Here is a 144,179-nt window from a genome sequence, read left to right as displayed (position 1 = left end):
CTACTTGCAGTCGAACAGCTGTGCTCCCGCTTTTGATTATGTTTGGTTGGATATTCGAACCTTTTCTTAACTGCTTTTTACAAACTTTGGTCGGACGTTCACACCTTCTTGCAGCCGAACACCTCCGCTTCCGCTTTTGATGGTATATATTCGGGCATTCAAACCTTTTCTTACCAGCTTTTTACAAACCATGGTTGGACTTTCACACCTTCTTGTAGCCGAACAACTCCGCTCCCCCTATTGATTGTGTACAGTCGGGTATTTTAACCTTTTCTTACCCGCTTTTTACCAACTATGGTCGGACATTCACACCGTCTTACAGCGGAACACCTCCGCTCCCGCTTTTGATGGTGTATAGTCAGGCATTTGAACCTTTTCTTAGCAGCTTTTTACAAACCATGGTCGAACTTTCACACGTTCTTGTAGCCGAACAACTCCGCTCCCGCTATTGATTGTGTACAGTCGGGTATTTTAACCTTTTCTTACCCGCTTTTTACAAACTATGGTCGGACATTCAAACCTTCTTGTAGCCAAAAACCTCCGCACCCTCTTTTGATCATACATTGTCGGGCATTCGCACCTTTTCTGACCCGTTTTTTACAAACCATGGTCGGACTTTCACACATTCTTGTAGCCAAACACATCCGCTGCCGCCATTGATTGTGTACAGTCGGGTATTTTAACCTTTTCTTACCCACTTTTTACGAACTATGGTCGGACATTCACACCGTCTTACAGCGGAACATCTCCGCTCCCGCTTTTGATGGTGTATAGTCAGGCATTTGAACCTTTTCTTACCCGCTTTTTACAATTTATGGTCGGACATTCAAACCTTCTTATAGCCGAAAACCTCTGCTCCCTCTTTTGATTATACATTGTCGGGCATTCGCACCTTATCTTACCCGCTTTTTACAAACTATAGTCAGACATTCACACCTTGGTGCTGAACCACCTCAGCTCCCTGTTTTGATCATGTATGGTCTGGCAATACTACCTTTTCTTACCCGTTTGTGAGTAATTATGGCTGGACATTCACACCTACTTGCAGTCGAACAGCTCTGCTCCCGCTTTTGATTATGTTTGGTTGGATATTCGAACCTTTTCTTAACTGCTTTTTACAAACTTTGGTCGGACGTTCACACCTTCTTGCAGCAAAACACTCCCGCTTCCGCTTTTGATGGTATATAGTCGGGCATTCGAACCTTTTCTTACCAGCTTTTTACAAACCATGGTTGGACTTTCACACCTTCTTGTAGCCGAACAACTCCGCTCCCCCTATTGATTGTGTACAGTCGGGTATTTTAACCTTTTCTTACCCGCTTTTTACCAACTATGGTCGGACATTCACACCGTCTTACAGCGGAACACCTCCGCTCCCGCTTTTGATGGTGTATAGTCAGGCATTTGAACCTTTTCTTAGCAGCTTTTTACAAACCATGGTTGAACTTTAACACGTTCTTGTAGCCGAACAACTCCGCTCCCGCTATTGATTGTGTACAGTCAGGTATTTTAACCTTTTCTTACCCGCTTTTTACCAACTATGGTCGGACATTCACAACGTCTTACAGCGGAACACCTCCGCTCCCGCTTTTGATGGTGTATAGTCAGGCATTTGAACCTTTTCTTACCCGCTTTTTTCAAACTATGGTCGGACATTCAAACCTTCTTGTAGCCGAAAACCTCCGCTCCCTCTTTTGATCATACATTGTCGGGCATTCGCACCTTTTCTTACCCGTTTTTTACAAACCATGGTCGGACTGTCACACATTCTTGTAGCCAAACACATCCGCTCCCGCTATTGATTGTGTACAGTCGGGTATTTTAACCTTTTCTTACCCGTGTTTTACCAACTATGGTCGGACATTCACACCTTCTTACAGCGGAACACCTCCTCTCCCTCTTTTGATGGTGTATGTTTGGGCATTCGAACCTTTTCTTACCCGCTTTTTACAAACTATGCTCGGACATTCAAACCTTCTTGTAGCCGATCACATCCACTCCTGCTTTTGATGATGTATGGTTGGGCATTCAAACCTACTTGTTGCCCGCTTTTCATTAATTTTGGGTGGACATTCACACCTTGTCACAGCCAAACACCTCCGCTCCCTGTTTTGATCATGTATGGTTGGACATTCGCACCTTTTCTCACCCGCTTTTTGCCAACTATGGTCGGCTGTTCACAGCTTCCTCTCCACCATACTTGTATGGTGGGATATTCACACCCACTTGCATCCGAAGACCTTTTGTTGATATTTAGTCGGTCATTCGCAGCTTACCCGCTTTTGGCAAACTATGGCCTTCATGCAGCCAAACACCTCTGATCTCGCTTTTGATGATGTAAGGTTGGGCATTCAGACCTTGCATCACCTGCTTTTCACCAAATATAGTAGGACATTCACACCTTCTTGCAGCCGAACACTTCCGCTCCACCTTTTAGTGTTCTATCACACCTTTTTTTTCACCGCATTTTATAGATTATTTTTGGAAATTCTCAACCACTCTCATCCGAAGACCTCTCCTCCCGCTTTTGTTAATATATTTGAACTTTAGTCGGACATTCACACCTTCTTGCAGCTGAACCACCTCCGCTCCCTGTTTTGATCATGTATGGTATGGCAATACTACCTTTTCTTACCCGTTTGTTAGTAATTATGGCTGGACATTCACACCTACTTGCAGCCGTACACCACCTCTCCCGCTTTTGATGATGTATGGACCGGCATTCTTACCTTTTCTAACACATTTTTCAGCAATTATGGTCGGAGATTCACACTTACTCACAGCCGAACAACTCCGCTCCCGCATTTGATGGTGTATAGTCGGGCATTCTCACCCTTTCTCATCAGCTTTTTGCAAATTATGATCTGACATTCACACCTGCTTTTGATAATGTATGGTTGGGCATTCGCACCTTTTCTTACCCATTTTTCAGTAATTATGGGTGGACATTCACACCTTCTTGCAGCTGAACACCTCTTCTCCCGCTATTGATTGTGTACAGTCGGGTATTTTAACCTTTTCTTACCCGCTTTTTACCAAATATGGTCGGACATTCACACCGTCTTACAGCGGAACACCTCTGCTCCCGCTTTTGATGGTGTATAGTCAGGCGCTTGAACCTTTTCTTACCCGCTTTTTACAAACTATGGTCGGACATTCAAACCTTCTTGTAGCCGAAAACCTCCGCTCCCTCTTTTGATTATACATTGTTGGGCATTCGCACCTTATTTACAAACTATAGTCAGACATTCACACCTTGCAGCTGAGCCACCTCAGCTCCCTGTTTTGATAGTGTATGTTCGGGCATTCGAACCTATTCTTACCCCCTTTTTACAAACTATGCTCGGAGATTCACACCTACTCACAGCCGAACAACTCCGCTCCCGCATTTGATGATGTCTTGTCCGGCATTCTAGTCTCTTCTAACACATTTTTCAGCAATTATGGTCGGACATTCACACCTACTCACAGCTGAACACTTCCGCTCCCGCATTTGATGGTGTATAGCCGGGCATTCTCACCCTTTCTCATCAGCTTTTTGCAAATTATGATCTGACATTCACACCTACTTGCAGTCGAACAGCTCTGCTCCCGCTTTTGATTATGTTTGGTTGGATATTCGAACCTTTTCTTAACTGCTTTTTACAAACTTTGGTCGGACGTTCACACCTTCTTGCAGCAGAACACATCCACTTCCACTTTTGATGGTATATATTCAGGCATTCGAACCTTTTCTTACCCGCTTTTTACAAACCGTGGTCGGACTTTCACACCTTCTTGTAGCCAAACCACTCCGCTCCCGCTATTGATTGTGTACAGTCGGGTATTTTAACCTTTTCTTACCCGCTTTTTACCAACTATGGTCGGACATTCACACCTTCTTACAGCGGAACACCTCCGCTCCCTCTTTTGATGGTGTATGTTTGGGCATTCGAACCTTTTCTTACCCGCTTTTTACAAACTATGCTCGGACATTCAAACCTTCTTGTAGCCGAACACATCCACTCCTGCTTTTGATGATGTATGGTTGGGCATTCAAACCTACTTGTTGCCCGCTTTTCATTAATTTTGGGTGGACATTCACACCTTGTCACAGCCAAAAAACCTCCGCTCCCTGTTTTGATCATGTATGGTTGGACATTCGCACCTTTTCTCACCCGCTTTTTGCCAACTATGGTCGGCTGTTCACAGCTTCCTCTCCAACATACTTGTATGGTGGGATATTCACACCCACTTGCATCCGAAGACCTTTTGTTGATATTTAGTCGGTCATTCGCAGCTTACCCGCTTTTGGCAAACTATGGCGTTCATGCAGCCAAACACCTCTGATCTCGCTTTTGATGATTTAAGGTTGGGCATTCAGACCTTGCTTCACCTGCTTTTCACCAAATATAGGAGGACATTCACACCTTCTTGCAGCCGAACACTTCCGCTCCACCTTTTAGTGTTCTATCACACCTTTTTTTCACCGCATTTTATAGATTATGGTTGGAAATTCTCAACCACTCTCATCCGAAGACCTCTCCTCCCGCTTTTGTTAATATATTTGAACTTTAGACGGACATTCACACCTTCTTGCAGCTGAACCACCTCCGCTCCCTGTTTTGATCATATATGGTATGGCAATACTACCTTTTCTTACCCGTTTGTTAGTAATTATGGCTGGACATTCACACCTACTTGCAGCTGAACACCACCTCTCCCGCTTTTGATGATGTATGGACCGGCATTCTTACCTTTTCTAACACATTTTTCAGCAATTATGGTCGGAGATTCACACTTACTCACAGCCGAACAACTCCGCTCCCGCATTTGATGGTGTATAGTCGGGCATTCTCACCCTTTCTCATCAGCTTTTTGCAAATTATGATCTGACATTCACACTTGCTTTTGATAATGTATGGTTGGGCATTCGCACCTTTTCTTACCCATTTTTCAGTAATTATGGGTGGACATTAACACCTTCTTTCAGCTGAACACCTCTGCTCCCGCTTTTGATGGTGTATAGTCAGTCGCTTGAACCTTTTCTTACCCGCATTTTACAAACTATGGTCGGACATTCAAACCTTCTTGTAGCCGAAAACCTCCGCTCCCTCTTTTGATTATACATTGTTGGGCATTCGCACCTTATTTACAAACTATAGTCAGACATTCAAACCTTGCAGCTGAGCCATCTCAGCTCCCTGTTTTGATAGTGTATGTTCGGGCATTCGAACCTATTCTTACCCCCTTTTTACAAACTATGGTCGGAGATTCACACCTACTCACAGTCGAACACTTCCGCTCCCGCATTTGATGGTGTATAGCCGGGCATTCTCACCCTTTCTCATCAGCTTTTTGCAAATTATGATCTGACATTCACACCTACTTGCAGTCGAACAGCTCTGCTCCCGCTTTTGATTATGTTTGGTTGGATATTCGAACCTTTTCTTAACTGCTTTTTACAAACTTTGGTCGGACGTTCACACCTTCTTGCAGCAGAACACATCCACTTCCACTTTTGATGGTATATATTCGGGCATTCGAACCTTTTCTTACCCGCTTTTTACAAACCGTGGTCGGACTTTCACACCTTCTTGTAGCCAAACAACTCCGCTCCCGCTATTGATTGTGTACAGTCGGGTATTTTAACCTTTTCTTACCCGCTTTTTACCAACTATGGTCGGACATTTACACCTTCTTAAAGCGGAACACCTCCGCTCCCTCTTTTGATGGTCTATGTTCGGGCATTCGAACCTTTTCTTACCCGCTTTTTACAAACTATGGTCGGACATTGAAACCTTCTTGTAGCCGAACACATCCACTCCTGCTTTCGATGATGTATGGTTGGGCATTTTCACCTTTTCTTACCCATTTTTCAGTAATTATGGGTGGACATTCACACCTTCTTGCAGCTGAACAACTCCTCTCCCGCTTATGATCATGTGCGGTTTGATATTCGAAAATTTTCTTTCATGTTTTAAAGCAATTATTGATGGACATTCAAATCTTCTTGTAGCCGAACACATCCACTCCTGCTTTTGATGATGCATGGTTTGGCATTCGCACCCTTTTTTTACCCATTTTTCAGGAATTTTGGGTGGACATTCAGACCTTCTTGCAGCCGAAAACCTCTGCTCCCTCTTTTGATCATACATTGTCGGGCATTCGCACCTTATCTTACCCGCTTTTTACAAACTATAGTCAGACATTCACACCTTGCAGCTGAACCACCTCCGCTCCCTGTTTTGATCATGTATGGTCTGGCAATACTACCTTTTCTTACCCTTTTGTGAGTAATTATGGCTGGACATTCACACCTACTTGCAGTCGAACAGCTCTGCTCCCGCTTTTGATTATGTTTGGTTGGATATTCGAACCTTTTCTTAACTGCTTTTTACAAACTTTGGTCGGACGTTCACACCTTCTTGCAGCCGAACACCTCCGCTTCCGCTTTTGATGGTATATATTCGGGCATTCGAACCTTTTCTTACCAGCTTTTTACAAACCATGGTTGGACTTTCACACCTTCTTGTAGCCGAACAACTCCGCTCCCCCTATTGATTGTGTACAGTCGGGTATTTTAACCTTTTCTTACCCGCTTTTTACCAACTATGGTCGGACATTCACACCATCTTACAGCGGAACACCTCCGCTCCCGCTTTTGATGGTGTATAGTCAGGCATTTGAACCTTTTCTTACCCGCTTTTTACAAACTATGGTCGGACATTCAAACCTTCTTGTAGCCAAAAACCTCCGCTCCCTCTTTTGATCATACATTGTCGGGCATTCGCACCTTATCTTACCCGCTTTTTACAAACTATAGTCAGACATTCACACCTTGGTGCTGAACCACCTCAGCTCCCTGTTTTGATCATGTATGGTCTGGCAATACTACCTTTTCTTACCCGTTTGTGAGTAATTATGGCTGGACATTCACACCTACTTGCAGTCGAACAGCTCTGCTCCCGCTTTTGATTATGTTTGGTTGGATATTCGAACCTTTTCTTAACTGCTTTTTACAAACTTTGGTCGGACGTTCACACCTTCTTGCAGCCGAACACCTCCGCTTCCGCTTTTGATGGTATATATTCGGGCATTCGAACCTTTTCTTAGCAGCTTTTTACAAACCATGGTTGGACTTTCACACCTTCTTGTAGCCGAACAACTCCGCTCCCCCTATTGATTGTGTACAGTCGGGTATTTTAACCTTTTCTTACCGACTTTTTACCAACTATGGTCGGACATTCACACCTTCTTACAGCGGAACACCTCCGCTTCCTCTTTTGATGGTGTATGTTTGGGCATTCGAACCTTTTCTTACCCGCTTTTTACAAACTATGCTCGGACATTCAAACCTTCTTGTAGCCGAACACATCCACTCCTTCTTTTGATGATGTATGCTTGGGCATTCAAACCTACTTTTTGCCCGATTTTCATTAATTTTGGGTGGACATTCACACCTTGTCACAGCCAAACACCTCCGCTCCCTGTTTTGATCATGTATGGTTGGACATTCGCACCTTGTGTCACCCGCTTTTTGCAAACTATGGTCGGCTGTTCACAGCTTCCTCTCCACCATACTTGTATGGTGGGATATTCACACCCACTTGCATCCGAAGACCTTTTGTTGATATTTAGTCGGTCATTCGCAGCTTACCCGCTTTTGGCAAACTATGGCCTTCATGCAGCCAAACACCTCTGATCTCGCTTTTGATGATGTAAGGTTGGGCATTCAGACCTTGCTTCACCTGCTTTTCACCAAATATAGTTGGACATTCACACCTTCTTGCAGCCGAACACTTCCGCTCCACCTTTTAGTGTTCTATCACACCTTTTTTTTCACCGCATTTTATAGATTATGGTTGGAAATTCTCAACCACTCTCATCCGAAGACCTCTCCTCCCGCTTTTGTTAATATATTTGAACTTTAGTCGGACATTCACACCTTCTTGCAGCTGAACCACCTCCGCTCCCTGTTTTGATCATGTATGGTCTGGCAATACTACCTTTTCTTACCCGTTTGTTAGTAATTATGGCTGGACATTCACACCTACTTGCAGCCGAACACCACCTCTCCCGCTTTTGATGATGTATGGACCGGCATTCTTACCTTTTCTAACACATTTTTCAGCAATTATGGTCGGACATTCACACTTACTCACAGCCGAACAACTCCGCTGCCGCATTTGATGGTGTATAGTCGGGCATTCTCACCCTTTCTCATCAGCTTTTTGCAAATTATGATCTGACATTCACACCTGCTTTTGATAATGTATGGTTGGGCATTCGCACCTTTTCTTACCCATTTTTCAGTAATTATGGGTGGACGTTCACACCTTCTTGCAGCTGAACACCTCCTCTCCCGCTATTGATTGTGTACAGTCGGGTATTTTAACCTTTTCTTACCCGCTTTTTACCAAATATGGTCGGACATTCACACCGTCTTACAGCGGAACACCTCTGCTCCCGCTTTTGATGGTGTATAGTCAGGCATTTGAACCTTTTCTTACCCGCTTTTTACCAACTATGGTCGGACATTCAAACCTTCTTTTAGCCGAAAACCTCCGCTCCCTCTTTTGATTATACATTGTTGGGAATTCGCACCTTATTTACAAACTATAGTCAGACATTCACACCTTGCAGCTGAGCCACCTCAGCTCCCTGTTTTGATAGTGTATGTTCGGGCATTCGAACCTATTCTTACCCCCTTTTTACAAACTATGCTCGGAGATTCACACCTACTCACAGCCGAACAACTCCGCTCCCGCATTTGATTATGTATTGTCCGGCATTCTAGTCTCTTCTAACACATTTTTCAGCAATTATGGTCGGACATTCACACCTACTCACAGCCGAACACTTCCGCTCCCGCATTTGATGGTGTATAGCCGGGCATTCTCACCCTTTCTCATCAGCTTTTTGCAAATTATGATCTGACTTTCACACCTTCTTGTAGCCAAACAACTCCGCTCCCGCTATTGATTGTGTACAGTCGGGTATTTTAACCTTTTCTTACCCGCTTTTTACCAACTATGGTCGGACATTTACACCTTCTTACAGCGGAACACCTCCGCTCCCTCTTTTGATGGTCTATGTTCGGGCATTCGAACCTTTTCTTACCCGCTTTTTACAAACTATGGTCGGACATTCAAACCTTCTTGTAGCCGAACACATCCACTCCTGCTTTTGATGATGTATGGTTGGGCATTTTCACCTTTTCTTACCCATTTTTCAGTAATTATGGGTGGACATTCACACCTTCTTGCAGCTGAACAACTCCTCTCCCGCTTATGATCATGTGCGGTTTGATATTCGAAAATTTTCTTTCATGTTTTAAAGCAATTATTGATGGACATTCAAATCTTCTTGTAGCCGAACACATCCACTCCTGCTTTTGATGATGTATGGTTTGGCATTCGCATCCTTTTTTTACCCATTTTTCAGGAATTTTGGGTGGACATTCAGACCTTCTTGCAGCCGAAAACCTCAGCTCCCTCTTTTGATCATACATTGTCGGGCATTCGCACCTTATCTTACCCGCTTTTTACAAACTATAGTCAGACATTCACACCTTGCAGCTGAACCACCTCCGCTCCCTGTTTTGATCATGTATGGTCTGGCAATACTACCTTTTCTTACCCATTTGTGAGTAATTAATCCCAAAATATTGAGCATAAAATAAGTCTTTATGCTGATGATGTATTACTTTTCCTTCAGAACTCACAGACGTCTCTCAGTCACACGATCAAACTCATAAATAAATTCTCAGCACTTTCTGACTACTCTATCAACTGGTCTAAGACCACAGTTCTGCCCATTAACTGTAGGGTCCATAATATACCTGCGATCACTTTACAGTCAGGAAATATTAGATATTTAGGCATAAACATTTCCTCCAGGCTCTCAGAGCTAACAAAGCTAAATTATGTGCAATTATTAAAGACAGTAGAGAACGATCTCTCGTTGGAAGTCCTTACCTATATCACTTATGGGGAGAGTTACATCCATTAAAATGATGATACTACCAAAAGTTAACTATTTGTTCTCAATGATCCCCATAAAACCATCTGCTACTTGGTTTAAGTCACTAGATTCATGCATCTCCAAATTTCTGTGGAAAAACAAACCAGTTTAAAAACCCTACAGAAGACCAAGGACAGTGGTGGATTAGATTTACCTCATTTTCAGCACTATTCCTTAGACAATAGGTTACAATATATATCAAAATGGTTTAAACCTTGTTGTTGTCACAGTTCCCAGAGACGTTGTAATCGTTGAGGATTCTATATTCACCCCCTCATTATAGGCACGTAATGCAGATTGATGACACTGAATCTTCTTCTCTGTTCATTGCTGGCATCATTCCCAGCATCGTAAGTGTTCGTGGCATTGTTAGCCTCTTCTTCTGGATCTTGATATCGAGAATCCTTTTGTATTTCTGGTTTGTCAGTCCTCTGTCTTCGTTCACCGGAGTCTTTGTCTTTTTGTCCTTGAGTTTGGTGATTTTTTCTTCTTTTGATGCCTTGACACAATGTGACAGGTGATACCACGTGGGAGATCCTGTAACTTGGACTGCTGTCCCTGTGCTGCGAAATGGCTGTGCTGCTCAAATGGTCTCTCCTTCATCATGGTTACATGCTGCCATTCCGACATCTCGCCATTCCGACATGGGTCTCCAATTGTCGGAATGGCGACACTTAATTTTTTATCAAACGTCCCACCATTCCGACACTTTTTTCCTCCTATGGTCGGAATGGCGGTATGTTTTTTGTTTTTTTTAACATACCGCCATTCCGACAGTTCCTTTTAATAGCCTATTTTTTACCCAAAACATTTTGCACTAATGATATGCCGGCGCAAATACGCCCTAAAGTTTGGCGCACAAGCTTTGCACATGCAGAGGCCACAGCCTCGCAAACAAACTTTAATAATCTATTATCAAAATCCCCTGAATTTCAAATATAAAAATACAGATATTAATGTAACTCTGGCGAGACTGAAACTGATTAAGCAGAAATACAGTGTCAGTGAGCTGTCACAGCAGCCAGCTGGAGCGGAGCTCTCCACAGAGCCCATGCGTCTTTTGCACGCTGTCATCATATGCAAAAGTAATAATTGCAATTACAGATATCACGGCTACTGCACAGGACACAGTTGCGAGCACTCTGCCTTGCCTTGCCAATAGGAGAAGAGAGAAATGACAGCATAGAACGTATAAAACACAACAAAATTCAGTAAAAACGTTTATTCATGTTATTCACGTGATTTATGAGTACTCACTCCAATTTTGGGAAGCGCGGATGGGCTTTGCGCATTTGGCACAAACACACAGCCGCAACGGTTGTAGCTTTATACAGCCTGTTGATATCTTAAGGACCTAACTGGTCACACCTGGGAGTAAATGTCATGTAGAGATTGTTTTTACATGACATTACAGCTGAACATATAGCTTTCATCCACAAACCAACGTGGGAGAGCCCGAAGACGCATGTGCCAGACGCACATAGGCATGCGTAAAACCAATTTTGACCACTTCATACTGTTTATTTGCTTTCTTTTAGTTAACTTTCGTTTCTTTTGGATTCTTGTGCGTGTTATGGAGCCGTTTTGGTCCATGTTTGTAAGCCTTTTTTTCCTGGATTAAATTTTCGGAAGTTGAAACAAGTGGCATTGGAGTGTGTGATTGAAAACCACCGCGGACTGCTTCTCCTCCTCCAGTTGCCGAGACTTTGTGTTTTTAATAACGCTTGTCTATAAACATGTGTTAAACATATAAATTGCATGAACAGAAAGAAGGGACTCACCTGTTGAGTAACACACATTTCCTTATACGGAAAGCCTTGTCGGAATGGTGGGACATTTGAACGTCAGAATAGCGGGATGTCGCAATGGTGGGATGTCGGAATGGTGGGACGTTTGCATGTCGGAATGGTGGTATGTCGGAATGGTGGTATGTCGGAATGGTGGGATGTCAGAATAGCGGGATGTCGGAATGGCGGGATTTCGGAATGGGTGTTGCCACCCCCTTCATCATATACACAGTTATTTATACATCCCCTTCCACCATGAAGCGTTGTCCCTTTTTGTTTCTCTCTTTGTTCTTAAAATGCTGTTATGCATGTCTAAACCAATCCATTAAATTAGATCATTTTGGCAGTAAAGCGATCTACAATGTGCTTGGTCGCAAAGCTGCTCATCTGTGGTAAACAGCTCTTCAGAAAGGCATTCTTCAATTGATTTCACTAATTCTATGTAATAATTTTGTGATTTCCTACAAAACTACACTTCTTCTCCCATCTGTCTGAGTATTTAATATTGTCTGGGTCCCGTTAAAACATGTATTTTTCCCATCTAATTCCTTGTTTGCTTTAAAACAAGTATTCCCCATTTTCTATCCCTTCAGTAGCCAACCAGTTTGTATGGAGTACACTGGAGCAACTTGACTGATCAGTAAAACACTGCTTTTGTTGTCACCGCAAGGCTTCCCCCGTCGGTTGTTTCACTGAGACACTACTGAGTAACTATAACTCAACACAGTTTATACACATAACATTCCTATACATACTAACAAACAAACAAACAATTATTTATCGCAATTTTCTCATCTCTGTTTGAACGTACACCCAGGTAAATATTCCTGTAGTCTTCTCATACCGACTATGGACCCATTCATTGTTTAACTTCACTGTTTTGCAAATCCTAATTGAATATTACACATTGACATTGAACTTTACTTGATAAGCAGGTCTTCATTGCATTCAGCAGCCTATATGTGAGCATCTATGTGTAAGCTGTTCTTCTTTGCATTTATCAGCAGCAAGCAATTCTTCATTGCACATGCATATGAAAATAGTAAAACAATTCCAATGCGTTAGCGAAACCTTCTATATCAGGAGTGTCCATCATGATGCTGGGAATAGAACCTCTTTCCTGGAATAGTTCAACTTTCATTACTCAACTGATCATAACTCCGCAATGAGCACATTTCAAAGTATCATTCCTCTACATGTATTCAAAAATCTATTTGTAAATGTTTAATATTTCTTATATTTGTTGATGTCATTCTGTGTGCATGTGGCCTAAACCCAATCTCTGTGTGGCAATTTTAATTTAAACAAGTTGAACTCTGCCTCTGATCATTTAAAAAAGGTGTGTACCAATATCAACCTTTCTCAGGTAATTACTGATCCTACAAAACCAAAGAGATCCTTCAAGGTTGTCCCTGATTGGCTCAATCTTAACATATCAAAGGTAGAAAATCCGCAGTATCTGAACTTGGTGTTAGTTATCACTGCTCAATAGCCTGTATCAGAATTGCAAAAATGAAAACATTAGGTCCACGCTTGGTATCCAGATCCTGAAACATCTCCATGAGCAGGCTTTTTTTTAACTGATCTGTTGAATAGTTATATGACACTGTTAAAATCCCAGATGAAGATCTAGCACTTGACCATTTTTGTAAATCTTCTAATTCCATAGTTGATAAACACGCCCCTTTTAAAAAGTATAGAACTTAGAACAGGTCTATCCCTGGCTTTCGGCAGAACTGTCTTCTTTACTTTTTTTTCCCCTTGTCCTGTTCAGCATTATGTCAGAAGAATTGTAGTCTGAATACCTTTGATGCCAAACAGATTTGTTTTGCCAAGGGAAGTTTTATAAATGTAAAGCTCCCCTTGATGCCCATTTATTTATTTCTGTTTACAATGTATGACATGAACTGATCTGAACCGGACCGGGGGACATGGAAAGAAGAAGAGAAAAGAAGAGGAAACAGAACAAAAATAGAAACAAAAACCAGACAACCAGCTGCTACACCTGTAAAAAACAAAACAGACAACAATCCATGGCCTATGAGGGGAATCCAGCCTTAGCGCCACCAGGAGCACCTGAAAGCAGACAAGCAGAGAAAAAACAAACACACAAACAAACAAAAACAAGCACAACAATCGCATACAACACAGCTGTGGATATAGATGACCTGAGACGACATGATAATACATCAACTGCTTAGTGACCATGCTACTGGACTAATGAATGTGTGTGTGTGTGTGTGAGAACATGCAACACCCATGGCACAGGACCTATATACCGGGGGAGCTACTCTCCCCCAGAGAGGGCAGCCAGGGACTGGCTGCAATAGGCATCCCCGCTACCTGGGAGCCAACAATGGGCAGGAGGGCCTGATGTCCACCAGGCTCGGGGCCTGCAGCGACCATATTCCGGGAGCTACTGTACCCCCAGAAGGTACCCATCCCGCCCCACCCCACTCAACCCAACCCCACCCAGGAGGACCACTACAAAAAACAAACAAACAAACCACCCTGTCACACCAGTCGCAGCAGCCCGGGCCTGAGACCCACCATCACCCAGCAACCCACCACCACCACTATGTGATAAAACTAATCAGAGGGGACCAGAGAGAATGAAATTCAGCCACTTGATGTTTTGAGGAGGCAGACATTGTTTCCATGCTAATATAATCTAAAAGAAAATTTCTAAACTGGTTAATACACAGATTGTTCTTCGCTTTCCAGTTCATGAGAATAGTTTTCTTTGCGATACATAACACTGTGACAACCATGTGTGCTGAGTTAATTTCCATGTTGATGTTGTCTAAGTCACCCAGTATGCACAGTGTGGGGCAAGCAGGGATGCTACACTTTAGCCATGTTGATAGGTCCTCACAGACTTCAAGCCAGAACTTCTGGACAGGCGCAGAAAACCACAAAGCGTGTGCATAATCATCAGGTGTGTTATCTGTGCAATGTGAGCAGATGTTTGAGTGTGTTAGACCCATCCTGAACATCCTTTGTCCTGTATAGTGTGTTCTATGAAGGATTTTGTATTGTATGAGCTGTAAATTAGGATTTCGAGTCTTTATGAAGGTGTTCAAACATATTTGTGGTTAGAAGCTATGACCAGAACTGATGGATAAATCTGCCTCCCATTTTGAGGATGGAAGAGACATTGTGTCATCTATCTTAGACAATAATTTATATATTTTTGATAGTAGTTTTGGGGTACAGATGCTTAGAAATTCTGTTACCCTAGTCGGGGGTTGTAAGTCTGGTTGGTGGAGGATATATCCATCCATCCATCCATCATCTGCCGCTTATCCGGGGGTCGGGTCGCGGGGGCAGCAGCTTGAGCAGAGAAACCCAGACGTCTCGGTCCCCAGCCACTTCCTCCAGCTCTTCCGGGGGGACCCCGAGGCGTTCCCAGGCCAGCCGAGAGACATAGTCTCTCCAACGTGTCCTGGGTCTCCCCCGGGGTCTCCTCCCAGTGCGACGTGCCCGGAACACCTCCCCAGGGAGGCGCCCAGGGGGCATCCTAACCAGATGCCCGAGCCACCTCATCTGACTCCTCTCAATGCGGAGAAGCAGCGGTTCTACTCCGAGCCCCTCCCGGATGACTGAGCTTCTCACCCTATCTCTAAGGGAGAGCCCAGACACCCTGCGGAGGAAACCCATTTCGGCCGCTTGTATTCGCGATCTTGTTCTTTCGGTCACTACCCACAACTCGTGACCATAGGTGAGGATGGGAACGTAGATTGACCAGTAAGTAGAGAGCTTCGCCTTCTGGCTCAGCTCCCTCTTCACAACGACGGGTCGGTGCAGAGCCTGCAACACTGCAGGCGCCGCACCGATCCGCCCGTCAATCTCCCACTCCATTCGTCCGTCACTCGTGAACAAGACCCCGAGATACTTGAACTCCTCCTCTTGGGGAAGGATCTCATTCCCGACCCGGAGAGAGCATTCCACCCTTTTCAGGCTGAGAACCATAGTCTCGGATTTGGAGGTGCTGATTCTCATCCCAGCCGCTTCACACTCGGCTGCGAATCACTCCAGTGAGAGCTGAAGGTCACGGCCTGACGACGCTAACAGAACTACATCATCTGCAAAAAGCAGAGACCCGATTCTGAGGTCGCCAAATGGGACACCCTCAACGCCCTGGCTCCGCCTAGAAATTCTGTCCATAAAAGTTAGGAACAGAATCGGTGACAAAGGGCAGCCCTGACGGAGTCCAACTCTCACCGGAAACGTATCCGACTTACTGCCGGCAATGCGGACCAAACTCTGGCACCGGTCATACAGAGACCGAACGGCCCCTATCAAGGGGTCCGGCACTCCATATTCCCGGAGCACCCCCCACAGGACTCCACGAGGGACACGGTCGAACGCTTTCTCCAAGTCCACAAAACACATGTAGACTCGTTGGGCGAACTCCCATGCACCCTCCAGGATCCTGCCGAGGGTATAGAGCTGGTCCACTGTTCCACGGCCAGGACGAAAGCCACACTGCATCTCCTGAATCCGAGGCTCGATTATCCGACGGATCCTCCTCTCCAATACCCCCGAATAGACCTTACCAGGGAGGCTGAGGAGTGTGATACCCCTATAGTTGGAACACACCCTCCGGTCCCCCTTTTTAAAGAGGGGGACCACCACCCCAATCTGCCAGTCCAGAGGCACTGTCCCCGATGTCCACGCGATACTGCAGAGGCGTGTCAGCCAAGACAGCCCTACAACATCCAGAGCCTTGAGAAACTCAGGACGGACCTCATCCACCCCCGGGGCCTTGCCACCGAGGAACTTTTTAACCACCTCGGCAACCTCAGCCCCAGAAATGGGAGGCCCCGTCTCCGAGCTCTCCGACTCTGCCTCTTCCGAGCACGTGTTGGTAGGATTGAGGAGTTCCTCGAAGTACTCCCCCCACCGACTCACAACATCCCTAGTTGAGGTCAGCAAAGCCCCGTCCGCACTGTAAACAGTGTTGACTGTGAGCCGCTTCCCCCCCCTGAGACGCCGGATGGTGGACCAGAATCTTTTCGAGGCCGTCCGGAATTCGTTCTCCATGGTCTCACCGAACTCCTCCCAGGCCCGAGTTTTTGCCTCAGCAACCGCCAAAGCCGCGGCCCGTCTGGCCCGTCGGTACCTATCAGCTTCTTCCAGGGTCCCACTGGCCAAAAAGGCCCGATAGGACTCCTTCTTCAGCTTGACGGCTTCCCTCACCACTGGTGTCCACCAGCAGGTTCGAGGGTTGCCGCCACGACAGGCACCGACCACCTTACGGCCACAACTCCGACCAGCTGCCTCGGCAATGGAGTCACGGAATATGGCCCATTCAATGTCCCCCACCTCAAATATGGTTGAAGCTCTGCTGGAGGTGGGAGTTAAAGCTCCTTCTGACGGGGGATTCTGACAAACGCTCCCAGCAGACCCTCACAATATGTTTGGGCCTGCCAGGTCTGATCGGCATCCTCCCCCACCAGCGGAGCCAACTCACCACCAGGTGCTGATCAGTTGACAGCTCCGCCCCTCTCTTCACCCGAGTGTCCAGGACATACAACCACAAAGTCGATCATCGAACTGCGGCCAAGGGTGTCCTGGTGCCAAGTGCACATATGGACACCCTTATGCCTGAACATGGTGTTCGTTATGGACAGTCTATGACTGGCACAGAAGTCCAACAACATAACACCACTCTGATTCAGATCGGGGGGGCCGTTCCTCCCAATCACACCCCTCCAGGTCTCACTGTCATTGCCCACGTGAGCATTGAAGTCCCCCAGCAGAATGAGGGAGTCTCCGGTAGGAGCATTCTCCAGTGCCTCCCCCAGAGACTCCAAAAAGGGTAGGTACTCTGAACTGCTGTTTGGCGCATAGGCACAAACAACAGTCAGGACTCGTCCCCCCACCCAAGGCGGAGGGAGGCTACCCTCTCGTTCACTGGGGTAAACCCCAATGTACTGGCACACAGCCGGGGGGCGAAAAGTATGCCCACACCTGCTCTGCGCCTCTCACCACGGGCAACTCCAGAGTGGAAGAGAGTCCAACCCCTCTCAAGAGTACTGGTTCCAGATCCCAAGCCGTGCGTCGAGGTGAGTCCGACTATATCTAACGGTCTGATCAAGTTTCAACAATAAACAACAAACTTTGTATTATGAGAAAGAACCAGACTCATTCTTCAGGAATCCGAAAATAAGCTCTATTTTACGAGTTATGCACGAATTCGGATTCTCCTATAAAACGAATTCCTTAACTCAAACCAAGTTAAGACTGCTTTGTCCTTCATATTTATTCATGTCTAATCAAGTTTCAATGATAAACAACGTTGGACTTTGTAGAATGAGAAAGAACTTCTTCAGCAATAAGCATCTCTCGACAAATGACGAAATACAGATTTTGCTATAAAATTAATTGCTATCAGCCTGACTTAAAACTGTTTGTCTTCCTTATTTATCCACTTCAAATCAAGTTTCAACAATTAAAAAAAATTTGTAGTTTGAGAAAGAACAACTTAATCTTGAGCAATCAGTATAAAAAGAGGGTAAGCAAAGGTGCGAATGTCAAACCATACATGATCAAAACAGGGAGCGGAGGTGTTTGGCTGAGACAAGGTGTGAATGTCCACCCATAATTAATGAAAAGCGGGCAACAAGTAGGTTCGAATGCCCAACCATACATCATCAAAAGCAGGAGTGGATATGTTCGGCTACAAGAAGGTTTGAACGTCTGACCATAGTTTGTAACAAGCGGGTAAGAAAAGGTTCGAATGCCCGAACATACACCATCAAAGGAGGGAGCGGAGATGTTCCGCTGTAAGAAGGTGTGAATGTCCGACCATAGTTGGTAAAAAACGGGTAAGAAAAGGTTAAAATACCCGACTGTATACAATCAGTAGCGGGTGCGGAGTTGTTCGGCTACTAAAAGGTGTGAAAGTCCAACCATGGTTTGTAAAAAGCGGGTAAGAAAAGGTGCGAATGCCCGAAAATGTATGATCAAAAGAGGGAGCGGAGGTGTTCGGCTGCAAGAAGGTGTGAATGTACACCCATAATTACTGAAAAATGGGTAAGAAAAGGTGCGAATGCCCAACTATACATAATCAAAAGCAGGAGTGGATGTGTTCGGCTCCAAGAAGGGTTGAATGTCTGACCATAGTTTGTAAAAAGCAGGTAAGAAAAGGTTTGACTGCCCCAACATACACCATCAAAAGAGGGAGCGGAGGTGTTCCGCTGTAAGAAGGTGTGAATGTCCGACCATAGTTGGTAAAAAGCGGGTAAGAAAAGGTTAAAATACCCGACTGTACACAATCAATAGCGGGAGCGGAGTTGTTTGGCTACTAAAAGATGTGAAAGTCCGACTATGGTTTGTAAAAAGCGGGTAAGAAAAGGTGCTAATGCCCGACAATGTATGATCAAAAGAGGGAGTGGAGGTTTTCGGCTGTAAGAAGGTCTGAATGTCCAACTATAATTTGTAAAAACCGGGTAAGAAAAGGCTTGAAAGCCCAACTATACACCATCATAAGCGGGAGAGGAGGTGTTCAGCTGCAAGAAGGTGTGAATGTCCACCCATAATTACTGAAAAATGGGTAAGAAAAGGTGCGAATGCCCAAACATACATCATCAAAAGCAGGAGTGGATGTGTTGGGCTACAAGAAGGTTTGAAAGTCCGACCATGGTTTGTAAAAAACGGGTAAGAAAAGGTGCGAATGCCCGACAATGTATGATCAAAAGAGGGAGCGGAGGTTTTTGGCTACGAGAAGGTTTGAATGTCCGACCATAGTTTGTAAAAAGCGGGTAAGAAAAGGTTCAAATGCCTGACAATACACCATCAAAAGCGCGAGCGGAGGTGTTCCGCTGTAAGACGGTGTGAATGTCCGACCATAGTTGGTAAAAAGCGGGTAAGAAAAGGTTAAAATACCCGACTGTACACAATCAATAGCGGGAGCGGAGTTGTTCGGCTACAAGAAGGTGTGAAAGTCCAACCATGGTTTGTAAAAAGCTGCTAAGAAAAGGTTCGAATGCCCGAATATATACCATCAAAAGCGGAAGCGGAGGTGTTCGGCTGCAAGAAGGTGTGAACGTCCGACCAAAGTTTGTAAAAAGCAGTTAAGAAAAGGTTCGAATATCCAACCAAACATAATCAAAAGCGGGAGCAGAGCTGTTCGACTGCAAGTAGGTGTGAATGTCCAGCCATAATTACTCACAAACGGGTAATAAAAGGTAGTATTGCCAGACCATACATGATCAAAACAGGGAGCTGAGGTGGTTCAGCAACAAGGTGTGAATGTCTGACTATAGTTTGTAAAATGCGGGTAAGATAAGGTGCGAATGCCCGACAATGTATGATCAAAAGAGGGAGCGGAGGTTTTTGGCTACAAGAAGGTTTGAATGTCCGACCATAGTTTGTAAAAAGCGGGTAAGAAAAGGTTCAAATGCCTGACTATACACCATCAAAAGCGGGAGCGGAGGTGTTCCGCTGTAAGACGGTGTGAATGTCCGACCATAGTTGGTAAAAAGCGGGTAAGAAAAGGTTAAAATACCCGACTGTACACAATCAATAGGGGGAGCGGAGTTGTTCGGCTACAAGAAGGTGTGAAAGTCCAACCATGGTTTGTAAAAAGCTGGTAAGAAAAGGTTCGAACGCCCTAATATATACCATCAAAAGCGGAAGCGGAGGTGTTCGGCTGCAAGAAGGTGTGAACGTCCGACCAAAGTTTGTAAAATGCAGTTAAGAAAAGGTTCGAATATCCAACCAAACATAATCAAAAGCGGGAGCAGAGCTGTTCGACTGCAAGTAGGTGTGAATGTCCAGCCATAATTACTCACAAACGGGTAAGAAAAGGTAGTATTGCCAGACCATACATGATCAAAACAGGGAGCGGAGGTGGTTCAGCTGCAAGGTGTGAATGTCTGACTATAGTTTGTAAAAAGCGGGTAAGATAAGGTGCGAATGCCCGACAATGTATGATCAAAAGAGGGAGCAGAGGTTTTCGGCTGCAAGAAGGTCTGAATGTCCACCCAAAATTCCTGAAAAATGGGTAAAAAAAGGGTGCGAATGCCAAACCATACATCATCAAAAGCAGGAGTGGATGTGTTCGGCTACAAGAAGATTTGAATGTCCATCAATAATTGCTTTAAAACATGAAAGAAAATTTTCGAATATCAAACCGCACATGATCATAAGCGGGAGAGGAGTTGTTCAGCTGCAAGAAGGTGTGAATGTCCACCCATAATTACTGAAAAATGGGTAAGAAAAGGTGAAAATGCCCAACCATACATCATCAAAAGCAGGAGTGGATGTGTTCGGCTACAAGAAGGTTTGAATGTCTGACCATAGTTTGTAAAAAGCGGGTAAGAAAAGGTTCGAATGCCCGAACATAGACCATCAAAAGAGGGAGCGGAGGTGTTCCGCTGTAAGAAGGTGTAGATGTCCGACCATAGTTGGTAAAAAGCGGGTAAGAAAAGGTTAAAATACCCGACTGTACACAATCAATAGCGGGAGCGGAGTTGTTTGGCTACAAGAAGGTGTGAAAGTCCGACCACGGTTTGTAAAAAGCGGGTAAGAAAAGGTTCGAATGCCCGAATATATACCATCAAAAGCGGGAGTGGATGTGTTCGGCTGCAAGAAGGTGTGAACGTCCGACCAAAGTTTGTAAAAAGCAGTTAAGAAAAGGTTCGAATATCCAACCAAACATAATCAAAAGCGGGAGCAGAGCTGTTCGACTGCAAGTAGGTTTGAATGTCAGATCATAATTTGCAAAAAGCTGATGAGAAAAGGTGAGAATGCCCGGCTATACACCATCAAATGCGGGAGCGGAAGTGTTCGGCTGTGAGTAGGTGTGAATGTCCGACCATAATTGCTGAAAAATGTGTTAGAAGAGACTAGAATGCCGGACAAGACATCATCAAATGCGGGAGCGGAGTTTTTCGGCTGTGAGTAGGTGTGAATCTCCGAGCATAGTTTGTAAAAAGGGGGTAAGAATAGGTTCGAATGCCCGAACATACACTATCAAAACAGGGAGCTGAGGTGGCTCAGCTGCAAGGTGTGAATGTCTGACTATAGTTTGTAAATAAGGTGCGAATGCCCAACAATGTATAATCAAAAGAGGGAGCGGAGGTTTTCGGCTACAAGAAGGTTTGAATGTCCGACCATAGTTTGTAAAAAGCGGGTAAGAAAATGTTCAAGCGCCTGACTATACACCATCAAAAGCGGGAGCAGAGGTGTTCCGCTGTAAGACGGTGTGAACGTCCGACGATATTTGGTAAAAAGCGGGTAAGAAAAGGTTAAAATACCCGACTGTACACAATCAATAGCGGGAGAGGAGGTGTTCAGCTGCAAGAAGGTGTGAATGTCCACCCATAATTACTGAAAAATGGGTAAGAAAAGGTGCGAATGCCCAACCATACATTATCAAAAGCAGGTGTGAATGTCAGATCATAATTTGCAAAAAGCTGATGAGAAAGGGTGAGAATGCCCGACTATACACCATCAAATGCGGGAGCGGAGTTGTTCGGCTGTGAGTAAGTGTGAATCTCCGACCATAATTGCTGAAAAATGTGTTAGAAAAGGTAAGAATGCCGGTCCATACATCATCAAAAGCGGGAGAGGTGGTGTTTGGCTGCAAGTAGGTGTGAATGTCCAGCCATAATTACTAACAAACGGGTAAGAAAAGGTAGTATTGCCATACCATACATGATCAAAACAGGGAGCGGAGGTGGTTCAGCTGCAAGAACGTGTGAATGTCCGACTAAAGTTCAAATATATTAACAAAAGCGGGAGGAGAGGTCTTCGGATGAGAGTGGTTGAGAATTTCCAACCATAATCTATAAAATGCGGTGAAAAAAAAGGTGTGATAGAACACTAAAAGGTGGAGCGGAAGTGTTCGGCTGCAAGAAGGTGTGAATGTCCTACTATATTTGGTGAAAAGCAGGTGAAGCAAGGTCTGAATGCCCAACTTTACATCATCAAAAGCGAGATCAGAGGTGTTTGGCTGCATGAAGGCCATAGTTTGCCAAACGCGGGTAAGCTGCGAATGACCGACTAAATATCAACAAAAGGTCTTCGGATGCAAGTGGGTGTGAATATCCCACCATACAAGTATGGTGGAGAGGAAGCTGTGAACAGCCGACCATAGTTGGCAAAAAGCGGGTGAGAAAAGGTGCGAATGTCCAACCATACATGATCAAAACAGGGAGCGGAGGTGTTTGGCTGTGACAAGGTGTGAATGTCCACCCAAAATTAATGAAAAGCGGGCAACAAGTAGGTTTGAATGCCCAACCATACATCATCAAAAGCAGGAGTGGATGTGTTCGGCTACAAGAAGGTTTGAATGTCCGAGCATAGTTTGTAAAAAGCGGGTAAGAAAAGGTTCGAATGCCCAAACATACACCATCAAAAGAGGGAGCGGAGGTGTTCCGCTGTAAGAAGGTGTGAATGTCCGACCATAGTTGGTAAAAAACGGGTAAGAAAAGGTTAAAATACCCGACTGTACACAATCAATAGCGGGAGCGGATGTGTTTGGCTACAAGAATGTGTGACAGTCCGACCATGGTTTATAAAAAACGGGTAAGAAAAGGTGCGAATGCCCGACAATGTATGATCAAAAGAGGGAGCGGAGGTTTTTGGCTACAAGAAGGTTTGAATGTCCGACCATAGTTTGTAAAAAGCGGGTAAGAAAAGGTTCAAATGCCTGACTATACACCATCAAAAGCGGGAGCGGAGGTGTTCCGCTGTAAGACGGTGTGAACGTCCGACGATATTTGGTAAAAAGCGGGTAAGAAAAGGTTAAAATACCCGACTGTACACAATCAATAGCGGGAGAGGAGGTGTTCAGCTGCAAGAAGGTGTGAATGTCCACCCATAATTACTGAAAAATGGGTAAGAAAAGGTGCGAATGCCCAACCATACATTATCAAAAGCAGGTGTGAATGTCAGATCATAATTTGCAAAAAGCTGATGAGAAAGGGTGAGAATGCCCGACTATACACCATCAAATGCGGGAGCGGAGTTGTTCGGCTGTGAGTAAGTGTGAATCTCCGACCATAATTGCTGAAAAATGTGTTAGAAAAGGTAAGAATGCCGGTCCATACATCATCAAAAGCGGGAGAGGTGGTGTTTGGCTGCAAGTAGGTGTGAATGTCCAGCCATAATTACTAACAAACGGGTAAGAAAAGGTAGTATTGCCATACCATACATGATCAAAACAGGGAGCGGAGGTGGTTCAGCTGCAAGAACGTGTGAATGTCCGACTAAAGTTCAAATATATTAACAAAAGCGGGAGGAGAGGTCTTCGGATGAGAGTGGTTGAGAATTTCCAACCATAATCTATAAAATGCGGTGAAAAAAAAGGTGTGATAGAACACTAAAAGGTGGAGCGGAAGTGTTCGGCTGCAAGAAGGTGTGAATGTCCTACTATATTTGGTGAAAAGCAGGTGAAGCAAGGTCTGAATGCCCAACTTTACATCATCAAAAGCGAGATCAGAGGTGTTTGGCTGCATGAAGGCCATAGTTTGCCAAACGCGGGTAAGCTGCGAATGACCGACTAAATATCAACAAAAGGTCTTCGGATGCAAGTGGGTGTGAATATCCCACCATACAAGTATGGTGGAGAGGAAGCTGTGAACAGCCGACCATAGTTGGCAAAAAGCGGGTGAGAAAAGGTGCGAATGTCCAACCATACATGATCAAAACAGGGAGCGGAGGTGTTTGGCTGTGACAAGGTGTGAATGTCCACCCAAAATTAATGAAAAGCGGGCAACAAGTAGGTTTGAATGCCCAACCATACATCATCAAAAGCAGGAGTGGATGTGTTCGGCTACAAGAAGGTTTGAATGTCCGAGCATAGTTTGTAAAAAGCGGGTAAGAAAAGGTTCGAATGCCCAAACATACACCATCAAAAGAGGGAGCGGAGGTGTTCCGCTGTAAGAAGGTGTGAATGTCCGACCATAGTTGGTAAAAAACGGGTAAGAAAAGGTTAAAATACCCGACTGTACACAATCAATAGCGGGAGCGGATGTGTTTGGCTACAAGAATGTGTGACAGTCCGACCATGGTTTATAAAAAACGGGTAAGAAAAGGTGCGAATGCCCGACAATGTATGATCAAAAGAGGGAGCGGAGGTTTTTGGCTACAAGAAGGTTTGAATGTCCGACCATAGTTTGTAAAAAGCGGGTAAGAAAAGGTTCAAATGCCTGACTATACACCATCAAAAGCGGGAGCGGAGGTGTTCCGCTGTAAGACGGTGTGAATGTCCGACCATAGTTGGTAAAAAGCGGGTAAGAAAAGGTTAAAATACCCGACTGTACACAATCAATAGGGGGAGCGGAGTTGTTCGGCTACAAGAAGGTGTGAAAGTCCAACCATGGTTTGTAAAAAGCTGGTAAGAAAAGGTTCGAATGCCCGAATATATACCATCAAAAGCGGAAGCGGAGGTGTTCGGCTGCAAGAAGGTGTGAACGCCCGACCAAAGTTTGTAAAAAGCAGTTAAGAAAAGGTTCGAATATCCAACCAAACATAATCAAAAGCGGGATCAGAGCTGTTCGACTGCAAGTAGGTGTGAATGTCCAGCCATAATTACTCACAAACGGGTAAGAAAAGGTAGTATTGCCAGACCATACATGATCAAAACAGGGAGCTGAGGTGGTTCAGCACCAATGTGTGAATGTCTGACTATAGTTTGTAAAAAGCGGGTAAGATAAGGTGCGAATGCCCGACAATGTATAATCAAAAGAGGGAGCAGAGGTTTTCGGCTACAAGAAGGTTTGAATGTCCGACCATAATTTGTAAAAAGCGGGTAAGAAAAGGTTCAAATGCCTGACTATACACCATCAAAAGCGGGAGCGGAGATGTTCCGCTGTAAGACGGTGTGAATGTCCGACCATAGTTGGTAAAAAGTGGGTAAGAAAAGGTTAAAATACCCGACTGTACACAATCAATAGCGGGAGCGGAGTTGTTCGATTACAAGAAGGTGTGAAAGTCCAACCATCGTTTGTAAAAAGCTGGTAAGAAAAGGTTCGAATGCCCGAATATATACCATCAAAAGCGGAAGCGGAAGTGTTCGGCTGCAAGAAGGTGTGAACGTCCGACCAAAGTTGGCAAAAAGCAGTAAAGAAAAGGTTTGAATCTCCAAACATAATTAAAAGCGAGAGAGATTGTGTTCAGCTGCAAGTAGGTGTGAATATCCAGCCATAATTACTCACAAAAAGGTAAGAAAACTTAGTATTGCCAGACCATACATGATCAAAACAGGGAGCGGAGGTGGTTTAGCTGCAAAAAGGGGTGAATGTCCAACTAAAGTTCAAATATATTAACAAAAGCGGGAGGAGAGGTCTTCGGATTAGAGTGGTTGAAATTTCCAACCATAATCTATAAAATGCGGTGAAAAAAAAAGGTGTGAAGGAATGAATTTTATAGCAAAATCCGAAATCATGCATAACTCCGCAAAAGGAACGTATTGCTCAACCAAAGGGATGCTTCTTTCTCATTCAGGGTAATATGAGGAACTTTATGCTTGATACATTTTAGACATGGATAACTATGAAGGACAAAGCAATTTTAACTTGGTTTGAGCAAAGCAATTCATTTTATAGGAAAATCCGAAATCGTGCAGGACTCATGAAAGTAAGCTTATTCTCGGATTCCTGATCCTCCAGTGTTGCTCTTTCCTATACTGCAAAATACAGCCTTGTTCTTTGTTGAAATCGATATAGACATTGATAAATATGAAGGACGAAGCAGTTTCCACTTTGTTTGAGTGAAGGAATTAATTTTATAGCAAAATCCCAAATCATGCAGAACGTATGAAAATAAGCTTGTTTTGGGATTCCTGATCCTTCAGTGTTGCTATTTCTACTACTGCAAAATACAATGTTGTTCTTTGTTGAAGTAAATCTAGACATTGATAAATATGAAGGACAAAGCAGTTTTCACTTGGTTTGAGTGAAGGAATTAATTTTATACATAAAATCCCAAATCATGCAGAACGTATGAAAAGAAGCTTATTCTCGGATTCCTGATCCTTCAGTGTTGTTTTTTCTTCTACTGCAAAATACAATGTTGTTCTTTGTTGAAGTCGATATAGACATTGATAAATATGAAGGACAAAGCAGTTTTAACTTGGTTTGAGTGAAGGAATTCATTTTATACATAAAATCCCAAATCATGCAGAACGTATGAAAATAAGCTTATTCTCGGATTACTGATCCTTCAGTGTTGCTCTTTCTTCTACTGCAAAATCCAGTGTTGTTCTTTGTTGAAGTCAATCTAGACATTGATAAATATGAAGGACAAAGCAGTTTTAACATAGTTTGAGTGAAGGCATTCATTTATAGTAAAATCAATAATCGTGCAGAACTCATGAAAATAAGCTTATTCTCGGATTCCTAAAACTTTTGATTTGCTCTTTCTTTACTGCAAAGTACAATGTTGTTCTTTGTTGAAGTCGATCTAGACATTGATAAATATGAAGGACAAAGCAGTTTTCACTTGGTTTGAGTGAAGAATTTGCAGCTGAAAACCTCCCGCTCCCTCTTTTGATTGTGTATAGTCGGGCTTTCGAGCCTTTTCTTACCCGGTTTTTAGAAATTATGGTTGGACATTCAGAACTTGCAGCTGAACCACCTCAGCTCCCTGTTTTGATCATGTATGGTCTGGCAATACTACCTTTTCTTACCCGTTTGTGAGTAAATATGGCTTGACATTCACACCTACTTGCAGTCGAACAGCTCTGCTCCCGCTTTTGATGGTATATATTCGGGCATTCGAACCTTTTCTTAACTGCTTTTTACAAACATTGGTCGGACGTTCACACCTTCTTGCAGCTGAACACCTCCGCTTCCGCTTTTGATGGTATATATTCGGGCATTCGAACCTTTTCTTAGCAGCTTTTTACAAACCATGGTTGAACTTTCACACCTTCTTGTAGCCGAACACCTCCGCTCCCGCTTTTGATGGTGTATAGTCAGGCATTTGAACCTTTTCTTACCCGCTTTTTACAAACTATGGTCGGACATTCAAACCTTCTTCTAGCCGAAAACCTCCGCTCCCTCTTTTGATCATACATTGTCGGGCATTCGCACCTTTTCTTACCCGTTTTTTACAAACCATGGTCGGACTGTCACACATTCTTGTAGCCAAACACCTCCTCTCCCGCTATTGATTGTGTACAGTCGGGTATTTTAACCTTTTCTTACCCGTGTTTTACCAACTATGGTCGGACATTCACACCTTCTTACAGCGGAACACCTCCGCTCCCTCTTTTGATGGTGTATGTTTGGGCATTCGAACCTTTTCTTACTCGCTTTTTACAAACTATGCTCGGACATTCAAACCTTCTTGTAGCCGAACACATCCACTCCTGCTTTTGATGATGTATGGTTGGGCATTCAAACCTACTTGTTGCCTGCTTTTCATTAATTTTGGGTGGACATTCACACCTTGTCACAGCCAAACACCTCCGCTCCCTGTTTTGATCATGTATGGTTGGACATTCGCACCTTTTCTCACCCGCTTTTTGCCAACTATGGTCGGCTGTTCACAGCTTCCTCTCCACCATACTTGTATGGTGGGATATTCACACCCACTTGCATCCGAAGACCTTTTGTTGATATTTAGTCGGTCATTCGCAGCTTACCCGCCTTTGGCAAACTATGGCCTTCATGCAGCCAAACACCTCTGATCTCGCTTTTGATGATGTAAGGTTGGGCATTCAGACCTTGCTTCACCTGCTTTTCACCAAATATAGTCGGACATTCACACCTTCTTGAAGCCGAACACTTCCGCTCCACCTTTTAGTGTTCTATCACACCTTTTTTTTCACCGCATTTTATAGATTATGGTTGGAAATTCTCAACCACTCTCATCCGAAGACCTCTCCTCCCGCTTTTGTTTATATTATTGAACTTTAGTCGGACATTCACACCTTCTTGCAGCTGAACCACCTCCGCTCCCTGTTTTGATCATGTATGGTCTGGCAATACTACCTTTTCTTACCCGTTTGTTAGTAATTATGGCTGGACATTCACACCTACTTGCAGCCGAACACCACCTCTCCCGCTTTTGATGATGTATGGACCGGCATTCTTACCTTTTCTAACACATTTTTCAGCTATTATGGTCGGAGATTCACACTTACTCACAGCCGAACAACTCCGCTCCCGCATTTGATGGTGTATAGTCGGGCATTCTCACCCTTTCTCATCAGCTTTTTGCAAATTATGATCTGACATTCACACCTGCTTTTGATAATGTATGGTTGGGCATTCGCACCTTTTCTTACCCATTTTTCAGTAATTAGGGGTGGACATTCACACCTTCTTGCAGCTGAACACCTCCTCTCCCGCTATTGATTGTGTATAGTCGGGTATTTTAACCTTTTCTTACCCGCTTTTTACCAAATATGGTCGGACATTCACACCGTCTTACAGCGGAACACCTCTGCTCCCGCTTTTGATGGTGTATAGTCAGGCATTTGAACCTTTTCTTACCCGCTTTTTACAAACTATGGTCGGACAATCAAACCTTCTTGTAGCCGAAAACCTCCGCTCCCTCTTTTGATTATACATTGTTGGGCATTCGCACCTTATTTACAAACTATAGTCAGACATTCACACCTTGCAGCTGAGCCACCTCAGCTCCCTGTTTTGATAGTGTATGTTCGGGCATTCGAACCTATTCTTACCCCCTTTTTACAAACTATGCTCGGAGATTCACACCTACTCACAGCCGAACAACTCCGCTCCCGCATTTGATGATGTCTTGTCCGGCATTCTAGTCTCTTCTAACACATTTTTCAGCAATTATGGTCGGACATTCACACCTACTCACAGCCGAACACTTCCGCTCCCGCATTTGATGGTGTATAGCCGGGCATTCTCACCCTTTCTCATCAGCGTTTTGCAAATTATGATCTGACATTCACACCTACTTGCAGTCGAACAGCTCTGCTCCCGCTTTTGATTATGTTTGGTTGGATATTCGAACCTTTTCTTACCTGCTTTTTACAAACGTTGGTCGGACGTTCACACCTTCTTGCAGCCGAACACATCCACTCCTGCTTTTGATGATGTATGGTTGGGCATTCAAACCTACTTGTTGCCTGCTTTTCATTAATTTTGGGTGGACATTCACACCTTGTCACAGCCAAACACCCTGTTTTGATCATGTATGGTTGGACATTCGCACCTTTTCTCACCCGCTTTTTGCCAACTATGGTCGGCTGTTCACAGCTTCCTCTCCACCATACTTGTATGGTGGGATATTCACACCCACTTGCATCCGAAGACCTTTTGTTGATATTTAGTCGGTCATTCGCAGCTTACCCGCCTTTGGCAAACTATGGCCTTCATGCAGCCAAACACCTCTGATCTCGCTTTTGATGATGTAAGGTTGGGCATTCAGACCTTGCTTCACCTGCTTTTCACCAAATATAGTCGGACATTCACACCTTCTTGAAGCCGAACACTTCCGCTCCACCTTTTAGTGTTCTATCACACCTTTTTTTTCACCGCATTTTATAGATTATGGTTGGAAATTCTCAACCACTCTCATCCGAAGACCTCTCCTCCCGCTTTTGTTAATATTATTGAACTTTAGTCGGACATTCACACCTTCTTGCAGCTGAACCACCTCCGCTCCCTGTTTTGATCATGTATGGTCTGGCAATACTACCTTTTCTTACCCGTTTGTTAGTAATTATGGCTGGACATTCACACCTACTTGCAGCCGAACACCACCTCTCCCGCTTTTGATGATGTATGGACCGGCATTCTTACCTTTTCTAACACATTTTTCAGCTATTATGGTCGGAGATTCACACTTACTCACAGCCGAACAACTCCGCTCCCGCATTTGATGGTGTATAGTCGGGCATTCTCACCCTTTCTCATCAGCTTTTTGCAAATTATGATCTGACATTCACACCTGCTTTTGATAATGTATGGTTGGGCATTCGCACCTTTTCTTACCCATTTTTCAGTAATTATGGGTGGACATTCACACCTTCTTGCAGCTGAACACCTCCTCTCCCGCTATTGATTGTGTACAGTCGGGTATTTTAACCTTTTCTTACCCGCTTTTTACCAAATATGGTCGGACATTCACACCGTCTTACAGCGGAACACCTCTGCTCCCGCTTTTGATGGTGTATAGTCAGGCATTTGAACCTTTTCTTACCCGCTTTTTACAAACTATGGTCGGACAATCAAACCTTCTTGTAGCCGAAAACCTCCGCTCCCTCTTTTGATTATACATTGTTGGGCATTCGCACCTTATTTACAAACTATAGTCAGACATTCACACCTTGCAGCTGAGCCACCTCAGCTCCCTGTTTTGATAGTGTATGTTCGGGCATTCGAACCTATTCTTACCCCCTTTTTACAAACTATGCTCGGAGATTCACACCTACTCACAGCCGAACAACTCCGCTCCCGCATTTGATGATGTCTTGTCCGGCATTCTAGTCTCTTCTAACACATTTTTCAGCAATTATGGTCGGACATTCACACCTACTCACAGCCGAACACTTCCGCTCCCGCATTTGATGGTGTATAGCCGGGCATTCTCACCCTTTCTCATCAGCGTTTTGCAAATTATGATCTGACATTCACACCTACTTGCAGTCGAACAGCTCTGCTCCCGCTTTTGATTATGTTTGGTTGGATATTCGAACCTTTTCTTACCTGCTTTTTACAAACTTTGGTCGGACGTTCACACCTTCTTGCAGCCGAACACATCCACTCCTGCTTTTGATGATGTATGGTTGGGCATTCAAACCTACTTGTTGCCTGCTTTTCATTAATTTTGGGTGGACATTCACACCTTGTCACAGCCAAACACCTCCGCTCCCTGTTTTGATCATGTATGGTTGGACATTCGCACCTTTTCTCACCCGCTTTTTGCCAACTATGGTCGGCTGTTCACAGCTTCCTCTCCACCATACTTGTATGGTGGGATATTCACACCCACTTGCATCCGAAGACCTTTTGTTGATATTTAGTCGGTCATTCACAGCTTACCCGCCTTTGGCAAACTATGGCCTTCATGCAGCCAAACACCTCTGATCTCGCTTTTGATGATGTAAGGTTGGGCATTCAGACCTTGCTTCACCTGCTTTTCACCAAATATAGTCGGACATTCACACCTTCTTGCAGCCGAACACTTCCGCTCCACCTTTTAGTGTTCTATCACACCTTTTTTTTCACCGCATTTTATAGATTATGGTTGGAAATTCTCAACCACTCTCATCCGAAGACCTCTCCTCCCGCTTTTGTTAATATTATTGAACTTTAGTCGGACATTCACACCTTCTTGCAGCTGAACCACCTCCGCTCCCTGTTTTGATCATGTATGGTCTGGCAATACTACCTTTTCTTACCCGTTTGTTAGTAATTATGGCTGGACATTCACACCTACTTGCAGCCGAACACCACCTCTCCCGGTTTTGATGATGTATGGACCGGCATTCTTACCTTTTCTAACACATTTTTCAGCTATTATGGTCGGAGATTCACACTTACTCACAGCCGAACAACTCCGCTCCCGCATTTGATGGTGTATAGTCGGGCATTCTCACCCTTTCTCATCAGCTTTTTGCAAATTATGATCTGACATTCACACCTGCTTTTGATAATGTATGGTTGGGCATTCGCACCTTTTCTTACCCATTTTTCAGTAATTATGGGTGGACATTCACACCTTCTTGCAGCTGAACACCTCCTCTCCCGCTATTGATTGTGTACAGTCGGGTATTTTAACCTTTTCTTACCCGCTTTTTACCAAATATGGTCGGACATTCACACCGTCTTACAGCGGAACACCTCTGCTCCCGCTTTTGATGGTGTATAGTCAGGCATTTGAACCTTTTCTTACCCGCTTTTTACAAACTATGGTCGGACAATCAAACCTTCTTGTAGCCGAAAACCTCCGCTCCCTCTTTTGATTATACATTGTTGGGCATTCGCACCTTATTTACAAACTATAATCAGACATTCACACCTTGCAGCTGAGCCACCTCAGCTCCCTGTTTTGATAGTGTATGTTCGGGCATTCGAACCTATTCTTACCCCCTTTTTACAAACTATGCTCGGAGATTCACACCTACTCACAGCCGAACAACTCCGCTCCCGCATTTGATGATGTCTTGTCCGGCATTCTAGTCTCTTCTAACACATTTTTCAGCAATTATGGTCGGACATTCACACCTACTCACAGCCGAACACTTCCGCTCCCGCATTTGATGGTGTATAGCCGGGCATTCTCACCCTTTCTCATCAGCGTTTTGCAAATTATGATCTGACATTCACACCTACTTGCAGTCGAACAGCTCTGCTCCCGCTTTTGATTATGTTTTGTTGGATATTCGAACCTTTTCTTACTTGCTTTTTACAAACTTTGGTCGGACGTTCACACCTTCTTGCAGCCGAACACATCCACTTCCACTTTTGATGGTATATATTCGGGCATTCGAACCTTTTCTTACCAGCTTTTTACAAACCGTCGTCGGACTTTCACACCTTCTTGTAGCCAAACAACTCCGCTCCCGCTATTGATTGTGTACAGTCGGGTATTTTAACCTTTTCTTACCCGCTTTTTACCAACTATGGTCGGACATTTACACCTTCTTACAGCGGAACACCTCCGCTCCCTCTTTTGATGGTCTATGTTCGGGCATTCGAACCTTTTCTTACCCGCTTTTTACAAACTATGGTCGGACATTTAAACCTTCTTGTAGCTGAACACATCCACTCCTGCTTTTGATGATGTATGGTTGGGCATTTTCACCTTTTCTTACCCATTTTTCAGTAATTATGGGTGGACATTCACACCTTCTTGCAGCTGAACAACTCCTCTCCCGCTTATGATCATGTGCGGTTTGATATTCGAAAATTTTCTTTCATGTTTTAAAGCAATTATTGATGGACATTCAAATCTTCTTGTAGCCGAACACATCCACTCCTGCTTTTGATGATGTATGGTTTGGCATTCGCACCCTTTTTTTACCCATTTTTAAGGAATTTTGGGTGGACATTCAGACCTTCTTGCAGCCGAAAACCTCCGCTCCCTCTTTTGATCATACATTGTCGGGCATTCGCACCTTATCTTACCCGCTTTTTACAAACTATAGTCAGACATTCACACCTTGCAGCTGAACCACCTCCGCTCCCTGTTTTGATCATGTATGGTCTGGCAATACTACCTTTTCTTACCCGTTTGTGAGTAATTAATCCCAAAATATTGAGCATAAAATAAGTCTTTATGCTGATGATGTATTACTTTTCCTTCAGAACTCACAGACGTCTCTCAGTCACACGATCACACTCATAAATAAATTCTCAGCACTTTCTGACTACTCTATCAACTGGTCTAAGACCACAGTTCTGCCCATTAACTGTAGGGTCCATAATATACCTGCGATCACTTTACAGTCAGGAAATATTAGATATTTAGGCATAAACATTTCCTCCAGGCTCTCAGAGCTAACAAAGCTAAATTATGTGCAATTATTAAAGACAGTAGAGGACGATCTCTCGTTGGAAGTCCTTACCTATATCACTTGTGGGGAGAGTTACATCCATTAAAATGATGATACTACCAAAAGTTAACTATTTGTTCTCAATGATCCCCATAAAACCATCTGCTACTTGGTTTAAGTCACTAGATTCATGCATCTCCAAATTTCTGTGGAAAAACAAACCACCACGTATTAGTTTAAAAACCCTACAGAAGACCAAGGACAGTGGTGGATTAGATTTACCTCATTTTCAGCACTATTCCTTAGACAATAGGTTACAATATATATCAAAATGGTTTAAACCTTGTTGTTGTCACAGTTCCCAGAGACGTTGTAATCGTTGAGGATTCTATATTCACCCCCTCATTAGAGGCACGTAATGCAGATTGATGACACTGAATCTTCTTCTCTGTTCATTGCTGGCATCATTCCCAGCATCGTAAGTGTTCGTGGCATTGTTAGCCTCTTCTTCTGGATCTTGATATCGAGAATCCTTTTGTATTTCTGGTTTGTCAGTCCTCTGTCTTCGTTCACCGGAGTCTTTGTCTTTTTGTCCTTGAGTTTGGTGATTTTTTCTTCTTTTGATGCCTTGACACAATGTGACAGGTGATACCACGTGGGAGATCCTGTAACTTGGATTGCTGTCCCTGTGCTGCGAAATGGCTGTGCTGCTCAAATGGTCTCTGCTTCATCATGGTTACATGCTGCCATTCACTTAATTTTTTATCAAACGTCCCACCATTCCGACACTTTTTTCCTCCTATGGTCGGAATGGCGGTATGTTTTTTGTTTTTTTTTAACATTCCGACAGTTCCTTTTAATAGCCTATTTTTTACCCAAAACATTTTGCACTAATGATATGCCGGCGCAAATACGCCCTAAAGTTTGGCGCACAAGCTTTGCACATGCAGAGGCCACAGCCTCGCAAACAAACTTTAATAATCTATTATCAAAATCCCCTGAATTTCAAATATAAAAATACAGATATTAATGTAACTCTGGCGAGACTGAAACTGATTAAGCAGAAATACAGTGTCAGTGAGCTGTCACAGCAGCCAGCTGGAGCGGAGCTCTCCACAGAGCCCATGCGTCTTTTGCACGCTGTCATCATATGCAAAAGTAATAATTGCAATTACAGATATCACGGCTACTGCACAGGACACAGTTGCGAGCACTCTGCCTTGCCTTGCCAATAGGAGAAGAGAGAAATGACAGCATAGAACGTATAAAACACAACAAAATGCAGTAAAAACCTTTATTCATGTTATTCACGTGATTTATGAGTACTCACTCCAATTTTGGGAAGCGTGGATGGGTTTTGCGCATTTGGCACAAACACACAGCCGCAACGGTTGTAGCTTTATACAGCCTGTTGATATCTTAAGGACCTAACTGGTCACACCTGGGAGTAAATGTCATGTAGAGATTGTTTTTACATGACATTACAGCTGAACATATAGCTTTCATCCACAAACCAACGTGGGAGAGCCCGAAGACGCATGTGCCAGACGCACATAGGCATGCGTAAAACAGATTTTTACCACTTCATACTGTTTATTTGCTTTCTTTTAGTTAACTTTTGTTTCTTTTGGATTCTTGTGCGTGTTATGGAGCCGTTTTTGTCCATGTTTGTAAGCCTTTTTTTCCTGGATTAAATTTTCGGAAGTTGAAACAAGTGGCATTGGAGTGTGTGATTGAAAACCACCGCGGACTGCTTCTCCTCCTCCAGTTGCCGAGACATTGTGTTTTTAATAACGCTTGTCTATAGACATGTGTTACACATATAAATTGCATGAACAGAAAGAAGGGACTCACCTGTTGAGTAACACACATTTCCTTATACGGAAAGCCTTGTCGGAATGGTGGGACATTTGAACGTCAGAATAGCGGGATGTGGCAATGGTGGGATGTCGGAATGGTGGGACGTTTGCATGTCTGAATGGTGGTATGTCGGAATGGTGGTATGTCGGAATGGTGGGATGTCGGAATGGTGGGATGTCGGAATAGCGGGATGTCGGAATGGCGGGATTTCTGAATGGGTGTTGCCACCCCCTTCATCATATACACAGTTATTTATACATCACCTTCCACCATGAAGCGTTGTCCCTTTTTGTTTCTCTCTTTGTTCTTAAAATGCTGTTATGCATGTCTAAACCAATCCATTAAATTAGATCATTTTGGCAGTAAAGCGATCTACAATGTGCTTGGTCGCAAAGCTGCTCATCTGTGGTAAACAGCTCTTCAGAAAGGCATTCTTCAATTGATTTCACTAATTCTATGTAATAATTTTGTGATTTCCTACAAAACTACACTTCTTCTCCCATCTGTCTGAGTATTTAATATTGTCTGGGTCCCGTTAAAACATATATTTTTCCCATCTAATTCCTTGTTTGCTTTAAAACAAGTATTCCCCATTTTCTATCCCTTCAGTAGCCAACCAGTTTGTATGGAGTACACTGGAGCAACTTGACTGATCAGTAAAACACTGCTTTTGTTGTCACCGCAAGGCTTCCCCCGTCGGTTGTTTCACTGAGACACTACTGAGTAACTATAACTCAACACAGTTTATACACATAACATTCATATACATACTAACAAACAAACAAACAATTATTTATCGCAATTTTCTCATCTCTGTTTGAACGTACACCCAGGTAAATATTCCTGTAGTCTTCTCATACGACTATGGACCCATTCATTGTTTAACTTCACTGTTTTGCAAATCCTAATTGAATATTACACATTGACATTGAACTTTACTTGATAAGCAGGTCTTCATTGCATTCAGCAGCCTATATGTGAGCATCTATGTGTAAGCTGTTCTTCTTTGCATTTATCAGCAGCAAGCAATTCTTCATTGCACATGCATATGAAAATAGTAAAACAATTCCAATGCGTTAGCGAAACCTTCTATATCAGGAGTGTCCATCATGATGCTGGGAATAGAACCTCTTTCCCAGAATAGTTCAACCTTCATTACTCAACTGATCATAACTCCGCAATGAGCACATTTCAAAGTATCATTCCTCTACATATATTCAAAAATCTATGTGTAAATGTTTAATATTTCTTATATTTGTTGATGTCATTCTGTGTGCATGTGGCCTAAACCCAATCTCTGTGTGGCAATTTTAATTTAAACAAGTTGAACTCTGCCTCTGATCATTTAAAAAAGGTGTGTACCAATATCAACCTTTCTCAGGTAATTACTGATCCTACAAAACCAAAGAGATCCTTCAAGGTTGTCCCTGATTGGCTCAATCTTAACAAATCAAAGGTAGAAAATCCGCAGTATCTGAACTTGGTGTTAGTTATCACTGCTCAATAGCCTGTATCAGAATTGCAAAAATGAAAACATTAGGTCCAAGCTTGGTATCCAGATCCTGAAACATCTCCATGAGCAGGCTTTTTTTTAACTGATCTGTTGAATAGTTATATGACACTGTTAAAATCCCAGATGAAGATCTAGCACTTGACCATTTTTGTAAATCTTCTAATTCCATAGTTGCTAAACACGCCCCTTTTAAAAAGTATAGAACTTAGAACAGGTCTAGTCCCTGGCTTTCGGCAGAACTGTCTTCTTTACTTTTTTTCCCCTTGTCCTGTTCAGCATTATGTCAGAAGAATTGTAGTCTGAATACCTTTGATGCCAAACAGATTTGTTTTGCCAAGGGAAGTTTTATAAATGTAAAGCTCCCCTTGATGCCCATTTATTTATTTCTGTTTACAATATATGACATGAACTGAACTGAACCGGACCGGGGGACAAGGAAAGAAGAAGAGGAAAGAAGAGGAAACAGAACAAAAATAGAAACAAAAACCAGACAACCAGCTGCTACACCTGTAAAAAACAAAACAGACAACAATCCATGGCCTATGAGGGGAATCCAGCCTTAGCGCCACCAGGAGCACCTGAAAGCAGACAAGCAGAGAAAAAACAAACACACAAACAAACAAAAACAAGCACAAGAAGCGGCAATCGCATACAACACAGCTGTGGATATAGATGACCTGAGACGACATGATAATACATCAACTGCTTAGTGACCATGCTACTGGACTAATGAATGTGTGTGTGTGTGTGTGTGAGAACATGCAACACCCATGGCACAGGACCTACATGATAACCGTGCTTAGTTATGAGTGTATAAGCGTACAGGGCCACAATCCACAGCCCCCCCCCCCAAGCAATCAGAAGCAGGCAGAGAGGGCCACAAGACCCAGGCCACCAGCAGCCCCCACAGAGCACAGAACCCAGGCAGCCCACCGCAGGGGCAACCACGCATCCACCCAGAAGACTGCAGAGGAAGCCCCCGGAAAGAGCCCCCATAAGCATAGGGCAGAGGCACTCCGGGAACCAGGGGCAACAGCCCACCGACCCCGCCAGGCCCCAGCCGCCCAGACATGGGCCGTGCACTGGACCTGGGCCCCAGGAGCCCGAGCGCCCCCAAACCCCCCGGCAGAGGCCCCACCCAATACCCAGGAGGGCCAAGCGCCCCAGACAGCCACAAAGTGGGTCAGCGCCTGCCCCAGCGCCCCTGGCCAAGTGCCCTGGGAGTCAAGACGTGCCCACAGGTGGGTGAAGTCGCGAGCAGTGGGGAGAGGCAACGCTGATGCCCCATCGGGAGAAACACAGGCAGGCCAGGCGACAGCAAGTCCCAGATCCAGGCCCAATCATTACCACACACACTTTCACGTCCCATACATCCACACATCCACACATCCTAGCTCCCTCGACTCTGCTGGGGTGTAGTGCAGCGGGCACACCAGGAGGCCAGCAACCCCCCAGCCACCACAGACCCCGAACCAGCAGAACAATTAATTAATCCTCCTGGCCCCTCCTGCCCCGAGCAGACACCAGGAAGCAGGGGTGTGCGAAGAAGACCCCTCCCCTCACCCTTCTGGCTCTTCAATATTTTCTAATAGTGAGCAATTAAAATTGAGGGGCAGCCAAACTTGTAGAACTGGGAGCGCGGCACTCTGGGCAGCCTACATACCCAAAGAGCCCCGCCCACCAGATGCCACTCAGTGTAACCACCCCCCAAGACCTAATGTGTGTGTGTGAGTGTGTTTGATAAGTAGTAATGTCTAAGGTGTAATTAAAACAGGGGCAGGGAACTGCAGAGTGCAACCAAAGGGGACCACCTACGTGGCCCCATCCACTACACCCCACCGAACACACACGCCCCCAAAACCCTTCATGTGTGAGTGTGTGCTGTGTACAGGAGCCAGAAGGGAGAGGGGTATGGGGATATATACCGGGGGAGCTACTCTCCCCCAGAGAGGGCAGCCAGGGACTGGCTGCAATATGCATCCCCGCTACCTGGGAGCCAACAATGGGCAGGAGGGCCTCATGTCCACCAGGCTCGGGGCCTGCAGCGACCATATTCCGGGAGCTACTGTACCCCCAGAAGGTACCCATCCCGCCCCACCCCACTCAATCCAACCCCACCCAGGAGGACCACTACAAAAAACAAACAAACAAACCACCCTGTCACACCAGTCGCAGCAGCCCGGGCCTGAGACCCACCATCACCCAGCAATCCACCACCACCACTATGTGATAAAACTAATCAGAGGGGACCAGAGAGAATGAAATTCAGCCAATTGATGTTTTGAGGAGGCAGACATTTTTTCCATGCTAATATAATCTAAAAGAAAATTTCTAAACTGGTTAATACACAGATTGTTCTTCGCTTTCCAGTTCATGAGAATAGTTTTCTTTGCGATACATAACACTGTGACAACCATGTGTGCTGAGTTAATTTCCATGTTGATGTTGTCTAAGTCACCCAGTATGCACAGTGTGGGGCATGCAGGGATGCTACACTTTAGCCATGTTGATAGGTCCTCACAGACTTCAAGCCAGAACTTCTGGACAGGCGCAGAAAACCACAAAGCGTGTGCATAATCATCAGGTGTGTTATCTGTGCAATGTGAGCAGATGTTTGAGTGTGTTAGACCCATCCTGAACATCCTTTGTCCTGTATAGTGTGTTCTATGAAGGATTTTGTATTGTATGAGCTGTAAATTAGGATTTCGAGTCTTTATGAAGGTGTTCAAACATATTTGTGGTTAGAAGCTATGACCAGAACTGATGGATAAATCTGCCTCCCATTTTGAGGATGGAAGAGACATTGTGTCATCTATCTTAGACAATAATCTATATATTTTTGATAGTAGTTTTGGGGTACAGATGCTTAGAAATTCTGTTACCCTAGTCGGGGGTTGTAAGTCTGGTTGGTGGAGGATATATCCATCCATCCATCCATCATCTGCCGCTTATCCGGGGGTCGGGTCGCGGGGGCAGCAGCTTGAGCAGAGAAACCCAGACGTCTCGGTCCCCAGCCACTTCCTCCAGCTCTTCCGGGGGGACCCCGAGGCGTTCCCAGGCCAGCCGAGAGACATAGTCTCTCCAACGTGTCCTGGGTCTCCCCCGGGGTCTCCTCCCAGTGCGACGTGCCCGGAACACCTCCCCAGGGAGGCGCCCAGGGGGCATCCTAACCAGATGCCCGAGCCACCTCATCTGACTCCTCTCAATGCGGAGGAGCAGCGGTTCTACTCCGAGCCCCTCCCGGATGACTGAGCTTCTCACCCTATCTCTAAGGGAGAGCCCAGACACCCTGCGGAGGAAACCCATTTCGGCCGCTTGTATTCGCGATCTTGTTCTTTCGGTCACTACCCACAACTCGTGACCATAGGTGAGGATGGGAACGTAGATTGACCAGTAAGTAGAGAGCTTCGCCTTCTGGCTCAGCTCCCTCTTCACAACGACGGGTCGGTGCAGAGCCTGCAACACTGCAGGCGCCGCACCGATCCGCCCGTCAATCTCCCGCTCCATTCGTCCGTCACTCGTGAACAAGATCCCGAGATACTTGAACTCCTCCTCTTGGGGAAGGATCTCATTCCCGACCCGGAGAGAGCATTCCACCCTTTTCCGGCTGAGAACCATAGTCTCGGATTTGGAGGTGCTGATTCTCATCCCAGCCGCTTCACACTCGGCTGCGAATCACTCCAGTGAGAGCTGAAGGTCACGGCCTGACGACGCTAACAGAACCACATCATCTGCAAAAAGCAGAGACCCGATTCTGAGGTCGCCAAATGGGACACCCTCAACGCCCTGGCTCCGCCTAGAAATTCTGTCCATAAAAGTTAGGAACAGAATCGGTGACAAAGGGCAGCCCTGACGGAGTCCAACTCTCACCGGAAACGTATCCGACTTACTGCCGGCAATGCGGACCAAACTCTGGCACCGGTCATACAGAGACCGAACGGCTCCTATCAAGGGGTCCGGCACTCCATATTCCCGGAGCACCCCTCACAGGACTCCACGATGGACACGGTCGAACGCTTTCTCCAAGTCCACAAAACACATGTAGACTGGTTGGGCGAACTCCCATGCACCCTCCAGGATCCTGCCGAGGGTATAGAGCTGGTCCACTGTTCCACGGCCAGGACGAAAGCCACACTGCATCTCCTGAATCCGAGTCTCGATTATCCGACGGATCCTCCTCTCCAATACCCCCGAATAGACCTTACCAGGGAGGCTGAGGAGTGTGATACCCCTATAGTTGGAACACACCCTCCGGTCCCCCTTTTTAAAGAGGGGGACCACCACCCCAATCTGCCAGTCCAGAGGCATTGTCCCCGATGTCCACGCGATACTGCAGAGGCGTGTCAGCCAAGACAGCCCAACAACATCCAGAGCCTTGAGAAACTCAGGACGGACCTCATCCACCCCCGGGGCCTTGCCACCGAGGAGCTTTTAAACCACCTCGGCAACCTCAGCCCCAGAAATGGGAGGCCCCGTCTCCGAGCTCTCCGACTCTGCCTCTTCCGAGCACGTGTTGGTAGGATTGAGGAGTTCCTCGAAGTACTCCCCCCATATGCCATATGCCTTATGCCTGAACATGGTGTTCGTTATGGACAGTCTATGACTGGCACAGAAGTCCAACAACATAACACCACTCTGATTCAGATCGGGGAGGCCGTTCCTCCCAATCACACCCCTCCAGGTCTCACTGTCATTGCCCACGTGAGCATTGAAGTCCCCCCGCAGAATGAGGGAGTCTTCGGTAGGAGCATTCTCCAGTGCCTCCCCCAGAGACTCCAAAAAGGGTAGGTACTCTGAACTGCTGTTTGGCGCATAGGCACAAACAACAGTCAGGACTCGTCCCCCCACCCAAGGCGGAGGGAGGCTACCCTCTCGTTCACTGGGGTAAACCCCAATGTACTGGCACACAGCCGGGGGGCAATAAGTATGCCCACACCTGCTCTGCGCCTCTCACCACGGGCAACTCCAGAGTGGAAGAGAGTCCAACATTTTTCAGCAATTATGGTCGGACATTCACACCTACTCACAGCCGAAAACTTCCGCTCCCGCATTTGATGGTGTATAGCCGGGCATTCTCACCCTTTCTCATCAGCTTTTTGCAAATTATGATCTGACATTCACACCTACTTGCAGTCGAACAGCTCTGCTCCCGCTTTTGATTATGTTTGGTTGGATATTCGAACCTTTTCTTAACTGCTTTTTACAAACCGTGGTTGGACGTTCACACCTTCTTGCAGCCGAACACATCCACTTCCACTTTTGATGGTATATATTCGGGCATTCGAACCTTTTCTTACCCGCTTTTTACAAACCGTGGTTGGACTTTCACACCTTCTTGTAGCCAAACAACTCCGCTCCCGCTATTGATTGTGTACAGTCGGGTATTTTAACCTTTTCTTACCCGCTTTTTACCAACTATGGTCGGACATTTACACCTTCTTACAGCGGAACACCTCCGCTCCCTCTTTTGATGGTCTATGTTCGGGCATTCGAACCTTTTCTTACCCGCTTTTTACAAACTATGGTCAGACATTCAAACCTTCTTGTAGCCGAACACATCCACTCCTGCTTTTGATGATGTATGGTTGGGCATTTTCACCTTTTCTTACACATTTTTCAGTAATTATGGGTGGACATTCACACCTTCTTGCAGCTGAACAACTCCTCTCCCGCTTATGATCATGTGCGGTTTGATATTCGAAAATTTTCTTTCATGTTTTAAAGCAATTATTGATGGACATTCAAATCTTCTTGTAGCCGAACACATCCACTCCTGCTTTTGATGATGTATGGTTGGGCATTCAAACCTACTTGTTGCCCGCTTTTCATTAATTTTGGGTGGACATTCACACCTTGTCACAGCCAAACACCTCCGCTCCCTGTTTTGATCATGTATGGTTGGACATTCGCACCTTTTCTCACCCGCTTTTTGCCAACTATGGTCGGCTGTTCACAGCTTCCTCTCCACCATACTTGTATGGTGGGATATTCACACCCACTTGCATCCGAAGACCTTTTGTTGATATTTAGTCGGTCATTCGCAGCTTACCCGCTTTTGGCAAACTATGGCCTTCATGCAGCCAAACACCTCTGATCTCGCTTTTGATGATGTAAGGTTGGGCATTCAGACCTTGCTTCACCTGCTTTTCACCAAATATAGGAGGACATTCACACCTTCTTGCAGCCGAACACTTCCGCTCCACCTTTTAGTGTTCTATCACACCTTTTTTTCACCGCATTTTATAGATTATGGTTGGAAATTCTCAACCACTCTCATCCGAAGACCTCTCCTCCCGCTTTTGTTAATATATTTGAACTTTAGTCGGACATTCAAACCTTCTTGCAGCTGAACCACCTCCGCTCCCTGTTTTGATCATATATGGTATGGCAATACTACCTTTTCTTACCCGTTTGTTAGTAATTATGGCTGGACATTCACACCTACTTGCAGCTGAACACCACCTCTCCCGCTTTTGATGATGTATGGACCGGCATTCTTACCTTTTCTAACACATTTTTCAGCAATTATGGTCGGAGATTCACACTTACTCACAGCCGAACAACTCCGCTCCCGCATTTGATGGTGTATAGTCGGGCATTCTCACCCTTTCTCATCAGCTTTTTGCAAATTATGATCTGACATTCACACCTGCTTTTGATAATGTATGGTTGGGCATTCGCACCTTTTCTTACCCATTTTTCAGTAATTATGGGTGGACATTCACACCTTCTTGCAGCTGAACACCTCCTCTCCCGCTATTAATTGTGTACAGTCGGGTATTTTAACCTTTTCTTACCCGCTTTTTACCAAATATGTTCGGACATTCACACCGTCTTACAGCGGAACACCTCTGCTCCCGCTTTTGATGGTGTATAGTCAGGCGCTTGAACCTTTTCTTACCCGCATTTTACAAACTATGGTCGGACATTCAAACCTTCTTGTAGCCGAAAACCTCCGCTCCCTCTTTTGATTATACATTGTTGGGCATTCGCACCTTATTTACAAACTATAGTCAGACATTCACACCTTGCAGCTGAGCCACCTCAGCTCCCTGTTTTGATAGTGTATGTTCGGGCATTCGAACCTATTCTTACCCCCTTTTTACAAACTATGGTCGGAGATTCACACCTACTCACAGCCGAACACTTCCGCTCCCGCATTTGATGGTGTATAGCCGGGCATTCTCACCCTTTCTCATCAGCTTTTTGCAAATTATGATCTGACATTCACACCTACTTGCAGTCGAACAGCCCTGCTCCCGCTTTTGATTATGTTTGGTTGGATATTCGAACCTTTTCTTAACTGCTTTTTACAAACTTTGGTCGGACGTTCACACCTTCTTGCAGCCGAACACCTCCGCTTCCGCTTTTGTTGGTATATATTCGGGCATTCCAACCTTTTCTTAGCAGCTTTTTACAAACCATGGTTGGACTTTCACACCTTCTTGTAGCCGAACAACTCCGCTACCGCTATTGATTGTGTACAGTCAGGTTTTTTTAACCTTTTCTTACCCGCTTTTTACCAACTATGGTCGGACATTCACACCGTCTTACAGCGGAACACCTCCGCTCCCGCTTTTGATGGTGTATTGTCAGGCATTTGAACCTTTTCTTACCCGCTTTTTACAAACTATGGTCGGACATTCAAACCTTCTTGTAGCCAAAAACCTCCGCTCCCTCTTTTGATCATACATTGTCGGGCATTCGCACCTTTTCTTACCCGTTTCTTACAAACCATGGTCGGACTTTCAAACCTTCTTGTAGCCCAACACATCCACTCCTGCTTTTGATGATGTATGTTTGGGCATTCGCACCTTTTCTTACCCATTTTTCAGTAATTATGGGTGGACATTCACACCTTCTTGCAGCTGAACACCTCCTCTCCCGCTTATGATTGTGTATAGTCGGGCTTTCAAGCCTTTTCTTACCCGGTTTTTACAAATTATAGTTGGACATTCAGACCTTCTTACAGCCGAAAACCTTCACTCCCTCTTTTGATCATACATTGTCGGGCATTAGCACCTTTTCTTACCCGCTTTTTACAAACCATAGTCGGACTTTCACATCTTTTAGTAGCCGAACAACTCCGCTCCCGCTATTGATTGTGTACAGTCGGGTATTTTAACCTTTTCTTACCCGCTTTTTACCAACTATGGTCGGACATTCACACCTTCTCACAGCGGAACACCTCCGCTCCCTCTTTTGATGGTGTATGTTCGGGCAGTCAAACCTTTTCTTACCTGCTTTTTACAAACTATGGTCAGACATTCAACCCTTCTTGGAGCCGAACACATCCACTCCTGCTTTTGATTATGTATAGTTGGGCATTCGCACCTTTTCTTACCCATTTTTCAGTAATTATGGGTGTACATTCACACCTTCTTGCAGCCGAACACCTCCGCTCCCTCTTTTGATCATACATTTTCGGGCATCAGCACCTTTTCTTACCCGCTTTTTACAAACCATGGTCGGACTTTCACACCTTTTAGTAGCCGAACAACTCCGCACCCGCTACTGATTGTGTACAGTCGAGTATTTTAACCTTTTCTTACCCGTTTTTTACCAACTACGGTCGGACATTCACACCTTCTTACAGCGGAACACCTCCGCACCCTCCTTTGATGGTGTATGTTCGGGCATTCGAACCTTTTCTTACCCGCTTTTTACAAACTATGGTCAGACGTTCAAACCTTCTTGTAGCCGAACATATCCACTCCTGCTTTTGATGATGTATGGTTGGGCATTCGAACCTACTTGTTGCCCGCTTTTCATTAATTATGGGTGGACATTCACACCTTGTCTCAGCCAAACACCTCCGCTCCCTGTTTTGATCATGTATGGTTTGACATTCGCACCTTGTCTTACCCTCTTTTTATACTGATTGCTCAAGATTAAGTTGTTCTTTCTCAAACTACAAAATTTTTTTAATTGTTGAAACTTGATTTGAAGTGGATAAATAAGGAAGACAAACAGTTTTAAGTCAGGCTGATAGCAATTAATTTTATAGCAAAATCTGTATTTCGTCATTTGTCGAGAGATGCTTATTGCTGAAGAAGTTCTTTCTCATTCTACAAAGTACAACGTTGTTTATCATTGAAACTTGATTAGACATGAATAAATATGAAGGACAAAGCAGTCTTAACTTGGTTTGAGTTAAGGAATTCGTTTTATAGGAGAATCCGAATTCGTGCATAACTCGTAAAATAGAGCTTATTTTCGGATTCCTGAAGAATGAGTCTGGTTCTTTCTCATAATACAAAGTTTGTTGTTTATTGTTGAAACTTTATCAGACCGTTAGATATAGTCGGACTCACCTCGACGCACGGCTTGGGATCTGGAACCAGTACTCTTGAGAGGGGTTGGACTCTCTTCCACTCTGGAGTTGCCCGTGGTGAGAGGCGCAGAGCAGGTGTGGGCATACTTATTGCCCCCCGGCTGTGTGCCAGTACATTGGGGTTTACCCCAGTGAACGAGAGGGTAGCCTCCCTCCGCCTTGGGTGGGGGGACTAGTCCTGACTGTTGTTTGTGCCTATGCGCCAAACAGCAGTTCAGAGTACCTACCCTTTTTGGAGTCTCTGGGGGAGGCACTGGAGAATGCTCCTACCGGAGACTCCCTCATTCTGCTGGGGGACTTCAATGCTCACGTGGGCAATGACAGTGAGACCTGGAGGGGTGTGATTGGGAGGAACGGCCCCCCCGATCTGAATCAGAGTGGTGTTATGTTGTTGGACTTCTGTGCCAGTCATAGACTGTCCATAACGAACACCATGTTCAGGCATAAGGGTGTCCATATGTGCACTTGGCACCAGGACACCCTTGGCCGCAGTTCGATGATCGACTTTGTGGTTGTATCATCGGACTTGCGGCCGTATGTCCTGGACACTCGGGTGAAGAGAGGGGCGGAGCTGTCAACTGATCACCACCTGGTGGTGAGTTGGCTCCGCTGGTGGGGGAGGATGCCGATCAGACCTGGCAGGCCCAAACGTATTGTGAGGGTCTGCTGGGAGCGTTTGTCAGAATCCCCCGTCAGAAGGAGCTTTAACTCCCACCTCCGGCAGAGCTTCAACCATATTTGAGGTGGGGGACATTGAGTCCGAATGGGCCATGTTCCGTGACTCCATTGCCGAGGTAGCTGGTCGGAGTTGTGGCCGTAAGGTGGTCGGTGCCTGTCGTGGCGGCAACCTTCGAACCTGCTGGTGGACGCCAGTGGTGAGGGAAGCCGTCAAGCTGAAGAAGGAGTCCTATCGGGCCTTTTTGGCCAGTGGGACCCTGGAAGAAGCTGATAGGTACCGACGGGCCAGACGGGCCGCGGCTTCGGCGGTTGCTGAGGCAAAAACTCGGGCCTGGGAGGAGTTCGGTGAGACCATGGAGAACGATTTCCGGACGGCCTCGAAAAGATTCTGGTCCACCATCCGGCGTCTCAGGGGGGGGAAGCGGCTCACAGTCAACACTGTTTACAGTGGGGACGGGGCTTTTTTGACCTCAACTCGGGATGTTGTGAGTCGGTGGGGGGAGTACTTCGAGGAACTCCTCAATCCTACCAACACGTGCTCGGAAGAGGCAGAGTCGGAGAGCTCGGAGACGGGGCCTCCCATTTCTGGGGCTGAGGTTGCCGAGGTGGTTAAAAAGCTCCTCGGTGGCAAGGCCCCGGGGGTGGATGAGGTCCATCCTGAGTTTCTCAAGGCTCTGGATGTTGTAGGGCTGTCTTGGCTGACACGCCTCTGCAGTATCGCGTGGACATCGGGGACAGTGCCTCTGGACTGGCAGATTGGGGTGGTGGTCCCCCTCTTTAAAAAGGGGGACCGGAGGGTGTGTTCCAACTATAGGGGTATCACACTCCTCAGCCTCCCTGGTAAGGTCTATTCGGGGGTATTGGAGAGGAGGATCCGTCGGATAATCGAGCCTCGGATTCAGGAGATGCAGTGTGGCTTTCGTCCTGGCCGTGGAAGAGTGGACCAGCTCTATACCCTCGGCAGGATCCTGGAGGGTGCATGGGAGTTCGCCCAACCAGTCTACATGTGTTTTGTGGACTTGGAGAAAGCGTTCGACCGTGTCCCTCGTGGAGTCCTGTGGGGGGTGCTCCAGGAATATGGAGTGCCGGACACCTTGATAGGGGCCGTTCGGTCTCTGTATGACCGGTGCCAGAGTTTGGTCCGCATTGCCGGCAGTAAGTCGGATACGTTTCCGGTGAGAGTTGGACTCCGTCAGGGCTGCCCTTTGTCACCGATTCTGTTCCTAACTTTTATGGACAGAATTTCTAGGTGGAGCCAGGGCGTTGAGGGTGTCCCATTTGGCGACCTCAGAATCGGGTCTCTGCTTTTTGCAGATGATGTGGTTCTGTTAGCGTCGTCAGGCCGTGACCTTCAGCTCTCACTGGAGTGATTCGCAGCCGAGTGTGAAGCGGCTGGGATGAGAATCAGCACCTCCAAATCCGAGACTATGGTTCTCAGCCGGAAAAGGGTGGAATGCTCTCTCCGGGTCGGGAATGAGATCCTTCCCCAAGAGGAGGAGTTCAAGTATCTCAGGGTCTTGTTCACGAGTGACGGACGAATGGAGCGGGAGATTGACGGGCGGATCGGTGCGGCGCCTGCAGTGTTGCAGGCTCTGCACCGACCCGTCGTTGTGAAGAGGGAGCTGAGCCAGAAGGCGAAGCTCTCTACTTACTTGTCAATCTACGTTCCCATCCTCACCTATGGTCACGAGTTGTGGGTAGTGACCGAAAGAACAAGATCGCGAATACAAGCAGCCGAAATGGGTTTCCTCCGCAGGGTGTCTGGGCTCTCCCTTAGAGATAGGGTGAGAAGCTCAGTCTTCCGGGAGGGGCTCGGAGTAGAACCGCTGCTCCTCCGCATTGAGAGGAGTCAGATGAGGTGGCTCGGGCATCTGGTTAGGATGCCCCCTGGGCGCCTCCCTGGGGAGGTGTTCCGGGCACGTCCAACTGGGAGGAGACCCCGGGGGAGACCCAGGACACGTTGGAGAGACTATGTCTCTCGGCTGGCCTGGGAACGCCTCGGGGTCCCCCCGGAAGAGCTGGAGGAAGTGGCCGGGGACAGAGACGTCTGGGTTTCTCTGCTCAAGCTGCTGCCCCCGCGACCCGACCCCCGGATAAGCGGCAGATGATGGATGGATGGATGGATATATCCTCCACCAACCAGACTTACAACCCCCGACTAGGATAGCAGAATTTCTAAGCATCTGTACCCCAAAACTACTATCAAAAATATATAAATTATTGTCTAAGATAGATGACGTGATGTAGTGGATGGGGCCACGTAGGTGGTCCCCTTTGGTTGCACTCTGCAGTTCCCTGCCCCTGTTTTAATTACACCTTAGACATTACTACTTATCAAACACACTCACACACACACATTAGGTCTTGGGGGGTGGTTACACTGAGTGGCATCGGGTGGGCGGGGCTCTTTGGGTATGTAGGCTGCCCAGAGTGCCGCGCTCCCAGTTCTACAAGTTTGGCTGCCCCTCAATTTTAATTGCTCACTATTAGAAAATATTGAAGAGCCAGAAGGGTGAGGGGAGGGGTCTTCTTCGCACACCCCTGCTTCCTGGTGTCTGCTCGGGGCAGGAGGGGCCAGGAGGATTAATTAATTTTTCTGCTGGTTCGGGGTCTGTGGTGGCTGGGGGGTTGCTGGCCTCCTGGTGTGCCCGCTGCACTACACCCCAGCAGAGTCGAGGGAGGTAGGATGTGTGGATGTGTGGATGTATGGGACGTGAAAGTGTGTGTGGTAATGATTGGGCCTGGATCTGGGACTTGCTGTCGCCTGGCATGCCTGTGTTTCTCCCGATGGGGCATCAGCGTTGCCTCTCCCCACTGCTCGCGACTTCACCCACCTGTGGGCACGTCTTGACTCCCAGGGCACTTGGCCAGGGGCGCTGGGGCAGGCGCTGACCCACTTTGTGGCTGTCTGGGGCGCTTGGCCCTCCTGGGTATTGGGTGGGGCCTCTGCCAGGGGGTTTGGGGGCGCTCGGGCTCCTGGGGCCCAGGTCCCGGAGTGCCTCTGCCCTATGCTTATGGGGGCTCTTTCCGGGGGCTTCCTCTGCAGTCTTCTGGGTGGATGCGTGGTTGCCCCTGCGGTGGGCTGCCTGGGTTCTGTGCTCTGTGGGGGCTGCTGGTGGCCTGGGTCTTGTGGCCCTCTCTGCCTGCTTCTGATTGCTTGGGGGGGGCTGTGGATTGTGGCCCTGTACGCTTATACACTCATAACTAAGCACGGTTATCATGTAGGTCCTGTGCCATGGGTGTTGCATGTTCTCACACACACACACACACATTCATTAGTCCAGTAGCATGGTCACTAAGCAGTTGATGTATTATCATGTCGTCTCAGGTCATCTATATCCACAGCTGTGTTGTATGCGATTGCCGCTTCTTGTGCTTGTTTTTGTTTGTTTGTGTGTTTGTTTTTTCTCTGCTTGTCTGCTTTCAGGTGCTCCTGGTGGCGCTAAAGCTGGATTCCCCTCATAGGCCATGGATTGTTGTCTGTTTTGTTTTTTACAGGTGTAGCAGCTGGTTGTCTGGTTTTTGTTTCTATTTTTGTTCTGTTTCCTCTTCTTTCCTCTTCTTCTTTCCTTGTCCCCCGGTCCGGTTCAGTTCAGTTCATGTCATATATTGTAAACAGAAATAAATAAATGGGCATCAAGGGGAGCTTTACATTTATAAAACTTCCCTTGGCAAAACAAATCTGTTTGGCATCAAAGGTATTCAGACTACAATTCTTCTGACATAATGCTGAACAGGACAAGGGGAAAAAAAGTAAAGAAGACAGTTCTGCCGAAAGCCAGGGATAGACCTGTTCTAAGTTCTATACTTTTTAAAAGGGGCGTGTTTATCAACTATGGAATTAGAAGATTTACAAAAATGGTCAAGTGCTAGATCTTCATCTGGGATTTTAACAGTGTCATATAACTATTCAACAGATCAGTTAAAAAAAAGCCTGCTCATGGAGATGTTTCAGGATCTGGATACCAAGCATGGACCTAATGTTTTCATTTTTGCAATTCTGATACAGGCTATTGAGCAGTGATAACTAACACCAAGTTCAGATACTGCGGATTTTCTACCTTTGATTTGTTAAGATTGAGCCAATCAGGGACAACCTTGAAGGATCTCTTTGGTTTTGTAGGATCAGTAATTACCTGAGAAAGGTTGATATTGGTACACACCTTTTTTAAATGATCAGAGGCAGAGTTCAACTTGTTTAAATTAAAATTGCCACACAGAGATTGGGTTTAGGCCACATGCACACAGAATGACATCAACAAATATAAGAAATATTAAACATTTACACATAGATTTTTGAATATATGTAGAGGAATGATACTTTGAAATGTGCTCATTGCGGAGTTATGATCAGTTGAGTAATGAAGGTTGAACTATTCTGGGAAAGAGGTTCTATTCCCAGCATCATGATGGACACTCCTGATATAGAAGGTTTCGCTAACGCATTGGAATTGTTTTACTATTTTCATATGCATGTGCAATGAAGAATTGCTTGCTGCTGATAAATGCAAAGAAGAACAGCTTACACATAGATGCTCACATATAGGCTGCTGAATGCAATGAAGACCTGCTTATCAAGTAAAGTTCAATGTCAATGTGTAATATTCAATTAGGATTTGCAAAACAGTGAAGTTAAACAATGAATGGGTCCATAGTCGGTATGAGAAGACTACAGGAATATTTACCTGGGTATACGTTCAAACAGAGATGAGAAAATTGCGATAAATAATTGTTTGTTTGTTTGTTAGTATGTATATGAATGTTATGTGTATAAACTGTGTTGAGTTATAGTTACTCAGTAGTGTCTCAGTGAAACAACCGACGGGGGAAGCCTTGCGGTGACAACAAAAGCAGTGTTTTACTGATCAGTCAAGTTGCTCCAGTGTACTCCATACAAACTGGTTGGCTACTGAAGGGATAGAAAATGGGGAATACTTGTTTTAAAGCAAACAAGGAATTAGATGGGAAAAATACATGTTCTAACGGGACCCAGACAATATTAAATACTCAGACAGATGGGAGAAGAAGTGTAGTTTTGTAGGAAATCACAAAATTATTACATAGAATTAGTGAAATCAATTGAAGAATGCCTTTCTGAAGAGCTGTTTACCATAGATGAGCAGCTTTGCGACCAAGCACATTGTAGATCGCTTTACTGCCAAAATGATCTAATTTAATGGATTGTTTTAGACATGCATAACAGCATTTTAAGAACAAAGAGAGAAACAAAAAGGGACAACGCTTCATGGTGGAAGGTGATGTATAAATAACTGTGTATATGATGAAGGGGGTGGCAACACCCATTCAGAAATCCCGCCATTCCGACATCCCGCTATTCCGACATCCCACCATTCCGACATCCCACCATTCCGACATACCACCATTCCGACATGCAAACGTCCCACCATTCCGACATCCCACCATTGCGACATCCCGCTATTCTGACGTTCAAATGTCCCACCATTCCGACAAGGCTTTCCGTATAAGGAAATGTGTGTTACTCAACAGGTGAGTCCCTTCTTTCTGTTCATGCAATTTATATGTTTAACACATGTTTATAGACAAGCGTTATTAAAAACACAAAGTCTCGGCAACTGGAGGAGGAGAAGCAGTCCGCGGTGGTTTTCAATCACACACTCCAATGCCACTTGTTTCAACTTCCGATATACACCATCAAATGCGGGAGCGGAAGTGTTCGGCTGTGAGTAGGTGTGAATGTCCGACCATAATTGCTGAAAAATGTGTTAGAAGAGACTAGAATGCCGGACAAGACATCATCAAATGCGGGAGCGGAGTTGTTCGGCTGTGAGTAGGTGTGAATCTCCGAGCATAGTTTGTAAAAAGGGGGTAAGAATAGGTTCGAATGCCCGAACATACACTATCAAAGCAGGGAGCTGAGGTGGCTCAGCTGCAAGGTGTGAATGTCTGACTATAGTTTGTAAATAAGGTGCGAATGCCCAACAATGTATAATCAAAAGAGGGAGCGGAGGTTTTCGGCTACAAGAAGGTTTGAATGTCCGACCATAGTTTGTAAAAAGCGGGTAAGAAAAGGTTCAAATGCCTGACTATACATCATCAAAAGCGGGAGCAGAGGTGTTCCGCTGTAAGACGGTGTGAATGTCCGACCATATTTGGTAAAAAGCGGGTAAGAAAAGGTTAAAATACCCGACTGTACACAATCAATAGCGGGAGAGGAGGTGTTCAGCTGCAAGAAGGTGTGAATGTCCACCCATAATTACTGAAAAATGGGTAAGAAAAGGTGCGAATGCCCAACCATACATTATCAAAAGCAGGTGTGAATGTCAGATCATAATTTGCAAAAAGCTGATGAGAAAGGGTGAGAATGCCCGACTATACACCATCAAATGCGGGAGCGGAGTTGTTCGGCTGTGAGTAAGTGTGAATCTCCGACCATAATTGCTGAAAAATGTGTTAGAAAAGGTAAGAATGCCGGTCCATACATCATCAAAAGCGGGAGAGGTGGTGTTCGGCTGCAAGTAGGTGTGAATGTCCAGCCATAATTACTAACAAACGGGTAAGAAAAGGTAGTATTGCCATACCATACATGATCAAAACAGGGAGCGGAGGTGGTTCAGCTGCAAGAAGGTGTGAATGTCCGACTAAAGTTCAAATATATTAACAAAAGCGGGAGGAGAGGTCTTCGGATGAGAGTGGTTGAGAATTTCCAACCATAATCTATAAAATGCGGTGAAAAAAAAGGTGTGATAGAACACTAAAAGGTGGAGCGGAAGTGTTCGGCTGCAAGAAGGTGTGAATGTCCGACTATATTTGGTGAAAAGCAGGTGAAGCAAGGTCTGAATGCCCAACCTTACATCATCAAAAGCGAGATCAGAGGTGTTTGGCTGCATGAAGGCCATAGTTTGCCAAAAGCGGGTAAGCTGCGAATGACCGACTAAATATCAACAAAAGGTCTTCGGATGCAAGTGGGTGTGAATATCCCACCATACAAGTATGGTGGAGAGGAAGCTGTGAACAGCCGACCATAGTTGGCAAAAAGCGGGTGAGAAAAGGTGCGAATGTCCAACCATACATGATCAAAACAGGGAGCGGAGGTGTTTGGCTGTGACAAGGTGTGAATGTCCACCCAAAATTAATAAAAAGCGGGCAACAAGTAGGTTTGAATAACCAACCATACATCATCAAAAGCAGGAGTGGATGTGTTCGGCTACAAGAAGGTTTGAATGTCCGAGCATAGTTTGTAAAAAGCGGGTAAGAAAAGGTTCGAATGCCCAAACATACACCATCAAAAGAGGGAGCGGAGGTGTTCCGCTGTAAGAAGGTGTGAATGTCCGACCATAGTTGGTAAAACACGGGTAAGAAAAGGTTAAAATACCCGACTGTACACAATCAATAGCGGGAGAGGAGGTGTTTGGCTACAAGAATGTGTGACAGTCCGACCATGGTTTGTAAAAAACGGGTAAGAAAAGGTGCGAATGCCCGACAATGTATGATCAAAAGAGGGAGCGGAGGTTTTCGGCTACAACAAGGTTTGAATGTCCGACCATAGTTTGTAAAAAGCGGGTAAGAAAAGGTTTAAATGCCTGACTATACACCATCAAAAGCGGGAGCGGAGGTGTTCGGCTACAAGAAGGTGTGAAAGTTCAACCATGGTTTGTAAAAAGCTGCTAAGAAAAGGTTCGAATGCCCGAATATATACCATCAAAAGCGGAAGCGGAGGTGTTCGGCTGCAAGAAGGTGTGAACGTCCGACCAAAGTTTGTAAAAAGCAGTTAAGAAAAGGTTCGAATGCCCGAATATATACCATCAAAAGCGGGAGCAGAGCTGTTCGACTGCAAGTAGGTGTGAATGTCCAGCCATAATTACTCACAAACGGGTAAGAAAAGGTAGTATTGCCAGACCATACATGATCAAAACAGGGAGCTGAGGTGGTTCAGCTGCAAGGTGTGAATGTCTGACTATAGTTTGTAAAAAGCGGGTAAGACAAGGTGCGAATGCCCGACAATGTATGATCAAAAGAGGGAGTGGAGGGCTTCGGCTGCAAGGTCTGAATGTCCAACCATAATTTCTAAAAACCGGGTAAGAAAAGGCTCGAAAGCCCGACTATACACAATCAAAAGCGGGAGCGGGAGGTTTTCAGCTGCAAATCCTTCACTCAAACCAAGTGAAAACTGCTTTGTCCTTCATATTTATCAATGTCTAGATCGACTTCAACAAAGAACAACATTGTACTTTGCAGTAAAGAAAGAGCAAATAAAAAGTTTTAGGAATCCGAGAATAAGCTTATTTTCATGAGTTCTGCACGATTATTGATTTTACTATAAATGAATGCCTTCACTCAAACTATGTTAAAACTGCTTTGTCCTTCATATTTATCAATGTCTAGATTGACTTCAACAAAGAACAACACTGGATTTTGCAGTAGAAGAAAGAGCAACACTGTAGGATCAGTAATCCGAGAATAAGCTTATTTTCATACGTTCTGCATGATTTGTGATTTTATGTATAAAATGAATTCCTTCACTCAAACCAAGTTAAAACTGCTTTGTCCTTCATATTTATCAATGTCTAGATCGACTTCAACAAAAAACAACATTGTAATTTGCAGTAGAAGAAAAAGCAACACTGAAGGATCAGGAATCCGAGAATAAGCTTCTTTTCATACGTTCTGCATGATTTGGGATTTTATGTATAAAATTAATTCCTTCACTCAAACCAAGTGAAAACTGCTTTGTCCTTCATATTTATCAATGTCTAGATTTACTTCAACAAAGAACAACATTGTATTTTGCAGTAGTAGAAAGAGCAACACTGAAGGATCAGGAATCCGAGAATAAGCTTATTTTCATACGTTCTGCATGATTTGGGATTTTATGTATAAAATGAATTCCTTTACTCAAACTATGTTAAAACTGCTTTGTCCTTCATATTTATCAATGTGTAGATTGACTTCAACAAAGAACAACATTGTATTTTGCAGTAGAAGAAATAGCAACACTGAAGGATCAGGAATCCGAAAACAAGCTTATTTTCATACGTTCTGCATGATTTGGGATTTTGCTATAAAATTAACACCTCCGATTCCGCTTTTGATGGTATATATTCGGGCATTCGAACCTTTTCTTACCAGCTTTTTACAAACGATGGTTGGACTTTCACACCTTCTTGTAGCCGAACAACTCCGCTCCCGCTATTGATTGTGTACAGTCGGGTATTTTAACCTTTTCTTACCCGCTTTTTACCAACTATGGTCGGACATTCAAACCTTCTTGTAGCCGAAAACCTCTGCTCCCTCTTTTGATTATACATTGTCGGGCATTCGCACCTTATCTTACCCGCTTTTTACAAACTATAGTCAGACATTCACACCTTGGTGCTGAACCACCTCAGCTCCCTGTTTTGATCATGTATGGTCTGGCAATACTACCTTTTCTTACCCGTTTGTGAGTAATTATGGCTGGACATTCACACCTACTTGCAGTCGAACAGCTCTGCTCCCGCTTTTGATTATGTTTGGTTGGATATTCGAACCTTTTCTTAACTGCTTTTTACAAACTTTGGTCGGACGTTCACACCTTCTTGCAGCCGAACACCTCCGCTTCCGCTTTTGATGGTATATATTCGGGCATTCGAACCTTTTCTTACCAGCTTTTTAGAAACCATGGTTGGACTTTCACACCATCTTGTAGCCGAACAACTCCGCTCCCCCTATTGATTGTGTACAGTCGGGTATTTTAACCTTTTCTTACCGACTTTTTACCAACTATGGTCGGACATTCACACCTTCTTACAGCGGAACACCTCCGCTCCCTCTTTTGATGGTGTATGTTTGGGCATTCGAACCTTTTCTTACCCGCTTTTTACAAACTATGCTCGGACATTCAAACCTTCTTGTAGCCGAACACATCCACTCCTTCTTTTGATGATGTATGCTTGGGCATTCAAACCTACTTTTTGCCCGATTTTCATTAATTTTGGGTGGACATTCACACCTTGTCACAGCCAAACACCTCCGCTCCCTGTTTTGATCATGTATGGTTGGACATTCGCACCTTGTCTCACCCGCTTTTTGCAAACTATGGTCGGCTGTTCACAGCTTCCTCTCCACCATACTTGTATGGTGGGATATTCACACCCACTTGCATCCGAAGACCTTTTGTTGATATTTAGTCGGTCATTCGCAGCTTACCCGCTTTTGGCAAACTATGGCCTTCATGCAGCCAAATACCTCTGATCTCGCTTTTGATGATGTAAGGTTGGGCATTCAGACCTTGCTTCACCTGCTTTTCACCAAATATAGTCGGACATTCACACCTTTTTGCAGGCGAACACTTCCGCTCCACCTTTTAGTGTTCTATCACACCTTTTTTTTCACCGCATTTTATAGATTATGGTTTGAAATTCTCAACCACTCTCATCCGAAGACCTCTCCTCCAGCTTTTGTTAATATATTTGAACTTTAGTCGGACATTCACACCTTCTTGCAGCTGAACCACCTCCGCTCCCTGTTTTGATCATGTATGGTCTGGCAATACTACCTTTTCTTACCCGTTTGTTAGTAATTATGGCTGGACATTCACACCTACTTGCAGCCGAACACCACCTCTCCCGCTTTTGATGATGTATGGACCGGCATTCTTACCTTTTCTAACACATTTTTCAGCAATTATGGTCGGAGATTCACACTTACTCACAGCCGAACAACTCCGCTCCCGCATTTGATGGTGTATAGTCGGGCATTCTCACCCTTTCTCATCAGCTTTTTGCAAATTATGATCTGACATTCACACCTGCTTTTGATAATGTATGGTTGGGCATTCGCACCTTTTCTTACCCATTTTTCAGTAATTATGGGTGGACATTCACACCTTCTTGCAGCTGAACACCTCCTCTCCCGCTATTGATTGTGTACAGTCGGGTATTTTAACCTTTTCTTACCCGCTTTTTTCCAAATATGGTCGGACATTCACACCGTCTTACAGCGGAACACCTCTGCTCCCACTTTTGATGGTGTATAGTCAGGCATTTGAACCTTTTCTTACCCGCTTTTTACAAACTATGGTCGGACATTCAAACCTTCTTGTAGCCGAAAACCTCCGCTCCCTCTTTTGATTATACATTGTTGGGCATTCGCACCTTATTTACAAACTATAGTCAGACATTCACACCTTGCAGCTGAGCCACCTCAGCTCCCTGTTTTGATAGTGTATGTTCGGGCATTCGAACCTATTCTTACCCCCTTTTTACAAACTATGCTCGGAGATTCACACCTACTCACAGCCGAACAACTCCGCTCCCGCATTTGATGATGTCTTGTCCGGCATTCTAGTCTCTTCTAACACATTTTTCAGCAATTATGGTCGGACATTCACACCTACTCACAGCCGAACACTTCCGCTCCCGCATTTGATGGTGTATAGCCGGGCATTCTCACCCTTTCTCATCAGCGTTTTGCAAATTATGATCTGACATTCACACCTACTTGCAGTCGAACAGCTCTGCTCCCGCTTTTGATTATGTTTGGTTGGATATTCGAACCTTTTCTTACCTGCTTTTTACAAACTTTGGTCGGACGTTCACACCTTCTTGCAGCCGAACACATCCACTTCCACTTTTGATGGTATATATTCGGGCATTCGAACCTTTTCTTACCCGCTTTTTACAAACCGTGGTCGGACTTTCACACCTTCTTGTAGCCAAACAACTCCGCTCCCGCTATTGATTGTGTACAGTCGGGTATTTTAACCTTTTCTTACCCGCTTTTTACCAACTATGGTCGGACATTTACACCTTCTTACAGCGGAACACCTCCGCTCCCTCTTTTGATGGTCTATGTTCGGGCATTCGAACCTTTTCTTACCCGCTTTTTACAAACTATGGTCGGACATTTAAACCTTCTTGTAGCCGAACACATCCACTCCTGCTTTTGATGATGTATGGTTGGGCATTTTCACCTTTTCTTACCCATTTTTCAGTAATTATGGGTGGACATTCACACCTTCTTGCAGCTGAACAACTCCTCTCCCGCTTATGATCATGTGCGGTTTGATATTCGAAAATTTTCTTTCATGTTTTAAAGCAATTATTGATGGACATTCAAATCTTCTTGTAGCCGAACACATCCACTCCTGCTTTTGATGATGTATGGTTTGGCATTCGCACCCTTTTTTTACCCATTTTTAAGGAATTTTGGGTGGACATTCAGACCTTCTTGCAGCCGAAAACCTCCGCTCCCTCTTTTGATCATACATTGTCGGGCATTCGCACCTTATCTTACCCGCTTTTTACAAACTATAGTCAGACATTCACACCTTGCAGCTGAACCACCTCCGCTCCCTGTTTTGATCATGTATGGTCTGGCAATACTACCTTTTCTTACCCGTTTGTGAGTAATTAATCCCAAAATATTGAGCATAAAATAAGTCTTTATGCTGATGATGTATTACTTTTCCTTCAGAACTCACAGACGTCTCTCAGTCACACGATCACACTCATAAATAAATTCTCAGCACTTTCTGACTACTCTATCAACTGGTCTAAGACCACAGTTCTGCCCATTAACTGTAGGGTCCATAATATACCTGCGATCACTTTACAGTCAGGAAATATTAGATATTTAGGCATAAACATTTCCTCCAGGCTCTCAGAGCTAACAAAGCTAAATTATGTGCAATTATTAAAGAGAATAGAGGACGAGCTCTCTCGTTGGAAGTCCTTACCTATATCACTTATGGGGAGAGTTACATCCATTAAAATGATGATACTACCAAAAGTTAACTATTTGTTCTCAATGATCCCCATAAAACCATCTGCTACTTGGTTTAAGTCACTAGATTCATGCATCTCCAAATTTCTGTGGAAAAACAAACCAGTTTAAAAACCCTACAGAAGACCAAGGACAGTGGTGGATTAGATTTACCTCATTTTCAGCACTATTCCTTAGACAATAGGTTACAATATATATCAAAATGGTTTAAACCTTGTTGTTGTCACAGTTCCCAGAGACGTTGTAATCGTTGAGGATTCTATATTCACCCCCTCATTATAGGCACGTAATGCAGATTGATGACACTGAATCTTCTTCTCTGTTCATTGCTGGCATCATTCCCAGCATCGTAAGTGTTCGTGGCATTGTTAGCCTCTTCTTCTGGATCTTGATATCGAGAATCCTTTTGTATTTCTGGTTTGTCAGTCCTCTGTCTTCGTTCACCGGAGTCTTTGTCTTTTTGTCCTTGAGTTTGGTGATTTTTTCTTCTTTTGATGCCTTGACACAATGTGACAGGTGATACCACGTGGGAGATCCTGTAACTTGGACTGCTGTCCCTGTGCTGCGAAATGGCTGTGCTGCTCAAATGGTCTCTCCTTCATCATGGTTACATGCTGCCATTCCGACATCTCGCCATTCCGACATGGGTCTCCAATTGTCGGAATGGCGACACTTAATTTTTTATCAAACGTCCCACCATTCCGACACTTTTTTCCTCCTATGGTCGGAATGGCGGTATGTTTTTTGTTTTTTTTAACATACCGCCATTCCGACAGTTCCTTTTAATAGCCTATTTTTTACCCAAAACATTTTGCACTAATGATATGCCGGCGCAAATACGCCCTAAAGTTTGGCGCACAAGCTTTGCACATGCAGAGGCCACAGCCTCGCAAACAAACTTTAATAATCTATTATCAAAATCCCCTGAATTTCAAATATAAAAATACAGATATTAATGTAACTCTGGCGAGACTGAAACTGATTAAGCAGAAATACAGTGTCAGTGAGCTGTCACAGCAGCCAGCTGGAGCGGAGCTCTCCACAGAGCCCATGCGTCTTTTGCACGCTGTCATCATATGCAAAAGTAATAATTGCAATTACAGATATCACGGCTACTGCACAGGACACAGTTGCGAGCACTCTGCCTTGCCTTGCCAATAGGAGAAGAGAGAAATGACAGCATAGAACGTATAAAACACAACAAAATTCAGTAAAAACGTTTATTCATGTTATTCACGTGATTTATGAGTACTCACTCCAATTTTGGGAAGCGCGGATGGGCTTTGCGCATTTGGCACAAACACACAGCCGCAACGGTTGTAGCTTTATACAGCCTGTTGATATCTTAAGGACCTAACTGGTCACACCTGGGAGTAAATGTCATGTAGAGATTGTTTTTACATGACATTACAGCTGAACATATAGCTTTCATCCACAAACCAACGTGGGAGAGCCCGAAGACGCATGTGCCAGACGCACATAGGCATGCGTAAAACCAATTTTGACCACTTCATACTGTTTATTTGCTTTCTTTTAGTTAACTTTCGTTTCTTTTGGATTCTTGTGCGTGTTATGGAGCCGTTTTGGTCCATGTTTGTAAGCCTTTTTTTCCTGGATTAAATTTTCGGAAGTTGAAACAAGTGGCATTGGAGTGTGTGATTGAAAACCACCGCGGACTGCTTCTCCTCCTCCAGTTGCCGAGACTTTGTGTTTTTAATAACGCTTGTCTATAAACATGTGTTAAACATATAAATTGCATGAACAGAAAGAAGGGACTCACCTGTTGAGTAACACACATTTCCTTATACGGAAAGCCTTGTCGGAATGGTGGGACATTTGAACGTCAGAATAGCGGGATGTCGCAATGGTGGGATGTCGGAATGGTGGGACGTTTGCATGTCGGAATGGTGGTATGTCGGAATGGTGGTATGTCGGAATGGTGGGATGTCAGAATAGCGGGATGTCGGAATGGCGGGATTTCGGAATGGGTGTTGCCACCCCCTTCATCATATACACAGTTATTTATACATCCCCTTCCACCATGAAGCGTTGTCCCTTTTTGTTTCTCTCTTTGTTCTTAAAATGCTGTTATGCATGTCTAAACCAATCCATTAAATTAGATCATTTTGGCAGTAAAGCGATCTACAATGTGCTTGGTCGCAAAGCTGCTCATCTGTGGTAAACAGCTCTTCAGAAAGGCATTCTTCAATTGATTTCACTAATTCTATGTAATAATTTTGTGATTTCCTACAAAACTACACTTCTTCTCCCATCTGTCTGAGTATTTAATATTGTCTGGGTCCCGTTAAAACATGTATTTTTCCCATCTAATTCCTTGTTTGCTTTAAAACAAGTATTCCCCATTTTCTATCCCTTCAGTAGCCAACCAGTTTGTATGGAGTACACTGGAGCAACTTGACTGATCAGTAAAACACTGCTTTTGTTGTCACCGCAAGGCATCCCCCGTCGGTTGTTTCACTGAGACACTACTGAGTAACTATAACTCAACACAGTTTATACACATAACATTCCTATACATACTAACAAACAAACAAACAATTATTTATCGCAATTTTCTCATCTCTGTTTGAACGTACACCCAGGTAAATATTCCTGTAGTCTTCTCATACCGACTATGGACCCATTCATTGTTTAACTTCACTGTTTTGCAAATCCTAATTGAATATTACACATTGACATTGAACTTTACTTGATAAGCAGGTCTTCATTGCATTCAGCAGCCTATATGTGAGCATCTATGTGTAAGCTGTTCTTCTTTGCATTTATCAGCAGCAAGCAATTCTTCATTGCACATGCATATGAAAATAGTAAAACAATTCCAATGCGTTAGCAAAACCTTCTATATCAGGAGTGTCCATCATGATGCTGGGAATAGAACCTCTTTCCTAGAATAGTTCAACCTTCATTACTCAACTGATCATAACTCCGCAATGAGCACATTTCAAAGTATCATTCCTCTACATGTATTCAAAAATCTATGTGTAAATGTTTAATATTTCTTATATTTGTTGATGTCATTCTGTGTGCATGTGGCCTAAACCCAATCTCTGTGTGGCAATTTTAATTTAAAGAAGTTGAACTCTGCCTCTGATCATTTAAAAAAGGTGTGTACCAATATCAACCTTTCTCAGGTAATTACTGATCCTACAAAACCAAAGAGATCCTTCAAGGTTGTCCCTGATTGGCTCAATCTTAACATATCAAAGGTAGAAAATCCGCAGTATCTGAACTTGGTGTTAGTTATCACTGCTCAATAGCCTGTATCAGAATTGCAAAAATGAAAACATTAGGTCCACGCTTGGTATCCAGATCCTGAAACATCTCCATGAGCAGGCTTTTTTTTAACTGATCTGTTGAATAGTTATATGACACTGTTAAAATCCCAGATGAAGATCTAGCACTTGACCATTTTTGTAAATCTTCTAATTCCATAGTTGCTAAACACGCCCCTTTTAAAAAGTTTAGAACTTAGAACAGGTCTATCCCTGGCTTTCGGCAGAACTGTCTTCTTTACTTTTTTTTCCCCTCGTCCTGTTCAGCATTATGTCAGAAGAATTGTAGTCTGAATACCTTTGATGCCAAACAGATTTGTTTTGCCAAGGGAAGTTTTATAAATGTAAAGCTCCCCTTGATGCCCATTTATTTATTTCTGTTTACAATATATGACATGAACTGAACTGAACCGGACCGGGGGACAAGGAAAGAAGAAGAGGAAAGAAGAGGAAACAGAACAAAAATAGAAACAAAAACCAGACAACCAGCTGCTACACCTGTAAAAAACAAAACAGACAACAATCCATGGCCTATGAGGGGAATCCAGCCTTAGCGCCTCTAGGAGCACCTGAAAGCAGACAAGCAGAGAAAAAACAAACACACAAACAAACAAAAACAAGCACAAGAAGCGGCAATCACATACAACACAGCTGTGGATATAGATGACCTGAGACGACATGATAATACATCAACTGCTTAGTGACCATGCTACTGGACTAATGAATGTGTGTGTGTGTGTGTGAGAACATGCAACACCCATGGCACAGGACCTACATGATAACCGTGCTTAGTTATGAGTGTATAAGCGTACAGGGCCACAATCCACAGCCCCCCCCCCCAAGCAATCAGAAGCAGGCAGAGAGGGCCACAAGACCCAGGCCACCAGCAGCCCCCACAGAGCACAGAACCCAGGCAGCCCACTGCAGGGGCAACCATGCATCCACCCAGAAGACTGCAGAGGAAGCCCCCGGAAAGAGCCCCCATAAGCATAGGGCAGAGGCACTCCGGGAACCAGGGGTAACAGCCCACCGACCCCGCCAGGCCCCAGCCGCCCAGACATGGGCCGTGCACTGGACCTGGGCCCCAGGAGCCCGAGCGCCCCCAAACCCCCCGGCAGAGGCCCCACCCAATACCCAGGAGGGCCAAGCGCCCCAGACAGCCACAAAGTGGGTCAGCGCCTGCCCCAGCGCCCCTGGCCAAGTGCCCTGGGAGTCAAGACGTGCCCACAGGTGGGTGAAGTCGCGAGCAGTGGGGAGAGGCAACGCTGATGCCCCATCGGGAGAAACACAGGCAGGCCAGGCGACAGCAAGTCCCAGATCCAGGCCCAATCATTACCACACACACTTTCACGTCCCATACATCCACACATCCACACATCCTAGCTCCCTCGACTCTGCTGGGGTGTAGTGCAGCGGGCACACCAGGAGGCCAGCAACCCCCCAGCCACCACAGACCCCGAACCAGCAGAACAATTAATTAATCCTCCTGGCCCCTCCTGCCCCGAGCAGACACCAGGAAGCAGGGGTGTGCGAAGAAGACCCCTCCCCTCACCCTTCTGGCTCTTCAATATTTTCTAATAGTGAGCAATTAAAATTGAGGGGCAGCCAAACTTGTAGAACTGGGAGCGCGGCACTCTGGGCACCCTACATACCCAAAGAGCCCCGCCCACCAGATGCCACTCAGTGTAACCACCCCCCAAGACCTAATGTGTGTGTGTGAGTGTGTTTGATAAGTAGTAATGTCTAAGGTGTAATTAAAACAGGGGCAGGGAACTGCAGAGTGCAACCAAAGGGGACCACCTACGTGGCCCCATCCACTACACCCCACCGAACACACACGCCCCCAAAACCCTTCATGTGTGAGTGTGTGCTGTGTACAGGAGCCAGAAGGGAGAGGGGTATGGGGATATATACCGGGGGAGCTACTCTCCCCCAGAGAGGGCAGCCAGGGACTGGCTGCAATAGGCATCCCCGCTACCTGGGAGCCAACAATGGGCAGGAGGGCCTGATGTCCACCAGGCTCGGGGCCTGCAGCGACCATATTCCGGGAGCTACTGTACCCCCAGAAGGTACCCATCCCGCCCCACCCCACTCAACCCAACCCCACCCAGGAGGACCTCTACAAAAAACAAACAAACAACATCAAAAAACAAACAAACAAACCACCCGGTCACACCAGTCGCAGCAGCCCGGGCCTGAGACCCACCATCACCCAGCAACCCACCACCACCACTATGTGATAAAACTAATCAGAGGGGACCAGAGAGAATGAAATTCAGCCAATTGATGTTTTGAGGAGGCAGACATTGTTTCCATGCTAATATAATCTAAAAGAAAATTTCTAAACTGGTTAATACACAGATTGTTCTTCGCTTTCCAGTTCATGAGAATAGTTTTCTTTGCGATACATAACACTGTGACAACCATGTGTGCTGAGTTAATTTCCATGTTGATGTTGTCTAAGTCACCCAGTATGCACAGTGTGGGGCATGCAGGGATGCTACACTTTAGCCATGTTGATAGGTCCTCACAGACTTCAAGCCAGAACTTCTGGACAGGCGCAGAAAACCACAAAGCGTGTGCATAATCATCAGGTGTGTTATCTGTGCAATGTGAGCAGATGTTTGAGTGTGTTAGACCCATCCTGAACATCCTTTGTCCTGTATAGTGTGTTCTATGAAGGATTTTGTATTGTATGAGCTGTAAATTAGGATTTCGAGTCTTTATGAAGGTGTTCAAACATATTTGTGGTTAGAAGCTATGACCAGAACTGATGGATAAATCTGCCTCCCATTTTGAGGATGGAAGAGACATTGTGTCATCTATCTTAGACAATAATTTATATATTTTTGATAGTAGTTTTGGGGTACAGATGCTTAGAAATTCTGCTACCCTAGTCGGGGGTTGTAAGTCTGGTTGGTGGAGGATATATCCATCCATCCATCCATCATCTGCCGCTTATCCGGGGGTCGGGTCGCGGGGGCAGCAGCTTGAGCAGAGAAACCCAGACGTCTCTGTCCCCGGCCACTTCCTCCAGCTCTTCCGGGGGGACCCCGAGGCGTTCCCAGGCCAGCCGAGAGACATAGTCTCTCCAACGTGTCCTGGGTCTCCCCCGGGGTCTCCTCCCAGTTGGACGTGCCCGGAACACCTCCCCAGGGAGGCGCCCAGGGGGCATCCTAACCAGATGCCCGAGCCACCTCATCTGACTCCTCTCAATGCGGAGGAGCAGCGGTTCTACTCCGAGCCCCTCCCGGAAGACTGAGCTTCTCACCCTATCTCTAAGGGAGAGCCCAGACACCCTGCGGAGGAAACCCATTTCGGCTGCTTGTATTCGCGATCTTGTTCTTTCGGTCACTACCCACAACTCGTGACCATAGGTGAGGATGGGAACGTAGATTGACAAGTAAGTAGAGAGCTTCGCCTTCTGGCTCAGCTCCCTCTTCACAACGACGGGTCGGTGCAGAGCCTGCAACACTGCAGGCGCCGCACCGATCCGCCCGTCAATCTCCCGCTCCATTCGTCCGTCACTCGTGAACAAGACCCCGAGATACTTGAACTCCTCCTCTTGGGGAAGGATCTCATTCCTGACCCGGAGAGAGCATTCCACCCTTTTCCGGCTGAGAACCATAGTCTCGGATTTGGAGGTGCTGATTCTCATCCCAGCCGCTTCACACTCGGCTGCGAATCACTCCAGTGAGAGCTGAAGGTCACGGCCTGACGACGCTAACAGAACCACATCATCTGCAAAAAGCAGAGACCCGATTCTGAGGTCGCCAAATGGGACACCCTCAACGCCCTGGCTCCGCCTAGAAATTCTGTCCATAAAAGTTAGGAACAGAATCGGTGACAAAGGGCAGCCCTGACGGAGTCCAACTCTCACCGGAAACGTATCCGACTTACTGCCGGCAATGCGGACCAAACTCTGGCACCGGTCATACAGAGACCGAACGGCCCCTATCAAGGGGTCCGGCACTCCATATTCCCGGAGCACCCCCCACAGGACTCCACGATGGACACGGTCGAACGCTTTCTCCAAGTCCACAAAACACATGTAGACTGGTTGGGCGAACTCCCATGCACCCTCCAGGATCCTGCCGAGGGTATAGAGCTGGTCCACTGTTCCACGGCCAGGACGAAAGCCACACTGCATCTCCTGAATCCGAGTCTCGATTATCCGACGGATCCTCCTCTCCAATACCCCCGAATAGACCTTACCAGGGAGGCTGAGGAGTGTGATACCCCTATAGTTGGAACACACCCTCCGGTCCCCCTTTTTAAAGAGGGGGACCACCACCCCAATCTGCCAGTCCAGAGGCACTGTCCCCGATGTCCACGCGATACTGCAGAGGCGTGTCAGCCAAGACAGCCCTACAACATCCAGAGCCTTGAGAAACTCAGGACGGACCTCATCCACCCCCGGGGCCTTGCCACCGAGGAGCTTTTTAACCACCTCGGCAACCTCAGCCCCAGAAATGGGAGGCCCCGTCTCCGAGCTCTCCGACTCTGCCTCTTCCGAGCACGTGTTGGTAGGATTGAGGAGTTCCTCGAAGTACTCCCCCCACCGACTCACAACATCCCTAGTTGAGGTCAGCAAAGCCCCGTCCCCACTGTAAACAGTGTTGACTGTGAGCCGCTTCCCCCCCCTGAGACGCCGGATGGTGGACCAGAATCTTTTCGAGGCCGTCCGGAAATCGTTCTCCATGGTCTCACCGAACTCCTCCCAGGCCCGAGTTTTTGCCTCAGCAACCGCCGAAGCCGCGGCCCGTCTGGCCCGTCGGTACCTATCAGCTTCTTCCAGGGTCCCACTGGCCAAAAAGGCCCGATAAGACTCCTTCTTCAGCTTGACGGCTTCCCTCACCACTGGTGTCCACCAGCAGGTTCGAGGGTTGCCGCCACGACAGGCACCGACCACCTTACGGCCACAACTCCGACCAGCTGCCTCGGCAATGGAGTCACGGAACATGGCCCATTCAATGTCCCCCACCTCAAATATGGTTGAAGCTCTGCCGGAGGTGGGAGTTAAAGCTCCTTCTGACGGGGGATTCTGACAAACGCTCCCAGCAGACCCTCACAATACGTTTGGGCCTGTCAGGTCTGATCGGCATCCTCCCCCACCAGCGGAGCCAACTCACCACCAGGTGGTGATCAGTTGACAGCTCCGCCCCTCTCTTCACCCGAGTGTCCAGGACATACGGCCGCAAGTCCGATGATACAACCACAAAGTCGATCATCGAACTGCGGCCAAGGGTGTCCTGGTGCCAAGTGCACATATGGACACCCTTATGCCTGAACATGGTGTTCGTTATGGACAGTCTATGACTGGCACAGAAGTCCAACAACATAACACCACTCTGATTCAGATCGGGGAGGCCGTTCCTCCCAATCACACCCCTCAAGGTCTCACTGTCATTGCCCACGTGAGCATTGAAGTCCCCCAGCAGAATGAGGGAGTCTCCGGTAGGAGCATTCTCCAGTGCCTCCCCCAGAGACTCCAAAAAGGGTAGGTACTCTGAACTGCTGTTTGGCGCATAGGCACAAACAACAGTCAGGACTCGTCCCCCCACCCAAGGCGGAGGGAGGCTACCCTCTCGTTCACTGGGGTAAACCCCAATGTACTGGCACACAGCCGGGGGGCAATAAGTATGCCCACACCTGCTCTGCGCCTCTCACCACGGGCAACTCCAGAGTGGAAGAGAGTCCAACCCCTCTCAAGAGTACTGGTTCCAGATCCCAAGCCGTGCGTCGAGGTGAGTCCGACTATATCTAACGGTCTGATGAAGTTTCAACAATAAACAACAAACTTTGTATTATGAGAAAGAACCAGACTCATTCTTCAGGAATCCGAAAATAAGCTCTATTTTACGAGTTATGCACGAATTCGGATTCTCCTATAAAACGAATTCCTTAACTCAAACCAAGTTAAGACTGCTTTGTCCTTCATATTTATTCATGTCTAATCAAGTTTCAATGATAAACAACGTTGGACTTTGTAGAATGAGAAAGAACTTCTTCAGCAATAAGCATCTCTCGACAAATGACGAAATACAGATTTTGTTTCAACAATTAAAAAAAATTTGTAGTTTGAGAAAGAACAACTTAATCTTGAGCAATCAGTATAAAAAGAGGGTAAGCAAAGGTGCGAATGTCAAACCATACATGATCAAAACAGGGAGCGGAGGTGTTTGGCTGAGACAAGGTGTGAATGTCCACCCATAATTAATGAAAAGCGGGCAACAAGTAGGTTCGAATGCCCAACCATACATCATCAAAAGCAGGAGTGGATATGTTCGGCTACAAGAAGGTTTGAACGTCTGACCATAGTTTGTAAAAAGCGGGTAAGAAAAGGTTCGAATGCCCGAACATACACCATCAAAGGAGGGAGCGGAGGTGTTCCGCTGTAAGAAGGTGTGAATGTCCGACCATAGTTGGTAAAAAACGGGTAAGAAAAGGTTAAAATACCCGACTGTACACAATCAGTAGCGGGTGCGGAGTTGTTCGGCTACAAGAAGGTGTGAAAGTCCAACCATGGTTTGTAAAAAGCTGCTAAGAAAAGGTTCGAATGCCCGAATATATACCATCAAAAGCGGAAGCGGAAGTGTTCGGCTGCAAGAAGGTGTGAACGTCCGACCAAAGTTTGAAAAAGCAGTTAAGAAAAGGTTCGAATATCCAACCAAACATAATCAAAAGCGGGAGCAGAGCTGTTCGACTGCAAGTAGGTTTGAATGTCAGATCATAATTTGCAAAAAGCTGATGAGAAAGGGTGAGAATGCCCGGCTATACACCATCAAATGCGGGAGCGGAAGTGTTCGGCTGTGAGTAGGTGTGAATGTCCGACAATAATTGCTGAAAAATGTGTTAGAAGAGACTAGAATGCCGGACAAGACATCATCAAATGCGGGAGCGGAGTTTTTTGGCTGTGAGTAGGTGTGAATCTCCGAGCATAGTTTGTAAAAAGGGGGTAAGAATAGGTTTGAATGCCCGAACATACACTATCAAAACAGGGAGCTGAGGTGGCTCAGCTGCAAGGTGTGAATGTCTGACTATAGTTTGTAAATAAGGTGCGAATGCCCAACAATGTATAATCAAAAGAGGGAGCGGAGGTTTTCGGCTACAAGAAGGTTTGAATGTCCGACCATAGTTTGTAAAAAGCGGGTAAGAAAAGGTTCAAGCGCCTGACTATACACCATCAAAAGCGGGAGCAGAGGTGTTCCGCTGTAAGACGGTGTGAATATCCGACGATATTTGGTAAAAAGCGGGTAAGAAAAGGTTAAAATACCCGACTGTACACAATCAATAGCGGGAGAGGAGGTGTTCAGCTGCAAGAAGGTGTGAATGTCCACCCATAATTACTGAAAAATGGGTAAGAAAAGGTGCGAATGCCCAACCATACATTATCAAAAGCAGGTGTGAATGTCAGATCATAATTTGCAAAAAGCTGATGAGAAAGGGTGAGAATGCCCGACTATACACCATCAAATGCGGGAGCGGAGTTGTTCGGCTGTGAGTAAGTGTGAATATCCGACCATAATTGCTGAAAAATGTGTTAGAAAAGGTAAGAATGCCGGTCCATACATCATCAAAAGCGGGAGAGGTGGTGTTCGGCTGCAAGTAGGTGTGAATGTCCAGCCATAATTACTAACAAACGGGTAAGAAAAGGTAGTATTGCCATACCATACATGATCAAAACAGGGAGCGGAGGTGGTTCAGCTGCAAGAAGGTGTGAATGTCCGACTAAAGTTCAAATATATTAACAAAAGCGGGAGGAGAGGTCTTCGGATGAGAGTGGTTGAGAATTTCCAACCATAATCTATAAAATGCGGTGAAAAAAAAGGTGTGATAGAACACTAAAAGGTGGAGCGGAAGTGTTCGGCTGCAAGAAGGTGTGAATGTCCTACTATATTTGGTGAAAAGCAGGTGAAGCAAGGTCTGAATGCCCAACCTTACATCATCAAAAGCGAGATCAGAGGTGTTTGGCTGCATGAAGGCCATAGTTTGCCAAAAGCGGGTAAGCTGCGAATGACCGACTAAATATCAACAAAAGGTCTTCGGATGCAAGTGGGTGTGAATATCCCACCATACAAGTATGGTGGAGAGGAAGCTGTGAACAGCCGACCATAGTTGGCAAAAAGCGGGTGAGAAAAGGTGCGAATGTCCAACCATACATGATCAAAACAGGGAGCGGAGGTGTTTGGCTGTGACAAGGTGTGAATGTCCACCCAAAATTAATGAAAAGCGGGCAACAAGTAGGTTTGAATGCCCAACCATACATCATCAAAAGAAGGAGTGGATGTGTTCGGCTACAAGAAGGTTTGAATGTCCGAGCATAGTTTGTAAAAAGCGGGTAAGAAAAGGTTCGAATGCCCAAACATACACCATCAAAAGAGGGAGCGGAGGTGTTCCGCTGTAAGAAGGTGTGAATGTCCGACCATAGTTGGTAAAAAACGGGTAAGAAAAGGTTAAAATACCCGACTGTACACAATCAATAGCGGGAGCGGATGTGTTTGGCTACAAGAATGTGTGACAGTCCGACCATGGTTTATAAAAAACGGGTAAGAAAAGGTGCGAATGCCCGACAATGTATGATCAAAAGAGGGAGCGGAGGTGTTCCGCTGTAAGACGGTGTGAATGTCCGACCATAGTTGGTAAAAAGCGGGTAAGAAAAGGTTAAAATACCCGACTGTACACAATCAATAGGGGGAGCGGAGTTGTTCGGCTACAAGAAGGTGTGAAAGTCCAACCATGGTTTGTAAAAAGCTGGTAAGAAAAGGTTCGAATTCCCGAATATATACCATCAAAAGCGGAAGCGGAAGTGTTCGGCTGCAAGAAGGTGTGAATGTCCTACTATATTTGGTGAAAAGCAGGTGAAGCAAGGTCTGAATGCCCAACCTTACATCATCAAAAGCGAGATCAGAGGTGTTTGGCTGCATGAAGGCCATAGTTTGCCAAAAGCGGGTAAGCTGCGAATGACCGACTAAATATCAACAAAAGGTCTTCGGATGCAAGTGGGTGTGAATATCCCACCATACAAGTATGGTGGAGAGGAAGCTGTGAACAGCCGACCATAGTTGGCAAAAAGCAGGTGAGAAAAGGTGCGAATGTCCAACCATACATGATCAAAACAGAGAGCGGAGGTGTTTGGCTGTGACAAGGTGTGAATGTCCACCCAAAATTAATGAAAAGCGGGCAACAAGTAGGTTTGAATGCCCAACCATACATCATCAAAAGCAGGAGTGGATGTGTTCGGCTACAAGAATGTTTGAATGTCCGAGCATAGTTTGTAAAAAGCGGGTAAGAAAAGGTTCGAATGCCCAAACATACAACATCAAAAGAGGGAGCGGAGGTGTTCCGCTGTAAGAAGGTGTGAATGTCCGACCATAGTTGGTAAAAAACGGGTATGAAAAGGTTAAAATACCCGACTGTACACAATCAATAGCGGGAGCGGATGTGTTTGGCTACAAGAATTTGTGACAGTCCGACCATGGTTTATAAAAAACGGGTAAGAAAAGGTGCGAATGCCCTACAATGTATGATCAAAAGAGGGAGCGGAGGTTTTTTGCTACAAGAAGGTTTGTATGTCCGACCATAGTTTGTAAAAAGCGGGTAAGAAAAGGTTCAAATGCCTGACTATACACCATCAAAAGCGGGAGCGGAGGTGTTCCGCTGTAAGACGGTGTGAATGTCCGACCATAGTTGGTAAAAAGCGGGTAAGAAAAGGTTAAAATACCCGACTGTACACAATCAATAGGGGGAGCGGAGTTGTTCGGCTACAAGAAGGTGTGAAAGTCCAACCATGGTTTGTAAAAAGCTGGTAAGAAAAGGTTCGAATGCCCGAATATATACCATCAAAAGTGGAAGCGGAGGTGTTCGGCTGCAAGAAGGTGTGAACGTCCGACCAAAGTTTGTAAAAAGCAGTTAAGAAAAGGTTCGAATATCCAACCAAACATAATATAAAGCGGGAGCAGAGCTGTTCGACTGCAAGTAGGTGTGAATGTCCAGCCATAATTACTCACAAACGGGTAAGAAAAGGTAGTATTGCCAGACCATACATGATCAAAACAGGGAGCTGAGGTGGTTCAGCACCAATGTGTGAATGTCTGACTATAGTTTGTAAAAAGCGGGTAAGATAAGGTGCGAATGCCCGACAATGTATAATCAAAAGAGGGAGCAGAGGTTTTCGGCTACAAGAAGGTTTGAATGTCCGACCATAGTTTGTAAAAAGCGGGTAAGAAAAGGTTCAAATGCCTGACTATACACCATCAAAAGCGGGAGCGGAGATGTTCCGCTGTAAGACGGTGTGAATGTCCGACCATAGTTGGTAAAAAGTGGGTAATAAAAGGTTAAAATACCCGACTGTACACAATCAATAGCGGGAGCGGAGTTGTTCGATTACAAGAAGGTGTGAAAGTCCAACCATCGTTTGTAAAAAGCTGGTAAGAAAAGGTTCGAATGCCGGACCATACATCATCAAAAGCGGGAGCGGGAGGTTTTCAGCTGCAAATCCTTCACTCAAACCAAGTGAAAACTGCTTTGTCCTTCATATTTATCAATGTCTAGATCGACTTCAACAAAGAACAACATTGTACTTTGCAGTAAAGAAAGAGCAAATCAAAAAATTTAGGAATCCGAGAATAAGCTTATTTTCATGAGTTCTGCACGATTATTGATTTTACTATGAATGAATGCCTTCACTCAAACTATGTTAAAACTGCTTTGTCCTTCATATTTATCAATGTCTAGATTGACTTCAACAAAGAACAACACTGGATTTTGCAGTAGAAGAAATAGCAAGACTGAAGGATCAGGAATCCGAAAACAAGCTTATTTTCATACGTTCTGCTTGATTTGGGATTTTGCTATAAAATTAATTCCTTCACTCAAACAAAGTGGAAACTGCTTTGTCCTTCATATTTATCAATGTCTATATCGATTTCAACAAAGAACAAGGCTGTATTTTGCAGTATAGGAAAGAGCAACACTCCGAGAATAAGCTTACTTTCATGAGTCCTGCACGATTTCGGATTTTCCTATAAAATGAATTGCTTTGCTCAAACCAAGTTAAAATTGCTTTGTCCTTCATAGTTATCCATGTCTAAAATGTATCAAGCATAAAGTTCCTCATATTACCCTGAATGAGAAAGAAGCATCCCTTTGGTTGAGCAATACGTTCCTTTTGCGGAGTTATGCATGATTTCGGATTTTGCTATAAGATTCATTCCTTCACACCTTTTTTTTTCACCGCATTTTATAGATTATGGTTGGAAACTTCAACCACTCTAATCCGAAGACCTCTCCTCCCGCTTTTGTTAATATATTTGAACTTTAGTTGGACATTCACCCCTTTTTGCAGCTAAACCACCTCCGCTCCCTGTTTTGATCATGTATGGTCTGGCAATACTACATTTTCTTACCCGTTTGTGAGTAATTATGGCTGGATATTCACACCTACTTGCAGCTGAACAAAATTTCTCTCGCTTTTAATTATGTTTGGATATTCGAACCTTTTCTTTACTGCTTTTTGCCAACTTTGGTCGGACGTTCACACCTTCTTGCAGCCGAACACCTCCGCTTCCGCTTTTGATGGTATATATTCGGGCATTCGAACCTTTTCTAACCAGCTTTTTACAAACCATGGTTGGACTTTCACACCTTCTTGTAGCCGAACAACTCCGCTCCCCCTATTGATTGTGTAAAGTCGGGTATTTTAACCTTTTCTTACCCACTTTTTACCAACTATGGTCGGACATTCACACCTTCTTACAGCGGAACACCTCCGCTCCCTCTTTTGATGGTGTATGTTTGGGCATTCGAACCTTTTCTTACCCGCTTTTTACAAACTATGCTCGGACATTCAAACCTTCTTGTAGCCGAACACATCCACTCCTTCTTTTGATGATGTATGCTTGGGCATTCAAACCTACTTTTTGCCCGCTTTTCATTAATTTTGGGTGGACATTCACACCTTGTCACAGCCAAACACCTCCGCTCCCTGTTTTGATCATGTATGGTTGGACATTCGCACCTTGTCTCACCCGCTTTTTGCAAACTATGGTCGGCTGTTCACAGCTTCCTCTCCACCATACTTGTATGGTGGGATGTTCACACCCAGTTGCATCCGAAGACCTCCGCTTTTGTTGATATTTAGTTGGTCATTCGCAGCTTACCCGCTTTTGGCAAACTATGGCCTTCTTGCAGCCAAACACCTCTGATCTCGCTTTTGATAATGTAAGGTTGGGCATTCAGACCTTGCTTCACCTGCTTTTCACCAAATAAAGTCGGACATTCCCACCTTCTTGCAGCCGAACACTTCCGCTCCACCTTTTAGTGTTCTATCACACCTTTTTTTCACCGAATTTTATAGATTATGGTTGGAAATTTTCAACCACTCTCATCCGAAGACCTCTCCTCCCGCTTTTGTTAATATATTTGATCTTTAGTTGGACATTCACACCTTCTTGCAGCTGAACCACCTCCGCTCCCTGTTTTGATCATGTATGGTCTGGCAATACTACCTTTTCTTACCCGTTTGTGAGTAATTATGGCTGGACATTCACACCTACTTGCAGCCGAACACCACCTCTCTTGCTTTTGATGATGTATGGACCGGCATTCTTACCTTTTCTAACACATTTTTCAGAAATTACGGTCGGAGATTCACACCTACTCACAGCCGAACAACTCCGCTCCCGCATTTGATGGTGTGCAGTCGGACATTCTCACCCTTTCTCATCAGCTTTTTGCAAATTATGATCTGACATTCACACCTACTTGCAGTCGAAAAGCTATGCTCCCGCTTTTGATTATGTTTGGTTGGATATTCAAACCTTTTCTTAACTGCTTTTTACAAACTTTGGTTGGACTTTCACACCTTCTTGTAGCCGAACACATCCACTCCTGCTTTTGATCATGTGCGGTTTGATTTTCGAAAATTTTCTTTCATGTTTTCTAGCAATTATTGATGGACATTTAGACCTTCTTGCAGCTGAACACCTCCGCTCCTGCTTTTGATCATACCTTGTCAGGCATTCGCACCATGTCTTACCCGCTTTTTACAAACTTTAGTCGAACATTTACACCTTTTTGCAGCCGAACACCACCTCTCTCACTTTTGATGATGTATGGTCCGGCATTTTTTCCTTTTCTAACACATTTTTCAGCAATTATGGTCGGACATTCACACCTACTCAGAGCCGAACACCTCCGCTCCCGCATTTGATGGTGTATAGTCGGGCATTCTCACCCTTTCTCATCAGCTTTTTGCAAATTATGATCTGACATTCACACCTGCTTTTGATAATGTATGGTTGGGCATTCGCACCTTTTTTTACCCATTTTTCAGGAATTATGGGTGGACATTCACACCTTCTTGCAGCTGAACAACTCCTCTCCTTCTTATGATCATGTGCGGATGATATTCGAAAATTTTCTTTCATGTTTTAAAGCAATTATTGATGGACATTCAGACCTTCTTGCAGCTGAACCACTCTGCTCCCGCTTTTGATGGTGTATAGTCGGGCTTTCGAGCCTTTCCTTCCCGGTTTTTACAAATTATGGTTGGACATTCAGACCTTCTTGCAGCCGAACACCTCCACTCCCTCTTTTGATCATACATTGTCGGGCATTAGCACCTTTTCTTACCCACTTTTTACAAACCATAGTCGGACTTTCACATCTTTTAGTAAACGAACAACTCCGCTCCCGCTATTGATTGTGTACAGTCGGGTATTTTAACCTTTTCTTACCCGCTTTTTACCAACTATGGTCGGACATTCACACCTTCTTACAGCGGAACACCTCCGCTCCCTCTTTTGATGGTGTATGTTCGGGCAGTCAAACCTTTTCTTACCTGCTTTTTACAAACTATGGTCAGACATTCAACCCTTCTTGGAGCCGAACACATCCACTCCTGCTTTTGATTATGTATAGTTGGGCATTCGCACCTTTTCTTACCCATTTTTCAGTAATTATGGGTGTACATTCACACCTTCTTGCAGCCGAACACCTCCGCTCCCTGTTTTGATCATACATATTCGGGCATTCGCACCTTTTCTTACCCGCTTTTTACAAACCATGGTCGGACTTTCACACCTTTTAGTAGCCGAACAACTCCGCAGCCGCTACTGATTGTGTACAGTCGGGTATTTTAACCTTTCCTTACCCGCTTTTTACCAACTATGGTCGGACATTCACACCTTCTTACAGCGGAACACCTCCGCTCCCTCCTTTGATGGTGTATGTTCGGGCATTCGAACCTTTTCTTACCCGCTTTTTACAAACTATGGTCAGACGTTCAAACCTTCTTGTAGCCGAACATATCCACTCCTGCTTTTGATGATGTATGGTTGGGCATTCGAACCTACTTGTTGCCCGCTTTTCATTAATTATGGGTGGACATTCACACCTTGTCTCAGCCAAACACCTCCGCTCCCTGTTTTGATCATGTATGGTTTGACATTCGCACCTTTGCTTACCCTCTTTTTATACTGATTGCTCAAGATTAAGTTGTTCTTTCTCAAACTACAAAATTTTTTTAATTGTTGAAACTTGATTTGAAGTGGATAAATAAGGAAGACAAACAGTTTTAAGTCAGGCTGATAGCAATTAATTTTATAGCAAAATCTGTATTTCGTCATTTGTCGAGAGATGCTTATTGCTGAAGAAGTTCTTTCTCATTCTACAAAGTACAACGTTGTTTATCATTGAAACTTGATTAGACATGAATAAATATGAAGGACAAAGCAGTCTTAACTTGGTTTGAGTTAAGGAATTCGTTTTATAGGAGAATCCGAATTCAAGCATAACTCGTAAAATAGAGCTTATTTTCGGATTCCTGAAGAATGAGTCTGGTTCTTTCTCATAATACCCCAGTGAACGAGAGGGTAGCCTCCCTCCGCCTTGGGTGGGGGGACGAGTCCTGACTGTTGTTTGTGCCTATGCGCCAAACAGCAGTTCAGAGTACCTACCCTTTTTGGAGTCTCTGGGGGAGGCACTGGAGAATGCTCCTACCGGAGACTCCCTCATTCTGCTGGGGGACTTCAATGCTCACGTGGGCAATGACAGTGAGACCTGGAGGGGTGTGATTGGGAGGAACGGCCCCCCCGATCTGAATCAGAGTGGTGTTATGTTGTTGGACTTCTGTGCCAGTCATAGACTGTCCATAACGAACACCATGTTCAGGCATAAGGGTGTCCATATGTGCACTTGGCACCAGGACACCCTTGGCCGCAGTTCGATGATCGACTTTGTGGTTGTATCATCGGACTTGCGGCCGTATGTCCTGGACACTCGGGTGAAGAGAGGGGCGGAGCTGTCAACTGATCACCATCTGGTGGTGAGTTGGCTCCGCTGGTGGGGGAGGATGCCGATCACACCTGGCAGGCCCAAACGTATTGTGAGGGTCTGCTGGGAGTAGTTGTCAGAATCCCCTGTCAGAAGGAGCTTTAACTCCCACCTCCGGCAGAGCTTCAACCATATTTGAGGTGGGGGACATTGAGTCCGAATGGGCCATGTTCCGTGACTCCATTGCCGAGGCAGCTGGTCGGAGTTGTGGCCGTAAGGTGGTCGGTGCCTGTCGTGGCGGCAACCCTCCAACCTGCTGGTGGACACCAGTGGTGAGGGAAGCCGTCAAGCTGAAGAAGGAGTCCTATCGGGCCTTTTTGGCCAGTGGGACCCTGGAAGAAGCTGATAGGTACCGACGGGCCAGACGGGCCACGGCTTCGGCGGTTGCTGAGGCAAAAACTCGGGCCTGGGAGGAGTTCGGTGAGACCATGGAGAACGATTTCCGGACGGCCTCGAAAAGATTCTGGTCCACCATCCGGCGTCTCAGGGGGGGGGGGGCGGCTCACAGTCAACACTGTTTACAGTGGGGACGGGGCTTTGCTGACCTCAACTAGGGATGTTGTGAGTCGGTGGGGGGAGTACTTCGAGGAACTCCTCAATCCTACCAACACGTGCTCGGAAGAGGCAGAGTCGGAGAGCTCGGAGACGGGGCCTCCCATTTCTGGGGCTGAGGTTGCCGAGGTGGTTAAAAAGCTCCTCGGTGGCAAGGCCCCGGGGGTGGATGAGGTCCGTCCTGAGTTTCTCAAGGCTCTGGATGTTGTAGGGCTGTCTTGGCTGACACGCCTCTGCAGTATCGCGTTGACATCGGGGACAGTGCCTCTGGACTGGCAGATTGGGGTGGTGGTCCCCCTCTTTAAAAAGGGGGACCGGAGGGTGTGTTCCAACTATAGGGGTATCACACTCCTCAGCCTCCCTGGTAAGGTCTATTCGGGGGTATTGGAGAGGAGGATCCGTCGGATAATCAAGCCTCGGATTCAGGAGATGCAGTGTGGCTTTCGTCCTGGCCGTGGAACAGTGGACCAGCTCTATACCCTCGGCAGGATCCTGGAGGGTGCATGGGAGTTCGCCCAACCAGTCTACATGTGTTTTGTGGACTTGGAGAAAGCGTTCGACCGTGTCCCTCGTGGAGTCCTGTTGGGGGTGCTCCGGGAACATGGATTGCCGGACCCCTTGATAGGGGCCGTTCGGTCTCTGTATGACCGGTGCCGGAGTTTGGTCCACATTGCCGGCAGTAAGTCGGATACGTTTCCGGTGAGAGTTGGACTCCGTCAGGGCTGCCCTTTGTCACCGATTCTGTTCCTAACTTTTATGGACAGAATTTCTAGGCGGAGCCAGGGCGTTGAGGGTGTCCCATTTGGCGACCTCAGAATCGGGTCTCTGCTTTTTGCAGATGATGTGGTTCTGTTAGCGTCGTCAGGCCGTGACCTTCAGCTCTCACTGGAGTGATTCGCAGCCGAGTGTGAAGCGGCTGGGATGAGAATCAGCACCTCCAAATCCGAGACTATGGTTCTCAGCCGGAAAAGGGTGGAATGCTCTCTCCGGGTCGGGAATGAGATCCTTCCCCAAGAGGAGGAGTTCAAGTATCTCGGGGTCTTGTTCACGAGTGACGGACGAATGGAGCGGGAGATTGACGGGCGGATCGGTGCGGCGTCTGCAGTGTTGCAGGCTCTGCACCGACCCGTCGTTGTGAAGAGGGAGCTGAGCCAGAAGGCGAAGCTCTCTACTTACTGGTCAATCTACGTTCCCATCCTCACCTATGGTCACGAGTTGTGGGTAGTGACCGAAAGAACAAGATCGCGAATACAAGCGGCCGAAATGGGTTTCCTCCGCAGGGTGTCTGGGCTCTCCCTTAGAGTTAGGGTGAGAAGCTCAGTCATCCGGGAGGGGCTCGGAGTAGAACCGCTGCTCCTCTGCATTGAGAGGAGTCAGATGAGGTGGCTCGGGCATCTGGTTAGGATGCCCCCTGGGCGCCTCCCTGGGGAGGTGTTCCGGGCACGTCCCACTGGGAGGAGACCCCGGGGGAGACCCAGGACACGTTGGAGAGACTATGTCTCTCGGCTGGCCTGGGAACGCCTCGGGGTCCCCCCGGAAGAGCTGGAGGAAGTGGCCGGGGACAGAGACGTCTGGGTTTCTCTGCTCAAGCTGCTGCCCCCGCGACCCAACCCCCGGATAAGCGGCAGATGATGGATGGATGTATGGATATATCCTCCACCAACCAGACTTACAACCCCCGACTAGGGTAGCAGAATTTCTAAGCATCTGTACCCTAAAACTACTATCAAAAATATATAAATTATTGTCTAAGATAGATGACACAATGTCTCTTCCATCCTCAAAATGGGAGGCAGATTTATCCATCAGTTCTGGTCATAGCTTCTAACCACAAATATGTTTGAACACCTTCATAAAGACTCGAAATCCTAATTTACAGCTCATACAATACAAAATCCTTCATAGAACACACTATACAGGACAAAGGATGTTCAGGATGGGTCTAACACACTCAAACATCTGCTCACATTGCACAGATAACACACCTGATGATTATGCACACGCTTTGTGGTTTTCTGCGCCTGTCCAGAAGTTCTGGCTTGAAGTCTGTGAGGACCTATCAACATGGCTAAAGTGTAGCATCCCTGCATGCCCCACACTGTGCATACTGGGTGACTTAGACAACATCAACATGGAAATTAACTCAGCACACATGGTTGTCACAGTGTTATGTATCGCAAAGGAAACTATTCTCATGAACTGGAAAGCGAAGAACAATCTGTGTATTAACCAGTTTAGAAATTTTCTTTTAGATTATATTAGCATGGAAACAATGTCTGCCTCCTCAAAACATCAATTGGCTGAATTTCATTCTCTCTGGTCCCCTCTGATTAGTTTTATCACATAGTGGTGGTGGTGGGTTGCTGGGTGATGGTGGGTCTCAGGCCCGGGCTGCTGCGACTGGTGTGACCGGGTGGTTTGTTTGTTTGTTTTTTGATGTTGTTTGTTTGTTTTTTGTAGAGGTCCTCCTGGGTGGGGTTGGGTTGAGTGGGGTGGGGCGGGATGGGTACCTTCTGGGGGTACAGTAGCTCCCGGAATATGGTCGCTGCAGGCCCCGAGCCTGGTGGACATCAGGCCCTCCTGCCCATTGTTGGCTCCCAGGTAGCGGGGATGCCTATTGCAGCCAGTCCCTGGCTGCCCTCTCTGGGGGAGAGTAGCTCCCCCGGTATATATCCCCATACCCCTCTCCCTTCTGGCTCCTGTACACAGCACACACTCACACATGAAGGGTTTTGGGGGCGTGTGTGTTCGGTGGGGTGTAGTGGATGGGGCCACGTAGGTGGTCCCCTTTGGTTGCACTCTGCAGTTCCCTGCCCCTGTTTTAATTACACCTTAGACATTACTACTTATCAAACACACTCACACACACACATTAGGTCTTGGGGGGTGGTTACACTGAGTGGCATCTGGTGGGCGGGGCTCTTTGGGTATGTAGGCTGCCCAGAGTGCCGCGCTCCCAGTTCTACAAGTTTGGCTGCCCCTCAATTTTAATTGCTCACTATTAGAAAATATTGAAGAGCCAGAAGGGTGAGGGGAGGGGTCTTCTTCGCACACCCCTGCTTCCTGGTGTCTGCTCGGGGCAGGAGGGGCCAGGAGGATTAATTAATTGTTCTGCTGGTTCGGGGTCTGTGGTGGCTGGGGGGTTGCTGGCCTCCTGGTGTGCCTGCTGCACTACACCCCAGCAGAGTCGAGGGAGGTAGGATGTGTGGATGTGTGGATGTATGGGACGTGAAAGTGTGTGTGGTAATGATTGGGCCTGGATCTGGGACTTGCTGTCGCCTGGCCTGCCTGTGTTTCTCCCGATGGGGCATCAGCGTTGCCTCTCCCCACTGCTCGCGACTTCACCCACCTGTGGGCACGTCTTGACTCCCAGGGCACTTGGCCAGGGGCGCTGGGGCAGGCGCTGACCCACTTTGTGGCTGTCTGGGGCGCTTGGCCCTCCTGGGTATTGGGTGGGGCCTCTGCCGGGGGGTTTGGGGGCGCTCGGGCTCCTGGGGCCCAGGTCCAGTGCACGGCCCATGTCTGGGCGGCTGGGGCCTGGCGGGGTCGGTGGGCTGTTACCCCTGGTTCCCGGAGTGCCTCTGCCCTATGCTTATGGGGGCTCTTTCCGGGGGCTTCCTCTGCAGTCTTCTGGGTGGATGCGTGGTTGCCCCTGCGGTGGGCTGTCTGGGTTCTGTGCTCTGTGGGGGCTGCTGGTGGCCTGGGTCTTGTGGCCCTCTCTGCCTGCTTCTGATTGCTTGGGGGAGGGGGCTGTGGATTGTGGCCCTGTACGCTTATACACTCATAACTAAGCACGGTTATCATGTAGGTCCTGCGCCATGGGTGTTGCATGTTCTCACACACACACACACACATTCATTAGTCCAGTAGCATGGTCACTAAGCAGTTGATGTATTATCATGTCGTCTCAGGTCATCTATATCCACAGCTGTGTTGTATGCGATTGCCGCTTCTTGTGCTTGTTTTTGTTTTTTTGTGTGTTTGTTTTTTCTCTGCTTGTCTGCTTTCAGGTGCTCCTGGTGGCGCTAAGGCTGGATTCCCCTCATAGGCCATGGATTGTTGTCTGTTTTGTTTTTTACAGGTGTAGCAGCTGGTTGTCTGGTTTTTGTTTCTATTTTTGTTCTGTTTCCTCTTCTTTCCTCTTCTTCTTTCCTTGTCCCCCGGTCCGGTTCAGTTCAGTTCATGTCATATATTGTAAACAGAAATAAATAAATAGGCATCAAGGGGAGCTTTACATTTATAAAACTTCCTTTGGCAAAACAAATCTGTTTGGCATCAAAGGTATTCAGACTACAATTCTTCTGACATAATGCTGAACAGGACAAGGGGAAAAAAAGGTAAAGAAGACAGTTCTGCCGAAAGCCAGGGATAGACCTGTTCTAAGTTCTATACTTTTTAAAAGGGGCGTGTTTATCAACTATGGAATTAGAAGATTTACAAAAATGGTCAAGTGCTAGATCTTCATCTGGGATTTTAACAGTGTCATATAACTATTCAACAGATCAGTTAAAAAAAAGCCTGCTCATGGAGATGTTTCAGGATCTGGATACCAAGCGTGGACCTAATGTTTTCATTTTTGCAATTCTGATATAGGCTATTGAGCAGTGATAACTAACACCAAGTTCAGATACTGCGGATTTTCTACCTTTGATTTGTTAAGATTGAGCCAATCAGGGACAACCTTGAAGGATCTCCTTGGTTTTGTAGGATCAGTAATTACCTGAGAAAGGTTGATATTGGTACACACCTTTTTTAAATGATCAGAGGCAGAGTTCAACTTGTTTAAATTAAAATTGCCACACAGAGATTGGGTTTAGGCCACATGCACACAGAATGACATCAACAAATATAAGAAATATTAAACATTTACACATAGATTTTTGAATATATGTAGAGGAATGATACTTTGAAATGTGCTCATTGCGGAGTTATGATCAGTTGAGTAATGAAGGTTGAACACTTCTGGGAAAGAGGTTCTATTCCCAGCATCATGATGGACACTCCTGATATAGAAGGTTTCGCTAACGCATTGGAATTGTTTTACTATTTTCATATGCATGTGCAATGAAGAATTGCTTGCTGCTGATAAATGCAAAGAAGAACAGCTTACACATAGATGCTCACATATAGGCTGCTGAATGCAATGAAGACCTGCTTATCAAGTAAAGTTCAATGTCAATGTGTAATATTCAATTAGGATTTGCAAAACAGTGAAGTTAAACAATGAATGGGTCCATAGTCGGTATGAGAAGACTACAGGAATATTTACCTGGGTGTACGTTCAAACAGAGATGAGAAAATTGCGATAAATAATTGTTTGTTTGTTTGTTAGTATGTATAGGAATGTTATGTGTATAAACTGTGTTGAGTTATAGTTACTCAGTAGTGTCTCAGTGAAACAACCGACGGGGGATGCCTTGCGGTGACAACAAAAGCAGTGTTTTACTGATCAGTCAAGTTGCTCCAGTGTACTCCATACAAACTGGTTGGCTACTGAAGGGATAGAAAATGGGGAATACTTGTTTTAAAGCAAACAAGGAATTAGATGGGAAAAATACATGTTTTAACGGGACCCAGACGATATTAAATACTCAGACAGATGGGAGAAGAAGTGTAGTTTTGTAGGAAATCACAAAATTATTACATAGAATTAGTGAAATCAATTGAAGAATGCCTTTCTGAAGAGCTGTTTACCACAGATGAGCAGCTTTGCGACCAAGCACATTGTAGATCGCTTTACTGCCAAAATGATCTAATTTAATGGATTGGTTTAGACATGCATAACAGCATTTTAAGAACAAAGAGAGAAACAAAAAGGGACAACGCTTCATGGTGGAAGGTGATGTATACATAAAAGTGTATATGATGAAGGGGGTGGCAACACCCATTCCGAAATCCCGCCATTCCGACATCCCGCTATTCCGACATCCCACCATTCCGACATACCACCATTCCGACATACCACCATTCCGACATGCAAACGTCCCACCATTCCGACATCCCACCATTGCGACATCCCGCTATTCTGACGTTCAAATGTCCCACCATTCCGACAAGGCTTTCCGTATAAGGAAATGTGTGTTACTCAACAGGTGAGTCCCTTCTTTCTGTTCATGCAATTTATATGTTTAACACATGTTTATAGACAAGCGTTATTAAAAACACAAAGTCTCGGCAACTGGAGGAGGAAAAGCAGTCCGCGGTGGTTTTCAATCACACACTCCAATGCCACTTGTTTTAACTTCCGAAAATTTAATCCAGGAAAAAAAGGCTTACAAACATGGACCAAAACGGCTCCATAACACGCACAAGAATCCAAAAGAAACGAAAGTTAACTAAAAGAAAGCAAATAAACAGTATGAAGTGGTCAAAATTGGTTTTACGCATGCCTATGTGCGTCTGGCACATGCGTCTTCGGGCTCTCCCACGTTGGTTTGTGGATGAAAGCTATATGTTCAGCTGTAATGTCATGTAAAAACAATCTCTACATGACATTTACTCCCAGGTGTGACCAGTTAGGTCCTTAAGATATCAACAGGCTGTATAAAGCTACAACCGTTGCGGCTGTGTGTTTGTGCCAAATGCGCAAAGCCCATCCGCGCTTCCCAAAATTGGAGTGAGTACTCATAAATCACGTGAATAACATGAATAAACGTTTTTACTGAATTTTGTTGTGTTTTATACGTTCTATGCTGTCATTTCTCTCTTCTCCTATTGGCAAGGCAAGGCAGAGTGCTTGCAACTGTGTCCTGTGCAGTAGCCGTGATATCTGTAATTGCAATTATTACTTTTGCATATGATGACAGTGTGCAAAAGACTTATGGGCTCTGTGGAGAGCTCCGCTCCAGCTGGCTGCTGTGACAGCTCACTGACACTGTATTTCTGCTTAATCAGTTTCAGTCTCGCCAGAGTTACATTAATATCTGTATTTTTATATTTGAAATTCAGGGGATTTTGATAATAGATTATTAAAGTTTGTTTGCGAGGCTGTGGCCTCTGCATGTGCAAAGCTTGTGCGTCAAACTTTAGGGCGTATTTGCGCCGGCATATAATTAGTGCAAAATGTTTTGGGTAAAAAATAGGCTATTAAAAGGAACTGTCGGAATGGCGGTATGTTAAAAAAAACAAAAAACATACCGCCATTCCGACCATAGGAGGAAAAAAGTGTCGGAATGGTGGGACGTTTGATAAAAAATTAAGTGTCGCCATTCCGACAATTGGAGACCCATGTCGGAATGGCGAGATGTCGGAATGGCAGCATGTAACCATGATGAAGGAGAGACCATTTGAGCAGCACAGCCATTTCGCAGCACAGGGACAGCAGTCCAAGTTACAGGATCTCCCACGTGGTATCACCTGTCACATTGTGTCAAGGCATCAAAAGAAGAAAAAATCACCAAACTCAAGGACAAAAAGACGAAGACGCCGGTGAACGAAGAGAGAGCACTGACAAACCAGAAATACAAAAGGATTCTCGATATCAAGATCCAGAAGAAGAGGCTAACAATGCCACGAACACTTACGATGCTGGGAATGATGCCAGCAATGAACAGAGAAGAAGATTCAGTGTCATCAATCTGCATTACGTGCCTCTAATGAGGGGGTGAATATAGAATCCTCAACGATTACAACGTCTCTGGGAACTGTGACAAAAACAAGGTTTAAACCATTTTGATATATATTGTAACCTATTGGCTAAGGAATAGTGCTGAAAATGAGGTAAATCTAATCCACCATTGTCCTTGGTCTTCTGTAGGGTTTTTAAACTAATACGTTGTGGTTTGTTTTTCCACAGAAATTTGGAGATGCATGAATCTAGTGACTTAAACCAAGTAGCAGATGGTTTTATGGGGATCATTGAGAACAAATAGTTAACTTTTGGTAGTATCATCATTTTAATGGATGTAACTCTCCCCATAAGTGATATAGGTAAGGACTTCCAACGAGAGATCGTCCTCTACTGTCTTTAATAATTGCACATAATTTAGCTTTGTTAGCTCTGAGAGCCTGGAGGAAATGTTTATGCCTAAATATCTAATATTTCCTGACTGTAAAGTGATCGCAGGTATATTATGGACCCTACAGTTAATGGGCAGAACTGTGGTCTTAGACCAGTTGATAGAGTAGTCAGAAAGTGCTGAGAATTTATTTATGAGTGTGATCGTGTGACTGAGAGACGTCTGTGAGTTCTGAAGGAAAAGTAATACATCATCAGCATAAAGACTTATTTTATGCTCAATATTTTGGGATTAATTACTCACAAACGGGTAAGAAAAGGTAGTATTGCCAGACCATACATGATCAAAACAGGGAGCGGAGGTGGTTCAGCTGCAAGGTGTGAATGTCTGACTATAGTTTGTAAAAAGCGGGTAAGATAAGGTGCGAATGCCCGACAATGTATGATCAAAAGAGGGAGCGGAGGTTTTCGGCTGCAAGAAGGTCTGAATGTCCACCCAAAATTCCTGAAAAATGGGTAAAAAAAGGGTGCGAATGCTAAACCATACATCATCAAAAGCAGGAGTGGATGTGTTCGGCTACAAGAAGATTTGAATGTCCATCAATAATTGCTTTAAAACATGAAAGAAAATTTTCGAATATCAAACCGCACATGATCATAAGCGGTAGAGGAGTTGTTCAGCTGCAAGAAGGTGTGAATGTCCACCCATAATTACTGAAAAATGGGTAAGAAAAGGTGAAAATGCCCAACCATACATCATCAAAAGCAGGAGTGGATGTGTTCGGCTACAAGAAGGTTTGAATGTCCGACCATAGTTTGTAAAAAGCGGGTAAGAAAAGGTTCGAATGCCCGAACATAGACCATCAAAAGAGGGAGCGGAGGTGTTCCGCTGTAAGAAGGTGTAAATGTCCGACCATAGTTGGTAAAAAGCGGGTAAGAAAAGGTTAAAATACCCGACTGTACACAATCAATAGCGGGAACGGTGTTGTTTGGCTACAAGAAGGTGTGAAAGTCCGACCACGGTTTGTAAAAAGCGGGTAAGAAAAGGTTCGAATGCCCGAATATATACCATCAAAAGTGGAAGTGGATGGGTTCGGCTGCAAGAAGGTGTGAACGTCCGACCAAAGTTTGTAAAAAGCAGTTAAGAAAAGGTTCGAATATCCAACCAAACATAATCAAAAGCGGGAGCAGAGCTGTTCGACTGCAAGTAGGTGTGAATGTCAGATCATAATTTGCAAAAAGCTGATGAGAAAGGGTGAGAATGCCCGGCTATACACCATCAAATGCGGGAGCGGAAGTGTTCGGCTGTGAGTAGGTGTGAATGTCCGACCATGATTGCTGAAAAATGTGTTAGAAGAGACTAGAATGCCGGACAAGACATCATCAAATGCGGGAGCGGAGTTGTTCGGCTGTGAGTAGGTGTGAATCTCTGAGCATAGTTTGTAAAAAGGGGGTAAGAATAGGTTCGAATGCCCGAACATACACTATCAAAACAGGGAGCTGAGGTGGCTCAGCTGCAAGGTGTGAATGTCTGACTATAGTTTGTAAATAAGGTGCGAATGCCCAACAATGTATAATCAAAAGAGGGAGCGGAGGTTTTCGGCTACAAGAAGGTTTGAATGTCCGACCATAGTTTGTAAAAAGCGGGTAAGAAAAGGTTCAAATGCCTGACTATACACCATCAAAAGCGGGAGCAGAGGTGTTCCGCTGTAAGACGGTGTGAATGTCCGACCATATTTGGTAAAAAGCGGGTAAGAAAAGGTTAAAATACCCGACTGTACACAATCAATAGCGGGAGAGGAGGTGTTCAGCTGCAAGAAGGTATGAATGTCCACCCATAATTCCTGAAAAATGGGTAAGAAAAGGTGCGAATGCCCAACCATACATTATCAAAAGCAGGTGTGAATGTCAGATCATAATTTGCAAAAAGCTGATGAGAAAGGGTGAGAATGCCCGACTATACACCATCAAATGCGGGAGCGGAGTTGTTCGGCTGTGAGTAAGTGTGAATCTCCGACCATAATTGCTGAAAAATGTGTTAGAAAAGGTAAGAATGCCGGTCCATACATCATCAAAAGCGGGAGAGGTAGTGTTCGGTTGCAAGTAGGTGTGAATGTCCAGCCATAATTACTAACAAACGGGTAAGAAAAGGTAGTATTGCCAGACCATACATGATCAAAACAGGGAGCGGAGGTGGTTCAGCTGCAAGAAGGTGTGAATGTCCGACTAAAGTTCAAATATATTAACAAAAGCGGGAGGAGAGGTCTTCGGATGAGAGTGGTTGAGAATTTCCAACCATAATCTATAAAATGCGGTGAAAAAAAAGGTGTGATAGAACACTAAAAGGTGGAGCGGAAGTGTTCGGCTGCAAGAAGGTGTGAATGTCCGACTATATTTGGTGAAAAGCAGGTGAAGCAAGGTCTGAATGCCCAACCTTACATCATCAAAAGCGAGATCAGAGGTGTTTGGCTGCATGAAGGCCATAGTTTGCCAAAAGCGGGTAAGCTGCGAATGACCGGCTAAATATCAACAAAAGGTCTTCGGATGCAAGTGGGTGTGAATATCCCACCATACAAGTATGGTGGAGAGGAAGCTGTGAACAGCCGACCATAGTTGGCAAAAAGCGGGTGAGAAAAGGTGCGAATGTCCAACCATACATGATCAAAACAGGGAGCGGAGGTGTTTGGCTGTGACAAGGTGTGAATGTCCACCCAAAATTAATGAAAAGCGGGCAACAAGTAGGTTTGAATGCCCAACCATACATCATCAAAAGCAGGAGTGGATGTGTTCGGCTACAAGGTTTGAATGTCCGAGCATAGTTTGTAAAAAGCGGGTAAGAAAAGGTTCAATTGCCCAAACATACACCATCAAAAGAGGGAGCGGATGTGTTCCGCTGTAAGAATGTGTGAATGTCCGACCATAGTTGGTAAAAAACGGGTAAGAAAAGGTTAAAATACCCGACTGTACACAATCAATAGCGGGAGCGGATGTGTTTGGCTACAAGAATGTGTGACAGTCCGACCATGGTTTGTAAAAAACGGGTAAGAAAAGGTGCGAATGCCCAACAATGTATGATCAAAAGAGGGAGCGGAGGTTTTCGGCTACAAGAAGGTTTGAATGTACGACCATAGTTTGTAAAAAGCGGGTAAGAAAAGGTTCAAATGCCTGACTATACACCATCAAAAGCGGGAGCGGAGGTGTTCCGCTGTAAGACGGTGTGAATGTCCGACCATAGTTGGTAAAAAGCGGGTAAGAAAAGGTTAAAATACCTGACTGTACACAATCAATAGCGGGAGCGGAGTTGTTCGGCTACAAGAAGGTGTGAAAGTTCAACCATGGTTTGTAAAAAGCTGCTAAGAAAAGGTTCGAATGCCCGAATATATACCATCAAAAGCGGAAGCGGAGGTGTTCGGCTGCAAGAAGGTGTGAAGGTCCGACCAAAGTTTGCAAAAAGCAGTTAAGAAAAGGTTCGAATGCCCGAACATATACCATCAAAAGCGGGAGCAGAGCTGTTCGACTGCAAGTAGGTGTGAATGTCCAGCCATAATTACTCACAAACGGGTAAGAAAAGGTAGTATTGCCAGACCATACATGATCAAAACAGGGAGTGGAGGTGGTTCAGCTGCAAGGTGTGAATGTCTGACTATAGTTTGTAAAAAGCGGGTAAGACAAGGTGCGAATGCCCGACAATGTATGATCAAAAGAGGGAGTGGAGGTCTTCGGCTGCAAGGTCTGAATGTCCAACCATAATTTCTAAAAACCGGGTAAGAAAAGGCTCGAAAGCCCGACTATACACAATCAAAAGCGGGAGCGAGAGGTTTTCAGCTGCAAATCCTTCACTCAAACCAAGTGAAAACTGCTTTGTCCTTCATATTTATCAATGTCTAGATCGACTTCAACAAAGAACAACATTGTGCTTTGCAGTAAAGAAAGAGCAAATCAAAAGTTTTAGGAATCCGAGAATAAGCTTACTTTCATGAGTTCTGCACGATTATTGATTTTACTATAAATGAACGCCTTCACTCCAACTATGTTAAAACTGCTTTGTCCTTCATATTTATCAATATCTAGATTGACTTCAACAAAGAACAACACTGGATTTTGCAGTAGAAGAAAGAGCAACACTGAAGGATCAGTAATCCGAGAATAAGCTTATTTTCATACGTTCTGCATGATTTGGGATTTTATGTATAAAATGAATTCCTTCACTCAAACCAAGTTAAAACTGCTTTGTCCTTCACATTTATCAATGTCTAGATGGACTTCAACAAAGAACAACATTGTATTTTGCAGTAGAAGAAAGAGCAAATCAAAAGTTTTAGGAATCCGAGAATAAGCTTATTTTCATGAGTTCTGCACGATTATTGATTTTACTATAAATGAACGCCTTCACTCCAACTATGTTAAAACTGCTTTGTCCTTCATATTTATCAATGTCTAGATTGACTTCAACAAAGAACAACACTGGATTTTGCAGTAGAAGAAAGAGCAACACTGAAGGATCAGTAATCCGAGAATAAGCTTATTTTCATACGTTCTGCATGATTTGGGATTTTATGTATAAAATGAATTCCTTCACTCAAACCAAGTGAAAACTGCTTTGTCCTTCATATTTATCAATGTCTATATCGACTTCAACAAAGAACAACATTGTATTTTGCAGTAGAAGAAAAAGCAACACTGAAGGATCAGGAATCCGAGAATAAGCTTATTTTCATACGTTTTGCATGATTTGGGATTTTATGTATAAAATGAATTCCTTCACTCAAACCAAGTGAAAACTGCTTTGTCCTTCATATTTATCAATGTCTAGATTTATTTCAACAAAGAACAACATTGTATTTTGCAGTAGTAGAAATAGCAACACTGAAGGATCAGGAATCCGAGAATAAGCTTATTTTCATACGTTCTGCTTGATTTGGGATTTTGCTATAAAATTAATTCCTTCACTCAAACAAAGTGGAAACTGCTTTGTTCTTCATATTTATCAATGTCTATATAAATTTCAACAAAGAACAAGGCTGTATTTTTCATTATAGGAAAGAGCAACACTAGAGGATCAGGAATCCGAGAAAAAGCTTACTTTCATGAGTCCTGCACGATTTCGGATTTTCCTATAAAATGAATTGCTTTGCTCAAACCAAGTTAAAATTGCTTTGTCCTTCATAGTTATCCATGTCTTTTTTACAAACCATGGTCGGACTTTCACACATTCTTGTAGCCAAACACATCCGCTCCCGCTATTGATTGTGTACAGTCGGGTATTTTAACCTTTTCTTACCCGCTTTTTACCAACTATGGTCGGACATTCACACCGTCTTACAGCGGAACATCTCCGCTCCCGCTTTTGATGGTGTATAGTCAGGCATTTGAACCTTTTCTTACCCACTTTTTTACAAACTATGGTCGGACATTCAAACCTTCTTGTAGCCGAAAACCTCTGCTCCCTCTTTTGATTATACATTGTTGGGCATTCGCACCTTATCTTACCCGCTTTTTACAAACTATAGTCAGACATTCACACCTTGATGCTGAACAACCTCAGCTCCCTGTTTTGATCATGTATGGTCTGGCAATACTACCTTTTCTTACCCGTTTGTGAGTAATTATGGCTGGACATTCACACCTACTTGCAGTCGAACAGCTCTGCTCCCGCTTTTGATTATGTTTGGTTGGATATTCGAACCTTTGCTTACCAGCTTTTTACAAACCATGGTTGGACTTTCACACCTTCTTGTAGCCGAACAACTCCGCTCCCCCTATTGATTGTGTACAGTCGGGTATTTTAACCTTTTCTTACCCGCTTTTTACCAACTATGGTCGGACATTCACACCGTCTTACAGCGGAACACCTCCGCTCCCGCTTTTGATGGTGTATAGTCAGGCATTTGAACCTTTTCTTACCCGCTTTTTACAAACTATGGTCGGACATTCAAACCTTCTTGTAGCCAAAAACCTCCGCTCCCTCTTTTGATCATACATTGTCGGGCATTCGCACCTTTTCTTACCCGTTTTTTACAAACCATGGTCGGACTTTCACACATTCTTGTAGCCAAACACATCCGCTCCCGCTATTGATTGTGTACAGTCTGGTATTTTAACCTTTTCTTACCCACTTTTTACCAACTATGGTCGGACATTCATACCTTCTTACAGCGGAACACCTCCGCTCCCTCTTTTGATGGTGTATGTTTGGGCATTCGAACCTTTTCTTACCCGCTTTTTACAAACTATGCTCGGACATTCAAACCTTCTTCTAGTCGAACACATCCACTCCTTCTTTTGATGATGTATGCTTGGGCATTCAAACCTAATTTTTTGCCCGCTTTTCATTAATTTTGGGTGGACATTCACACCTTGTCACAGCCAAACACCTCCGCTCCCTGTGTTGATCATGTATGGTTGGACATTCGCACCTTTCCTCACCCGCTATTTGCAAACTATGGTTGGCTGTTCACAGCTTCCTCTCCACCATACTTGTATCGTGGGATGTTCACACCCAGTTGCATCCGAAGACCTCCGCCCCCACTTTTGTTGATATTTAGTCGGTCATTCGCAGCTTACCCGCTTTTGGCAAACTATGGCCTTCTTGCAGCCAAACACCTCTGATCTCGCTTTTGATGATGTAAGGTTGGGCATTCAGACCTTGCTTCACCTGCTTTTCACCAAATATAGTCGGACATTCACACCTTCTTGCAGCCGAACACTTCCGCTCCACCTTTTAGTGTTCTATCACACCTTTTTTTCACCGAATTTTATAGATTATGGTTGGAAATTCTCAACCACTCTCATCCGAAGACCTCTCCTCCCGCTTTTGTTAATATATTTGAACTTTAGTCGGACATTCACACCTTCTTGCAGCTGAACCACCTCCGCTCCCTGTTTTGATCATGTATGGTCTGGCAATACTACCTTTTCTTACCCGTTTGTGAGTAATTATGGCTGGACATTCACACTTACTTGCAGCCGAATACCACCTCTCTCGCTTTTGATGATGTATGGACCGGCATTCTTACCTTTTCTAACACATTTTTCAGAAATTACAGTCTCAGATTCACACCTACTCACCGCCGAACAACTCCGCTCCCGCATTTGATGGTGTGCAGTCGGACATTCTCACCCTTTCTCATAAGCTTTTTGCAAATTATGATCTGACATTCACACCTACTTGCAGTCGAAAAGCTATGCTCCCGCTTTTGATTATGTTTGGTTGGATATTCAAACCTTTTCTTAACTGCTTTTTACAAACTTTGGTTGGACGTTCACACCTTCTTGTAGCCGAACACATCCACTCCTGCTTTTGATGATGTATGGTTGGGCATTCGCACCTTTTTTTTACCCATTTTTCAGGAATTATGGGTGGACATTCACACCTTCTTGCAGCTGAACACCTCTCCTTCTTATGATCATGTGCGGATGATATTCGAAAATTTTCTTTCATGTTTTAAAGCAATTATTGATGGACATTCAGACCTTCTTGCAGCTGAACCACTCTGCTCCCGCTTTTGATGGTGTATAGTCGGGCTTTCGAGCCTTTCCTTCCCGGTTTTTACAAATTATGGTTGGACATTCAGACCTTCTTGCAGCCGAACACCTCCGCTCCCTCTTTTGATCATACATTGTCTAGCATTCGAACCTTTTCTCACCAACTTTTTACAAACCATGGTTGGACTTTCACACCTTCTTGTAGCCGAACAACTCCGCTCCCGCTATTGATTGTGTACAGTCGGGTATTTTAACCTTTTCTTACCTGCTTTTTACCAACTATGGTCGGACATTCACACCGTCTTACAGCGGAACACTTCCGCTCCGCGCTTTTGATGGTGTATAGTCAGGCATTTGAACCTTTTCTTACCCGCTTTTTATAAACTATGGTCGGACATTCAAACCTTCTTGTAGCCGAAAACCTCCGCTCTCTCTTTTGATTATACAATGTTAGGCATTCGCACCTTATCTTACCCACTTTTTACAAACTATAGTCAGACATTCACACCTTGCAGCTGAACAACCTCAGCTCCCTGTTTTGATCATGTATGGTCTGGCAATACTACCTTTTCTTACAAGTTTGCGAGTAATTATGGCTGGACATTCACACCTACTTGCAGTCGAAAAGCTCTGCTCCCGCTTTTGATTATGTTTGGTTGGATATTCGAAACTTTTCTTAACTGCTTTTTACAAACTTTGGTTGGACGTTCACACCTTCTTGCAGCCGAACACCTCCGCTTCCGCTTTTGATGGTATATATTCGGGCATTCGAACCTATTCTTAGCAGCTTTTTACAAACCATGGTTGAACTTTCACACCTTCTTGTAGCCGAACAACTCCGCTCCCGCTATTGATTGTGTACAGTCAGGTATTTTAACCTTTTCTTACCCGCTTTTTACCAACTTTGGTCGGACATTCACACCGTCTTACAGCGGAACACCTCCGCTCCCGCTTTTGATGGTGTATAGTCAGGCATTTGAACCTTTTCTTACCCGCTTTTTTTCTTTTATGGTCGGACATTCAAACCTTCTTGTAGCCGAAAACCTCCGCTCCCTCTTTTGATCATACATTGTCGGGCATTCGCACCTTTTCTTACCCGTTTTTTACAAACCATGGTCGGACTGTCACACATTCTTGTAGCCAAACACATCCGCTCCCGCTATTGATTGTGTACAGTCGGGTATTTTAACCTTTTCTAACCCGCTTTTTACCAACTATGGTCGGACATTCACACCTTCTTACAGCGGAACACCTCAGCTCCCTCTTTTGATAGTGAATGTTCGGGTATTCGAATCTATTCTTACCCCCTTTTTACAAAATATGCTCGGAGATTCACACCTACTCACAGCCGAACAACTCCGCTCCCGCATTTGATGGTGTATAGTCGGGCATTCTCAACCTTTCTCATCAGCTTTTTGCAAATTATGATCTGACATTCACACCTACTTGCAGTCGAACAGCTCTGCTCCCGCTTTTGATTATGTTTGGTTGGATATTCGAAACTTTTCTTAACTGCTTTTTACAAACTTTGGTAGGACGTTCAAACTTTCAAGCAGCCGAACACCTCCGCTTCTGCTTTTGATGTTGTATATTCGGGCATACAAACCTTTTCTTACCCACTTTTTACAAACCATGGTCAGACTTTCACTCTTTGTTGCTTAACAACTCCGCTCCCTCTTTTGATTGTGTACAGTTGGGTATTTTCACCTTTTCTTACCTGCTTTTTACAAACTTTGGTCGGACATTCAAACCGTCTTGTAGCCGAACACATCCACTCCTGCTTTTGATGATGTATGGTTGGGCATTCGCACCTTTTCTTACCCATTTTTCAGTAATTATTGGTGGACATTCAGACCTTCTTGCAGCTGAACACCTCTGCTCCCACTTTTGACCATACATTGTCGGGCATTCGCACCTTGTCTTACCCGCTTTTTACAAACTTTAGTCAGACATTCACACCTTGCAGCTGAACCACCTCCACTCCCTGTTTTGATCATGTATGGTCTGGCAATACTACCTTTTCTTACCCATTTGTGAGTAATTATGGCTGGACATTCACACCTACTTGCAGCCGAACACCACCTCTCCCGCTTTTGATGATGTATTGTCCGGCATTCTAGTCTCTTCTAACACATTTTTCAGCAATTATGGTCGGACATTCACACCTACTCACAGCCGAACACTTCCGCTCCCGCATTTGATGGTGTATAGCCGGGCATTCTCACCCTTTCTCATCAGCTTTTTGCAAATTATGATCTGACATTCACACCTACTTGCAGTCGAACAGCTCTGCTCCCGCTTTTGATTATGTTTGGTTGGATATTCGAACCTTTTCTTAACTGCTTTTTACAAACTTTGGTCGGACGTTCACACCTTCTTGCAGCCAAACACCTCCACTTCCACTTTTGATGGTATATATTCGGGCATTCGAACCTTTTCTTACCCGCTTTTTACAAACCGTGGTCGGACTTTCACACCTTCTTGTAGCCGAACAACTCCGCTCCCGCTATTGATTGTGTACAGTCGGGTATTTTAACCTTTTCTTACCCGCTTTTTACCAACTATGGTCGGACATTTACACCTTCTTACAGCGGAACACCTCCGCTCCCTCTTTTGATGGTCTATGTTTGGGCATTCGAACATTTTCTTACCAGCTTTTTACAAACTATGGTCGGACATTCAAACCTTCTTCTAGCCGAACACATCCACTCCTGCTTTTGATGATGTATGGTTTGGCATTCGCACCCTTTTTTTACCCATTTTCAGCAATTATGGGTGGACATTCAGACCTTCTTGCAGCCGAAAACCTCCGCTCCCTCTTTTGATCATGCATTGTCGGGCATTCGCACCTTGTCTTACCCGCTTTTTATAAACTTTAGTTGGACATTCACACCTTCTTGCAGCTGAACGACCTCCGCTCCCTTTTTTGATCATGTATGGTCTGGCAATACTACCTTTTCTTACCCGTTTGTGAGTAATTAATCCCAAAATATTGAGCATAAAATAAGTCTTTATGCTGATGATGTATTACTTTTCCTTCAGAACTCACAGACGTCTCTCACTCACACGATCACACTCATAAATAAATTCTCAACACTTTCTGACTACTCTATCAACTGGTCTAAGACCACAGTTCTGCCCATTAACTGTAGGGTCCATAATATACCTGCGATCACTTTACAGTCAGGAAATATTAGATATTTAGGCATAAACATTTCCTCCAGGCTCTCAGAGCTAACAAAGCTAAATTATGTGCAATTATTAAAGACAGTAGAGGACGATCTCTCTCGTTGGAAGTCCTTACCTATATCACTTATGGGGAGAATTACATCCATTAAAATGATGATACTACAAAAGTTAACTATTTGTTCTCAATGATCCCCATAAAACCATCTGCTACTTGGTTTAAGTAACTAGATTCATGCATCTCCAAATTTCTGTGGAAAAACAAACCACCACGTATTAGTTTAAAAACCCTACAGAAGACCAAGGACAATGGTGGATTAGATTTACCTCATTTTCAGCACTATTCCTTAGCCAATAGGTTACAGTATATATCAAAATGGTTTAAACCTTGTTTTTGTCACAGTTCCCAGAGACGTTGTAATCGTTGAAGATTCTATATTCACCCCCTCATTAGAGGCACGTGTTGCAGATTGATGACACTGAATCTTCTTCTCTGTTCATTGCTGGCATCATTCCCAGCATCGTAAGTGTTCGTGGCATTGTTAGCCTCTTCTTCTGGATCTTGATATCGAGAATCCTTTTGTATTTCTGGTTTGTCAGTACTCTCTCTTCTTTCACCGGCGTCTTCGTCTTTTTGTCCTTGAGTTTGGTGATTTTTTCTTCTTTTGATGCCTTGACACAATGTGACAGGTGATACCACGTGGGAGATCCTGTAACTTGGACTGCTGTCCATGTGCTGCGAAATGGCTGTGCTGCTCAAATGGTCTCTCCTTCATCATGGTTACATGCTGCCATTCCGACATCTCGCCATTCCGACATGGGTCTCCAATTGTCGGAATGGCGACACTTAATTTTTTATCAAACGTCCCACCATTCCGACACTTTTTTCCTCCTATGGTCGGAATGGCGGTATGTTTTTTGTTTTTTTTAACATACCGCCATTCCGACAGTTCCTTTTAATAGCCTATTTTTTACCCAATACATTTTGCACTAATGATATGCCGGCGCAAATACGCCCTAAAGTTTGGCGCACAAACTTTGCACATGCAGAGGCCACAGCCTCGCAAACAAACTTTAATAATCTATTATCAAAATCCCCTGAATTTCAAATATAAAAATACAGATATTAATGTAACTCTGGCGAGACTGAAACTGATTAAGCAGAAATACAAGTGTCAGTGAGCTGTCACAGCAGCCAGCTGGAGCGGAGCTCTCCACAGAGCCCATGCGTCTTTTGCACGCTGTCATCATATGCAAAAGTAATAATTGCAATAACAGATATCACGGCTACGGCACAGGACACAGTTGCGAGCACTCTGCCTTGCCTTGCCAATAGGAGAAGAGAGAAATGACAGCATAGAACGTATAAAACACAACAAAATGCAGTAAAACCGTTTATTCATGTTATTCACGTTATTCACGTGATTTATGAGTACTCGCTCCAATTTTGGGAAGCGCGGATGGGCTTTGCGCATTTGGCACAAACACACAGCCGTTGCGCAAGGCTTTATACAGCCTGTTGATATCTTAAGGACGTAACTGGTCACACCTGGGAGTAAATGTCATGTAGAGATTGTTTTTACATGACATTACAGCTGAACATATAGCTTTCATCCACAAACCAATGTGGGAGAGCCCGAAGACGCATGTGCCAGACGCACATAGGCATGCGTAAAACCAATTTTGACCACTTCATACTGTTTATTTGCTTTCTTTTAGTTAATTTTCGTTTCTTTTGGATTCTTGTGCGTGTTATGGAGCCGTTTTGGTCCATGTTTGTAAGCCTTTTTTTCCTGGATAAAATTTTCTGAAGTTGAAACAAGTGGCATTGGAGTGTGTGATTGAAAACCACCGGGGACTGCTTCTCCTCCTCCAGTTGCCGAGACTTTGTGTTTTTAATAACGCTTGTCTATAAACATGTGTTAAACATATAAATTGCATGAACAGAAAGAAGGGACTCACCTGTTGAGTAACACACATTTCCTTATACAGAAAGCCTTGTCGGAATGGTGGGACATTTGAACGTCGGAATGGTGGGACGTTTGCATGTCGGAATGGTGGTATGTCGGAATGGTGGTATGTCGGAATGGTGGGATGTCGGAATAGCGGGATGTCGGAATGGCGGGATTTCGGAATGGGTGTTGCCACCCCCTTCATCATATACACTTTTATTTATACATCACCTTCCACCATGAAGCGTTGTCCCTTTTTGTTTCTCTCTTTGTTCTTAAAATGCTGTTATGCATGTCTAAACCAATCCATTAAATTAGATCATTTTGGCAGTAAAGCGATCTACAATGTGCTTGGTCGCAAAGCTGCTCATCTGTGGTAAACAGCTCTTCAGAAAGGCATTCTTCAATTGATTTCACTAATTCTATGTAATAATTTTGTGATTTCCTACAAAACTACACTTCTTCTCCCATCTGTCTGAGTATTTAATATTGTCTGGGTCCCGTTAAAACATGTATTTTTCCCATCTAATTCCTTGTTTGCTTTAAAACAAGAATTCCCCATTTTCTATCCCTTCAGTAGCCAACCAGTTTGTATGGAGTACACTGGAGCAACTTGACTGATCAGTAAAACACTGCTTTTGTTGTCACCGCAAGGCATCCCCCGTCGGTTGTTTCACTGAGACACTACTGAGTAACTATAACTCAACACAGTTTATACACATAACATTCATATACATACTAACAAACAAACAAACAATTATTTATCGCGATTTTCTCATCTCTGTTTGAACGTACACCCAGGTAAATATTCCTGTAGTCTTCTCATACCGACTATGGACCCATTCATTGTTTAACTTCACTGTTTTGCAAATCCTAATTGAATATTACACATTGACATTGAACTTTACTGGATAAGCAGGTCTTCATTGCATTCAGCAACCTATATGTGAGCATCTATGTGTAAGCTGTTCTTCTTTGCATTTATCAGCAGCAAGCAATTCTTCATTGCACATGCATATGAAAATAGTAAAACAATTCCAATGCGTTAGCGAAACCTTCTATATCAGGAGTGTCCATCATGATGCTGGGAATAGAACCTCTTTCCCATATAGTTCAACCTTCATTACTCAACTGATCATAACTCCGCAATGAGCACATTTCAAAGTATCATTCCTCTACATGTATTCAAAAATCTATGTGTAAATGTTTAATATTTCTTATATTTGTTGATGTCATTCTGTGTGCATGTGGCCTAAACCCAATCTCTGTGTGGCAATTTTAATTTAAACAAGTTGAACTCTGCCTCTGATCATTTAAAAAAGGTGTGTACCAATATCAACCTTTCTCAGGTAATTACTGATCCTACAAAACCAAAGAGATCCTTCAAGGTTGTCCCTGATTGGCTCAATCTTAACAAATCAAAGGTAGAATATCCGCAGTATCTGAACTTGGTGTTAGTTATCACTGCTCAATAGCCTGTATCAGAATTGCAAAAATGAAAACATTAGGTCCACGCTTGGTATCCAGATCCTGAAACATCTCCATGAGCAGGCTTTTTTTTAACTGATCTGTTGAATAGTTATATGACACTGTTAAAATCTCAGATGAAGATCTAGCACTTGACCATTTTTGTAAATCTTCTAATTCCATAGTTGATAAACATGCCCCTTTTAAAAAGTATAGAACTTAGAACAGGTCTAGTCCCTGACTTTCGGCAGAACTGTCTTCTTTACTTTTTTTTTTTCCCCTTGTCCTGTTCAGCATTATGTCAGAAGAATTGTAGTCTGAATACCTTTGATGCCAAACAGATTTGCTTTGCCAAGGGAAGTTTTATAAATGTAAAGCTCCCCTTGATGCCCATTTATTTATTTCTGTTTACAATATATGACATGAACTGAACTGAACCGGACCGGGGGACAAGGAAAGAAGAAGAGGAAAGAAGAGGAAACAGAACAAAAATAGAAACAAAAACCAAACAACCAGCTGCTACACCTGTAAAAACAAAACAGACAACAATCCATGGCCTCTGAGGGGAATCCAGCCTTAGCGCCACCAGGAGCACCTGAAAGCAGACGAGCAGAGAAAAAACAAACACACAAACAAACAAAAACAAGCACAAGAAGCGGCAATCGCATACAACACAGCTGTGGATATAGATGACCTGAGACGACATGATAATACATCAACTGCTTAGCGACCATGCTACTGGACTAATGAATGTGTGTGTGTGTGTGTGTGTGTGAGAACATGCAACACCCATGGCACAGGACCTACATGATAACCGTGCTTAGTTATGAGTGTATAAGCGTACAGGGCCACAATCCACAGCCCCCCCCCAAGCAATCAGAAGCAGGCAGAGAGGGCCACAAGACCCAGGCCACCAGCAGCCCCCACAGAGCACAGAACCCAGGCAGCCCACCGCAGGGGCAACCACGCATCCACCCAGAAGACTGCAGAGGAAGTCCCCGGAAAGAGCCCCCATAAGCATAGGGCAGAGGCCCTCCGGGAGCCAGGGGCAACAGCCCACCGACCCCGCCAGGCCCCAGCCGCCCAGACATGGGCCGTGCACTGGACCCGAGCCCCAGGGGCCCGAGCGCCCCCAAACCCCCCGGCAGAGGCCCCACCCAATACCCAGGAGGGCAAAGCGCCCCAGACAGCCACAAAGTGGGTCAGCGCCTGCCCCAGCGCCCCTTGCCAAGTGCCCTGGGAGTCAAGACGTGCCCACAGGTGGGTGAAGTTGCGAGCAGTGGGGAGAGGCAACGCTGACGCCCCATCGGGAGAAGCACAGGCAGGCCAGGCGACAGCAAGTCCCAGATCCAGGCCCAATCATTACCACACACACTTTCACGTCCCATACATCCACACATCCACACGTCCTACCTCCCTCGACTCTGCTGGGGTATAGTGCAGCGGGCACACCAGGGGGCCAGCAACACCCCAGCCACCACAGACCCCGAACCAGCAGAACAATTAATTAATCCTCCTGGCCCCTCCTGCCCCGAACAGACACCAGGAAGCAGGGGTGTGCGAAGAAGACCCCTCCCCTCACCCTTCTGGCTCTTCAATATTTTCTAATAGTGAGCAATTAAAATTGAGGGGCAGCCAAACTTGTAGAACTGGGAGCGCGGCACTCTGGGCAGCCTACATACCCAAAGAGCCCCGCCCACCAGATGCCACTCAGTGTAACCACCCCCCAAGACCTAATGTGTGTGTGTGAGTGTGTTTGATAAGTAGTAATGTCTAAGGTGTAATTAAAACAGGGGCAGGGAACTGCAGAGTGCAACCAAAGGGGACCACCTACGTGGCCCCATCCACTACACCCCACCGAACACACACGCCCCCAAAACCCTTCATGTGTGAGTGTGTGCTGTGTACAGGAGCCAGAAGGGAGAGGGGTATGGGGATATATACCGGGGGAGCTACTCTCCCCCAGAGAGGGCAGCCAGGGACTGGCTGTAATAGGCATCCCTGCTACCTGGGAGCCAACAATGGGCAGGAGGGCCTGATGTCCACCAGGCTCGGGGCCTGCAGCGACCATATTCCGGGAGCTACTGTACCCTCAGAAGGTACCCATCCCGCCCCACCCCACTCAACCCAACCCCACCCCGGAGGACCTCTACAAAAAACAAACAAACAACATAAAAAAACAATCAAACAAACCACCCGGTCACACCAGTTGCAGCAGCCCGGGCCTGAGACCCACCATCACCCAGCAACCCACCACCACCACTATGTGATAAAACTAATCAGAGGGGACCAGAGAGAATGAAATTCAGCCAATTGATGTTTTGAGGAGGCAGACATTGTTTCCATGCTAATATAATCTAAAAGAAAATTTCTAAACTGGTTAATACACAGATTGTTCTTTGCTTTCCAGTTCATGAGAATAGTTTTCTTTGCGATACATAACACTGTGAGAACCATGTGTGCTGAGTTAATTTCCATGTTGATGTTGTCTAAGTCACCCAGTATGCACAGTGTGGGGCATGCAGGGATGCTACACTTTAGCCATGTTGATAGGTCCTCACAGACTTCAAGCCAGAACTTCTGGACAGGCGCACAAAACCACAAAGCATGTGCATAATCATCAGGTGTGTTATCTGTGCAATGTGAGCAGATGTTTGAGTGTGTTAGACCCATCCTGAACATCCTTTGTCCTGTATAGTGTGTTCTATGAAGGATTTTGTATTGTATGAGCTGTAAATTAGGATTTCGAGTCATTATGAAGGTGTTCAAACATATTTGTGGTTAGAAGCTATGACCAGAACTGATGGATAAATCTGCCTCCCATTTTGAGGATGGAAGAGACATTGTGTCATCTATCTTAGACAATAATTTATATATTTTTGATAGTATTTTTGGGGTGCAGATGCTTAGAAATTCTGCTACCCTAGTCGGGAGTTGTAAGTCTGGTTGGTGGAGGATATATCCATCCATCCATCCATCATCTGCCGCTTATCCGGGGGTCGGGTCGCGGGGGCAGGAGCTTGAGCAGAGAAACCCAGACGTCTCTGTCCCCAGCCACTTCCTCCAGCTCTTCCGGGGGGACCCCGAGGCGTTCCCAGGCCAGCCGAGAGACATAGTCTCTCCAACGTGTCCTGGGTCTCCCCCGGGTTCTCCTCCCAGTGGGACGTGCCCGGAACACCTCCCCAGGGAGGCGCCCAGGGGGCATCCTAACCAGATGCCCGAGCCACCTCATCTGACTCCTCTCAATGCGGAGGAGCAGCGGTTCTACTCCGAGCCCCTCCCGGAAGACTGAGCTTCTCACCCTATCTCTAAGGGAGAGCCCAGACACCCTGCGGAGGAAACCCATTTCGGCTGCTTGTATTCGCGATCTTGTTCTTTCGGTCACTACCCACAACTCGTGACCATAGGTGAGGATGGGAACGTAGATTGACCAGTAAGTAGAGAGCTTCGCCTTCTGGCTCAGCTCCCTCTTCACTACGACGGGTCGGTGCAGAGCCCGCAACACTGCAGACGCCGCACCAATCCGCCCGTCAATCTCCCGCTCCATTCGTCCCTCACTCGTGAACAAGATCCCGAGATACTTGAACTCCTCCACTTGGGGAAGGATCTCATTCCCAACCCGGAGAGAGCATTCCACCCTTTTCCGGCTGAGAACCATAGTCTCGGATTTGGAGGTGCTGATTCTCATCCCTGCCGCTTCACACTCGGCTGCGAATCGCTGCAGTAAGAGCTGAAGGTCACGGCCTGACGACGCTAACAGAACCACATCATCTGCAAAAAGCAGAGACCCGATTCTGAGGTCGCCAAATCGGACACCCTCAACGCCCTGGCTCCGCCTAGAAATTCTGTCCATAAAAGTTAGGAACAGAATCGGTGACAAAGGGCAGCCCTGACGGAGTCCAACTCTCACCGGAAACGTATCCCACTTACTGCCAGCAATGCGGACCAAACTCTGGCACCGGTCATACAGAGACCGAACGGCCCCTATCAAGGGGTCCGGCACTCCATATTCCCGGAGCAACCCCCACAGGACTCCACGAGGGACACGGTCGAACGCTTTCTCCAAGTCCACAAAACACATGTAGACTGGTTGGGCGAACTCCCAGCAGCTGGTCCACTGTTCCACGGCCAGGACGAAAGCCACACTGCATCTCCTGAATCTGAGGCTCGATTATCCGACGGATCCTCCTCTCCAATACCCCCGAATAGACCTTACCAGGGAGGCTGAGGAGTGTGATACCCCTATAGTTGGAACACACCCTCCGGTCCCCCTTTTTAAAGAGGGGGACCACCACCCCAATCTGCCAGTCCAGAGGCACTGTCCCCGATGTCCACGCGATACTGCAGAGGCGTGTCAGCCAAGACAGCCCTACAACATCCAGAGCCTTGAGAAACTCAGGACGGACCTCATCCACCTCCGGGGCCTTGCCACCGAGGAGCTTTTTAACCACCTCGGCAACCTCAGCCCCAGAAATGGGAGGCCCCGTCTCTGAGCTCTCCGACTCTGCCTCTTCCGAGCACGTGTTGGTAGGATTGAGGAGTTCCTCGAAGTACTCCCCCCACCGACTCACAACATCCCTAGTTGAGGTCAGCAAAGCCCCGTCCCCACTGTAAACAGTGTTGACTGTGAGCCGCTCCCCCCCCCCTGAGACGCCGGATGGTGGACCAGAATCTTTTCGAGGCCGTCCGGAAATCGTTCTCCATGGTCTCACCGAACTCCTCCCAGGCCCGAGTTTTTGCCTCAGCAACCGCCGAAGCCGCGGCCCGTCTGGCCCGTCGGTACCTATCAGCTGCTTCCAGGGTCCCACTGGCCAAAAAGGCCCGATAGGACTCCTTCTTCAGCTTGACGGCTTCCCTCACCACTGGTGTCCACCAGCAGGTTGGAGGGTTGCCGCCACGACAGGCACCGACCACCTTACGGCCAAAACTCCGACCAGCTGCCTCGGCAATGGAGTCACGGAACATGGCCCATTCGGACTCAATGTCCCCCACCTCCCCCGGGATATGGTTGAAGCTCTGCCGGAGGTGTGAAGAAAATTTCCGAAAATCAAACCGCACATGATCATAAGTGGGAGAGGGGGTGTTCAGCTGCAAGAAGGTGTGAATGTCCACCCATACATCATCATAAGCAGGAGTGGATGTGTTCGACTACGAGAAGGTGTGAACGTCCAACCAAAGTTTTTAAAAATCAGTTAGGAAAAGGTTTTAATATCCAACCAAACATAATCAAAAGTGGGAGCAGAGCTGTTCGTCTGTGATTAGGTGTGAATCTCCGACCATAATTGCTGAAAAATGTGTTAGAAAAGGTAAGAATGCCGGTCCATACATCATCAAAAGCGAGAGAGATTGTGTTCAGCTGCAAGTAGGTGTGAATATCCAGCCATAATTACTCACAAACGGGTAAGAAAAGGTAGTATTGCCAGACCATACATGATCAAAACAGGGAGCGGAGGTGGTTTAGCTGCAAAAAGGGGTGAATGTCCGACTAAAGTTCAAATATATTTACAAAAGCGGGAAGAGAGGTCTTCGGATGAGAGTGGTTGAGAATTTCCAACCATAATCTATAAAATGCGGTGAAAGAAAAGGTGTGAAGGAATGAATTTTATAGCAAAATCCGAAATCATGCATAACTCCGCAAAAGGAACGTATTGCTCAACCAAAGGGATGCTTCTTTCTCATTCAGGGTAATATGAGGAACTTTATGCTTGATACATTTTAGACATGGATAACTATGAAGGACAAAGCAATTTTAACTTGGTTTGAGCAAAGCAATTCATTTTATAGCAAAATATGAAATCGTGCAGGACTCATGAAAGTAAGCTTTTTCTCGGATTCCTGATCCTCCAGTTTTGCTCTTTCCTATACTGCAAAATACAACCTTGTTCTTTGTTGAAATCGATCTAGACATTGATAAATATGAAGGACAAAGCAGTTTTAACATAGTTTGAGTGAAGGAATTCATTTTATACATAAAATCCCAAATCATGCAGAACGTATGAAAAGAAAGCTTTTTCTCGGATTCCTGATCCTTCAGTGTTGCTCTTTCTTCTACTGCAAAATCCAATGTTGTTCTTTGTTGAAGTCGATCTAGACATTGATAAATATGAAGGACAAAGCAGTTTTAACTTAGTTTGAGTGAAGGAATTCATTTTATACATAAAATCCCAAATCATGCAGAACGTATGAAAATAAGCTTATTCTCGGATTCCTGATCCTTCAGTGTTGCTCTTTCTTCTACTGCAAAATCCAATGTTGTTCTTTGTTGAAGTTGATCTAGACATTGATAAATATGAAGGACAAAGCAGTTTTAACATAGTTTGAGTGAAGGAATTCATTTATAGCAAAATCTGAAATCGTGCAGAATTCATGAAAGCAAGCTTATACTCGGATTCCTGAAACTTTAGATTTGCTCTTTCTTTTACTGCAAAGTACAACGTTGTTTTTTGTTGAAATCTATCAATAGATAGAAATATTGATAAATACCAGCTGAACATCTCTGCTGCCGCTTTTCATCATTTATGGTTGGACATTCTTACCTTTTCTTACCCGCTTTTTACAAATTATAATCTGACATTCACACCTACTTGTAGTCAAACACCTTCTCCGAGCTTATGATCATGTGCGGTTTGATATTCGAAAATTTTCTTTCATGTTTTCTAGCAATTATTAATGGACATTCAGACCGTCTTACAGCGGAGCTCCTCCGCTCCCTCTTTTGATGGTGTATGTTCGGGCATTCGAATCTTTCCTTACCCGCTTTTTACAAACTATGCTCGGACATTCAAACCTTCTTGTAGCCGAACACATCCACTCCTGCTTTTGATTATGTATGGTTGGGCATTCAAACCTACTTGTTGCCCGCTTTTCATTAATTTTGGGTGGACATTCACACCTTGTCACAGCCAAACACCTCCGCTCCCTGTTTTGATCATGTATGGTTGGACATTCGCACCTTTTCTCACCCGCTTTTTGCAAACTATGGTCGGCTGTTCACAGCTTCCTCTCCACCATACTTGTATGGTGGGTTATTCACACCCACTTGCATCCGAAGACCTCCGCCCCCACTTTTGTTGATATTTAGTCGGTCATTCGCAGCTTACCCGCTTTTGGCAAACTATGCTATCTATGCATCTACATGTGTTTTGTGGACTTGGAGAAAGCGTTCGACCGTGTCCCTCGTGGAGTCCTGTGGGGGTTGCTCCGGGAATATGGAGTGCCGGACCCCTTGATAGGGGCCGTTTGGTCTCTGTATGACCGGTGCCAGAGTTTGGTCCGCATTGCCGGCAGTAAGTGGGATACGTTTCCGGTGAGAGTTGGACTCCGTCAGGGCTGCCCTTTGTCACCGATTCTGTTCCTAACTTTTATGGACAGAATTTTTAGGCGGAGCCAGGGCGTTGAGGGTGTCCGATTTGGCGACCTCAGAATCGGGTCTCTGCTTTTTGCAGATGATGTGGTTCTGTTAGCGTCGTCAGGCCGTGACCTTCAGCTCTTACTGGAGCGATTCGCAGCCGAGTGTGAAGCGGCTGGGATGAGAATCAGCACCTCCAAATCCGAGACTATGGTTCTCAGCCGGAAAAGGGTGGAATGCTCTCTCCGGGTCGGGAATGAGATCCTTCCCCAAGTGGAGGAGTTCAAGTATCTCGGGATCTTGTTCACGAGTGAGGGACGAATGGAGCGGGAGATTGACGGGCGGATCGGTGTGGCGTCTGCAGTGTTGCGGGCTCTGCACCGACCCGTCGTAGTGAAGAGGGAGCTGAGCCAGAAGGCGAAGCTCTCTACTTACTGGTCAATCTACGTTCCCATCCTCACCTATGGTCACGAGTTGTGGGTAGTGACCGAAAGAACAAGATCGCGAATACAAGCAGCCGAAATGGGTTTCCTCCGCAGGGTGTCTGGGCTCTCCCTTAGAGATAGGGTGAGAAGCTCAGTCTTCCGGGAGGGGCTCGGAGTAGAACCGCTGCTCCTCCGCATTGAGAGGAGTCAGATGAGGTGGCTCGGGCATCTGGTTAGGATGCCCCCTGGGCGCCTCCCTGGGGAGGTGTTCCGGGCACGTCCCACTGGGAGGAGAACCCGGGGGAGACCCAGGACACGTTGGAGAGACTATGTCTCTCGGCTGGCCTGGGAACGCCTCGGGGTCCCCCCGGAAGAGCTGGAGGAAGTGGCTGGGGACAGAGACGTCTGGGTTTCTCTGCTCAAGCTCCTGCCCCCGCGACCCGACCCCCGGATAAGCGGCAGATGATGGATGGATGGATGGATATATCCTCCACCAACCAGACTTACAACTCCCGACTAGGGTAGCAGAATTTCTAAGCATCTGCACCCCAAAACTACTATCAAAAATATATAAATTATTGTCTAAGATAGATGACACAATGTCTCTTCCATCCTCAAAATGGGAGGCAGATTTATCCATCAGTTCTGGTCATAGCTTCTAACCACAAATATGTTTGAACACCTTCATAATGACTCGAAATCCTAATTTACAGCTCATACAATACAAAATCCTTCATAGAACACACTATACAGGACAAAGGATGTTCAGGATGGGTCTAACACACTCAAACATCTGCTCACATTGCACAGATAACACAGCTGATGATTATGCACATGCTTTGTGGTTTTGTGCGCCTGTCCAGAAGTTCTGGCTTGAAGTCTGTGAGGACCTATCAACATGGCTAAAGTGTAGCATCCCTGCATGCCCCACACTGTGCATACTGGGTGACTTAGACAACATCAACATGGAAATTAACTCAGCACACATGGTTCTCACAGTGTTATGTATCGCAAAGAAAACTATTCTCATGAACTGGAAAGCGAAGAACAATCTGTGTATTAACCAGTTTAGAAATTTTCTTTTAGATTATATTAGCATGGAAACAATGTCTGCCTCCTCAAAACATCAATTGGCTGAATTTCATTCTCTCTGGTCCCCTCTGATTAGTTTTATCACATAGTGGTGGTGGTGGGTTGCTGGGTGATGGTGGGTCTCAGGCCCGGGCTGCTGCGACTGGTGTGACCGGGTGATTTGTTTGATTGTTTTTTTATGTTGTTTGTTTGTTTTTTGTAGAGGTACTCCGGGGTGGGGTTGGGTTGAGTGGGGTGGGGCGGGATGGGTACCTTCTGGGGGTACAGTAGCTCCCGGAATATGGTCGCTGCAGGCCCCGAGCCTGGTGGACATCAGGCCCTCCTGCCCATTGTTGGCTCCCAGGTAACAGGGATGCCTATTACAGCCAGTCCCTGGCTGCCCTCTCTGGGGGAGAGTAGCTCCCCCGGTATATATCCCCATAACCCTCTCCCTTCTGGCTCCTTTACACAGCACACACTCACACATGAAGGGTTTTGGGGGCGTGTGTGTTCGGTGGGGTGAAGTGGATGGGGCCACGTAGGTGGTCCCGTTTGGTTGCACTCTGCAGTTCCCTGCCCCTGTTTTAATTACACCTTAGACATTACTACTTATCAAACACACTCACACACACACATTAGGTCTTGGGGGGCGGTTATACTGAGTGGCATGTGGTGGGCGGGGCTCTTTGGGTATGTAGGCTGCCCAGAGTGCCGCGCTCCCAGTTCTACAAGTTTGGCTGCCCCTCAATTTTAATTGCTCACTATTAGAAAATATTGAAGAGCCAGAAGGGTGAGGGGAGGGGTCTTCTTCGCACACCCCTGCTTCCTGGTGTCTGTTCGGGGCAGGAGGGGCCAGGAGGATTAATTAATTGTTCTGCTGGTTCGGGGTCTGTGGTGGCTGGGGTGTTGCTGGCCCCCTGGTGTGCCCGCTGCACTATACCCCAGCCGAGTCGAGGGAGGTAGGACGTGTGGATGTGTGGATGTATGGGACGTGAAAGTGTGTGTGGTAATGATTGGGCCTGGATCTGGGACTTGCTGTCGCCTGGCCTGCCTGTGCTTCTCCCGATGGGGCGTCAGCGTTGCCTCTCCCCACTGCTCGCGACTTCACCCACCTGTGGGCACGTCTTGACTCCCAGGGCACTTGGCAAGGGGCGCTGGGGCAGGCGCTGACCCATTTTGTGGCTGTCTGGGGCTATTTGCCCTCCTGGGTATTGGGTGGGGCCTCTGCCGGGGGGTTTGGGGGCGCTCGGGCCCCTGGGGCCCGGGTCCAGTGCACGGCCCATGTCTGGGCGGCTGGGGCCTGGCGGGGTCGGTGGGCTGTTGCCCCTGGCTCCCGGAGGGCCTCTGCCCTATGCTTATGGGGGCTCTTTCCGGGGGCTTCCTCTGCAGTCTTCTGGGTGGATGCGTGGTTGCCCCTGCGGTGGGCTGCCTGGGTTCTGTGCTCTGTGGGGGCTGCTGGTGGCCTGGGTCTTGTGGCCCTCTCTGCCTGCTTCTGATTGCTTGGGGGGGGCTGTGGATTGTGGCCCTGTACGCTTATACACTCATAACTAAGCACGGTTATCATGTAGGTCCTGTACCATGGGTGTTGCATGTTCTCACACACACACACACACACACATTCATTAGTCCAGTAGCATGGTCGCTAAGCAGTTGATGTATTATCATGTCGTCTCAGGTCATCTATATCCACAGCTGTGTTGTATGCGATTGCCGCTTCTTGTGCTTGTTTTTGTTTGTTTGTGTGTTTGTTTTTTCTCTGCTTGTCTGCTTTCAGGTGCTCCTGGTGGCGCTAAGGCTGGATTCCCCTCAGAGGCCATGGATTGTTGTCTGTTTTGTTTTTTACAGGTGTAGCAGCTGGTTGTCTGGTTTTTGTTTCTATTTTTGTTCTGTTTCCTCTTCTTTCCTCTTCTTCTTTCCTTGTCCCCCGGTCCGGTTCAGTTCAGTTCATGTCATATCTTGTAAACAGAAATAAATAAATGGGCATCAAGGGGAGCTTTACATTTATAAAACTTCCCTTGGCAAAGCAAATCTGTTTGGCATCAAAGGTATTTAGACTACAATTCTTCTGACATAATGCTGAACAGGACAAGGGGAAAAAAAAAAAAAAGTAAAGAAGACAGTTCTGCCGAAAGTCAGGGACTAGACCTGTTCTAAGTTCTATACTTTTTAAAAGGGGCATGTTTATCAACTATGGAATTAGAAGATTTACAAAAATGGTCAAGTGCTAGATCTTCATCTGAGATTTTAACAGTGTCATATAACTATTCAACAGATCAGTTAAAAAAAAGCCTGCTCATGGAGATGTTTCAGGATCTGGATACCAAGCGTGGACCTAATGTTTTCATTTTTGCAATTCTGATACAGGCTATTGAGCAGTGATAACTAACACCAAGTTCAGATACTGCGGATATTCTACCTTTGATTTGTTAAGATTGAGCCAATCAGGGACAACCTTGAAGGATCTCTTTGGTTTTGTAGGATCAGTAATTACCTGAGAAAGGTTGATATTGGTACACACCTTTTTTAAATGATCAGAGGCAGAGTTCAACTTGTTTAAATTAAAATTGCCACACAGAGATTGGGTTTAGGCCACATGCACACAGAATGACATCAACAAATATAAGAAATATTAAACATTTACACATAGATTTTTGAATACATGTAGAGGAATGATACTTTGAAATGTGCTCATTGCGGAGTTATGATCAGTTGAGTAATGAAGGTTGAACTATTCTGGGAAAGAGGTTCTATTCCCAGCATCATGATGGACACTCCTGATATAGAAGGTTTCGCTAACGCATTGGAATTGTTTTACTATTTTCATATGCATGTGCAATGAAGAATTGCTTGCTGCTGATAAATGCAAAGAAGAACAGCTTACACATAGATGCTCACATATAGGTTGCTGAATGCAATGAAGACCTGCTTATCCAGTAAAGTTCAATGTCAATGTGTAATATTCAATTAGGATTTGCAAAACAGTGAAGTTAAACAATGAATGGGTCCATAGTCGGTATGAGAAGACTACAGGAATATTTACCTGGGTGTACGTTCAAACAGAGATGAGAAAATCACGATAAATAATTGTTTGTTTGTTTGTTAGTATGTATATGAATGTTATGTGTATAAACTGTGTTGAGTTATAGTTACTCAGTAGTGTCTCAGTGAAACAACCGACGGGGGATGCCTTGCGGTGACAACAAAAGCAGTGTTTTACTGATCAGTCAAGTTGCTCCAGTGTACTCCATACAAACTGGTTGGCTACTGAAGGGATAGAAAATGGGGAATTCTTGTTTTAAAGCAAACAAGGAATTAGATGGGAAAAATACATGTTTTAATGGGACCCAGACAATATTAAATACTCAGACAGATGGGAGAAGAAGTGTAGTTTTGTAGGAAATCACAAAATTATTACATAGAATTAGTGAAATCAATTGAAGAATGCCTTTCTGAAGAGCTGTTTACCACAGATGAGCAGCTTTGCGACCAAGCACAATGTAGATCGCTTTACTGACAAAATTATCTAATTTAATGGATTGGTTTAGACATGCATAACAGCATTTTAAGAACAAAGAGAGAAACAAAAAGGGACAACGCTTCATGGTGGAAGGTGATGTATAAATAAAAGTGTATATGATGAAGGGGGTGGCAACACCCATTCCGAAATCCCGCCATTCCGACATCCCGCTATTCCGACATCCCACCATTCCGACATACCACCATTCCGACATACCACAATTCCGACATGCAAACGTCCCACCATTCCGACGTTCAAATGTCCCACCATTCCGACAAGGCTTTCTGTATAAGGAAATGTGTGTTACTCAACAGGTGAGTCCCTTCTTTCTGTTCATGCAATTTATATGTTTAACACATGTTTATAGACAAGCGTTATTAAAAACACAAAGTCTCGGCAACTGGAGGAGGAGAAGCAGTCCGCGGTGGTTTTCAATCACACACTCCAATGCCACTTGTTTCAACTTCCGAAAATTTAATCCAGGAAAAAAAGGCTTACAAACATGGACCAAAACAGCTCCATAACACGCACAAGAATCCAAAAGAAACGAAAATTAACTAAAAGAAAGCAAATAAACAGTATGAAGTGGTCAAAATTGGTTTTACGCATGCCTATGTGTGTCTGGCACATGCGTCTTCGGGCTCTCCCACATTGGTTTGTGGATGAAAGCTATATGTTCAGCTGTAATGTCATGTAAAATATTACTTTTGCATATGATGACAGCGTGCAAAAGACGCATGGGCTCTGTGGAGAGCTCCGCTCCAGCTGGCTGCTGTGACAGCTCACTGACAATGTATTTCTGCTTAATCAGTTTCAGTCTCGCCAGAGTTACATTAATATCTGTATTTTTATATTTGAAATTCAGGGGATTTTGATAATAGATTATTAAAGTTTGTTTGCGAGGCTGTGGCCTCTGCATGTGCAGAGCTTGTGCGCCAAACTTTAGGGTGTATTTGCGCCCATAGGAGGAAAAAAGTGTCGGAATGGTGGGACGTTTGATAAAAAATTAAGTGTCGCCATTCCGACAATTGGAGACCCATGTCGGAATGGCGAGATGTCGGAATGGCAGCATGTAACCATGATGAAGGAGAGACCATTTGAGCAGCACAGCCATTTCGCAGCACAGGGACAGCAGTCCAAGTTACAGGATCTCCCACGTGGTATCACCTGTCACATTGTGTCAAGGCATCAAAAGAAGAAAAAATCACCAAACTCAAGGACAAAAAGACGAAGACGCCGGTGAACGAAGAGAGAGCACTGACAAACCAGAAATACAAAAGGATTCTCGATATCAAGATCCAGAAGAAGAGGCTAACAATGCCACGAACACTTACGATGCTGGGAATGATGCCAGCAATGAACAGAGAAGAAGATTCAGTGTCATCAATCTGCAACACGTGCCTCTAATGAGGGGGTGAATATAGAATCCTCAACGATTACAACGTCTCTGGGAACTGTGACAAAAACAAGGTTTAAACCATTTTGATATATATTGTAACCTATTGGCTAAGGAATAGTGCTGAAAATGAGGTAAATCTAATCCACCATTGTCCTTGGTCTTCTGTAGGGTTTTTAAACTAATACGTTGTGGTTTGTTTTTCCACAGAAATTTGGAGATGCATGAATCTAGTTACTTAAACCAAGTAGCAGATGGTTTTATGGGGATCATTGAGAACAAATAGTTAACTTTTGGTAGTATCAACATTTTAATGGATGTAATTCTCCCCATAAGTGATATAGGTAAGGACTTCCAACGAGAGAGATCGTCCTCTACTGTCTTTAATAATTGCACATAATTTAGCTTTGTTAGCTCTGAGAGCCTGGAGGAAATGTTTATGCCTAAATATCTAATATTTCCTGACTGTAAAGTGATCGCAGGTATATTATGGACCCTACAGTTAATGGGCAGAACTGTGGTCTTAGACCAGTTGATAGAGTAGTCAGAAAGTGTTGAGAATTTATTTATGAGTGTGATCGTGTGAGTGAGAGACGTCTGTGAGTTCTGAAGGAAAAGTAATACATCATCAGCATAAAGACTTATTTTATGCTCAATATTTTGGGATTAATTACTCACAAACGGGTAAGAGAAGGTAGTATTGCCAGACCATACATGATCAAAACAGGGAGCGGTGGTCGTTCAGCTGCAAGAAGGTGTGAATGTCCAACTAAAGTTTATAAAAAGCGGGTAAGACAAGGTGCGAATGCCCGACAATGCATGATCAAAAGAGGGAGCGGAGGTTTTCGGCTGCAAGAAGGTCTGAATGTCCACCCATAATTCCTGAAAAATGGGTAAAAAAAGGGTGCGAATGCCAAACCATACATCATCAAAAGCAGGAGTGGATGTGTTCGGCTAGAAGAAGGTTTGAATGTCCGACCATAGTTTGTAAAAAGCGGGTAAGAAAAGGTTCGAATGCCCAAACATAGACCATCAAAAGAGGGAGCGGAGGTGTTCCGCTGTAAGAAGGTGTAAATGTCCGACCATAGTTGGTAAAAAAAGGGTAAGAAAAGGTTAAAATACCCGACTGTACACAATCAATAGCGCGAGCGGAGTTGTTCGGCTACAAGAAGGTGTGAAAGTCCGACCACGGTTTGTAAAAAGCGGGTAAGAAAAGGTTCGAATGCCCGAATATATACCATCAAAAGCGGGAGCGGAGGTGTTCGGCTGCAAGAAGGTGTGAACGTCAGACCAAAGTTTGTAAAAAGCAGTTAAGAAAAGTTTCGAATATCCAACCAAACATAATCAAAAGCGGGAGCAGAGCTTTTCGACTGCAAGTAGGTGTGAATGTCCAGCCATAATTACTCACAAACGGGTAAGAAAAGGTAGTATTGCCAGACCATACATGATCAAAACAGGGAGCTGAGGTTGTTCAGCTGCAAGGTGTGAATGTCTGACTATAGTTTGTAAAAAGCGGGTAAGATAAGGTGCGAATGCCCAACATTGTATAATCAAAAGAGAGAGCAGAGGTTTTCGGCTACAAGAAGGTTTGAATGTCCGACCATAGTTTGTAAAAAGCGGGTAAGAAAAGGTTCAAATGCCTGACCATACACCATCAAAAGCGCGGAGCGGAGGTGTTCCGCTGTAAGACGGTGTGAATGTCCGACCATAGTTGGTAAAAAGCAGGTAAGAAAAGGTTAAAATACCCGACTGTACACAATCAATAGCGGGAGCGGAGTTGTTCGGCTACAAGAAGGTGTGAAAGTCCAAACATGGTTTGTAAAAAGCTGGTAAGAAAAGGTTCGAATGCCAGACAATGTATGATCAAAAGAGGGAGCGGAGGTGTTCGGCTGCAAGAAGGTCTGAATGTCCAACCATAATTTGTAAAAACCGGGAAGGAAAGGCTCGAAAGCCCGACTATACACCATCAAAAGCGGGAGCAGAGTGGTTCAGCTGCAAGAAGGTCTGAATGTCCATCAATAATTGCTTTAAAACATGAAAGAAAATTTTCGAATATCATCCGCACATGATCATAAGAAGGAGAGGAGGTGTTCAGCTGCAAGAAGTTTTGAATGTCCACCCATAATTCCTGAAAAATGGGTAAAAAAAGGTGCGAATGCCCAACCATACATTATCAAAAGCAGGTGTGAATGTCAGATCATAATTTGCAAAAAGCTGATGAGAAAGGGTGAGAATGCCCGACTATACACCATCAAATGCGGGAGCGGAGGTGTTCGGCTCTGAGTAGGTGTGAATGTCCGACCATAATTGCTGAAAAATGTGTTAGAAAATGTAAGAATGCCGGACCATACATCATCAAAAGCGAGAGAGGTGGTGTTCGGCTGCAAAAAGGTGTAAATGTTCGACTAAAGTTTGTAAAAAGCGGGTAAGACATGGTGCGAATGCCTGACAAGGTATGATCAAAAGCAGGAGCGGAGGTGTTCAGCTGCAAGAAGGTCTAAATGTCCATCAATAATTGCTAGAAAACATGAAAGAAAATTTTCGAAAATCAAACCGCACATGATCATAAATGGGAGAGGAGGTGTGCAGCTGCAAGAAGGTGTGAATGTCCACCCATTATTCCTGACAAATGGGTAAAAAAAAGGTGCGAATGCCCAACCATACATCATCAAAAGCAGGAGTGGATGTGTTCGGCTACAAGAAGGTGTGAACGTCCAACCAAAGTTTGTAAAAAGCAGTTAAGAAAAGGTTTGAATATCCAACCAAACATAATCAAAAGCGGGAGCATAGCTTTTCGACTGCAAGTAGGTGTGAATGTCAGATCATAATTTGCAAAAAGCTGATGAGAAAGGGTGAGAATGTCCGACTGCACACCATCAAATGCGGGAGCGGAGTTGTTCGGCTGTGAGTAGGTGTGAATTTCCGACTGTAATTTCTGAAAAATGTGTTAGAAAAGGTAAAAATGCCGGTCCATACATCATCAAAAGCGAGAGAGGTGGTGTTCAGCTGCAAGTAAGTGTGAATGTCCAGCCATAATTACTAACAAACGGGTAAGAAAAGGTAGTATTACCAGACCATACATGATCAAAACAGGGAGCGGAGGTGGTTCAGCTGCAAGAAGGTGTGAACGTTCGACCAAAGTTTGTAAAAAGCAGTTAAGAAAAGGTTCGAATATCCAACCAAACATAATCAAAAGCGGGAGCAGAGCTGTTCGACTGCAAGTAGGTGTGAATGTCCAGCCATAATTACTCACAAACGGGTAAGAAAAGGTAGTATTGCCAGACCATACATGATCAAAACAGGGAGCTGAGGTGGTTCAGCACCAAGGTGTGAATGTCTGACTATAGTTTGTACAAAGCGGGTAAGATAAGGTGCGAATGCCCGACAATGTATAATCAAAAGAGGGATTAGAGGTTTTCGGCTACAAGAAGGTTTGAATGTCAGATCATAGTTTGTAAAAAGCGGGTAAGAAAAGGTTCGAATGCCCAAACATAGACCATCAAAAGAGGGAGCGGAGGTGTTCGTCTGCAAGAAGGTGTGAACGTCCGACCAAAGTTGGCAAAAAGCAGTAAAGAAAAGGTTCGAATATCCAAACATAATTAAAAGCGAGAGAGATTGTGTTCAGCTGCAAGTAGGTGTGAATATCCAGCCATAATTACTCACAAACGGGTAAGAAAATGTAATATTGCTTGACGATACATGATCAAAACAGGGAGCGGAGGTGGTTTAGCTGCAAAAAGGGGTGAATGTCAGACTAAAGTTCAAATATATTAACAAAAGCGGGAGGAGAGGTCTTCGGATTAGAGTGGTTGAGAATTTCCAACCATAATCTATAAAATGTGGTGAAAAAAAAAAGGTGTGAAGGAATGAATTTTATAGCAAAATCCGAAATCATGCATAACTCCGCAAAAGGAACGTATTGCTCAACCAAAGGGATGCTTCTTTCTCATTCAGGGTAATATGAGGAACTTTATGCTTGATACATTTTAGACATGGATAACTATGAAGGACAAAGCAATTTTAACTTGGTTTGAGCAAAGCAATTCATTTTATAGGAAAATCCGAAATCGTGCAGGACTCATGAAAGTAAGCTTTTTTATTAAGCTTGTTTTCGGATTCCTGATCCTTCAGTGTTGCTATTTCTTCTACTGCAAAATACAATGTTGTTCTTTGTTGAAGTCAATCTACACATTGATAAATATGAAGGACAAAGCAGTTTTAACATAGTTTGAGTAAAGGAATTCATTTTATACATAAAATCCCAAATCATGCAGAACGTATGAAAATAAGCTTATTCTCGGATTCCTGATCCTTCAGTGTTGCTCTTTCTACTACTGCAAAATACAATGTTGTTCTTTGTTGAAGTAAATCTAGACATTGATAAATATGAAGGACAAAGCAGTTTTCACTTGGTTTGAGTGAAGGAATTCATTTTATACATAAAATCCCAAATCATTCAAAACGTATGAAAAGAAGCTTATTCTCGGATTCCTGATCCTTCAGTGTTGCTTTTTCTTCTACTGCAAAATACAATGTTGTTCTTTGTTGAAGTCGATCTAGACATTGATAAATATGAAGGACAAAGCAGTTTTAACTTGGTTTGAGTGAAGGAATTCATTTTATACATAAAATCCCAAATCATGCAGAACGTATGAAAATAAGCTTATTCTCGGATTACTGATCCTTCAGTGTTGCTCTTTCTTCTACTGCAAAATCCAGTGTTGTTCTTTGTTGAAGTCAATCTAGACATTGATAAATATGAAGGACAAAGCAGTTTTAACATAGTTTGAGTGAAGGCATTCATTTATAGTAAAATCAATAATCGTGCAGAACTCATTAAAATAAGCTTATTCTCGGATTCCTAAAACTTTTGATTTGCTCTTTCTTTACTGCAAAGTACAATGTTGTTCTTTGTTGAAGTCGATCTAGACATTGATAAATATGAAGGACAAAGCAGTTTTCACTTGGTTTGAGTGAAGGATTTGCAGCTGAAAACCTCCCGCTCCCGCTTTTGATTGTGTATAGTCGGGCTTTCGAGCCTTTTCTTACCCGGTTTTTAGAAATTATGGTTGGACATTCAGACCTTGCAGCCGAAGACCTCCACTCCCTCTTTTGATGATACATTGTCGGGCATTCGCACCTTGTCTTACCCGCTTTTTACAAACTATAGTCAGACATTCACACCTTGCAGCTGAACCACCTCAGCTCCCTGTTTTGATCATGTATGGTCTGGCAATACTCCATTTTCTTACCCGTTTGTGAGTAATTATGGCTGGACATTCACACCTACTTGCAGTCGAACAGCTCTGCTCCCGTTTTTGATGTTATATATTTGGGCATTCGAACCTTTTCTTAACTGCTTTTTGCAAACTTTGGTCGGACGTTCACACCTTCTTGCAGCCGAACACCACCGCTTCCGCTTTTGATGGTATATATTCGGGCATTCGAACCTTTTCTTAGCAGCTTTTTACAAACCATGGTTGAACTTTCACACCTTCTTGTAGCCGAACAACTCCGCTCCCGCTATTGATTGTGTACAGTCAGGTATTTTAACCTTTTCTTACCCGCTTTTTACAAACTATGGTCGGACATTCAAACCTTCTTGTAGCCGAAAACCTCCGCTCCCTCTTTTGATCATACATTGTCGGGCATTCGCACCTTTTCTTACCCGTTTTTTACAAACCATAGTCGGACTGTCACACATTCTTGTAGCCAAACACATCCGCTCCCGCTATTGATTGTGTACAGTCGGGTATTTTAACCTTTTCTTACCCGTTTTTTACCAACTATGGTCGGACATTCACACCTTCTTACAGCGGAACACCTCCGCTCCCTCTTTTGATGGTGTATGTTTGGGCATTCGAACCTTTTCTTACCCGCTTTTTACAAACTATGCTCGGACATTCAAACCTTGTAGCCGAACACATCCACTCCTGCTTTTGATGATGTATGGTTGGGCATTCAAACCTACTTGTTGCCCGCTTTTCATTAATTTTGGGTGGACATTCACACCTTGTCACAGCCAAACACCTCCGCTCCCTGTTTTGATCATGTATGGTTGGACATTCGCACCTTTTCTCACCCGCTTTTTGCCAACTATGGTTGGCTGTTCACAGCTTCCTCTCCACCATACTTGTATGGTGGGATATTCACACCCACTTGCATCCGAAGACCTTTTGTTGATATTTAGTCGGTCATTCGCAGCTTACCCGCTTTTGGCAAACTATGGCCTTCATGCAGCCAAACACCTCTGATCTCGCTATTGATGATGTAAGGTTGGGCATTCAGACCTTGCTTCACCTGCTTTTCACCAAATATAGTCGGACATTCACACCTTCTTGCAGCCGAACACTTCCGCTCCACCTTTTAGTGTTCTATCACACCTTTTTTTTTACCGCATTTTATAGATTATGGTTGGAAATTCTCAACCACTCTCATCCGAAGACCTCTCCTCCCGCTTTTGTTAATATATTTGAACTTTAGTCGGACATTCACACCTTCTTGCAGCTGAACCACCTCCGCTCCCTGTTTTGATCATGTATGGTCTGGCAATACTACCTTTTCTTACCCGTTTGTTAGTAATTATGGCTGGACATTCACACCTACTTGCAGCCGAACACCACCTCTCCCGCTTTTGATGATGTATGGACCGGCATTCTTACCTTTTCTAACACATTTTTCAGCAATTATGGTCGGAGATTCACACTTACTCACAGCCGAACAACTCCGCTCCCGCATTTGATGGTGTATAGTCGGGCATTCTCACCCTTTCTCATCAGCTTTTTGCAAATTATGATCTGACATTCACACCTGCTTTTGATAATGTATGGTTGGGCATTCGCACCTTTTCTTACCCATTTTTCAGTAATTATGGGTGGACATTCACACCTTGCAGCTGAACACCTCCTCTCCCGCTATTGATTGTGTACAGTCGGGTATTTTAACCTTTTCTTACCCGCTTTTTACCAAATATGGTCGGACATTCACACCGTCTTACAGCGGAACACCTCTGCTCCCGCTTTTGATGGTGTATAGTCATGCGCTTGAACCTTTTCTTACCCGCTTTTTACAAACTATGGTCGGACATTCAAACCTTCTTGTAGCCGAAAACCTCCGCTCCCTCTTTTGATTATACATTGTTGGGCATTCGCACCTTATTTACAAACTATAGTCAGACATTCACACCTTGCAGCTGAGCCACCTAAGCTCCCTGTTTTGATAGTGTATGTTCGGGCATTCGAACCTATTCTTACCCCCTTTTTACAAACTATGCTCGGAGATTCACACCTACTCACAGCCGAACAACTCCGCTCCCGCATTTGATGATGTATTGTCCGGCATTCTAGTCTCTTCTAACACATTTTTCAGCAATTATGGTCGGACATTCACACCTACTCACAGCCAAACACTTCCGCTCCCGCATTTGATGGTGTATAGCCGGGCATTCTCACCCTTTCTCATCAGCTTTTTGCAAATTATGATCTGACATTCACACCTACTTGCAGTCGAACAGCTCTTTTCCCGCTTTTGATTATGTTTGGTTGGATATTCGAACCTTTTCTTAACTGCTTTTTACAAACTTTGGTCGGACGTTCACACCTTCTTGCAGCCGAACAAATCCACTTCCACTTTTGATGGTATATATTCGGGCATTCGAACCTTTTCTTACCCGCTTTTTACAATCCGTGGTCGGACTTTCACACCTTCTTGTAGCCAAACAACTCCGCTCCCGCTATTGATTGTGTACAGTCGGGTATTTTAACCTTTTCTTACCCGCTTTTTACCAACTATGGTCGGACATTTACACCTTCTTACAGCGGAACACCTCCGCTCCCTCTTTTGATGGTCTATGTTCGGGCATTCGAACCATTTCTTATCCGCTTTTTACAAACTATGGTCGGACATTCAAACCTTCTTGTAGCCGAACACATCCACTCCTGCTTTTGATGATGTATGGTTGGCATTTTCACCTTTTCTTACCCATTTTTCAGTAATTATGGGTGGACATTCACACCTTCTTGCAGCTGAACAACTCCTCTCCCGCTTATGATCATGTGCGGTTTGATATTCGAAAATTTTCTTTCATGTTTTAAAGCAATTATTGATGGACATTCAAATCTTCTTGTAGCCGAACACATCCACTCCTGCTTTTGATGATGTATGGTTTGGCATTCGCACCCTTTTTTTACCCATTTTTCAGGAATTTTGGGTGGACATTCAGACCTTCTTGCAGCCGAAAACCTCCGCTCCCTCTTTTGATGGTGTATAGTCGGGCATTCTCACCCTTTCTCATCAGCTTTTTGCAAATTATGATCTGACATTCACACCTGCTTTTGATAATGTATGGTTGGGCATTCGCACCTTTTCTTACCCATTTTTCAGTAATTATGGGTGGACATTCACACCTTCTTGCAGCTGAACACCTCCTCTCCCGCTATTGATTGTGTACAGTCGGGTATTTTAACCTTTTCTTACCCGCTTTTTACCAAATATGGTCGGACATTCACACCGTCTTACAGCGGAACACCTCTGCTCCCGCTTTTGATCGTGTATAGTCAGGCATTTGAACCTTTTCTTACCCGCTTTTTACAAACTATGGTCGGACATTCAAACCTTCTTGTAGCCGAAAACCTCCGCTCCCTCTTTTGATTATACATTGTTGGGCATTTGCACCTTATTTACAAACTATAGTCAGACATTCACACCTTGCAGCTGTACATAGGTTACAATATATATAAAATGGTTTAAACCTTGTTGTTGTCACAGTTCCCAGAGACGTTGTAATCGTTGAGGATTCTATATTCACCCCCTCATTAGAGGCACGTAATGCAGATTGATGACACTGAATCTTCTTCTCTGTTCATTGCTGGCATCATTCCCAGCATCGTAAGTGTTCGTGGCATTGTTAGCCTCTTCTTCTGGATCTTGATATCGAGAATCCTTTTGTATTTCTGGTTTGTCAGTCCTCTGTCTTCGTTCACCGGAGTCTTTGTCTTTTTGTCCTTGAGTTTGGTGATTTTTTTTCTTCTTCTACCACGTGGGAGATCCTGTAACTTGGACTGCTGTCCCTGTGCTGCGAAATGGCTGTGCTGCTCAAATGGTCTCTCCTTCATCATGGTTACATGCTGCCATTCCGACATCTCGCCATTCCGACATGGGTCTCCAATTGTCGGAATGGCGACACTTAATTTTTTATCAAACGTCCCACCATTCCAACACTTTTTTCCTCCTATGGTCGGAATGGCGGTATGTTTTTTGTTTTTTTTAACATACCGCCATTCCGACAGTTCCTTTTAATAGCCTATTTTTTACCCAAAACATTTTGCACAAATGATATGCCGGCGCAAATACTACCTAAAGTTTGGCGCACAAGCTTTGCACATGCAGAGGCCACAGCCTCGCAAACAAACTTTAATAATCTATTATCAAAATCCCCTGAATTTCAAATATAAAAATACAGATATTAATGTAACTCTGGCGAGACTGAAACTGATTAAGCAGAAATACAGTGAGCTGTCACAGCAGCCAGCTGGAGCGGCGTCTTTTGCACGCTGTCATCATATGCAAAAGTAATAATTGCAATTACAGATATCACGGCTACTGCACAGGACACAGTTGCGAGCACTCTGCCTTGCCTTGCCAATAGGAGAAGAGAGAAATGACAGCATAGAACGTATAAAACACAACAAAATTCAGTAAAAACGTTTATTCATGTTATTCACGTGATTTATGAGTACTCACTCCAATTTTGGGAAGCGCGGATGGGCTTTGCGCATTTGGCACAAACACACAGCCGCAACGGTTGTAGCTTTATACAGCCTGTTGATATCTTAAGGACCTAACTGGTCACACCTGGGAGTAAATGTCATGTAGAGATTGTTTTTACATGACATTACAGCTGAACATATAGCTTTCATCCACAAACCAACGTGGGAGAGCCCGAAGACGCATGTGCCAGACGCACATAGGCATGCGTAAAACCAATTTTGACCACTTCATACTGTTTATTTGCTTTCTTTTAGTTAACTTTCGTTTCTTTTGGATTCTTGTGCGTGTTATGGAGCCGTTTTGGTCCATGTTTGTAAGCCTTTTTTTCCTGGATTAAATTTTCGGAAGTTGAAACAAGTGGCATTGGAGTGTGTGATTGAAAACCACCGCGGACTGCTTCTCCTCCTCCAGTTGCCGAGACTTTGTGTTTTTAATAACGCTTGTCTATAAACATGTGTTAAACATATAAAATGCATGAACAGAAAGAAGGGACTCACCTGTTGAGTAACACACATTTCCTTATACGGAAAGCCTTGTCGGAATGGTGGGACATTTGAACGTCAGAATAGCGGGATGTCGCAATGGTGGGATGTCGGAATGGTGGGACGTTTGCATGTCGGAATGGTGGTATGTCGGAATGGTGGTATGTCGGAATGGTGGGCTGTCAGAATAGCGGGATGTCGGAATGGCGGGATTTCGGAATGGGTGTTGCCACCCCCTTCATCATATACACAGTTATTTATACATCCCCTTCCACCATGAAGCGTTGTCCCTTTTTGTTTCTCTCTTTGTTCTTAAAATGCTGTTATGCATGTCTAAACCAATCCATTAAATTAGATCATTTTGGCAGTAAAGCGATCTACAATGTGCTTGGTCGCAAAGCTGCTCATCTGTGGTAAACAGCTCTTCAGAAAGGCATTCTTCAATTGATTTCACTAATTCTATGTAATAATTTTGTGATTTCCTACAAAACTACACTTCTTCTCCCATCTGTCTGAGTATTTAATATTGTCTGGGTCCCGTTAAAACATGTATTTTTCCCATCTAATTCCTTGTTTGCTTTAAAACAAGTATTCCCCATTTTCTATCCCTTCAGTAGCCAACCAGTTTGTATGGAGTACACTGGAGCAACTTGACTGATCAGTAAAACACTGCTTTTGTTGTCACCGCAAGGCTTCCCCCGTTGGTTGTTTCACTGAGACACTACTGAGTAACTATAACTCAACACAGTTTATACACATAACATTCCTATACATACTAACAAACAAACAAACAATTATTTATCGCAATTTTCTCATCTCTGTTTGAACGTACACCCAGGTAAATATTCCTGTAGTCTTCTCATACCGACTATGGACCCATTCATTGTTTAACTTCACTGTTTTGCAAATCCTAATTGAATATTACACATTGACATTGAACTTTACTTGATAAGCAGGTCTTCATTGCATTCAGCAGCCTATATGTGAGCATCTATGTGTAAGCTGTTCTTCTTTGCATTTATCAGCAGCAAGCAATTCTTCATTGCACATGCATATGAAAATAGTAAAACAATTCCAATGCGTTAGCGAAACCTTCTATATCAGGAGTGTCCATCATGATGCTGGGAATAGAACCTCTTTCCCAGAATAGTTCAACCTTCATTACTCAACTGATCATAACTCCGCAATGAGCACATTTCAAAGTATCATTCCTCTACATATATTCAAAAATCTATGTGTAAATGTTTAATATTTCTTATATTTATTGATGTCATTCTGTGTGCATGTGGCCTAAACCCAATCTCTGTGTGGCAATTTTAATTTAAACAAGTTGAACTCTGCCTCTGATCATTTAAAAAAGGTGTGTACCAATATCAACCTTTCTCAGGTAATTACTGATCCTACAAAACCAAAATGATCCTTCAAGGTTGTCCCTGATTGGCTCAATCTTAACAAATCAAAGGTAGAAAATCCGCAGTATCTGAACTTGGTGTTAGTTATCACTGCTCAATAGCCTGTATCAGAATTGCAAAAATGAAAACATTAGGTCCACGCTTGGTATCCAGATCCTGAAACATCTCCATGAGCAGGCTTTTTTTTAACTGATCTGTTGAATAGTTATATGACACTGTTAAAATCCCAGATGAAGATCTAGCACTTGACCATTTTTGTAAATCTTCTAATTCCACAGTTGATAAACACGCCCCTTTTAAAAAGTATAGAACTTAGAACAGGTCTATCCCTGCAACACCCATGGCACAGGACCTACATGATAACCGTGCTTAGTTATGAGTGTATAAGCGTACAGGGCCACAATCCACAGCCCCCCCCCCCAAGCAATCAGAAGCAGGCAGAGAGGGCCACAAGACCCAGGCCACCAGCAGCCCCCAAAGAGCACAGAACCCAGGCAGCCCACCGCAGGGGCAACCACGCATCCACCCAGAAGACTGCAGAGGAAGCCCCCGGAAAGAGCCCCCATAGGCATAGGGCAGAGGCACTCCGGGAACCAGGGGTAACAGCCCACCGACCCCGCCAGGCCCCAGCCGCCCAGACATGGGCCGTGCACTGGACCTGGGCCCCAGGAGCCCGAGCGCCCCCAAACCCCCCGGCAGAGGCCCCACCCAATACCCAGGAGGGCCAAGCGCCCCAGACAGCCACAAAGTGGGTCAGCGCCTGCCCCAGCGCCCCTGGCCAAGTGCCCTGGGAGTCAAGACGTGCCCACAGGTGGGTGAAGTCGCGAGCAGTGGGGAGAGGCAACGCTGATGCCCCATCGGGAGAAACACAGGCAGGCCAGGCGACAGCAAGTCCCAGATCCAGGCCCAATCATTACCACACACACTTTCACGTCCCATACATCCACACATCCACACATCCTACCTCCCTCGACTCTGCTGGGGTGTAGTGCAGCGGGCACACCAGGAGGCCAGCAACCCCCCAGCCACCACAGACCCCGAACCAGCAGAACAATTAATTAATCCTCCTGGCCCCTCCTGCCCCGAGCAGACACCAGGAAGCAGGGGTGTGCGAAGAAGACCCCTCCCCTCACCCTTCTGGCTCTTCAATATTTTCTAATAGTGAGCAATTAAAATTGAGGGGCAGCCAAACTTGTAGAACTGGGAGCGCGGCACTCTGGGCAGCCTACATACCCAAAGAGCCCCGCCCACCAGATGCCACTCAGTGTAACCACCCCCCAAGACCTAATGTGTGTGTGTGAGTGTGTTTGATAAGTAGTAATGTCTAAGGTGAAATTAAAACAGGGGCAGGGAACTGCAGAGTGCAACCAAAGGGGACCACCTACGTGGCCCCACCGAACACACACGCCCCCAAAACCCTTCATGTGTGAGTGTGTGCTGTGTACAGGAGCCAGAAGGGAGAGGGGTATGGGGATATATACCGGGGGAGCTACTCTCCCCCAGAGAGGGCAGCCAGGGACTGGCTGCAATAGGCATCCCCGCTACCTGGGAGCCAACAATGGGCAGGAGGGCCTGATATCCACCAGGCTCGGGGCCTGCAGCGACCATATTCCGGGAGCTACTGTACCCCCAGAAGGTACCCATCCCGCCCCACCCCACTCAACCCAACCCCACCCAGGAGGACCTCTACAAAAAACAAACAAACAACATAAAAAAACAAACAAACAAACCACCCGGTCACACCAGTCGCAGCAGCCCGGGCCTGAGACCCACCATCACCCAGCAACCCACCACCACCACTATGTGATAAAATTAATCAGAGGGGACCAGAGAGAATGAAATCCAGCCAATTGATGTTTTGAGGAGGCAGACATTGTTTCCATGCTAATATAATCTAAAAGAAAATTTCTAAACTGGTTAATACACAGATTGTTCTTCGCTTTCCAGTTCATGAGAATAGTTTTCTTTGCGATACATAACACTGTGACAACCATGTGTGCTGAGTTAATTTCCATGTTGATGTTGTCTAAGTCACCCAGTATGCACAGTGTGGGGCATGCAGGGATGCTACACTTTAGCCATGTTGATAGGTCCTCACAGACTTCAAGCCAGAACTTCTGGACAGGCGCAGAAAACCACAAAGCGTGTGCATAATCATCAGGTGTGTTATCTGTGCAATGTGAGCAGATGTTTGAGTGTGTTAGACCCATCCTGAACATCCTTTGTCCTGTATAGTGTGTTCTATGAAGGATTTTGTATTGTATGAGCTGTAAATTAGGATTTTGAGTCTTTATGAAGGTGTTCAAACATATTTGTGGTTAGAAGCTATGACCAGAACTGATGGATAAATCTGCCTCCCATTTTGAGGATGGAAGAGACATTGTGTCATCTATCTTAGACAATAATTTATATATTTTTGATAGTAGTTTTGGGGTACAGATGCTTAGAAATTCTGCTACCCTAGTCGGGGGTTGTAAGTCTGGTTGGTGGAGGATATATCCATCCATCCATCCATCATCTGCCGCTTATCCGGGGGTCGGGTCGCGGGGGCAGGAGCTTGAGCAGAGAAACCCAGACGTCTCTGTCCCCGGCCACTTCCTCCAGCTCTTCCGGGGGGACCCTGAGGCGTTCCCAGGCCAGCCGAGAGACATAGTCTCTCCAACGTGTCCTGGGTCTCCCCCGGGGTCTCCTCCCAGTGGGACGTGCCCAGAACACCTCCCCAGGGAGGCGCCCAGGGGGCATCCTAACCAGATGCCCGAGCCACCTCATCTGACTCCTCTCAATGTGGAGGAGCAGCGGTTCTACTCCGAGCCCCTCCCGGATGACTGAGCTTCTCACCCTATCTCTAAGGGAGAGCCCAGACACCCTGCGGAGGAAACCCATTTCGGCCGCTTGTATTCGCGATCTTGTTCTTTCGGTCACTACCCACAACTCGTGACCATAGGTGAGGATGGGAACGTAGATTGACCAGTAAGTAGAGAGCTTCGCCTTCTGGCTCAGCTCCCTCTTCACAACGACGGGTCGGTGCAGAGCCTGCAACACTGCAGGCGCCGCACCGATCCGCCCGTCAATCTCCCGCTCCATTCGTCCGTCACTCGTGAACAAGACCCCGAGATACTTGAACTCCTCCTCTTGGGGAAGGATCTCATTCCCGACCCGGAGAGAGCATTCCACCCTTTTCCGGCTGAGAACCATAGTCTCGGATTTGGAGGTGCTGATTCTCATCCCAGCCGCTTCACACTCGGCTGCGAATCACTCCAGTGAGAGCTGAAGGTCACGGCCTGACGACGCTAACAGAACCACATCATCTGCAAAAAAGCAGAGACCCGATTCTGAGGTCGCCAAATGGGACACCCTCAACGCCCTGGCTCCGCCTAGAAATTCTGTCCATAAAAGTTAGGAACAGAATCGGTGACAAAGGGCAGCCCTGACGGAGTCCAACTCTCACCGGAAACGTATCCGACTTACTGCCGGCAATGCGGACCAAACTCTGGCACCGGTCATACAGAGACCGAACGGCCCCTATCAAGGGGTCCGGCACTCCATATTCCCGGAGCACCCCCCACAGGACTCCACGAGGGACACGGTCGAACGCTTTCTCCAAGTCCACAAAACACATGTAGACTGGTTGGGCGAACTCCCATGCACCCTCCAGGATCCTGCCGAGGGTATAGAGCTGGTCCACTGTTCCACGGCCAGGACGAAAGCCACACTGCATCTCCTGAATCCGAGGCTCGATTATCCGACGGATCCTCCTCTCCAATACCCCCGAATAGACCTTACCAGGGAGGCTGAGGAGTGTGATACCCCTATAGTTGGAACACACCCTCCGGTCCCCCTTTTTAAAGAGGGGGACCACCACCCCAATCTGCCAGTCCAGAGGCACTGTCCCCGATGTCCACGCAATACTGCAGAGGCGTGTCAGCCAAGACAGCCCTACAACATCCAGAGCCTTGAGAAACTCAGGACGGACCTCATCCACCCCCGGGGCCTTGCCACCGAGGAGCTTTTTAACCACCTCGGCAACCTCAGCCCCAGAAATGGGAGGCCCCGTCTCCGAGCTCTCCGACTCTGCCTCTTCCGAGCACGTGTTGGTAGGATTGAGGAGTTCCTCGAAGTACTCCCCCCACCGACTCACAACATCCCTAGTTGAGGTCAGCAAAGCCCCGTCCCCACTGTAAACAGTGTTGACTGTGAGCCGCCCCCCCCCCCCTGAGACGCCGGATGGTGGACCAGAATCTTTTCGAGGCCGTCCGGAAATCGTTCTCCATGGTCTCACCGAACTCCTCCCAGGCCCGAGTTTTTGCCTCAGCAACCGCCGAAGCCATGGCCCGTCTGGCCCGTCGGTACCTATCAGCTTCTTCCAGGGTCCCACTGGCCAAAAAGGCCCGATAGGACTCCTTCTTCAGCTTGACGGCTTCCCTCACCACTGGTGTCCACCAGCAGGTTCGAGGGTTGCCGCCACGACAGGCACCGACCACCTTACGGCCACAACTCCGACCAGCTGCCTCGGCAATGGAGTCACGAAACATGGCCCATTCGGACTCAATGTCCCCCACCTCAAATATGGTTGAAGCTCTGCCGGAGGTGGGAGTTAAAGCTCCTTCTGACGGGGGATTCTGACAAACGCTCCCAGCAGACCCTCACAATACGTTTGGGCCTGCCAGGTCTGATCGGCATCCTCCCCCACCAGGTGATCAGTTGACAGCTCCGCCCCTCTCTTCACCCGAGTGTCCAGGACATACGGCCGCAAGTCCGATGATACAACCACAAAGTCGATCATCGAACTGCGGCCAAGGGTGTCCTGGTGCCAAGTGCACATATGGACACCCTTATGCCTGAACATGGTGTTCGTTATGGACAGTCTATGACTGGCACAGAAGTCCAACAACATAACACCACTCTGATTCAGATCGGGGGGCCCCCCGATCCTCCCAATCACACCCCTCCAGGTCTCACTGTCATTGCCCACGTGAGCATTGAAGTCCCCCAGCAGAATGAGGGAGTCTCCGGTAGGAGCATTCTCCAGTGCCTCCCCCAGAGACTCCAAAAAGGGTAGGTACTCTGAACTGCTGTTTGGCGCATAGGCACAAACAACAGTCAGGACTCGTCCCCCCACCCAAAGGCGGAGGGAGGCTACCCTCTCGTTCACTGGGGTAAACCCCAATGTACTGGCACACAGCCGGGGGGCAATAAGTATGCCCACACCTGCTCTGCGCCTCTCACCACGGGCAACTCCAGAGTGGAAGAGAGTCCAACCCCTCTCAAGAGTACTGGTTCCAGATCCCAAGCCGTGCGTCGAGGTGAGTCCGACTTTATCTAACGGTCTGATGAAGTTTCAACAATAAACAACAAACTTTGTATTATGAGAAAGAACCAGACTCATTCTTCAGGAATCCGAAAATAAGCTCTATTTTACGAGTTATGCACGAATTCGGATTCTCCTATAAAACGAATTCCTTAACTCAAACCAAGTTAAGACTGCTTTGTCCTTCATATTTATTCATGTCTAATCAAGTTTCAATGATAAACAACGTTGTACTTTGTAGAATGAGAAAGAACTTCTTCAGCAATAAGCATCTCTCGACAAATGACGAAATACAGATTTTGCTATAAAATTAATTGCTATCAGCCTGACTTAAAACTGTTTGTCTTCCTTATTTATCCACTTCAAATCAAGTTTCAACAATAAAAAAAAATTTGTAGTTTGAGAAAGAACAACTTAATCTTGAGCAATCAGTATAAAAAGAGGGTAAGCAAAGGTGCGAATGTCAAACCATACATGATCAAAACAGGGAGCGGAGGTGTTTGGCTGAGACAAGGTGTGAATGTCCACCCATAATTAATGAAAAGCGGGCAACAAGTAGGTTCGAATGCCCAACCATACATCATCAAAAGCAGGAGTGGATATGTTCGGCTACAAGAAGGTTTGAACGTCTGACCATAGTTTGTAAAAAGCGGGTAAGAAAAGGTTCGAATGCCCGAACATACACCATCAAAGGAGGGAGCGGAGGTGTTCTGCTGTAAGAAGGTGTGAATGTCCGACCATAGTTGGTAAAAAACGGGTAAGAAAAGGTTAAAATACCCGACTGTACACAATCAGTAGCGGGTGCAGAGTTGTTCGGCTACTAAAAGGTGTGAAAGTCCGACCATGGTTTGTAAAAAGCGGGTAAGAAAAGGTGCGAATGCCCGAAAATGTATGATCAAAAGAGGGAGCGGAGGTGTTCGGCTGCAAGAAGGTGTGAATGTACACCCATAATTACTGAAAAATGGGTAAGAAAAGGTGCGAATGCCCAACTATACATAATCAAAAGCAGGAGTGGATTTGTTCGGCTCCAAGAAGGTTTGAATGTCCGACCATAGTTTGTAAAAAGCAGGTAAGAAAAGGTTTGACTGCCCGAACATACACCATCAAAAGAGGGAACGGAGGTGTTCCGCTGTAAGAAGGTGTGAATGTCCAACCATAGTTGGTAAAAAGCGGGTAAGAAAAGGTTAAAATACCCGACTGTACACAATCAATAGCGGGAGCGGAGTTGTTTGGCTACTAAAAGATGTGAAAGTCCGACTATGGTTTGTAAAAAGCGGGTAAGAAAAGGTGCTAATGCCCGACAATGTATGATCAAAAGAGGGAGCGGAGGTGTTCGGCTGCAAGAAGGTCTGAATGTCCAACCATAATTTGTAAAAACCGGGAAGGAAAGGCTCGAAAGCCCGACTATACACCATCAAAAGCGGGAGCAGAGTGGTTCAGCTGCAAGAAGGTCTGAATGTCCATCAATAATTGCTTTAAAACATGAAAGAAAATTTTGGAATATCATCCGCACATGATCATAAGAAGGAGAGGAGGTGTTCAGCTGCAAGAAGGTGTGAATGTCCACCCATAATTCCTGAAAAATGGGTAAAAAAAGGTACGAATGCCCAACCATACATTATCAAAAGCAGGTGTGAATGTCAGATCATAATTTGCAAAAAGCTGATGAGAAAGGGTGAGAATGCCCGACTATACACCATCAAATGCGGGAGCGGAGGTGTTCGGCTCTGAGTAGGTGTGAATGTCCGACCATAATTGCTGAAAAATGTGTTAGAAAAGGAAAGAATGCCGAACCATACATCATCAAAAGCGAGAGAGGTGGTGTTCGGCTACAAAAAGGTGTAAATGTTCGACTAAAGTTTGTAAAAAGCGGGTAAGACATGGTGCGAATGCCTGACAAGGTATGATCAAAAGCAGGAGCGGAGGTGTTCAGCTACAAGAAGGTCTAAATGTCCATCAATAATTGCTAGAAAACATGAAAGAAAATTTTCGAAAATCAAACCGCACATGATCAAAAGCGGGAGTGGATGTGTTCGGCTACAAGAAGGTGTGAACGTCCAACCAAAGTTTTTAAAAAGCAGTTAAGAAAAGGTTTGAACATCCAACCAAACATAATCAAAAGCGGGAGCATAGCTTTTCGACTGCAAGTAGGTGTGAATGTCAGATCATAATTTGCAAAAAGCTGATGAGAAAGGGTGAGAATGTCCGACTGCACACCATCAAATGCGGGAGCGGAGTTGTTCGGCTGTGAGTAGGTGTGAATCTCCGACCGTAATTTCTGAAAAATGTGTTAGAAAAGGTAAGAATGCCGGTCCATACATCATCAAAAGCGAGAGAGGTGGTGTTCGGCTGCAAGTAGGTGTGAATGTCCAGCCATAATTACTCACAAACGGGTAAGAAAAGGTAGTATTGCCAGACCATACATGATCAAAACAGGGAGCGGAGGTGGTTCAGCTGCAAGAAGGTGTGAATGTCCGACTAAAGTTCAAATATATTAACAAAAGCGGGAGGAGAGGTCTTCGGATGAAGAGTGGTTGAGAATTTCCAACCATAATCTATAAAATTCGGTGAAAAAAAGGTGTGATAGAACACTAAAAGGTGGAGCGGAAGTGTTCGGCTAAAAGAAGGTGTGAATGTCCGACTATATTTGGTGAAAAGCAGGTGAAGCAAGGTCTGAATGCCCAACCTTACATTATCAAAAGCGAGATCAGAGGTGTTTGGCTGCAAGAAGGCCATAGTTTGCCAAAAGCGGGTAAGCTGCGAATGACCAACTAAATATCAACAAAAGTGGGGGTGGAGGTCTTCGGATGCAACTGGGTGTGAACATCCCACCATACAAGTATGGTGGAGAGGAAGCTGTGAACAGCCGACCATAGTTTGCAAAAAGCGGGTGAGAAAAGGTGCGAATGTCCAACCATACATGATCAAAACAGGGAGCGGAGGTGTTTGGCTGTGACAAGGTGTGAATGTCCACCCAAAATTAATGAAAAGCGGGCAAAAAGTAGGTTTGAATGCCCAAACATACATCATCAAAAGAAGGAGTGGATGTGTTCGGCTACAAGAAGGTTTGAATGTCCGAGCATAGTTTGTAAAAAGCGGGTAAGAAAAGGTTCGAATGCCCAAACATACACCATCAAAAGAGGGAGCGGAGGTGTTCCGCTGTAAGAAGGTGTGAATGTCCGACCATAGTTGGTAAAAAACGGGTAAGAAAAGGTTAAAATACCCGACTGTACACAATCAATAGCGGGAGCGGATGTGTTTGGCTACAAGAATGTGTGACAGTCCGACCATGGTTTGTAAAAAACGGGTAAGAAAAGGTGCGAATGCCCGACAATGTATGATCAAAAGAGTGAAACCCAGCCACATTCATCAATTATATTCATAGTAATCTAAACAGAACCAACATTGATCACAAAGCTTAACCTCAGTGAAACCCAGCCTCATTCATCAATTATATTCATATTAGTATAAACAGAACCAACATTGATCAATGAGTTTAACCTCAGTGAAACCCAGCCTCATTCCTCAATTATATTCATATTAATAGAAACAGAACAAACATGGACCACAAAGCTGAACCTCAGTGAAACCCAGCCTCATTCATCAATTATATTCATATTAATAGAAACAGAACCAGCATTGGCCACAAAGCTGAACCTCAGTGAAACCCAGCCTCATTCATCAATTATATTCATATTAATATAAACAGAACCAACATTGATCACAAAGCTGTACCTCAGTGAAACCCAGCCTCATTCATCAATTATATGCATATTAATATAAACAGAACCAACATTGATCAATGAGTTTAACCTCAGTGAAAAGCAGCCTCATTCCTCAATTTTATTCATATTAATATAAACAGAACCAACATTGATCAATGAGTTTAACCTCAGTGAAACCCAGCCTCATTCCTCAATTATATTCATATTCATATAAACAGAACTAACATTGATCACAAAGCTGAACCTCAGTGAAACCCAGCCTCATTCATCAATTATATTCATATTAATATAAACAGAACCAACATTGATCACAAAGCTGAACCTCAGTGAAACCCAGCCTCATTCATCAATTATATTCATATTAATATAAAAAGAACCAACATTGATCAATGAGTTCAAGTTCTTTGAAACACAGCCTCATTCATTAATTATATTCATATTAATATAAACAGAACCAACATTGATCACAAAGCTGTACCTCAGTGAAACCCAGCCTCATTCATCAATTATATTCATATTAATATAAAAAGAACCAACTTTGATAAATGAGTTTAAGTTCTTTGAAACAAAGCCTCATTCCTCATTTATATTCATATTAGTATAAACGGAACCAACATTGATCAATGAGTTTAACCTCAGTGAAACCCAGCCTCATTCCTCAATTATATTCATATTCATATAAACAGAACCAACATTGATCACAAAGCTGAACCTCAGTGAAACCCAGCCTCATTCATCAATTATATTCATATTAATATAAACAGAACCAACATTGATCAATGAGTTTAACCTCATTGAAACCCAGCCTCATTCCTCAATTATATTCATATTAATATAAACAGAACCAACATTGATCAATGAGTTTAACCTCAGTGAAACCCAGCCTCATTCCTCAATTATATTCATATTCATATAAACAGAACCAACATTGATCACAAAGCTGAACCTCAGTGAAACCCAGCCTCATTCATCAATTATATTCATATTAATATAAACAGAACCAACATTGATCAATGAGTATAACCTCATTGAAACCCAGCCTCATTCCTCAATTATATTCATATTAATATAAACAGAACCAACATTGATCACAAAGCTGAACCTCAGTGAAACGCAGCATCATTCATCAATTATATTCATATTAATAGAAACAGAACCAACATTGACCACAAAGCTGAACCTCATTGAAACCCAGCCTCATTCATCAATTATACTCATATTAATATAAACAGAATCAACATTGATCACAAAGCTTAAACTCATTGAAACCCAGCCTCATTCATCAATTATATTCATATTAATATAAACAGAACCAACATTGATCAATGAGTTTAACCTCATTGAAACCCAGCCTCATTCCTCAATTATATTCATATTAATATAAACAGAACCAACATTGATCAATGAGTTTAACTTCTTTGAAAAACAGCCTCATTCATTAATTATATTCATATAAATATATACAGAACCAACATTGAGCACAAAGCTGAACCTCATTGAAACCCAGCCTCATTCATCAGTTATATTCATATTAATATAAACAGAACCAACATTGATCAATGAGTTTAACCTCATTGAAACCCACTCTTATTCATCAATTATATTCATATTAATATAAAAAGAACCAACATTGATCAATTAGTTTAACCTCTTTTAAACCCAGACTCATTCATCAATTATATTCATATTAGTATAAACAGAACCAACATTGATCACAAAGCTTAACCTCAGTGAAACCCAGCCTCATTCATCAATTATATTCATATTAATAGAAACAGAACAAACATGGACCACAAAGCTGAACCTCAGTGAAACCCAGCCTCATTCATCAATTATATTCATATTAATAGAAACAGAACCAGCATTGGCCACAAAGCTCAACCTCAGTGAAACCCAGCCTCATTCATCAATTATATTCATATTAATATAAACAGAACCAACATTGATCACAAAGCTGTACCTCAGTGAAACCCAGCCTCATTCATCAATTATATTCATATTAATATAAACAGAACCAACATTGATCAATGAGTTTAACCTCAGTGAAAAGCAGCCTCATTCCTCAATTTTATTCATATTAATAAAAACAGAACCAACATTGATCAATGAGTTTAACCTCAGTGAAACCCAGCCTCATTCATCAATTATATTCATATTAATATAAAAAGAACCAACATTGATCAATGAGTTTAACTTCTTTGAAACACAGCCTCATTCATCAATTATATTCATATAAATATAAACAGAACCAACATTGATCACAAAGCTGAACCTCAGTGAAACCCAGCCTCATTCATCAATTATATTCATATTAATATAAACAGAACCAAAATTGATCAATGAGTTTAACCTCAGTGAAACGCAGCCTCATTCATCAATTATATTCATATTAATATAAAAAGAACCAACATTGATAAATGAGTTTAACCTCAGTGAAACGCAGCCTCATTCCTCAATTATATTTATATAAATATAAACAGAACCAACATTGATCACAAAGCTGAACCTCAGTGAAACCCAGCCTCATTCATCAATTATATTCATATTAATATAAACAGAACCAACATGGATCAATGAGTTAAACCTCAGTGAAACGCATTCTCATTCCTCAATTATATTCATATTAATATAAACAGAACCAACATTGATCACAAAGCTGAACATCAGTGAAACCCAGCCTCATTCATCAATTATATTCATATTAATATAAACAGAACCAACATTGAACACAAAGCTGAACCTCAGTGAAACCCAGCCTCATTCATCAATTATATTCATATTAATATAAAAAGAACCAACATTGATCAATGAGTTTAAGTTCTTTGAAACACAGCCTCATTCATTAATTATATTCATATTAATATAAACAGAACCAACATTGATCACAAAGCTGTACCTCAGTGAAACCCAGCCTCATTCATTAATTATATTCATATTAATATAAACAGAACCAACATTGATCAATGAGTTTAACCTCAGTGAAACCCAGCCTCATTCCTCAATTATATTCATATTCATATAAACAGAACCAACATTGATCACAAAGCTGAACCTCAGTGAAACCCAGCCTCATTCATCAATTATATTCATATTAATATAAACAGAACCAACATTGATCAATGAGTAAAACCTCATTGAAACCCAGCCTCATTCCTCAATTATATTCATATTAATATAAACAGAACCAACATTGATCACAAAGCTGAACCTCAGTGAAACGCAGCATCATTCATCAATTATATTCATATTAATAGAAACAGAACCAACATTGACCACAAAGCTGAACCTCATTGAAACCCAGCCTCATTCATCAATTATACTAATATTAATATAAACAGAATCAACATTGATCACAAAGCTTAAACTCATTGAAACCCAGCCTCATTCATCAATTATATTCATATTAATATAAACAGAACCAACATTGATCAATGAGTTTAACCTCATTGAAACCCAGCCTCATTCCTCAATTATATTCATATTAATATAAACAGAACCAAAATTGATCAATGAGTTTAACCTCAGTGAAACGCAGCCTCATTCATCAATTATATTCATATTAATATAAAATGAACCAACATTGATAAATGAGTTTAACCTCAGTGAAACGCAGCCTCATTCCTCAATTATATTCATATAAATATAAACAGAACCAACATTGATCACAAAGCTGAACCTCAGTGAAACCCAGCCTCATTCATCAATTATATTCATATTAATATAAACAGAACCAACATGGATCAATGAGTTAAACCTCAGTGAAACGCATTCTCATTCCTCAATTATATTCATATTAATATAAACAGAACCAACATTGATCACAAAGCTGAACATCAGTGAAACCCAGCCTCATTTATCAATTATATTCATATTAATATAAACAGAACCAACATTGAACACAAAGCTGAACCTCAGTGAAACCCAGCCTCATTCATCAATTATATTCATATTAATATAAACAGAACCAACATTGATCAATGAGTTTAAGTTCTTTGAAACACAGCCTCATTCATTAATTATATTCATATTAATATAAACAGAACCAACATTGATCACAAAGCTGTACCTCAGTGAAACCCAGCCTCATTCATCAATTATATTCATATTAATATAAAAAGAACCAACATTGATAAATGAGTTTAAGTTCTTTGAAACAAAGCCTCATTCTTCAATTATATTCATATTAGTATAAACAGAACCAACATTGATCAATGAGTTTAACCTCAGTGAAACCCAGCCTCTTTCCTCAATTATATTCATATTCATATAAACAGAACCAACATTGATCACAAAGCTGAACCTCAGTGAAACCCAGCCTCATTCATCAATTATATTCACATTAATATAAACAGAACCAACATTGATCAATGAGTTTAACCTCATTGAAACCCAGCCTCATTCCTCAATTATATTCATATTAATATAAACAGAACCAACATTGATCAATGAGTTTAACCTCAGTGAAACCCAGCCTCATTCCTCAATTATATTCATATTCATATAAACAGAACCAACATTGATCACAAAGCTGAACCTCAGTGAAACCCAGCCTCATTCATCAATTATATTCATATTAATATAAACAGAACCAACATTGATCAATGAGTATAACCTCATTGAAACCCAGCCTCATTCCTCAATTATATTCATATTAATATAAACAGAACCAACATTGATCACAAAGCTGAACCTCAGTGAAACGCAGCATCATTCATCAATTATATTCATATTAATAGAAACAGAACCAACATTGATCACAAAGCTGAACCTCATTGAAACCCAGCCTCATTCATCAATTATACTAATATTAATATAAACAGAATCAACATTGATCACAAAGCTTAAACTCATTGAAACCCAGCCTCATTCATCAATTATATTCATATTAATATAAACAGAACCAACATTGATCAATGAGTTTAACCTCATTGAAACCCAGCCTCATTCCTCAATTATATTCATATTAATATAAACAGAACCAACATTGATCAATGAGTTTAACTTCTTTGAAAAACAGCCTCATTCATTAATTATATTCATATAAATATATACAGAACCAACATTGATCACAAAGCTGAACCTCATTGAAACCCAGCCTCATTCATCAGTTATATTCATATTAATATAAAGAGAACCAACATTGATCAATGAGTTTAACCTCATTGAAACCCACTCTTATTCATCAATTATATTCATATTAATATAAAAAGAACCAACATTGATCAATTAGTTTAACCTCTTTGAAACCCAGACTCATTCATCAATTATATTCATATTAGTATAAACAGAACCAACATTGATCACAAAGCTTAACCTCAGTGAAACCCAGCCTCATTCATCAATTATATTCATATTAATAGAAACAGAACAAACATGGACCACAAAGCTGAACCTCAGTGAAACCCAGCCTCATTCATCAATTATATTCATATTAATAGAAACAGAACCAGCATTGGCCACAAAGCTGAACCTCAGTGAAACCCAGCCTCATTCATCAATTATATTCATATTAATATAAACAGAACCAACATTGATCACAAAGCTGTACCTCAGTGAAACCCAGCCTCATTCATCAATTATATTCATATTAATATAAACAGAACCAACATTGATCAATGAGTTTAACCTCAGTGAAAAGCAGCCTCATTCCTCAATTTTATTCATATTAATATAAACAGAACCAACATTGATCAATGAGTTTAACCTCAGTGAAACCCAGCCTCATTCATCAATTATATTCATATTAATAGAAACAGAACAAACATGGACCACAAAGCTGAACCTCAGTGAAACCCAGACTCATTCATCAATTATATTCATATTAATAGAAACAGAACCAACATTGGCCACAAAGCTGAACCTCAGTGAAACCCAGCCTCATTCATAAATTATATTCATATTAATATAAAGAGAACCAAAATTGATCAATGAGTTTAACCTCTGTGAAAAGCAGCCTCATTCCTCAATTATATTCATATTAATATAAACAGAACCAACATTGATCACAACGCTGAACCTCAGTGAAACCCAGCCTCATTCATCAATTATATACATATTAATATAAACAGAACAAGCATTGGCCACAAAGCTGAACCTCAGTGAAACCCAGCCTCATTCATCAATTATATTCATATTAATATAAACAGAACCGACATTGATCAGAAAGCTGAACCTCAGTGAAACCCAGCCTCATTCCTCAATTATATTCATATTAATATAAACAGAACCAACATTGATCACAACGCTGAACCTCAGTGAAACCCAGCCTCATTCATCAATTATATACATATTAATATAAACAGAACAAGCATTGGCCACAAAGCTGAACCTCAGTGAAACCCAGCCTCATTCATCAATTATATTCATATTAATATAAACAGAACCGACATTGATCAGAAAGCTGAACCTCAGTGAAACCCAGCCTCATTCATCAATTTTATTCATATTAATATAAACAGAAGCAACATTGATCAATGAGTTTAACGTCAGTGAAACGCAGCCTCATTCCTCAATTATATTCATATTAGTATAAACAGAACCAACATTGATCAATGAGTTTAACCTCAGTGAAACCCAGCCTCATTCCTCAATTATATCATATTAATATAAACAGAACCAACATTGATCACAAAGCTGAACCTCATTGAAACCCAGCCTCATTCATCAGTTATATTCATATTAATATAAACACGACCAACATTGATCAATGAGTTTAACCTCATTGAAACCCACTCTTATTCATCAATTATATTCATATAAATATAAACAGAACCAACATTGATCAATGAGTTTAACCTCAGTGATACCCAGCCTCATTCATCAATTATATTCATATTAATATAAACAGAACCAACATTGACCACAAAGCTGAACCTCAGTGAAACCCAGCCTCATTCATCAGTTATATTCATAGTAATATAAACAGAACCAACATTGATCACAAAGCTTAACCTCTGTGAAACCCAGCCTCATTCATCAATTATATTCATATTAATATAAACAGAACCAACATTGATCACAAAGCTGAACCTCAGTGACACCCAGCCTCATTCATCAATTATATTCATATTAATATAAACAGAACCAACATTGATCAATTAGTTTAACCTCAGTGAAACGCAGCCTTATTCCTCAATTATATTCATATTAATATAAACAGAACCAATATTGATCACAAAGCTGAACCTCAGTGAAACCAGCCTCATTCATCAATAATATACATATTAATATAAACAGAACAAGCATTGACCACAAAGCTGAACCTCAGTGAAACCCAGCCTCATTCATCAATTATATTCATATTAATATAAACAGAACCGACATTGATCACAAAGCTGAACCTCAGTGACACCCAGCCTCATTCATCAATTTTATTCATATTAATATAAACAGAAGCAACATTGATCAATGAGTTTAACGTCAGTGAAACGCCGCCTCATTCCTCAATTATATTCATATTAGTATAAACAGAACCAACATTGATCAATTAGTTTAACCTCAGGGAAACCCAGCCTCATTCCTCAATTATATCATATTAATATAAACAGAACCAACATTGATCAATTAGTTTAACCTCTTTGAAACCCAGACTCATTCATCAATTATATTCATATTAGTATAAACAGAACCAACATTGATCAATGAGTTTAACCTCAGTGAAACCCAGCCTCATTCCTCAATTATATCATATTAATATAAACAGAACCAACATTGATCACAAAGCTGAACCTCATTGAAACCCAGCCTCATTCATCAATTATATTCATATTAATATAAACAGAAACAACATTGATCAATGAGTTTAACCTCAGTGAAAAGCAGCCTCATTCCTCAATTTTATTCATATTAATATAAACAGAACCAACATTGATCACAACGCTGAACCTCAGTGAAACCCAGCCTCATTCATCAATTATATACATATTAATATAAACAGAACAAGCATTGGCCACAAAGCTGAACCTCAGTGAAACCCAGCCTCATTCATCAATTATATTCATATTAATGTAAACAGAACCGACATTGATCACAAAGCTGAACCTCAGTGAAACCCAGCCTCATTCATCAATTTTATTCATATTAATATAAACAGAAGCAACATTGATCAATGAGTTTAACGTCAGTGAAACGCAGC

Source organism: Leuresthes tenuis, unplaced genomic scaffold (assembly GCF_036924035.1).
Source record: "Leuresthes tenuis unplaced genomic scaffold, fLeuTen1.0.hap1 SCAF_2, whole genome shotgun sequence".
NCBI lineage: Eukaryota > Metazoa > Chordata > Actinopteri > Atheriniformes > Atherinopsidae > Leuresthes > Leuresthes tenuis.
The sequence above is the reverse complement of the archived record's forward strand: the minus strand, read 5'-3'. Positions refer to the sequence as shown.